At 46.4% G+C, this 142,716-nt stretch overlaps 32 non-coding genes and 1 pseudogene across 32 annotated transcripts; all 33 read left to right on the top strand.

Annotated features, from left to right (window-relative positions):
* The first annotated feature begins 1,965 nt into the window (after window positions 1-1,965).
* Window positions 1,966-2,105, top strand: LOC141168102 (U4 spliceosomal RNA). Its single transcript, XR_012251853.1, has one exon. It is a non-coding gene; the product is annotated as a U4 spliceosomal RNA (small nuclear RNA).
* An 894-nt stretch (window positions 2,106-2,999) lies between these two features.
* LOC141167658 (U4 spliceosomal RNA) lies at window positions 3,000-3,139 on the top strand. Its single transcript, XR_012251451.1, has one exon. It is a non-coding gene; the product is annotated as a U4 spliceosomal RNA (small nuclear RNA).
* A 7,566-nt stretch (window positions 3,140-10,705) lies between these two features.
* Window positions 10,706-10,778, top strand: TRNAK-UUU (transfer RNA lysine (anticodon UUU)). The gene has a single exon. It is a non-coding gene; the product is annotated as a tRNA-Lys (tRNA).
* An 11,650-nt stretch (window positions 10,779-22,428) lies between these two features.
* LOC141168219 (U4 spliceosomal RNA) lies at window positions 22,429-22,568 on the top strand. The gene has a single exon (XR_012251964.1). It is a non-coding gene; the product is annotated as a U4 spliceosomal RNA (small nuclear RNA).
* Window positions 22,569-27,039: 4,471 nt separating this feature from the next.
* TRNAK-UUU (transfer RNA lysine (anticodon UUU)) lies at window positions 27,040-27,112 on the top strand. The gene has a single exon. It is a non-coding gene; the product is annotated as a tRNA-Lys (tRNA).
* Window positions 27,113-27,800: 688 nt separating this feature from the next.
* Window positions 27,801-27,940, top strand: LOC141168142 (U4 spliceosomal RNA). Its single transcript, XR_012251892.1, has one exon. It is a non-coding gene; the product is annotated as a U4 spliceosomal RNA (small nuclear RNA).
* Window positions 27,941-31,436: 3,496 nt separating this feature from the next.
* On the top strand, window positions 31,437-31,576 carry LOC141168083 (U4 spliceosomal RNA). The gene has a single exon (XR_012251836.1). It is a non-coding gene; the product is annotated as a U4 spliceosomal RNA (small nuclear RNA).
* Window positions 31,577-38,873: 7,297 nt separating this feature from the next.
* TRNAK-UUU (transfer RNA lysine (anticodon UUU)) lies at window positions 38,874-38,946 on the top strand. The gene has a single exon. It is a non-coding gene; the product is annotated as a tRNA-Lys (tRNA).
* A 7,449-nt stretch (window positions 38,947-46,395) lies between these two features.
* Window positions 46,396-46,535, top strand: LOC141168289 (U4 spliceosomal RNA). Its single transcript, XR_012252031.1, has one exon. It is a non-coding gene; the product is annotated as a U4 spliceosomal RNA (small nuclear RNA).
* Window positions 46,536-48,306: 1,771 nt separating this feature from the next.
* Window positions 48,307-48,446, top strand: LOC141167919 (U4 spliceosomal RNA). Its single transcript, XR_012251700.1, has one exon. It is a non-coding gene; the product is annotated as a U4 spliceosomal RNA (small nuclear RNA).
* Window positions 48,447-52,374: 3,928 nt separating this feature from the next.
* On the top strand, window positions 52,375-52,514 carry LOC141168144 (U4 spliceosomal RNA). Its single transcript, XR_012251894.1, has one exon. It is a non-coding gene; the product is annotated as a U4 spliceosomal RNA (small nuclear RNA).
* A 3,577-nt stretch (window positions 52,515-56,091) lies between these two features.
* Window positions 56,092-56,164, top strand: TRNAK-UUU (transfer RNA lysine (anticodon UUU)). The gene has a single exon. It is a non-coding gene; the product is annotated as a tRNA-Lys (tRNA).
* A 1,524-nt stretch (window positions 56,165-57,688) lies between these two features.
* On the top strand, window positions 57,689-57,828 carry LOC141168240 (U4 spliceosomal RNA). The gene has a single exon (XR_012251984.1). It is a non-coding gene; the product is annotated as a U4 spliceosomal RNA (small nuclear RNA).
* Window positions 57,829-60,707: 2,879 nt separating this feature from the next.
* Window positions 60,708-60,847, top strand: LOC141168391 (U4 spliceosomal RNA). The gene has a single exon (XR_012252128.1). It is a non-coding gene; the product is annotated as a U4 spliceosomal RNA (small nuclear RNA).
* A 2,830-nt stretch (window positions 60,848-63,677) lies between these two features.
* On the top strand, window positions 63,678-63,817 carry LOC141168228 (U4 spliceosomal RNA). Its single transcript, XR_012251972.1, has one exon. It is a non-coding gene; the product is annotated as a U4 spliceosomal RNA (small nuclear RNA).
* Window positions 63,818-66,123: 2,306 nt separating this feature from the next.
* Window positions 66,124-66,263, top strand: LOC141168300 (U4 spliceosomal RNA). The gene has a single exon (XR_012252042.1). It is a non-coding gene; the product is annotated as a U4 spliceosomal RNA (small nuclear RNA).
* Window positions 66,264-70,679: 4,416 nt separating this feature from the next.
* TRNAK-UUU (transfer RNA lysine (anticodon UUU)) lies at window positions 70,680-70,752 on the top strand. The gene has a single exon. It is a non-coding gene; the product is annotated as a tRNA-Lys (tRNA).
* A 2,426-nt stretch (window positions 70,753-73,178) lies between these two features.
* TRNAK-UUU (transfer RNA lysine (anticodon UUU)) lies at window positions 73,179-73,251 on the top strand. The gene has a single exon. It is a non-coding gene; the product is annotated as a tRNA-Lys (tRNA).
* A 703-nt stretch (window positions 73,252-73,954) lies between these two features.
* On the top strand, window positions 73,955-74,094 carry LOC141168225 (U4 spliceosomal RNA). Its single transcript, XR_012251970.1, has one exon. It is a non-coding gene; the product is annotated as a U4 spliceosomal RNA (small nuclear RNA).
* Window positions 74,095-92,828: 18,734 nt separating this feature from the next.
* TRNAK-UUU (transfer RNA lysine (anticodon UUU)) lies at window positions 92,829-92,901 on the top strand. The gene has a single exon. It is a non-coding gene; the product is annotated as a tRNA-Lys (tRNA).
* Window positions 92,902-95,248: 2,347 nt separating this feature from the next.
* LOC141168182 (U4 spliceosomal RNA) lies at window positions 95,249-95,388 on the top strand. The gene has a single exon (XR_012251929.1). It is a non-coding gene; the product is annotated as a U4 spliceosomal RNA (small nuclear RNA).
* A 3,073-nt stretch (window positions 95,389-98,461) lies between these two features.
* LOC141168477 (U4 spliceosomal RNA) lies at window positions 98,462-98,601 on the top strand. The gene has a single exon (XR_012252214.1). It is a non-coding gene; the product is annotated as a U4 spliceosomal RNA (small nuclear RNA).
* An 880-nt stretch (window positions 98,602-99,481) lies between these two features.
* TRNAK-UUU (transfer RNA lysine (anticodon UUU)) lies at window positions 99,482-99,554 on the top strand. Its single transcript has one exon. It is a non-coding gene; the product is annotated as a tRNA-Lys (tRNA).
* A 706-nt stretch (window positions 99,555-100,260) lies between these two features.
* On the top strand, window positions 100,261-100,400 carry LOC141168170 (U4 spliceosomal RNA). The gene has a single exon (XR_012251919.1). It is a non-coding gene; the product is annotated as a U4 spliceosomal RNA (small nuclear RNA).
* A 3,059-nt stretch (window positions 100,401-103,459) lies between these two features.
* Window positions 103,460-103,532, top strand: TRNAK-UUU (transfer RNA lysine (anticodon UUU)). Its single transcript has one exon. It is a non-coding gene; the product is annotated as a tRNA-Lys (tRNA).
* A 2,346-nt stretch (window positions 103,533-105,878) lies between these two features.
* On the top strand, window positions 105,879-106,018 carry LOC141168157 (U4 spliceosomal RNA). Its single transcript, XR_012251907.1, has one exon. It is a non-coding gene; the product is annotated as a U4 spliceosomal RNA (small nuclear RNA).
* A 2,220-nt stretch (window positions 106,019-108,238) lies between these two features.
* Window positions 108,239-108,311, top strand: TRNAK-UUU (transfer RNA lysine (anticodon UUU)). Its single transcript has one exon. It is a non-coding gene; the product is annotated as a tRNA-Lys (tRNA).
* Window positions 108,312-109,075: 764 nt separating this feature from the next.
* On the top strand, window positions 109,076-109,215 carry LOC141168262 (U4 spliceosomal RNA). Its single transcript, XR_012252005.1, has one exon. It is a non-coding gene; the product is annotated as a U4 spliceosomal RNA (small nuclear RNA).
* Window positions 109,216-122,825: 13,610 nt separating this feature from the next.
* LOC141168245 (U4 spliceosomal RNA) lies at window positions 122,826-122,965 on the top strand. Its single transcript, XR_012251989.1, has one exon. It is a non-coding gene; the product is annotated as a U4 spliceosomal RNA (small nuclear RNA).
* A 2,722-nt stretch (window positions 122,966-125,687) lies between these two features.
* LOC141168233 (U4 spliceosomal RNA) lies at window positions 125,688-125,827 on the top strand. Its single transcript, XR_012251977.1, has one exon. It is a non-coding gene; the product is annotated as a U4 spliceosomal RNA (small nuclear RNA).
* Window positions 125,828-127,911: 2,084 nt separating this feature from the next.
* Window positions 127,912-127,994, top strand: LOC141167994 (U4 spliceosomal RNA; annotated as a pseudogene).
* A 410-nt stretch (window positions 127,995-128,404) lies between these two features.
* TRNAK-UUU (transfer RNA lysine (anticodon UUU)) lies at window positions 128,405-128,477 on the top strand. Its single transcript has one exon. It is a non-coding gene; the product is annotated as a tRNA-Lys (tRNA).
* Window positions 128,478-137,133: 8,656 nt separating this feature from the next.
* Window positions 137,134-137,206, top strand: TRNAK-UUU (transfer RNA lysine (anticodon UUU)). The gene has a single exon. It is a non-coding gene; the product is annotated as a tRNA-Lys (tRNA).
* The last annotated feature ends 5,510 nt before the right edge of the window (window positions 137,207-142,716 follow it).

Below are 142,716 nucleotides of genomic sequence, written 5' to 3'. Positions count from 1 at the left end.
CTGGTGCCTGTCGTTTGGGAGCGCTGAATAGACTGGATGAATCTTTTTATTTCTTCCTGATCTTCATTCCACGGTCTCCTGGCTGAGAGATCCGTTGTCTCCAGACTATAGCTGCACATCAAGGAGACAAGGCATCTCAGTCAGACCTAATAGGTCGATACGCTATACCACAAGCTACATCAAAGGTGAGCAAATCAGCTTCTAAAAAAAAATATATAAAAAAGAGAGTTGTACTAAATTATCTGCACTTAGATCTGCGCCCGTGTTTTTTGTCTTTCCCCCTCTCCTAGACCCTATAGCCTTGGGGTCATAAACCTCTGACCAAAATCACCTGGAAAGCGCATGACAACCCGCATGAGGAAATGCATGTGAAGAACGCTCCACATCCGCATGTCCCTGGCAGGAAAAACACATGTACAATCCGCCTGTACAATCCTCATGTACAATCCGCATGCACAATCCGCATGCACAATCCACCTGTACAATCCGCATGCACAATCCGCCTGTACAATCCGCATGCACAATCCACCTGTACAATCCGCATGCACAATCCACCTGTACAATCCGCATGCACAATCCACCTGTACAATCCGCATGCACAATCCGCATGTACAATCCGCATGTACAATCCGCATGTACAATCCCCATGTACAATCCGCATGTACAATCCGCATGTACAATCCGCATGCACAATCCGCACGTAGAATCCGCATGCACAATCCGCATGCACAATCCGCATGTACAATCCGCCTGTACAATCCGCATGCATAATCTGCATGTACAATCCACATGTACAATCCGCATGTACAATCCACATGTACAATCCGTATGTACAATCCGCATGTACAATCCACATGTACAATCCGCATGTACAATCCGTATGTACAATCCACATGTACAATCCGCATGCGTTTTTTCTGCCAGGGAGATGCAGAAACGCTCAGGAAAAAATCCGGAGCATTCTGCATCATGGGCACATAGCCTTAGGCGGCATTCAGTCACTATTTGGTGTTATTATGTGGTGATGGTATGGCGGTATTCAGTCACTATCTGGTGTGATATAGTTATACTATGGCGGTATTCAGTCACTATCTGGTGTTATTATGTGGTGATGGTATGGCGGTATTCAGTCACTATCTGGTGTGATATAGTTATACTATGGCGGTATTCAGTCACTATCTGGTGTTATTATGTGGTGATGGTATGGCGGTATTCAGTCACTATTTAGTGTTATTATGTGGTGATGGTATGGCGGTATTCAGTCACTATCTGGTGTTATTATGTGGTGATGGTATGGCGGTATTCAGTCACTATTTAGTGCTATTATGTGGTGATGGTATGGCGGTATTCAGTCACTTTCTGGTGTTATTATGTGGTGATGGTATGGCGGTATTCAGTCACTATTTACTGTTATTATGTGGTGATGGTATGGCGGTATTCAGTCACTATCTGGTGTTATGTGGTGATGGTATGGCGGTATTCAGTCACTATCTGGTGTTATTATGTGGTGATGATATGACGGTATTCAGTCACTATCTGGTGTTATTATGTGGTGATGGTATGGCGGTATTCAGTCACTATTTAGTGCTATTATGTGGTGATGGTATGGCGGTATTCAGTCACTATCTGGTGTTGTTATGTGGTGATGGTATGGCGGTATTCAGTCACTATGTGGTGTTATTATGTGGTGATGGTATGGCGGTATTCAGTCACTATCTGGTGTTACTATGTGGTGATGATATAACGGTATTCAGTTATTGAAGAGCAGTCAGATGGAGGATGAACCCCCTCCCCTCCCCCAGCCTGGGGGGCTTTTCTTTCTTCCATTACAGATTTAGGGGAGGGGTTTATTAGCATATCCACTCCCAGAATCCTTTGCTCCCACAGCCCCCTAATGACTTTGTCTCTCCTCAGTGTAGACAGAGCCCCAGATCCGGAGGCCGCAGCTCCTCACAGATGGCCTCCAGCTTTGCGCAGTGGCAGTATCATAGCCCATGAGGTTTATCCGAGGCGTGATTATTGCTAGTTGAAAACTTTTCCCAATACCCCGCCATGACGGCTCGTAATACAGTCAGCATGGCAATTTTTGATAGTCTCCCGGGAGACTGAGTAGGTGGTTAATAGTAGAAGAAAAGTTATTGCTGTTTAGCTGGAATAAATCTATATACAGTTGTGTTGGAGCCGTATGTTACATATGTCGGGCTGAGAATCAGCAAAGAAACGTGCGGGATCAATTACAGAATTACTATCTATTCAGTACCTTCCCTGGAGATTTCTCCATATATAGTCATGTTATGGTTGTTTTTTGTTATTATGTGGTGATGGTATGGCGGTATTCAGTCACTATTTGGTGTTATTATATGGTCATGGTATGACGGTATTCAGTCACTATTTAGTGTTATTATGTGGTGATGGTATGGCGGTATTCAGTCACTATTTGGTGTTATTATATGGTCATGGTATGACGGTATTCAGTCACTATTTAGTGTTATTATGTGGTGATGGTATGGCGGTATTCAGTCACTATTTGGTGTTATTATATGGTCATGGTATGGCGGTATTCAGTCACTATTTAGTGTTATTATGTGGTGATGGTATGGCGGTATTCAGTCACTTTGTGGTGTTATTATGTGGTGATGGTATGGCGGTATTCAGTCACTATTCAGTGTTATGTGGTGATGGTATGGCGGTATTCAGTCACTATCTGGTGTTATTATGTGGTGATGGTATGGCGGTATTCAGTCACTATCTGGTGTTACTATGTGGTGATGATATGGTGGTATTCAGTTATTGAAGAGCAGTCAGATGGAGGATGAACCCCCTCCCCTCCCCCAGCCTGGGGGGCTTTTCTTTCTTCCATTACAGATTTAGGGGAGGGGTGTTATTAGCATATCCACTCCCAGAATCCTTTGCTCCCACAGCCCCCTAATGACTTTGTCTCTCCTCAGTGTAGACAGAGCCCCAGATCCGGAGGCCGCAGCTCCTCACAGATGGCCTCCAGCTTTGCGCAGTGGCAGTATCATAGCCCATGAGGTTTATCCGAGGCTTGATTATTACTAGTTGAAAACTTTTCCTAATACCCCGCCATGAGGGATCGTAATACAGTCAGCATGGCAATTTTTGACAGTCTCCCAGGAGACTGAATAATGGTGTTAGTATTAAAAGAAGTGCTTATCGGAGATAATTATGAATATACAGTTGTATTGGAGCCGTATGTTACATGTGTCGGGCTGAGAATTATAAGTAACATTTCACTTCCCTGAGGACAAGAGAATCAGCAAAGAAACGTGCGGGATCAATTACAGGATTACTATCTAGTCAGCTGCTTCCCCGGAGATTTCTCCATATAGTCATGTTATATATTTTTGTGTTATCATGTAGTCATGGTATGGCTAGGGTGTCAGCACCCTTGAAATTGTTCCAGAAGCTGCAGTATTTCTCAGAACATTATTATAATTCCCCGTGTTTTGTTCTACACGTGTTTGCTTCCTTTGTGAGTGTTGGAACAACACAAAAAAAAAACAGAGAAGAAAAGGCAAATTGGACATAATTTTACACAAAACCCCAATAATGGGTCGGACAAAATTGTTGGCACCCTCAACTTAATATTTGGTTTCACCCTTTGGAATAAATATCAGCAATCAGTCGTGTCAGGAAAACTTGCCGGCAGGTGAGTGCAGCTCTCTGGCGCCCCCATGCCTCTCAGGTCAGTCAAGGTACTGCACCTAGAGTAAGTAGTGCCAGGAAGCTGCCACCAGCGGGGGAAGACACTGGGGTGTGTTGTCCCTTACACGTCACCAATCCGTGACGCCACAATACAGGCACAACTCTCTGGCGCCCCCTCGCCTCTCAGGTCAGTCAAGGTACTGCACCTAGAGCGAGTGGTCGCCGGAGAGGCCGTCCTGTAGCCCACTGGGTATTTGAGGCCCTCTGCAGTGAGGGCGGTATATATATATTTCCCTGGCTGCGCCAGTAATATATAACCACACCTCCGACCGTCACTGCCAGCCTTCCTCAAATCCCCCAGATGGTATGCTGCCACCAGTTCTGGTTTGATACAGCCCGGTATTAATGGACTTGTATCGGGTCAGGAACCAACCCGGTAGCGTTTATGGCTTCGGGGAGGAGAACGATTACAGAACAAAAGAAACAGAACTATTAAATTTTATATTTAATCCAAAAGGGAGGCAGTGTTTAGGAAAAATATATACAAGGATGTTACAAAGGGGGCATTAAAATACATAAACAGTTACATAAAATAAACAGGGTAAAGAGTGAAAATTACTTACACTACATGATCGCGGAGACGATTCAATATAGTGGGAGGGGGGGTTCTCCAGATTGCTGTTATTGAACAGGACCCTTTGCGTATAATTCGTATTCCCCCCAGCAATGAGTACTTCTGTCTTCCCCATAGATTACTTTATACCTAAGGAGAGATCTGGCCACACGCCCCTTGCGGTGACATCATGTGGGCCGGTCTTCAGCCTGTAGATTTTTATTAGAAATGCTGACTTTTGCGATAACTCATCACTCGTTAATCGCAGAAGCTCGCAAACTACGCCATATTTTCCCTCATGATTTTATCTTTCTTTTGATATTACACATCACATCGCTGCAGTCTGCTATTCCGGGGTTCTTGCACTACGGCCCCCCGATGTTGGTTACGGCCGTGGAAAAATACCTGCATATTCCAGGGCTGATTTGCTTACTCCACATATGGGTCCCGTTATTGTCGGACCTATAGAACTCATATTATTTCATATCTAATATCGGAGTCATCATGTCTGCAAATTCCCCTTTGAAGCTGGGGAACTGGTCTTCAACAGTTACATGTAAATTAGCGCAAGCCCGCATAGTAGTTACCCCCTGCTCTCTCAGAGACAAGAGGCTTGGTTCCCTAACGAAGTTTTCACACTTCTTCCCTGGCCGTGTGTGAATAACTATTTATCAGTCCTGCGTTAATTCGGGCTTTGTGCTGGCAGAAGGAAAATGGGACAGCTCGGTGCTGACAAGTGGTGATAATTTGCATTAGACACTGTATGATTGTCATCTCTGGACAAACACTACAGCAAAGGGCATGGGAGAAGGGCTAATATTCTGTTAAGCTGTCCCTGATATCAATATTTTATAATATTCCTGACATCTCCCCCTCTTTGAGGTGGCATAAGGGGTGATTTACAGATCGCCCCTTGAGCCCACCTCCTGGCCCACCCTTCCTGCTGATCTGACAAGCCGCAGATCCACTTGCCCACCAACCTGAGGGTCCAGCTTTCTGATCACCTTGACTGGTTTGGGATACATTTTCCCCACACCTCTGACAGGCTATGGGTACCTTCCTTCCATACTCCTGACAGACAGGGGGACACACTTTCCTGTAACCTCGCCTGGTTATGCCGCCTACCTTTTTACCTGTCCTCATCTTTACCTTGAGAGCTGCGCTCCCTAGGGGGAGGCTATGACCGGCCATGTCACAGTCCGTCGTGACACTGGTCGCCGGCCCGGGACCCCTTTCCCTATGATCCCCGTGTTTCTCCCCATCCTTCCACATCACCTCTGGAGCCGTGCTAGTCATGGGGCAGCTACCATTGACCATGTCACCATCTGGTGTGACATTAGTCACCTGCACGGGACGACCTGCTTCCTGGTGTCCGTGCCTGCTCCCCTTGCCCCTAGCACTTATGCTGGCTCGCTTTAGGGGATCCTCAGCAGCATCACCCCGCGGGGTGAGGTGGCTGAGTTCCCCTTTATCACAACACACACTTTTATTAGACATCACATTCACATTTTTGACAGCGGCATTAAATGACATATTAGATCTGGGAGGGTTGTCAGGAATGTATCGGGCAACCAACCGTCCCAGATCAGTTCCCAATAACACATTAGTGGGGAGATTCTCCGACACCCCCACTTCCCTTAACCCCCTCCCCGCACCCCAGTCCAGGAAAACTTGGGCCATCGGTATGGGACGGCGAACACCCCCAAACCCGGTGACAGTCAGGGTCTTCCCAGGAATGAGTTCCTCTGGTAACACAAACTCAGGGCGGATCAGGGTGCATTCTGCGCCAGTGTCCTTAAGGCCGACAGTGACTGTGTTTCCCACAGTAATGGGTTGTAAGTTCTCCCGGGCCCGGCCAACCGCCCCACCCACAAAAAGAATGGCTGCAGTAGGCCCTGGGGTCTCAGGTGTGGGGTTCATCTTCTGCCTCTCCGGGCAGACAAGGCTGATGTGACCAGTTTGGTCACAAGTATAACACTTACGGGAGTCAAATGCAGTCCAGGTGCTGGAAGAAGGGGCAGGACCCACTGAGGGCCGGCGGGCTGGAACACTGGGGGTGGTTGTCGGCTTACCCACTTTCCAGCTGGTGGCGGCTGACTTCCGCACCTCTGGTGTGCGGTTGGCCTCATAGGTATCCGCAATCTGGGCTGCTTTGGCGGCTTCCTTCGTCTCCCGGTTAAGCACAAACTGTCTCACTTCCACTGGGCAAAGATGAAAAAACTGGTCCTTCACCATCAGATCCTTCAGGTCCTTGAAGGTGGTGACTGACAGTCCTTGGATCCACTGCTCAAAGTTGGTTCTGAGCCCGTCTACCACATCGCTGTAGGTGTCATGTGGTCCACGTTGGAGGGCTCTGAACTTTTTCCGGTAAACCTCCGGAGTCAGCTGGTATTTTTTTATCAGGGCCTGCTTGACGGCCTCATAGTCTCCATCTTGTTCTCGAGGGAGGGAAGCAAACACCTCCAAGGCTTTTCCTCGGAGCCCTGGAGTTAAATATCTGGCCCACTGGTCCATGGGCAGCTGATACTGCCTGCAGGCCTTTTCAAAGCCTCGCAGAAATGTGTCCAAGTCCCCATCCTTTTCCATCACAGGGAAGTGCTCAGGACGGGGTTTAAAGCAGCTGGCACCGTTGGACTCACGGGTCTGCGTAGAGGGCGACTCCTTCTGAATCCGGGCTAGTTCCAGCTGGAGTTGTCGGTCAGCTTGTCGCTCAGCAGCCTCTTGGTCAGCTTGGGCATGGCGCTCAGCAGCCTCTCGGTCAGCTTGTGCCTGGCGCTCAGCTCTCTCGGCCTCTCGGTCAGCTTGGGCCTGGCGCTCCTCTCGGTCAGCTTGGGCTTGTCGCTCAGCAGCCTCTCGGTCAGCTTGGGCTTGTTGCTCTGCTCGCTCCTGGAACTTCAGGATCAGCTGCAGTCGTCCATCACGATCATCTGCGGCGAGCTGCTCCAAGGCCATCTGCAGGAGGGGGTCCACACTACCCTGGTTGCGGGTATGGCTGGCAATCACAGGTGGGACCCCTGCGGCAGCGCCATCCGGGCCTTGGCTGGCCGCCCCATCATCAGGGCTTTGCTGTCGGACGGGCTCTGCAGCACCTTGTAACAGTTCAGCAATCATTTGGGCCTTGTTTTTGCCCGTGGGGTCAATCTGCCTCAGCTCACAGAGGGCGATGAGAGTGGGCTTCGTCTGCTGTTGATACCAGGGCTCTCCACGTGTAGCCATTGTTTGCCAAATAAAAGATAGGATAGAAAAACAAGAGAAGGGAGGGGATGCAACTGCTACACGTATAGTAATGTCCCAGATAAAAAATATTAAAACACTGAGTCTGATTTCTTAAAACTCTGCACAGAATTCTCGCAAGAATCATGCAAGTTTTCAGTGACAGGAATGATTGCTCAATCCAGCCACTGATGTTCTGTAATATCCCACCGCTTGCCACCAATTTCTCAGGAAAACTTGCCGGCCGGTGAGTGCAGCTCTCTGGCGCCCCCATGCCTCTCAGGTCAGTCAAGGCACTGCACCTAGAGTAAGTAGTGCCAGGAAGCTGCCACCAGCGGGGGAAGACACTGGGGTGTGTTGTCCCTTACACGTCACCAATCCGTGACGCCACAATACAGGCACAACTCTCTGGCGCCCCCTCGCCTCTCAGGTCAGTCAAGGTACTGCACCTAGAGCGAGTGGTCGCCGGAGAGGCCGTCCTGTAGCCCACTGGGTATTTGAGGCCCTCTGCAGTGAGGGCGGTATATATATATTTCCCTGGCTGCGCCAGTAATATATATCCACACCTCCGACCGTCACTGCCAGCCTTCCTCAAATCCTCCAGATGGTATGCTGCCACCAGTTCTGGTTTGATACAGCCCGGTATTAATGGACTTGTATCGGGTCAGGAACCAACCCGGTAGCGTTTATGGCTTCGGGGAGGAGAACGATTACAGAACAAAAGAAACAGAACTATTAAATTTTATATTTAATCCAAAAGGGAGGCAGTGTTTAGGAAAAATATATACAAGGATGTTACAAAGGGGGCATTAAAATACATAAACAGTTACATAAAATAAACAGGGTAAAGAGTGAAAATTACTTACACTACACGATCGCGGAGACGATTCAATATAGTGGGAGGGGGGGTTCTCCAGATTGCTGTTATTGAACAGGACCCTTTGCGTATAATTCGTATTCCCCCCAGCAATGAGTACTTCTGTCTTCCCCATAGATTACTTTATACCTAAGGAGAGATCTGGCCACACGCCCCTTGCGGTGACATCATGTGGGCCGGTCTTCAGCCTGTAGATTTTTATTAGAAATGCTGACTTTTGCGATAACTCATCACTCGTTAATCGCAGAAGCTCGCAAACTACGCCATATTTTCCCTCATGATTTTATCTTTCTTTTGATATTACACATCACATCGCTGCAGTCTGCTATTCCAGGGTTCTTGCACTACGGCCCCCCGATGTTGGTTACGGCCGTGGAAAAATACCTGCATATTCCAGGGCTGATTTGCTTACTCCACATATGGGTCCCGTTATTGTCGGACCTATAGAACTCATATTATTTCATATCTAATATCGGAGTCATCATGTCTGCAAATTCCCCTTTGAAGCTGGGGAACTGGTCTTCAACAGTTACATGTAAATTAGCGCAAGCCCGCATAGTAATTACCCCCTGCTCTCTCAGAGACAAGAGGCTTGGTTCCCTAACGAAGTTTTCACACTTCTTCCCTGGCCGTGTGTGAATAACTATTTATCAGTCCTGCGTTAATTCGGGCTTTGTGCTGGCAGAAGGAAAATGGGACAGCTCGGTGCTGACAAGTGGTGATAATTTGCATTAGACACTGTATGATTGTCATCTCTGGACAAACACTACAGCAGAGGGCATGGGAGAAGGGCTAATATTCTGTTAAGCTGTCACTGATATCAATATTTTATAATATTCCTGACAAGTCGGTTCCTATAACCATCAGCTTCTTACACTTCTCACCTGGAATCTTGGACTCTTCTTTTGCAAATTGCTCCAGGTCTCTCATATGTGAAGGCGTCTTCTCCCAACAGCAATTGTAAGATCTCTCCACAGGTGATCAATGGGATCTAGATCCGGACTCATTACTGACCACTTCAGAACTCTCCAACGCTTTGTTTCCATCCATTTCTGGGGGCTTCTTGAAGTATGTTTGGGATCATTGTCCTGCTGGAAGACCCATGACCTAGGATGCAATCCCGGCTTTCTGACACCGGGCAATACATTGTGACCCAAAATCCTCAGATTCCATAATACCTTGCACACAGTAAATCACCCAGTTCCAGAGGCAGCAAAACAACCCCAAAACATCTTTGAACCTCCACCATATTTGACTCTAAGTACTGTGTTGATTTCTTTGTACGTCTCATTCTGTTTTTGGTAAACAGTAGAATTATGTGCTTTACCAAAAAGCTCTATCTTGGTCTCATCCATAAAATGCTTTCCCAGAAGGATTTTGGCTTACTCGCGTACTATTTGGTCTAGCTTTTTTATGTCTCTAGGTCAGCAGGGGAGTCCTCCTGGATCTCCCACCATAGCGGTTCATTTCATTCAAATGTCGGTGGATAGCTCGCGCTGACACTGATACACCCTCAGCTTGCAGGACAGCTTGAATTTCTTTGGAACCTGACTGGGGCTCCTTTTGCCAGGACTATCCTGCGTTGCAACCTTTCAACAATTTTTCTCTGCCGTACACGTCCAGGGAGATTAGCTACAGTGCTATGGGTTGTAAACTTCTTGATTATGTTGTGCACCGTGGACAAAGGAACATCAAGATCTCTGAAGATGGACTTGTAACCTTGAAATTTTTGATATTTTTCAACAATTTTGATCCTCAAGTCCTCAGACAGTTCTCGTCTCCTTTTTCTGTTCTCCATGCTTAGTATGGCACACACAGATACACAATGTAAAGATTGAGTCAACGTCGTCTCTTTTTTTTTTTTATCTGGTTTCAGCTGTGATTTTCATATTGCCCACGCCTTTAACTTGCCACAAGTGACTTTGTCCAGTCCCTGATATCATCCTCTCCCACCGCCCAAGTCATTATAAGTCCCTGATGATGTCCTCTCCCCAATTCAAATGTTATGTCTTATGAGATCATCTCTGCATTGCTGGACATGTCTGGAATACAGAAGTGAATTTTTTTTTCAGCACGTGGAAACCAATGGACAGTATGAATAGTTGGAAGTGGTGATAGTGTGTAACCCGAAAAGAGGAGCAGATGGCCAATAATTCAGAAGAAAGTCATTGTGTCTGAATGTGTGCACAGGTGGTGATACTGTGTAACTGGAAAGAAAAGCAGAAAGCAGATAGTTGTAGGAGAAAGTGTGTGTGTGATACTATGTAACCAGAAAGGAGGAGCAGACGGCCGACAGCTGCAGCAGAAAATCATTGTGTCAGTGATCATGTACAGAAGCCCGGATAGCTCAGTCGGTAGAGCATCAGACTTTTAATCTGAGTGTCCAGGGTTCAAGTCCCTGTTCGGGCGGAAGCTTTTAACAAAGAGGAAAACAATAAATGTCATTTCATAAGGATATAAGAGACCTAGAGAAGGACAAATGATGGAGACTATTCAGGAAAATATCATTGTTAGCAGAATTCTTTTGATTTTGGACAGTCTTAAGTGGTGACCATGTTCTCCTTAGCTGCTCTCTTGGCGCCAACAACAGGCAATCACTGGTAATGTAATGTACTAGAACATAAGTGAGGGCTCGTTACATATTCCACGTAGTAGAAACATGTGGACAGTCTGTATAGGGGGACTATATGGCGGTATTCAGTCCCTATTTGGTGTTATTATGTGGTCTTGGTATGGAAGTAATCAGTCACTATTTGACAATATATTGTCACGGGATGGCGGTTTTAGGTGAGTATTGGTTTAATCATGTGTTCCTGGTATAACCGTAATCAAAATTAAAAGCAAAGCCACAGTAAGAGGAATTAGAATCCCCCCCCACCAATTTAATTTTGGGGGGAATTTACAATTATGTGTTTATAGTATGGTGGTTTTCAGTCACTATTTTTAGTTCTTATCACTATAAGTCCCTGCCTATCCCCCAAATCATTATAAGCCTCTGATAGCAGCCTCTCCCACCCACAATTGATTACAGCTCCCTGTATAGTGTCCTCTTCCACCGCTAGTTCATAATATATCCCTGATAGTGTCCACTCCCAGACCCCAATCCGTTATGAGTCCGTTTGGGTATCCTCCCCAACGTCAATTCATTATAAGTCCCTGTATAGCATCTTCTCTAACCAACTAATTCATTAAAAGTCCATGATGACGTCCTCCTCCTTTTTCTCCCAATTCAATATAAGTCCCTGATAGCGTCCGTCCTCACTCTCCAGTTTATTATAAGTCTCTAATATCATCCTGTCCCATCCACAAGTCATTACAAGTCCCTGATGACGTCCTCCCTCCAATTCAATCGTTGCCTCTTATGGGATCATCTCTGCATTGCTGGACAGGTCTGGCATACAGAAGAGACGGTTCCCTTCCAGGACGTAGAAACCAATGGACAGAACGTATAGTGGTGAGTGGTGATAGTCTGTAACCAGAAAGGAGGAGCAGACGGCCGATAATACAGGAGAAAGTCATTGTGTCAGAGATCATGTACAGAAGCCCGGATAGCTCAGTCGGTAGAGCATCAGACTTTTAATCTGAGGGTCCAGGGTAGTGTTGAGCATTCCGATACTGTAATATCGGGTATCGGCCGATATTCGCAGTATCGGAATTCCGATACTTAATTCCGATACTTTTACAATATCGAATACCGGAATCGGAAGTTCCCATAATGCCTGCGCTCTGCAGTGTCTGTGAAGGATGACAAGCTGGATGGCAGCGCGATCCAGCCTGTCATCAGAATGCCATCCCAGCGGGGGAGAATTCTCCTGATTGTTTAAAAGCCGGCGCGCGGTAAAAAGCCGCCGGCTTTTAAACAATCACACAGCCCCATACTGCTTCCCCACAGCCTCCCACCCCGATCCTCCGCTCCCCTCGCCACCTCCCATCCCGATCGTAAGTTAGGACCGGGCAGGGAGCGCAGCACCAAGGAGCGAAGGACCCGGGCGGGGAAGCCGGCAGTGAAAAGACTTCACCGCCGGCTTTCCCGTTCTGTGCTGCGCTTTCCCGCCGGTTATTTCAAATGAACAGCTGAGGTATCAGGTGATGCCGATCAGCTGTTCATTTGAAGTAGCCGCGGTGCCCTCAGAGGGTTCATGTGAGTTCATGCTTGACTGCATGAACTCACATGAACTTTCCCACGACCGCACAGGTCAGCCACACCTCACAGACCATCAGACCGGTCATGATTAGTGTGTGTGCGGGGTGTCTGTGCGGGGTGTCTGTGTGCGGGGTGTCTGTGTGCGGGGTGTCTGTGCGATGTTTGTGCGGGTGTCTGTGCGGGTGTCTGTGCGTGCAGGCAGACATAGGCCGATGTGACACTACTACTCCCATCGGCCTATGTCTGTCCCCCGTCCACTCGTGCCAGCAGGATCAGCTCGATGGGAGCAGTAGTTCCCATCAGTCTGATCCTGCTATTTAAATTGCCCTACTGTGCCCCAATAAATGTTAAATACATGTCATTGGTGGCCAGTGGTTACCTACAATAAATTAGTTCATACATTACCTGTCCCCGCCGATCGCCACCTAAAATAAAGTAAAAAATAAAAAACTACACCTATACTCACCTAGACACCTAATTCCCCGAAGCCATCGATCTCCTGTAATAAAATATAAAATAATAAACCACAACCTTATCCTTACCCCTCCGGAGTAGTCCACGAGTGTCCCACGAAGATCTCCAGTTCAGAGCAGCCACATAGAATGTGACCGCTCTGAACCGCTGCCGCCGCTAGAATGACGGGGCCGTAAAGCAGCCCCGTCATTGCATAAGCGGGTTCACCGGAGTTCAGGCAGCGCTGCTCCGGTTAGCTGCTTTACGGCCCTGCTGTATCGTGAGAAATTCCCACGGTACAGCACTGCCGTAAAGGAGGTCTCCGGAGCTGCGCTGCCTGAATGCACTCCGGTGACCTCAGTCAGTGGCTCCCGCTGCCGGGAGCGGACGTGTTCCCGGCAGTGTGAGCTTACAGCAGCCATGCACAGCTGTCACCATCTCCAGATGTGACAGCTGTGCATGGGAGATCAGCACAGGAACGTGGACAGGTAACTATTATTTTTAGTGAACTAAGAATTAAATAAAATGGTGTGTTTTATTTCAAATAAATTATTTTTTTCTGGGTGTAGTGTGTTTTTTCTTTTTAACACTTTGTAGGTTAGTAATGGGGGTGTCTTATAGACGCCCATCATTACTAACCTGGGCTTCATGGCAGCTGGCGCTGACATGAACCCCACCACTATTACCCCCTGCCACCGCACCAGGGCAGCGTGGAAGAGCGAGGCTAAGTGCCAGAATTGGCGCATCCTACGGATGCGCCATTTCTGGGGCGGCTGACGGCTGGTGTTTCTAGCCTGGGAGGGGGCCATTATTCATGGCACCCTTCCTGGGCTATTAATATCAGCCCCCAGCTGTCTGCCTAGCCTTTGCTAGCTATTAAAATAGGGGGGACCCCACGTCATTTTTTTGGGGGGGGTCCCCCATTTTAATAGCTAGTAAAGGCTAGGTATTCAGCTGGGGGCTGATATTAGTAGCCTGGGAAGCTCCGTGGGTTTTACCCCCTTCCCAAGCTTCAAACATCTGCCCCAGCCGTCTGCTTAACCTCCGCTAGAGACTAAAATTATGGGGGATCCCACGCCATTTTTTTTTAAAATAAATCCTTTATTTTAACACTAAATGACATTTGAGGAGTTAATAAAGATGCAGTCCCTAAATTATTATTTATTTTTTAATTAATTTTTCCCAAAACTTTTGACGTGGGCTTCGCCATATTTTTGTATGCCAGCCAGGTACAGCATCCAGCTTCTATGAACGCGCCATTTTCCGGGGCGGCTGCGGACTGCAATTTTCAGCGGGGGGGGGGGAGGGGGGCAGAAAGCTTGGGCCTCCCTGCGCTGCGGATTCCAGCCCCCAGCTGCCTAGTTGTACCTGGCTGGACACAAAAATAGGGAGAAGCTCCACGTTTTTTTTTTTTTTCATTATTTCATGAAATTCATGGAATAATTAAGAAAAAAAGGGCTTCCCTATATTGTTGTGTCCGGCTAGGTACAAATAGGCAGCTGGTGGTTGGGGGCAGCCCGTTCCTGCCTGCTGTACCTGGCTGGACACAAATATAGTGCAAAGCCCCACGTCAATTTTTTTTAATTATTTCAGGAAATTCATGAAATAATTAAAAAAAAATTGACGTGGGGCTTCGCTCTATATTTGTGTCCAGCCAGGTACAGCAGGCAGGAACGGGCTGCCCCCAACCACCAGCTGCCTATTTGTACCTAGCCGGACACAACAATATAGGGAAGCCCTTTTTTTCTTAATTATTCCATGAATTTCATGAAATAATTAAAAAAAAAAAATGCGTGGGGCTTCGCCCTATTTTTGTGTCCAGCCAGGTACAACAAGGCAGCTGGGGGCTGGAATCCGCAGCGCAGGGAGGCCCAAGCTTTCTGGGCCCCACCCGCTGCAAATTGCAGTCCGCAGCCGCCCCGGAAAATGGCGCGTTCATAGAAGCGCCATCTTCTGGCGCTGTACCCAACTCATCCAGGGCCCTGGTGCGGTGGCTCACTGGGTAATAAAGGGGTTAAGGCCAGCTTGGCATTATCAGCTGGCCCTAAGCCCGAAATTCATGGGGTCACGCCAATATTAGACATGACCGCCATGAATTTCTAGTAAAGTATTTAAAAAAAACACAACACCCAGAAAAAAGTCCTTTAATTGAAATAAAGACACAATTCTTTATTGTTCTAAATTAAACCATACTTACCGTCACGCCCATTCCAGCTGAAGCCAACGATCTCCTGCAATAAAAGTAAAATAATAAAGCAACATCATCCTTACCTTTCCATGGCTCCCACGACAGCTTCAGCTCTGCTACATCGAGATGACAGGCTGGACCGCAGCAGAACGCTGCCATCCAGCCTGTCATCCCGCAGACACTGAGAAGCGCAGGCATGCTTGCGCTCCTCAGTGTCAGGCTGTGACGGCATCCCGATAAGCCGAGTCTCTCACGCTCACCGCATGCGCAGGAGAATTCTCCCACGCTGTCAGTGACGTGCATGAGGTGAGCTGAGTTCATTGGACATGACCTCGGCTCATCTGGATGCCGTCACAGCCAGACACTGAGGAGCGCAAGCATGCCTGCGCTTCTCAGTGTCTGCGGGATGACAGGCTGGATGGCAGCGTTCTGCTGCGGTCCAGCCTGTCATCTCGATGTAGCAGAGCTGAAGCTGTCGTGGGAACCATGGAAAGGTAAGGATGATGTTGGTTTATTATTTTTCTTTTATTTCAGGAGATCGTTGGCTTCAGCTGGAATGGGCGTGATGGTAGGTATGGTTTAATTTAGAACAATAAAGAATTGTGTGTTTATTTCAATTAAAGGACTTTTTTCTGGGTGTTTGTGTTTTTTTTAAATACTTTACTAGAAATTCATGGTGGTCATGTCTAATATTGGCGTGACCCCATGAATTTCGGGCTTAGGGCCAGCTGATAATGCCAAGCTGGCCTTAACCCCTTTATTACCCAGTGAGCCACCGCACCAGGGCCCTGGATGAGTTGGGTACAGCGCCAGAAGATGGCGCTTCTATGAACGCGCCATTTTCCGGGGCGGCTGCGGACTGCAATTTGCAGCGGGGGTGGCCCAGAAAACTTGGGCCTCCCTGCGCTGCAGATTCCAGCCCCCAGCTGCCTAGTTGTACCTGGCTGGACACAAAAATAGGGCGAAGCTCCACGTATTTTTTTTTTAAATTCATGAAATTCATGGAATAATTAAGAAAAAAAGGGCTTCCCTATATTGTTGTGTCCGGCTAGGTACAAATAGGCAGCTGGTGGTTGGGGGCAGCCCGTTCCTGCCTGCTGTACCTGACTGGACACAAATATAGGGCTAAGCCCCACATCAATTTTTTTTAATTATTTCATGAATTTCCTGAAATGATTTTAAAAAAATTGACGTGGGGCTTCGCACTATATTTGTGTCCAGCCAGGTACAGCAGGCAGGAACGGGCTGCCCCCAACCACCAGCTGCCTATTTGTACCTGGTTGGACACAACAATATAGGGAAGCCCTTTTTTTCTTAATTATTTCATGAATTTCATGAAATAATTAAAAAAAAAAATGCGTGGGGCTTCGCCCTATTTTTGTGCCCAGCCAGGTACAACTAGGCAGCTGGGGGCTGGAATCCGCAGCGCAGGGAGACCCAAGCTTTCTGGGCCACCCCCGCTGCAAATTGCAGTCCGCAGCCGCCCCAGAAAATGGCGCGTTCATAGAAGCGCCATCTTCTGGCGCTGTACCCAACTCATCCAGGGCCCTGGTGCGGTGGCTCACTGGGTAATAAAGGGGTTAAGGCCAGCTTGGCATTATCAGCTGGCCCTAAGCCCCAAATTCATGGGGTCACGCCAATATTAGACATGACCACCATGAATTTCTAGTAAAGTATTTAAAAAAACACAACACCCAGAATAAAGTCCTTTAATTGAAATAAACACACAATTCTTTATTGTTCTAAATTAAACCATACATACCATCACGCCCATTCCAGCTGAAGCCAACGATCTCCTGCAATAAAAGTAAAATAATAAAGCAACCTCATCCTTACCTTTCCATGGTTCCCACGACAGCTCCAGCTCTGCTACATCGAGATGACAGGCTGGACCGCAGCAGAACGCTGCCATTCAGCCTGTCATCCCGCAGACACTGAGAAGCGCAGGCATGCTTCCACTCCTCAGTGTCTGGCTGTGACGGCATAAAGATGAGCCGAGGTCATGTCCAATGAACTCAGCTCACCTCATGCACGTCACTGACAGCGTGGGAAAATTCTCCTGCACTCAGCACTTCAGCGTGAGAATTTTCCCACGCTGTCAGTGAAGTGCATGAGGTGCGCCGAGTTCATTGGACATGAGCTCACCTCATGTACGTCACTGACAGCGTGGGAAAATTCTCCTGCACTCAGCACTTCAGCGTGAGAATTTTCCCACGCTGTCAGTGACGTGCATGAGGTGAGCTGAGTTCATTGGACATGAGCTTACCTCATGCACGTCACTGACAGCGTGGGAAAATTCTCCTGCACTCAGCGCTTCAGCGTGAGAATTTTCCCACGCTGTCAGTGACGTGCATGAGGTGAGCTGAGTTCATTGGACATGAACTCGGCTCATCTGGATGACGTCACAGAGAGACACTGAGGAGCGCAAGCATGCCTGCGCTTCTCAGTGTCTGCGGGATGACAGGCTGGATGGCAGCGTTCTGCTGCGGTCCAGCCTGTCATCTCGATGTAGCAGAGCTGAAGCTGTCGTGGGAACCATGGAAAGGTAAGGATGAGGTTGCTTTATTATTTTTCTTTTATTGCAGGAGATCGTTGGCTTCAGCTGGAATGGGCGTGGTGGTAAGTATGGTTTAATTTAGAACAATAAAGGATTGTGTCTTTATTTCAATTAAAGGACTTTTTTCTGGGTGTTTGTGTTTTCTTTTAACTTTGACTATGGGGTTAGTAATGGGGGTGTCTTATAGACGCCTCTCCATTACTAACCTGGGCTTGATGTCAGCTGGCATTATAAGCTGACATCAACCCCAGCCCTATTACCCCACTGCCACCGCTACAGGGCAGTGGGAAGAGCGAGGCTAAGTGCCAGAATTGGCGCATCCTATGGATGCGCCATTTCTGGGGCGGCTGACGGCTGGTGTTTCTAGCCTGGGAGGGGGCCAATATTCATGGCACCCTTCCTGGGCTATTAAAATCAGCCCCCAGCTGTCTGCCTAGCCTTTGCTAGCTATTAAATTAGGGGGTACCCCACGTTATTTTTTTGGGGGGGTCCCCCATTTTAATAGCTAATAAAAGCTAGGTATTCAGCTGGGGGCTGATATTAGTAGCCTGGGAAGCTCCGTGGATATTACCCCCTTCCCAGGCTTCAAACATCTGCCCCAGCTGTCTGCTTAACCTCCGCTAGAGCCTAAAATTAAGGGGAACCCCACGCCAATTTTTTTTTTAAATAAATCCTTTATTTTAACAGTAAATGACAAGTACAGTAATCAACACTGTCACTGTACTTCATATATATGTGACTGACATGTTTCTATCTATCTAATCTATGTGTGATTCTCTATTCTTTCTATTCTAAATTGTCGGGTACAGATGCTGAATTGCCGGCCGGCTTTTTTAAAGAGACGGTGCATGAAAACACTATAATTTTTTAAATAAATCCTTTACACTAAATGACAAGTACAGTAAGCAACACTATCACTGTACTTCATATATATGTGGCTGACATGTTTCTATCTATCTAATCTATGTGTGAAGCTCTATTCTGTCTGTTATAAATTGTCGGGTACCGCTGCTGAATTGCCGGCCGGCTTTTTTAAAGAGACGGTGCACGAAAACACTAATATTTTTTAAAATAAATCCTTTACACTAAATGACAAGTACAGTAAGCAACACTGTCACTGTACTTCTTATATATGTGACTGACATGTTTCTATCTACCTAATCTATGTGTGAAGCTCTATTCTTTCTGTTGTAAATTGTCGGGTACCGGTGAATGCCGCTGATGAATTGCCGGCTTTTCATGTCATTCTACATTATTCTTAGTTGTTTTACTTCATGTAGAATTAACCTACAAGGAAAGAAAGGGTTTATTTTCATTCCGATATTTGTGTCCCATTGACTTGCATTGGTTTCCGGTATCGGAATCGGCGATATCCGATACTTTTTGGGTATCGGCCCGATCCAATCCGATACGATATTTCCTGATATCGGAAGGTATCGCTCAACACTAGTCCAGGGTTCAAGTCCCTGTTTGGGCGGAAACTGTTAATAAAGTTTAATTAAAGAATATTTAAACAATATTTCTTTGGACAGATACAGATTTGTGAACGCAGGCACAGTATGGAGGATAAGGTCACATGTACTGTTTGTTACATTGTTGCTTTAAGGAATGAATAAATAGTTCAAGAAGCCGACCCCAGAAATTGCTATTATGTGGTGATGGTATGGCGGTATTCAGTCACTATTTGGAGTTATTATGTGGTGATAGTATAGCGGTGTTCAGTCACTATTTGGAGTTATTATGTGGTGATAGTATAGCGGTATTCAGTCACTATTTGGTGTGATATAGTTATACTATGGCTCTGTGCCCACTATGTGTTTTTTAACCTTTTACGCTGCAGAAATGCTTAAAAAACGCTTGGTAGAAGGTCTGCCATGTTCTCCAATGATAATCCCCATGTGCTGTGCACATGCTGCCGAAATTCAGCTGCGGATTATCATTGCGGAAAAATCCACAGCACTACCAATTATTTTGCGGAATTGTGGTGTTTTCGCCGCCATTGACTCGCATTGGACCGCAAGACATCTGCATCACTGCATCTGTACATGCGGATTCCATGCGGTTCAATGTGCGGATGGTACCCGGGTTTGGAGAAGAGGAGACTCTCATCCAGACCCAGGTACCATAGTATCTGTAAAAAAAATAAAAAAATAAAAAATATACATTATACTTACCTTCTGATGACCCCCGGAGTCCTTGTCCTGGCATGCCGGCAGCTCACGGTAGACTAAAAGGACCTGCGGTGACGTCATGGCAGGACAAGGACTCCGGGGGTCATCAGAAGGTAAGTATATATTTATTTTTACCATTCTTTTACGGGCACACTATATAAATCTACGCCGGCTGCATGGATTTATATAGTGTGACCAAGTTGTCAAGCACTTTCCAAGTGATGCTAAAATCGCTTGGAAATCAGGAAAAAATAAAAAGATTCATCCAGTCTATTCAGCGCTCCCAAACGACAGGCACCAGGTAGAAGTATTATAGATCTTCAGAAATTTACTTAGGATAAAAATCATCACAAAACGATACATAGAACAACGCGTTTCGGCTATATATTTATACAAAATAGCCTTCTTCAGGTGAGATATTGCAATATATATGTATAAATCTATAGCTGAAACGCGTTGTTCTATGTATCGTTTTGTGATGATTTTTATCCTAAGTAAATTTCTGAAGATCTATAATACTTCTACCTGGTGCCTGTCGTTTCGGAGCGCTGAATAGACTGGATGAATCTTTTTATTTTTTCCTGATCTTCATTCCACGGTCTCCTGGCTGAGAGATCCGTTGTCTCCAGACTATAGCTGCACATCAAGGAGACAAGGCATCTCAGTCAGACCTAATAGGTCGATACGCTATACCACAAGCTACATCAAAGGTGAGCAAATCAGCTTCTAAAAAAGAATATATAAAAAAAAAGAGTTGTACTAAATTATCTGCACTTAGATCTGCGCCCGTGTTTTTTGTCTTTCCCCCTCTCCTAGACCCTATAGCCTTGGGGTCATAAACCTCTGACCAAAATCACCTGGAAAGCGCATGACAACCCGCATGAGGAAATGCATGTGAAGAACGCTCCACATCCGCATGTCCCTGGCAGGAAAAACACATGTACAATCCGCCTGTACAATCCGCCTGTACAATCCGCATGTACAATCCGCATGTACAATCCGCATGTACAATCCACATGCACAATCCGCATGCACAATCCGCCTGTACAATCCGCATGCACAATCCGCATGTACAATCCGCATGTACAATCCGCATGTACAATCTCCATGTACAATCCGCATGTACAATCCGCATGCACAATCCGCATTCACAATCCGCACGTAGAATCCGCATGCACAATCCGCATGCACAATCCTCATGTACAATCCACATGTACAATCCGCATGCACAATCCTCATGTACAATCCGCATGTACAATCCGCATGCACAATCCGCATGCACAATCCGCACGTAGAATCCGCATGCACAATCCGCATGCACAATCCGCATGTACAATCCGCATGCACAATCCGCATGCACAATCCGCATGTACAATCCGCATGCATAATCCGCATGTACAATCCACATGTAGAATCTGCATGTAGAATCCGCATGCACAATCCACATGTACAATCCGCATGTACAATCCGCATGTACAATCCGCATGCGTTTTTTCTGCCAGGGAGATGCAGAAACGCTCAGGAAAAAATCCGGAGCATTCTGCATCATGGGCACATAGCCTTAGGCGGCATTCAGTCACTATTTGGTGTTATTATGTGGTGATGGTATGGCAGTATTCTGTCACTATCTGGTGTGATATAGTTATACTATGGCGGTATTCAGTCACTATCTGGTGTTATTATGTGGTGATTGTATGGCGGCATTCAGTCACTATTTGGAGTTATTATGTGGTGATAGTATGGCGGTATTCAGTCACTATCTGGTGTGATATACTTATACTATGGCGGTATTCAGTCACTATCTGGTGTTATTATGTGGTGATGGTATGGCGGTATTCAGTCACTATTTAGTGTTATTATGTGGTGATGGTATGGCGGTATTCAGTCACTATCTGGTGTTATTATGTGGTGATGGTATGGCGGTATTCAGTCACTATTTAGTGCTATTATGTGGTGGTGGTATGGCGGTATTCAGTCACTTTCTGGTGTTATTATGTAGTGATGGTATGGCGGTATTCAGTCACTATTTAGTGTTATTATGTGGTGATGGTATGGCGGTATTCAGTCACTATCTGGTGTTATTATGTGGTGATGGTATGGCGGTATTCAGTCACTATTTAGTGCTATTATGTGGTGGTGGTATGGCGGTATTCAGTCACTTTCTGGTGTTATTATGTGGTGATGATATGGCGGTATTCAGTCACTATTTGCTGTTATTATGTGGTGATGGTATGGCGGTATTCAGTCACTATCTGGTGTTGTTATGTGGTGATGGTATGGCGGTATTCAGTCACTATCTGGTGTTATTATGTGGTGATGATATGACGGTATTCAGTTATTGAAGAGCAGTCAAATGGAGGATAAACCCTCTCCCCTCCCCCAGCCTGGGGGGCTTTTCTTTCTTCCATTACAGACTTAGGGGAGGGGTTTATTAGCATATCCACTCCCAGAATCCTTTGCTCCCACAGCCCCCTAATGACTTTGTCTCTCCTCAGTGTAGACAGAGCCCCAGATCCGGAGGCCGCAGCTCCTCACAGATGGCCTCCAGCTTTGCGCAGTGGTAGTATCATAGCCCATGAGGTTTATCCGAGGTGTGATTATTGCTAGTTGAAAACTTTTCCCAATACCCCGCCATGAGGGCTCGTAATACAGTCAGCATGGCAATTTTTGACAGTCTCGCAGGAGACTGAATAATGGTGTTAATATTAAAAGAAGTGTTTATGGGAGATAATTACTTGTATACAGTTGTATTGGAGCCGTATGTTACATGTCGGGCTGAGAATTATAAGTAACATTTCACTTCCCTGAGGACAAGAGAATCAGCAAAGAAACGTGCGGGATCAATTACAGGATTACTATCTAGTCAGCTGCTTCCCCGGAGATTTCTCCATATAGTCATGTTATATATTTTTGTGTTATCATGTAGTCATGGTATGGCTAGGGTGTCAGCACCCTTGAAATTGTTCCAGAAGCTGCAGTATTTCTCAGAACATTATTATAATTCCCCGTGTTTTGTTCTACACGTGTTTGTTTCCTTTGTGAGTGTTGGAACAACGCAAAAAAAACAGAGAAGAAAAGGCAAATTGGACATAATTTTACACAAAACCCCAATAATGGGTCGGACAAAATTGTTGGCGATTTCAACTTAATATTTGGTTTCACCCTTTGGAATAAATATCTGCAATCTGTCGCTTCCTATAACCATCAGCTTCTTACACCTCTCACCTGGAATCTTGGACTCTTCTTACAATCTGCTCCAGGTCTCTCATATGTGAAGGCGTCTTTTCCCAACAGCAATTGTAAGATCTCTCCACAGGTGATCAATGGGATCTAGATCCGGACTCATTACTGACCACTTCAGAACTCTCCAACACTTTGTTTCCATTCATTTCTGGGGGTTTCTTGAAGTATGTTTGGGATCATTGTCCTGCTGGAAGACCCATGACCTAGGATGCAATCCCGGCTTTCTGACACCGGGCAATACATTGTGACCCAAAATCCTCAGATTCCATAATACCTTGCACACAGTAAATCACCCAGTTCCAGAGGCAGCAAAACAACCCCAAAACATCTTTGAACCTCCACCATATTTGACTCTAGGCACTGTGTTGTTTTCTTTGTACGTCTCATTCTGTTTTCGGTAAACAGTAGAATGATGTGCTTTACCAAAAAGCTCTATCTTGGTCTCATTCATAAAATGCTTTCCCAGAAGGATTTTGACTTACTCGCGTACTATTTGGTCTAGCTTTTTTATGTCTCTAGGTCAGCAGGGGAGTCCTCCTGGATCTCCCACCATAGCGTTTCATTTCATTCAAATGTCGGTGGATAGCTCGCGCTGACACTGATACACCCTCAGCTTGCAGGACAGCTTGAATTTCTTTGGAACCTGACTGGGGCTCCTTTTCCCAGGACTATCCTGCGTTGCAACCTTTCAGCAATTTTTCTCTGCCGTACACGTCCAGGGAGATTAGCTACAGTGCTATGGGTTGTAAACTTCTTGATTATGTTGTGCACCGTGGACAAAGGAACATCAAGATCTCTCAAGATTGACTTGTAACCTTGAAATTGTTGATATTTTTCAACAATTTTGGTCCTCAAGTCCTCAGACAGTTCTCGTCTCCTCTTTCTGTTCTCCATGCTTAGTATGGCACACACAGATACACAATGTAAAGATTGAGTCAACGTCTTCTCTTCTTTTTTATCTGCTTTCAGGTGTGATTTTCATATTGCCCACGCCTTTAACTTGCCACAGGTGACTTTGTCCAGTCCCTGATGTCATCCTCTCCCACCGCCCAAGTCATTATAAGTCCCTGATGATGTCCTCTCCCCAATTCAAACGTTATGTCTTATGAGATCATCTCTGCATTGCTGGACATGTCTGGAATACAGAAGTGAATTTTTTTTCCAGCACGTGGAAACCAATGGACAGTATGAATAGTTGGAAGTGGTGATAATGTGTAACCCGAAAAGAGGAGCAGATGGCCAATAATTCAGGAGAAAGTCATTGTGTCAGAATGTGTGCACAGGTGGTGATACTGTGTAATTGGAAAGAAAAGCAGAAAGCAGATAGTTGTAGGAGAAAGTGTGTGTGTGATACTATGTAACCAGAAAGGAGGAGCAGACGGCCGACAGCTGCAGCAGAAAATCATTGTGTCAGTGATCATGTACAGAAGCCCGGATAGCTCAGTTGGTAGAGCATCAGACTTTTAATCTGAGGGTCCAGGGTTCAAGAAGCTTTTAACAAAGAGGTTATTTCATAAGGATATAAGAGACCTAGAGAAGGACTAATGATGGAGACAATTCAGGAAAAAATCATGGTTACCATAATTCTTTTGATTTTGGACAGTCTTAAGTGGTGACCATGTTTTCCTTAGCTGCTCTCTTGTCGCCAACAACAGGCGATCACTGGTAATGTAATGTACTAGAACATAAGTGAGGGCTCGTTACATATTCCACGTAGTAGGAACTTGTGGACAGTCTGTATAGAGGAACTATATGGCGGTATTCAGACCCTATTTGGTGTTATTATATGGTCTTGGTATGGAAGTAATCAGTCACTATTTGACAATATAATGTGGTCACGGGATGGCGGTTTTAGTTGAGTATTGGTTTAATCATGTGTTCCTGGTATAACCGTAATCAAAATTAAAAGCAAAGCCACAGTAAGAGGAATTAGAATCCCCCCCTCCCCCCAAATTAAATTTTGGGGGGAATTTACAATTATGTGTTTATAGTATGGTGGTTTTCAGTCACTATTTTTAGTTCTTATCACTATAAGTCCCTCCCCATCCCCCAAATCATTATAAGCCTCTGATAGCAGCCTCTCCCACCCACAATTGATTACAGCTCCCTGTATAGTGTCCTCTTCCACCCCTAGTTCATAATATATCCCTGATAGTGTCCACTCCCAGACCCCAATCCGTTATGAGTCCGTTTGGGTATCCTCCCCAACGTCAATTCATTATAAGTCCCTGTATAGCATCTTCTCTAACCAACTAATTCATTAAAAGTCCATGATGACGTCCTCCTCCTTTTTCTCCCAATTCAATATAAGTCCCTGATAGTGACGCGCCCCCTGGGCCGTGTGGGGAACCCAGAACTGGGCCTTTTACTGGATGCTGGGGGTTGTAGTCACCGTGGCAGTGACCCAGTCCCGTGGCTCAGGGTGGTCAAACCAGTGGCAGTGTATTAATGTGTTTTTTATGATTATTAAATGTCCGACTACGCCACCTGTGGATTGCGGTTAGGAGGAACCGCCGCTGCTGGGCAGGCCGCTGAGGCTGATGAGGTGTGCAGCTAGATGGTGTGACTCCCCACAGGAAGAGTATTGCCTCAGGGCAGCGTGAGTGGATGATGAGAGTTGTGGTGCAAGGGCGCAGCAGAAACGACTCAGAGTCTTTGCAGTGCAGTCCAGGGTCTTTACTCATAGTTGTTAATCCAGATTATTATGGCCGGTCATAATCTCATCGCATCGTACTGTGTTCGCCAAGTGAGGGGCTCGGCCGACTCCCAGATATCTTTGGAGTACTTATCAGGACCCCCTTCATGTGTCCTTTCTCTGGCTCTTCGTGCTTCACACCTTACACCGCTTCTGTCCAGCTGCCTCGGGTCTTGGCGGGCGACGTGTGTTCCGTTCCCTGGACCCTATGTGGTCCCTTCCTAGCGTGGACTGTGAGGGGCTGTGACACATGCAATGCCACAGCCTCCGGTGACTAGCTGAGTGTGGTTTCTGCCTCCACTAGTTAAGGGAACCGGTTCCCTGTCTTGGCCTGACCACCCTACCTCCAGGTAGCGGCGGGCGTACGGCCGGCTTGCTGCATGGCCCGTACCTCTGGGGTCCCTTCTTCTCCTGGAGCCTTTCCTGCTCCCTCTCATCTCTGCTCTTTCTCTTCTCAGTCTTGGGCCTCTCAGGCTAGGCTCGCCTCCTGGAGCAGAGCTCCACAGAGCCCTTCTCTGTCAGTGCTCCCCTCTGACTGAACACACTTCCTAAGATGGCTCCCCTCTTTATACTCCTACTCAGTGCACCCAGGATCTGCACTCTCCACCCACACACCACAGGGTTCCCCCTTTCCTAGGTGACCCCTTCCCACTCCTGCCAGGGATCAGGGACAATTGTGCTCTCCCGTGGGAGCATTGTCGCCCTGTCCCCCGGAAATGTGGTGTAATGCATGCAGGTGTCAGGGTCCTGAGCCATACTCCATCCTTACCTGAGAGTGAGATATCGCACATCTGGGTGAGATGCAATACCTCTGTAGCGACCGAACCCTCTGGGTGCTACACTAGCGTCCGTCCTCACTCTCCAGTTTATTATAAGTCTCTAATATCATCCTCCCCTACCCCCAAGTCATTACAAGTCCCTGATAGCGTCCGACCTCACTCTCCAGTTTATTATAAGTCCCTGATATCATCCTGTCCCATCCACAAGTCATTACAAGTCCCTGATGACGTCCTCTCCCCAATTCAATCGTTGCCTCTTATGGGATCATCTCTGCATTGCTGGACAGGTCTGGAATACAGAAGAGACGGTTCCCTTCCAGGACGTAGAAACCAATGGACAGAACGTATAGTGGTGAGTGGTGATAGTCTGTAACCAGAAAGGAGGAGCAGATGGCCGATAATACAGGAGAAAGTCATTGTGTCAGTGATCATGTACAGAAGCCTGGATAGCTCAGTCGGTAGAGCATCAGACTTTTAATCTGAGGGTCCAGGGTTCAAGTCCCTGTTCGGGCGGAAGCTTTTAATAAAGATGATACCAATAAACGCTATTTCTAAAGGATATAATAGACCTAGGGAAGAACAAATGATGGCGACTGTTCAAGAAAATATCACGGTTACTGTAATATCTTTGATTCCAGTTAGTTTTGTTCTCCTTAGCTGCACTTTTGGCGCCAACAACAGGCGATCACTGGTAATGTAATATAGGAACTTGTGAACAGTCTGTATAGAGGGCACTATATGGCGGTATTCAGTCACTATTTAGTATTATAATGTGGTGATGGTATGGCGGTATTTAATCACTATTTTTTGTTATTATGTGCTGATGGTTTGGCGGTTATAAGTCACTATTTGTTATTATATGGTCACAGCATGACAGTATTGCTTCTCATCTTGCGCCATCATCAGGAAGTTCCTGGTAATGCAATCCTGTAACACATAAGTGAAGGTTCCCCCAGGACGCAGGAGCAGACAGTCTGTATAGCAGGAGGTGGTGACACTATGGTCAGATGGAGGATAAACCCTCTCCCCTCCCCCAGCCTGGGGGGCTTTTCTTTCTTCCATTACAGACTTAGGGGAGGGGTGTTATTAGCATATCCACTCCCAGAATCCTTTGCTCCCACAGCCCCCTAATGACTTTGTCTCTCCTCAGTGTAGACAGAGCCCCAGATCCGGAGGCCGCAGCTCCTCACAGATGGCCTCCAGCTTTGCGCAGTGGCAGTATCATAGCCCATGAGGTTTATCCGAGGCGTGATTATTGCTAGTTGAAAACTTTTCCCAATACCCCGCCATGAGGGCTCGTAATACAGTCAGCATGGCAATTTTTGACAGTTTCCCAGGAGACTGAATAGGTGGTTGAGATAGATCTGAATCGTCCATGTGCTGTAGGATCAATATTCTAGAAATTACAACATTTCAGGTATATTTTTATGCCAATGAGAACTTGTTCCATGCAGGAAGAATTATATATATATATATATATATATATATATATATACAGTGCTGGCCAAAAGTATTGGCACCCCTGCAATTCTGTCAGATAATACTCAGTTTCTTCCTGAAACTTATTGCAATCACAAATTCTTTGGTATTATTCTCTTCATTTAATTTGCTTGCAAGGAAAAAACACAAAAGAGAATGAAGCAAAAATCAATCATTGATCATTTCACACAAAACTCCAAAAAAGGGCCGGACAAAAGTATTGGCACCCTCAGCCTAATACTTGGTTGCACAACCTTTAGCCAAAATAACTGCGAACAACCGCTTCCGGTAACCATCAATGAGTTTCTTACAATGCTCTGCTGGAATTGTAGACCATTCTTCTTTGGCAAACTGCTCCAGGTCCCTGATATTTGAAGGGTGCCTTCTCCAAACTGCCATTTTGAGATCTCTCCACAGGTGTTCTATAGGATTCAGGTCTGGACTCATTGCTGGCCACCTTAGAAGTCTCCAGTGCTTTCTCTCAAACCATTTTATAGTGCTTTTGGAAGTGTGTTTTGGGTTATTGTTCTGCTGGAAGACCCATGACTTCTGAGGGAGACCCAGCTTTCTCACACTGGGCCCTACATTATGCTGCAAAATTTGTTGGTAGTCTTCAGACTTCATAATGCCATGCACACGGTCAAGCAGTCCAGTGCCAGAGGCAGCAAAGCAACCCCAAAACATCAGGGAACCTCCGCCATGTTTGACTGTAGGGACCGCGTTCTTTTCTTTGAATGCCTCTTTTTTTTTTCCTGTACACTCTATGTTGATGCTTTTTCCAAATAAGCTCTACTTTTGTCTCATCTGACCAGAGAACATTCTTCCAAAACGTTTTAGGCTTTCTCAGGTAAGTTTTGGCAAACTCCAGCCTGGCTTTTTTATGTCTCGGGGTAAGAAGTGGGGTCTTCCTGGGTATCCTACCATACAGTCCCTTTTCATTCAGATGTCGACGGATAGTACGGGTTGACACTGCCGTACCCTCGGACTGCAGGGCAGCTTGAACTTGTTTGGATGTTAGTCGAGATTCTTTATCCACCATCCGCACAATCTTGCGTTGAAATCTCTCGTCAATTTTTCTTTTCCGTCCACATCTAGGGAGGTTAGCCACAGTGCCATGGGCTTTAAACTTCTTGATGACACTGCGCACGGAAGACACAGGAACATTCAGGTCTTTGGAGATGTACTTGTAGCCTTGAGATTGCTCATGCTTCCTCACAATTTGGTTTCTCAAGTCCTCAGACAGTTCTTTGGTCTTCTTTCTTTTCTCCATGCTCAATGTGGTACACACAAGGACACAGGACAGAGGTTGAGTCTACTTTAATCCATGTTAACTGGCTGCAAGTGTGATTTAGTTATTGCCAACACCTGTTAGGTGCCACAGGTAAGTTACAGGTGCTGTTAATTACACGAATTAGAGAAGCATCACATGATTTTTCAAAGGGTGCCAATACTTTTGCCCACCCCCTTTTTTAGGTTTGGTGTGGAATTATATCCAATTTGGCTTTAGGACAATTCTTTTTGTGTTTTTTTCATTGAAGACAAATTAAATGAAGAGAATAATACCAACGAATTTGTGATTGCAATCATTTTCAGGAAGAAACTGAGTACTATCTGACAGAATTGCAGGGGTGCCAATACTTTTGGCCAGCACTGTATATATATCTGTGTGTATAAAGATCAAACACCCACTTTTCCAAAAATAAATAAAAAATTAACACATTTGTTATCGCTGGGTACATATATAAAATACTATTTATTATATACGGCGTGCACCAAAACAGAAGAAAGTGTAAATGGCAAATTCTCTGGGATTTTTTTGGTCACCTCCCAAAATATGATGGAATAATAAGAGATAAAAAAAGTCATATAGACCCCAAAATAGTACTGATAGTATATGTGTATATATATATACATATCAGAAAATATAAAACAATACATGAAAAAATTCTATATATACTGTACATATGTGTGTGTATATATATATATATATTTATATTTATTTATATGAATATATAATTAGAAAAATACAGGTGCAGCACTAGCAAAGTTATTACAAAAACAATTGGGTGCTAAATACGCCTTACAGGCAAAACCAAACCTCAAGACGTCCAGCAAAGACAAAGGCAGCGCTCCATAGTCCATCATTGCTCGCACTAGGCCCCCCCTCCGGCCATCAGCAAGTCAGTAGACGCTTCCACCCCCATTATTCTGTGTGGGCGGGCAGTACTTGTGCTAACGGGCAGAGACGGGGCACAGTGCGGTGAGGGCCTGCTGCAGTGATGGGCCGTTGCGGCCCCACGGCTCAAGGGGCCCTATAGCAGTGGTGTGGCCTGCCGCCATTGGCGGTACGCCAGTGCCTAAGGCCAAAAGATTAAGCAAAGAAATGTGGAGAATCAATTACAGAATTAATATCTCGTCAGCTGCTTCCCTGGAGATTACTCCAAATAGAGTCATGTTATGGTTTTGGGGTGCTATTATATGGTCATGTTATGGCGGTGTTACAGTCACTATTTGCTTTTGTGTGTTCATAGTATTGTGGTATTATTCAGTCACTATTTGGTATTATTGGGTGTTTATAGTACAGTCACTATTTTTTAGTTTTTTTTCATTATAAGCTTCTGGTAACAGCCTCCCCGACCCCCAATTCATCAAAGTCCCTGTTTAGTGTTCTCTTCCACCCCTATTTCATAACATGTCATTGATAGCGTCCTCTCCCACCCCCAGTTCATTATGAGACCCTCTTAGTATCTTTCCCCATATCAGAATTTTCCTAATTTCTGCATAAATTTGACCTAAAACGACATCAGCTTTTCACAAGTGGATGAAGAACCAAATCAAATGAGTCCAAAACATTCAACTTTTACACTTTTTTTTAAAGAAAATAATCCAATCTCACATGTCTGTGAGTGACAAAAGTATGTGAACCTTTAAGGTTAGCAGATAATTTGAAGGTAGGATCGATAGGGAGGGTTAATATATGGCGGTATTTAATCACTATTTGTTATTATATGGTCACAGCATGACAGTATTGCTTCTCAGCTGCTCTTCTTGCGCCATCATCAGGAAGTCCCTGGTAATGCAATCCTCTAACACATAAGTGAAGGTTCCCCCAGGACGCAGGAGCAGACAGTCTGTATAGCAGGAGGTGGTGACACTATGGTCAGATGGAGGATGAACCCTCTCCCCTCCCCCAGCCTGGGGGGTTTTTCTTTCTTCCATTACAGACTTAGGGGAGGGGTGTTATTAGCATATCCACTCCCAGAATCCTTTGTTCCCACAGCCCCCTAATGACTTTGTCTCTCCTCAGTGTAGACAGAGCCCCAGATCCGGAGGCCGCAGCTCCTCACAGATGGCCTCCAGCTTTGCGCAGTGGCAGTATCATAGCCCATGAGGTTTATCCGAGGCGTGATTATTGCTAGTTGAAAACTTTTCCCAATACCCCGCCATGAGGGCTCGTAATACAGTCAGCATGGCAATTTTTGACGGTCTCCCAGGAGACTGAATAATGGTGTTAGTATTAGAAGAAGTGCTAATAGGAGATCATTACGTGTATATGACGCGCCCCCTGGGACATATTCCTTTTTGAGGGGAATACCCGGCACCGGATCAGATGGGGGGTTGTAGTCTCCGAGCGGCTGTGACCCGGTCCCGTGCCCAGGGCGTCAAGCTCAGGGTTATGTGGCAGTCTTTACTGATGTTATTAAAGTTCGTTGTGTCGACTACGCCACCCGTTGTGATGCGGTCACTGTGGCCGCCGCTGCAGCAGGGTCCGCTGAGGCTGATGGTGGATGCGCAGCTTGGTGGGATAACCCCCAACGGGAGGGGTATAGCCTCAGAGGGGACAGGCGCAGAGGATGGGGGTTGTGGTGGTGCGGTGCAGCCGGTAATGATGACAGACTCGGGTTGTGCAGTTAAGGGTCTTTACTTACTGCAGATGTTCCTGGTCACTCTAGCTCCAAGTGACCTCCCGAGCCGTGCTGCGTCCACCAGGTCCTGGATCCGGCCAACCCCCAAACAAGTCCGGAGCGTGGCCCTGAGCTCTCCCTCTGTCCTTCCTTCAGCCGTCCCCACCAGTGATTCACCTAAATCCAGCTCCCTCGGGCCTTCTGTTGGGCAACCTTTGGCCTCAGGTTCCCTGACCCTCCATGTGGTGTGCCTTCAGGGTGAATGTAGTGGGTGACCGTGACAGACTCTGCCCACGGTCTCCGGTCTCTGGCTGGGGAATGTCTTTACCCCCACCAGCTTGGGTTCCGGTACCCTTCTGCTGACTCCTCACCCGGTGTTCTTATTTGGGTTCTTGGGTCCCTTCTTTGTCCCCCTCTGGGTCTTTCTGTACTCCACTCTCTCACTCTTCAGGCTCAGGTCTGTTCTGCTCCCTTGCTGCAGGCTGACTTCCTCTGCAGCAGACTTGTTCTCTGCACTGACTGACTTGTGCTCAGCGTCTGACAGGCTCCTCTGCGTCTGACCCTGATCTTTGATGGTGCCCACCTTATATAGCCCTCTATGTGTGAGCTCAGGTGACCAGCACCCAATGAGCTCCTACCACTACCCAGACTGCTCCCCCTATCTGCCCCTACACTACATGGGATGTTCCTCCCCCCTCCCACTCCAGCCAGGAACAGGCTCGGTCGCACCTGCACATTTCTAAGTGGGAGTGCCGTCGGCCTGCTCCTCTGGAATGGGATGTATGTAGTGCATGCAGTCTATCTGAGCTCAGTTCCACACTCCTTCCTTACCCGGGAGTGGAATATCACACCTCTGGGTTGAGGTGCAATACTCCTGTAGCAGCCGAATCCTCAGGGTGCTACATTCCCCCCTGGTAAATCACAGCACGTCCTCGGGCTGCAAAGACAAAAAACACCAAAACATACAACATTTTTATAAACATGTAAAACATATTAAATATTATACGAAATACTATATAAATATATATATAAACTTTTTCAGGTAAACAACATTCTCGTCGTCTCTTTCTCTCTTCTGTTCCTCTGGTCACCGTGCAACTCGTGACCAGGTAGAGTGCGACAGTCTTTTGGAAAAATGGTTTTTCCTATAAAACCGGTAGGGGGCGCTTTAGCAAGCGCAACTATGTACAGGGAAATTTTGGCCGTTCTCAGTCCCCGGCCAGGTAAAGGGAAAGGGATGGCTGCTCACAGTCCTCAGCCTGGTATGGAAAGGGTTACAGGTAACAGTTCGCTGGTCCCAACGGGGACTATTTTAGCAGCAACAACAGTTCCAGTTTCAGTTTCAGTTCCGATTCACTGTGCCCCGACAGGCAACTATATACAGTCTCCTGCTCTGCCGCACTCAACGGCGTCTGCCTCCTGCTCTTATCTTACGGCTGGTGGTTTCTTCAGACCCGTCCGGGTCCTCTTGCTCCTCCTCCTCGCACCGCAACTCCTCCTCCGTCAAGCGATGCACGTGGAGGGCGTAAGGTCCCTTGGCACACTTGTGCCGGGTGAACGTTACCTCATCACCGACGTAGAGGTCACGGCCTTTGTGACCCTCTGGCAGGTGGGACTCGACGTCCCGTCGTGTAACGAAGACGTCACCCATGGTGTTCCGGTCCCTTATGAAGCCCCACCCATGCTGCGCATTAAACTTTATTACCGTCCCGATGGTACGGGGACGATCTGCTGCACGGGGGTCCCTTCTGGTCCGACTCTTTTGCTCCGCGCTGCGGGTCTGGGCCCATTGCTCTTTGGCCTGCCTCTCCTCCCGCTCTCTCTTGAACTCTGCCAGCTGTTGACGGCAACACTCTGTGCGCGCTGCTGCAGCTGCCCGAGTCTCTCCGGTGAACCCCATCAGATCTTCTCCCTTGGGGTCCCACGCAAATTGAGCCTCTTCTAGGGGAGGCGAGACCCGAGTCACGGGCTTTGGAGCCGGGATCAGGGGCTCACACAGGGGACCTAGTTGCTTCTGCCGCTCCAGCTCCAAGAATCCTTCGGGCCAGATGAAAGGCCGACCGTCCGGCCACGTTAGCTGGCTGAAGGGGTCCTCTCCCAGATGTGGCACCCTAGGTATTACGGGCGCGGGCGCGGTGGTGGTGGCGCCCGGGTTGCCCAGGCCTTGCGGCCAGGCCTGGGGCACCTGGAAGGTGAAGGGCACCGTTAGGACGGCGGCGCCCTGGGTTACCTGGCCTTGCGACCAGGCCGGAGGCTCCGCGGAGGTAGATGGCTCTGCTTTGGATGCGGCGCCCGGAAATGCTAGGCCCTGTGACCAGGCCGGAGGCTCCTCTTCCGGCGCCACGCTCCGGGTCACGATGCGTGACGTCATCGGGGTCGCGACGGCGGCTTCCGGTCGGGGCCTAGTCGGTGGCGATGTCATGGCGGTCTCGGGTACGGCCGGGGGACCTTCGGGCTCTGCGACGGGGAGCTGGGGCAGGTAAGCGGTCTTCCGGTATGGGGTATAGGCATCCCCCTTACCTGCTGCCATGCGTCTCGCTCCCTCTTCTGCGCCGTCTCCAGCCTTGGGTCCTCCCGCGTCATCCGCAGAGGCAGTCGATGTCTTCTTCCAAGGGAGCGGGTTAAGTGGACGGGTTCCAGCTTGCTGGGCCATCTCCCGGCCCCACTCCGCCAGGATCTCCCTCTGCACTCGGGCCATCCTTCCCGCGAGGCCCTCCAGGGCACTCCGCGCGCACTCCCGATCTCGGGGAAGCTGCGCCAGGATCTCCGCTAAGCCTAGCGGGGTTGTTGACTCCAGCAGGCTCCTGACCATCGGGTCGGTGCTGCTCTGCTCTGCTTCCGGCAGGCTCCTGGCCAGCGGGCCGGTGCTGCTCTGCTCTCCTCCTTCTTCCTCCAGCAGGCTCCTGGCCAGCGGGCCGGTGCTGCTCTGCTGCCGCTCCATTCCCGGGTCTACTCTTTCTCTCCTCGACTCCGGGTGAGCTTCTCCGCTACTCCTCATTAGACCTCTTGCCTCCGGGTGCGCTCGTTCTACACTCCTCCAAGCGACACCCATCTTTTCTCTTTTCTTTCGTCTCCTCCCACTTCGAGGGCGGTCCCGGGGCCACTCGGTGACTGTCAGCTCCAGGGGTAGTTCTTTCACGCTGACAGACACCTCCAGCATCACAGTCTCTGTTGGTGGGGGCGGTTTCCACTTTTGGCGCCATTTTCTGTCCCGGCCCACGATGGGATGTGGCCTCTTGCCCTCCTTTGGCACGCCCATAATGGCGTCCGCTGCTCTTCCAAGGCGGGAAATCTGCGGTTTTGGCGGGAAGCGTCGCCCAGTGGCGGGAAACTCTGCAGATGGCGGGAACAAGCTGGAAATGGCGGACAATCGGCGGGAAACGACTGGTGATGGAGTCCGATAGCGTGGACCCTCCGGAACCGGCAGGAGTCTTCTTTCTGAGGTAAACTTGCACTTTTCTTCAGGCACGCAGTACCCGGGTGTTGCGGGCACGTAATCCTGCCGACTACGCCAAAGTTGACGCGCCCCCTGGGACATATTCCTTTTTGAGGGGAATACCCGGCACCGGATCAGATGGGGGGTTGTAGTCTCCGAGCGGCTGTGACCCGGTCCCGTGCCCAGGGCGTCAAGCTCAGGGTTATGTGGCAGTCTTTACTGATGTTATTAAAGTTCGTTGTGTCGACTACGCCACCCGTTGTGATGCGGTCACTGTGGCCGCCGCTGCAGCAGGGTCCGCTGAGGCTGATGGTGGATGCGCAGCTTGGTGGGATAACCCCCAACGGGAGGGGTATAGCCTCAGAGGGGACAGGCGCAGAGGATGGGGGTTGTGGTGGTGCGGTGCAGCCGGTAATGATGACAGACTCGGGTTGTGCAGTTAAGGGTCTTTACTTACTGCAGATGTTCCTGGTCACTCTAGCTCCAAGTGACCTCCCGAGCCGTGCTGCGTCCACCAGGTCCTGGATCCGGCCAACCCCCAAACAAGTCCGGAGCGTGGCCCTGAGCTCTCCCTCTGTCCTTCCTTCAGCCGTCCCCACCAGTGATTCACCTAAATCCAGCTCCCTCGGGCCTTCTGTTGGGCAACCTTTGGCCTCAGGTTCCCTGACCCTCCATGTGGTGTGCCTTCAGGGTGAATGTAGTGGGTGACCGTGACAGACTCTGCCCACGGTCTCCGGTCTCTGGCTGGGGAATGTCTTTACCCCCACCAGCTTGGGTTCCGGTACCCTTCTGCTGACTCCTCACCCGGTGTTCTTATTTGGGTTCTTGGGTCCCTTCTTTGTCCCCCTCTGGGTCTTTCTGTACTCCACTCTCTCACTCTTCAGGCTCAGGTCTGTTCTGCTCCCTTGCTGCAGGCTGACTTCCTCTGCAGCAGACTTGTTCTCTGCACTGACTGACTTGTGCTCAGCGTCTGACAGGCTCCTCTGCGTCTGACCCTGATCTTTGATGGTGCCCACCTTATATAGCCCTCTATGTGTGAGCTCAGGTGACCAGCACCCAATGAGCTCCTACCACTACCCAGACTGCTCCCCCTATCTGCCCCTACACTACATGGGATGTTCCTCCCCCCTCCCACTCCAGCCAGGAACAGGCTCGGTCGCACCTGCACATTTCTAAGTGGGAGTGCCGTCGGCCTGCTCCTCTGGAATGGGATGTATGTAGTGCATGCAGTCTATCTGAGCTCAGTTCCACACTCCTTCCTTACCCGGGAGTGGAATATCACACCTCTGGGTTGAGGTGCAATACTCCTGTAGCAGCCGAATCCTCAGGGTGCTACATATACAGTTGTATTGGAGCCGTATGTTACATGTGTCGGGCTGAGAATTATAAGTGACATTTCACTTCCCTGAGGACAAGAGAATCAGCAAAGAAACGTGCGGGATCAATTACAGGATTACTATCTAGTCAGCTGCTTCCCCGGAGATTTCTCCATATGGAGTCATGTTTTAGTTGTTTTTATTATTATGTGGTCATGGTATGGCGGTAATAAAGTCATTGTTTGGTGTTTCTATATTTTCATGGTTTGGCGGTATTCAAAAACTGTTTGCTGTTATATTATGTTCATGCTATAGCGATATTCAGTCACTATGTGATACTATTATGTGTCTATGATACAGTGCCATTCATTCACTATTATTAGTTGTTATCATTATAAGTCCCTGATGGTGTCCTGTAATGGGGGCTCCTCAGGGGAGATGAATGTATATAAAGGGAATAGATTATGAAGCATTTGCTCCATGTGCTGCACAGCACTCTTGTCAGCACTCTGTCAGCACTCTTGTCAGCACTCTGTCAGCATTCTGTCAGCACTCTTGTCAGCATGCTGTCAGCACTCTGTCAGCACTCTTGTCAGCATTCTGTCAGCACTCTTGTCAGCATTCTGTCAGCACTCTGTCAGCGCTGTCAGCACTCTGTCAGCACTCTTGTCAGCATTCTGTCAGCACTCTGTCAGCACTCTTGTCAGCATTCTGTCAGCACTCTTGTCAGCATTCTGTCAGCACTCTGTCAGCGCTGTCAGCACTCTGTCAGTACTCTTGTCAGTACTCTTGTCAGCACTCTGTCAGCAATCTGTCAGCACTCTGTCAGCATTGTGTCAGCACTCTGTCAGCGCTGTCAGCAATCTGTGAGCAGTCTGTCAGCACTCTGTCAGCACTATTGTCAGCATTCTGTCAGCGCTGTCAGCACTCTGTCAGCACTCTTGTCAGCATTCTGTCAGCACTCTGTCAGCACTCTGCTATTGTCAGCACTCTGTCAGCACTCTGTCAGCACTCTGTCAGCACTCTTGTCAGCATTCTGTCAGCACTCTGCTATTGTCAGCACTCTTGTCAGCATTCTGTCAGCACTCTGCTATTGTCAGCACTCTGCCACATAAAGGGGCTGTGATACTGTTACATAATCTATTGCCTTTATATACATTCATCTCCCCTGAGGAGTCTCCCTTTACAGGTTGATGAAATGCGTATGGAGGGTTTGTACAAGGACATTATTAGAGGGATAGGTCGCACTCGGGCACTGTCCTTGTCAGGACGGGGAGATATTGCATTGGGCATGACAGGGAACGTAGCTTTACCTGTCTGACTTTATTTCTCTTTTCTCCCTCCTGTGTGATGTTTTTGCTGATTGAAAACTTCTAATGGTAAGATCCAACTATTTTATAATTGAGGACAAGTTCACTTTGTCACTTTAATATCTGTATATGTCATTGTGAGATATTGGTACCCATATTTTAATCTTGAATATTAAAAGTGAGATTTTATTTACCAAATCTGATCCGGCTTACCCCTACTTAAATTCATTGGATTCTTGTACCCCTAGTGGGCTTTGCTAACCTGATAACATCCTCCCACCACCACCAATTAATTGAAAGTCCCTTATGGCATTCTCCACCCAACCCCTCCAATTCATCATAAGTCCCTGATAACAGACTCCCCGACCGCAATGCATTGAAAAGTCCCTGTATAGTGTTCTCTTCCACCCCTAGTTCATAATATGTCCTTGATAGCGTCCTCCTCCTGTTAGTGTCTTCCCCCACAACCCAATTCATAATAAGTCCCTTATAGCCTCCTTCCCCACCCTCTGGTTCACTATAAGCCTCTGTATAGCATCCTCCCCAATCCCCCAATTAATTATAAATCCTTGATATCAACCTCCCCTACCCCCAGTTCATTACAAGTCCCTGATGACGTCCTCTCCCCAATTCAATCGTTGCCTCTTATGGGATCATCTCTGCATTGCTGGACAGGTCTGGAATACAGAAGAGACGGTTCCCTTCCAGGACGTAGAAACCAATGGACAGAACGTATAGTGGTGAGTGGTGATAGTCTGTAACCAGAAAGGAGGAGCAGACGGCCGATAATACAGGAGAAAGTCATTGTGTCAGTGATCATGTACAGAAGCCCGGATAGCTCAGTCGGTAGAGCATCAGACTTTTAATCTGAGGGTCCAGGGTTCAAGTCCCTGTTCGGGCGGAAGCTTTTAATAAAGATGAAACCAATAAACGCTATTTCTAAAGGATATAAGAGACCTAGGGAAGGACGAATGATGGCGACTGTTCAGGAAAATATCACTGTTACTGTTCTTTGATTTCAGTTAGTTTTGGGTGGTGACCTTGTTCTCGTTCGCTGCTCTCTTGACGCCAACAACAGGCGATCACTGGTAATGTAATGTACTAGAACATAAGTGAGGGCTCGTTACATATTCCACGTAGTAGGAACTTGTGGACAGTCAGTATAGAGGAACTATGTGGCGGTATTCAGTCCCTATTTGCTGTTATTATGTGTTCCTGGTATGACGGTAATGAGTCACTATTTAGTATTATAATGTGCTCATGGTATGGCGGTATACAGTCTTTATTTGGTGTTATTATGCGGTCCTGGTATGGCGGTATTTAATCACAATTTGTTATTAGATGGTCACGGCATGACAGTATTGCTTCTCAGCTGCTCTAGCGCCATCATCAGGAAGTCCCAGGTAATGCAATCGTCTAACACATAAGTGAAGGTTCCCCCAGGACGCAGGAGCAGACAGTCTGTATAGCAGGAGGTGGTGACACTATGATCAGATGGAGGATGAACCCTCTCCCCTCCCCCAGCCTGGGGGGCTTTTGTTTCTTCTGAAGTGACCGCGGGCAAGGCCGCGCATTGGTATCTATGATCTGGCCCAGCAAGATCCCCACACACAGACTCTATCTTGATAACCGTATCTTTACTCGTATACATTTTTAACACAGCAAAGAAAAAAAACAATAAATGACAACAGTAAATATGCACAGTAATAACGTGTACTGATAAGCTGACCCTCACTGTCCCTACTCACACGTTACCAGTCCTTTACTCCAGAAGGATGTGTCCCCCGTCGCAGGCCTGTCTGTCTTTGCAGGAGGGCGTCCCAGTCGGAAAAAAAAACAGGAACAGCAGAATTCGCGGAAAGAAAGGAAGGGATACTTCGGCCTCTCGCCAGAGGTCCCGCTTACAGTCTCTCTGATCCGGATAGAAGCTCTGGTGGGTCCCCTTATGTAGTCCACACTCCAGTAGCAGGGAGTGTAACAGCTGAATCCTTCAGCAGTGCAGGAGCTGGGGAAGGCTCCGAGGATATGGTGTTAGATAGAAGAAATCACGTTGAGAGTCTCTCCTGCGCCACACACGAGGGCCTGCACACCGTCCTGGCTCTTTTTACAGACCACAGCAGACTCTACGCGCGCTTTTTCCTGCTTCCCACTTTGGTCACGTGACTCTCTAGGGTGGGACACAGGAGGCTCAGTCTTTTTCTCTGTCATCACACCCTGCGCAGGTGCAACCTCTGGCAACATCATCCTGTGTAATCACTTCCGTAACAGGCTCTATATCAATTATCACAGAACAGCCAGAGCCGGCCAGCTCACTACACGCCCCCCCACTCAAAGGTTGGCAGTCCCTGCCAACGACCGGCTCCAGGGCGGCGATGGCTGTGGATGTGACAGGGGGTGGCTGGGAAGAGGGCCACACATATTGGTCTCTGTAGGACTGTCGTGGAGGTACCCCTGCAGTGGTCCTCGTTGTCCGCCTAACGGGTTGGATCCCCTCTCTCCTATCAGTCACCCCACTCTCTTTCCCAGTCGACATGTCAGTAGAGGAGGTAATCGGTTCAAGTGCGTCAGTCGGACGGACAGGGGTAGGCATGCATTCAGTCTCTACATCCCCGGGGTCAGTGTCTCCGACAGTATTAGTGATATCCATCTCTCTAGGTATCACAGTAGGGGAGTCAGGCTGGGAACGGCAGGGGCGCAACATATTACGTTGCAAAGTTCGGATGCTGCCGCTGTCTTCGCCCTGCACTCGATAGACGGGGCCACCGGGGTACGGCTGTCCAATTACTCGATAGACTTCGGTCTCCCAATTGGGCCAGAGTTTCCCTTGTGGCTTCTTTATTCGGACTAGGACCAGTTGACCTACATTTAGTGGGTCTTCTTGTACCGGAAGTGGGTCAGCGTGCACTTGATTCTGAATTTGTCGGCCTACTAGCCGGTAGACAGTCTCCATTCTCTGGCGGTGTGTTTGTAGCCAGGAAGGATAGGTACCACAGGTATCTTCTTCGGAGCTAGACAGTTGCAACTCATGGATGTCTTTGCCTGGACGGCCAAAGAGAAGGGTGTATGGGGTGTATCCGGTGACGGAATGGACCTGATTATTATAGGCCCACAGCAGTTCCGGGAGGAATCGAGGCCAGTCTGGCTTTTTGTCTTCAGCCAAAGTCCGGATCAGTTGTAAGAGGGTCCGGTTAAAGCGTTCACATGCGCCATTCCCTTGTGGATGGTAAGGGGTGGTCCTGGACTTCTTGATTCCATACATCCGTTGGAGTTCTTCAATGACTCGACCTTCGAAACAAGCCCCCTGATCAGAGTGTAGCCACTCCGGACATCCGTAGACCCGAACGAATTGCTGACAGATAGCCTGTGCAGCTGATTCAGCAGTCTGATCCTTGGTAGCAACAGCGACAGCGAATTTCGTGAAGTGGTCCACCATCACCAGACAGTACTGGTAGCCACTATTCGCCGTTCCGATCAACAGATAGTCCACCATCAACAACTCAAGGGGCCTCGACGTCTTAATAGTCTGGACGGGGGCACGCTGCTCCGCGGACTTGTGGAATTCACAGGTACGGCATGCTTGACAGACGTTTTCAACCAACTTACGGAGCCCCGGACAAAAAATGAACTGCTGGGTCCACCGGAGGGTCTTGTCTATGCCGAAGTGGCCGTTCCTCCTGTGAGCTTCGCCAACCATCTCATGGGCCAACTGCACCGGGACGACAATCTGCAAACACTCCTCCAGCATATGGGATAAAAGGGCCCTGCGACACAGGACTCCATCTTTCACGATCAGCCGATCCCACTGGGCAAGCAGAGCCAAGGCTCTGGTCGATAGTCGGGCTCGCACTTCAGAGGGCGGTTTCTCTTGTTTATTCACATACTGTTTCAGTAAGACGTGCTCGGGATCTCGATCTTGAAGTTGGCCCATTCTTGCTGGGACAGGGGAGATCCCACTACGGCTTCAATCCCTCCTACCGCATACTGGCGGCTATCTTCTATTTGCTTTGCGAGTCGGGCAAAGTCAGGCATCTCATCCTCCAACTCTTCATCCCGGTCCCCCACTGGCGGGGATGATGTCACTCTAGACAGGCTGTCCGCATTCTGATTCTCATTCCCCGCTCTGTATTTAGTTTTGTACTGGAATCTAGAGAGCCTGGCCATCCAGCGCTGTTCCATTGCCCCTAGTTTGGCATTCTCTAGGTGGGCAAGAGGATTGTTGTCCGTCATGACCAGCACCTCCGCTCCTGTCAGATAGCCGGCAAATTTCTCCGTCATAGCCCAAGTCAGAGCCAAGAGTTCCAAGCGGAAGGAGCTGTAGTTGACGGGATTCTTTTCGGTGTCACGGAGAGACCTACTGGCATAGGCTATCACGCGTTCTTTATTATCTTGAACTTGAGAGAGGACCGCCCCTAGACCTTGAAGGCTGGCGTCGGTGTGCAACTGAAACGGTAATGTGTAGTCTGCATATGCCAGAACAGGGGGTGATGTTAGAGCAGCCTTAAGTGCCTGAAAGGATTTTTCTCGGTCAGGCCCCCAACTGATGCGTCGTCCTCTGGGGCTGCTCGCGGTCCCTCGGAGAACCTCATGCAATGGTTCAGCAAGCCGAGCAAAGTCCTTGACAAACTGACGGTAGTAGCCTGCTAGCCCCAGAAAAGCCCGGACTTCTTTGACGGTAGTTGGCTGCGGCCACTCTTGAACGGCTGCTATCTTCTCCGGAGAGGGCTGGACGCCTTCGGCCGAGATCCGGTGACCCAAGTAGTCGATTTCCTGCTGGAACAGACGGCACTTGCTGGGCTTCAACTTCAAGCCGTGTCGCCTCAAGCGCTGGAACACTTGGCCAAGCTTGTGAAGATGATCTTCAAAGGTGGCGGAGTATACCACGATGTCGTCAAGGTATATCAGCGTAAACTCAAAGTTGAAGTCCCCCAGACAGCGTTCCATTAGTCTCTGAAAGGTCCCCGGTGCGTTATTCAAGCCGAACGGCATCCGGTCGAACTCATACAGGCCCATGGGAAGGATGAAGGCGGTCTTTTCCCTGTCCTTCTCACTCATTGGAACCTGCCAATATCCACTGGCCAGGTCTAGGGACGAAAAATATTTGGCCTTCTTCAGGGCGGTCAGTGACTCTTCGATCCGAGGAAGTGGATATGAGTCCCGGATAGTGCAAGCATTCAGCCTACGGTAGTCCACGCAAAGCCTTAGGGAACCATCTTTATTTTTGACTATCACCACAGGTGCAGCCCACGGGCTCTGGCTTTCACGTACCACTCCGGCGTGTAGCATAGATTCTAACAGGCTTTTCACCTCCTGGTATTGTTGAGGTGGTATCTGCCGGTACCTCTCGCGGATAGGGGGGGTATCGCCTGTGGGTATCTCGTGCTGGATACTGGTGGTACATCCAAAGTCTGTGTCATGCTTTGCAAAGGAGTCTTGGTGTTCCCGCAGGAGTTCCTCCACTTGAGACACTTCTTGTTTGGTGTACTGAGACGTGTCTAGCTGCACTTTTTCCCGTAGTTTTCGCCCAATGTCTTCATCGTCTACTTGAGCGTTTATGGCTGAGACGGTTACCGTCCAGTCGCCTTCTGTAGATGGGGTGAATTCTAGGGGCCCAATGGGATTCACTTCCGTGGGTAGAGCATATACCAGGGCAAGTTGAGTGCCGGCTTCAAGGGCTAGGCCTACGTCTGCGGTGTTGTTTAGCCTGACAGGGACTCTCCCGTTCCTCACGACGGCTAGAGTGTGAGCAACTAGTGGGTTTAGCTTACCCCCACTTGGGGTCCTTGGCTCGATCAACACTTCAACCCCCTCAAGTTGTCGGTGGGTGTTAAGGGGTAAGGAAATGACTGTCTCTTTTTCAGCGGGCAAAGTAATCCGGGTACGGCGTGGCACCGTAATGGCGGCTAGGGGTAGTTGTTCCTCTGCCATCTGTTGAAGTCCAACGGTCCGGATTACGCGCTGGAACGCCAGACGAGTCGGCTTATGTTTGGTGACTTTCTGCCAGTATTTGGGTCCTTTTCTTGTCAACAGCATAAGATCCAGGTCTTTCAAGATGTTCATTCCAACTATCACTGGGGTCTCGGAGCCGAAATCTTCCTTGACGATGACGATCCCTCGTTTCCCTAAGTCCTGTCCGCAGGCCTTTGTGTCCATCCAAGCAACTCCTGTCACTGGAATGGGTAGATTATTAGCCGCAATAATCTTAATGGCGGTGTCTGGGTCACGAGCAGTTCTTGGTTTGAGGTAATTTTCGTAAAACTGTTCAGAGATCGTGGTCACTGGTGACCCGGTGTCCATCAGTCCCTGTACGGCAATTCCTTCCAGGACATCTTCAAGTGTCGGGCTATTCGAGGCAAGAGCACTCCGCCATCGGCTCTGTTTTTCCACACCCCTCTCCTTGGCCTCCCCTGCTGCGCGAGCCTCAGCTGCAGGGGTGTCTAGTTTAACGGCGGCCATTGTGGTGAGGCCCGGCGTGGTAGCTCTGCTTGTGGATATGGCTGGGGTTCCATTCGCTGGTCTGATCGAAATTCCCTTCGCTGGGATGACTGAGGGCTTGTTCGTTGGTGCGACGGAGGTTGTTGCGGAGGGAAGTGTTGAGGACAATGATTTGCCCTATGGCGAGGATCACCGCATGACCAACACTGTCTCACGGGACAACTAGGCTGTCTTCGCTGGTCTCCCTGTCGGTCTAATGTTAACTGTAATACCTGTTTCTGTAAGTCTGCTACCATCTGTTTCAGGTCTTCCGTGTCACTGTTCGGATTTTTAATGTCAGATATGGATCTGCACGCAGCACCTTGAATCCCCACATCCATGACGGGTCCCCTTGAACGTTCTATGGCTTCCTGTTTGACTTCAGCAAAGGTAAGAGTCGGCATCATCCGGATCAAGTCCTGTAACGTGCGGTTAAGATACTGGTCTCTCAGTCCTATTACAAATTGGTCTCTCAGTACCAGGTCACGAGAAGCCATACCAGCTAGTTGCTCCCCTTTTCCACAGGTTTGTTCAAGGAGTACCTGAAGGGCGTTCGCATATTGGGGAATATCCTCCCATTCAAGCTGCGTCCGTCTAAAGAACATGTGTCGCAGTGTTCCCTGGTATGTGGTTGGCCCATAGGTGTTCTCCAGCACCCGCATCAAATCATCTACTGTACGCTGGCCCCTGACCGTCTCCAGTCTGACTGTCGTCCATGCCTCCCCCTCTAGCGTCAGTACCGCCATTTCTGCCAAGGTCTTAGGGTCAATATTATACATTTCCCCCAGTATCCGGACTTGTTCTGCCCACTCTGGTACAGGGTAGTTTCGTCCGCCAAATTTCCTGACCTGATTCACAATAGACACCGGCGGGGGTTTCTGACTGTACACATGGCCTGGGTGGAAATCCACACAGAATCCTGTTGATCACAGATCCTGCCGACTACGCCAGATGAAGTGACCGCGGGCAAGGCCGCGCATTGGTATCTATGATCTGGCCCAGCAAGATCCCCACACACAGACTCTATCTTGATAACCGTATCTTTACTCGTATACATTTTTAACACAGCAAAGAAAAAAACCAATAAATGACAACAGTAAATATGCACAGTAATAACGTGTACTGATAAGCTGACCCTCACTGTCCCTACTCACACGTTACCAGTCCTTTACTCCAGAAGGATGTGTCCCCCGTCGCAGGCCTGTCTGTCTTTGCAGGAGGGCGTCCCAGCCGGAAAAAAAAACAAGAACAGCAGAATTCGCGGAAAGAAAGGAAGGGATACTTCGGCCTCTCGCCAGAGGTCCCGCTTACAGTCTCTCTGATCCGGATAGAAGCTCTGGTGGGTCCCCTTATGTAGTCCACACTCCAGTAGCAGGGAGTGTAACAGCTGAATCCTTCAGCAGTGCAGGAGCTGGGGAAGGCTCCGAGGATATGGTGTTAGATAGAAGAAATCACGTTGAGAGTCTCTCCTGCGCCACACACGAGGCCCTGCACACCGTCCTGGCTCTTTTTACAGACCACAGCAGACTCTTCGCGCGCTTTTTCCTGCTTCCCACTTTGGTCACGTGACTCTCTAGGGCGGGACACAAGAGGCTCAGTCTTTTTCTCTTTCATCACACCCTGCGCAGGTGCAACCTCTGGCCACAAGGTGGCAACATCATCCTGTGTAATCACTTCCGTAACAGGCTCTATATCAATTATCACAGAACAGCCAGAGCCGGCCAGCTCAGTACACTTCCATTACAGATTTAGGGGAGGGGTTTATTAGCATATCCACTCCCAGAATCCTTTGCTCCCACAGCCCCCTAATGACTTTGTCTCTCCTCAGTGTAGACAGAGCCCCAGATCCGGAGGCCGCAGCTCCTCACAGATGGCCTCCAGCTTTGCGCAGTGGCAGTATCATAGCCCATGAGGTTTATCTGAGGCGTGATTATTGCTAGTTGAAAACTTTTCCCAATACCCCGCCATGAGGGCTTGTAATACAGTCAGCATGGCAAATTTTGACAGTCTCCCAGGAGACTGAGTAGGTGGTTATGGTAGATCTAAGTGTGCTGATAGTTAGGTAACAGTTCTCTAGAAATGATAACATTACAGGTATGTTTCTATACCAATGAGAATTTGTTCTCTGCAGGAAGAATTATTACTTGTCTTTATTTTACTGTATTGTGAGCTTAAAAGTTGGAAATAAATGTGATCCTGACAATCTTCTTTGGGTTTTATTTTCACGGCATTTAGATTGCAGTAAAAACAACCTAATATCGTTGTTCCTCTGCTCAGTGCGGTGATAGCGATATCACATTTATATACGGGGATTTATTTTTTACTAGTTACAAAAAATCTTGTCTCTGTCTCTGTATTCTGAGCCAGAACTTATCATTTTCCGGTTGATGGAGACGTACGAGGACTTGTTTTTTCGGGGCGAGGTCTAGCTTTCATCAGTACTATTTTGGGGTCTATATGACTTTCTTATCTCTTATTATTCCATCGTATTTTGGGAGGTGACCCAAAAAATCCCAGAAAATTTGCCATTTACACTTTCTTCTCATACCAAATGTGTTAATTTTTTATCTGTTTTTGGAAAAGGGGGAGATATTATCTATATATAAATATATGTATATGTGTGTGTGTGTGTATAAAGATCAAATACAATATATATATGTAAAATATACAAGTGCTTCTCACTAAATTAGAATATCATCAAAAAGTTAATTTATTTCAGTTCTTCAATACAAAAAGTGAAACTCCTATATTATATAGAGTCATTACACACAGAGTGATCTATTTCACGTGTTTATTTCTGTTTTGGCGATCCATTATTATTATTTTTGCACATAGTAGTATGGTGATGGTATGGCGGTATTCAGTCACTGTCTGGTGTTACTATGTGCTGATGGTATGGCGGTATTCAGTCCCTATCTCGTGTTATGTGGTGATGGTATGGCGGTATTCAGTCACTACTTGGTGTTATTATGTGGTCATAGTATGGCGGTATTCAGTCACTATTTGGTGTTATTATGTGGTGATGATATGGCGGTATTCAGTCCCTATCTCGTGTTATGTGGTGATGGTATGGCGGTATTCAGTCACTACTTGGTGTTATTATGTGGTCATAGTATGGCGGTATTCAGTCACTATTTGGTGTTATTATGTGGTGATGGTATGGCGGTATTCAGTCCCTATCTCGTGTTATTATGTGGTGATGATATGGCGGTATTCAGTCCCTATCTCGTGTTATCTGGTGATGGTATGGCGGTATTCAGTCACTACTTGGTGTTATCATGTGGTTATAGTATGGCGGTATGTCAGCTGCTCTCCTGGCATTTTCAGCGGGGGTCACTAGTAACATAATCCCCTAATACATAAGTAAAGGTTCCTCTCCAGGAAATCGGATCCGGGGCTGAGTACGAGTAGCAGAAGGTGGAGAAACTGTATAACTGGAATGAGGAGCAGCGGAGCGACCCAGCAGAAAGTCCTGACCTCAGAGCGTCTGTACAGAAGCCCGGATAGCTCAGTCGGTAGAGCATCAGACTGTTAATCTGAGGGTTCAAAGTTCAGGGTTGAAGTTGAAGTTGAAGTTGAAGTTGAAGTTGAAGTTCTGGTTTGGGTGGAAGCTTTTAATAAAAAAGTTAAAACATCTTTTGTTTCTTCCATTACAGTCTTAGGGGAGGGGCGTTATTAGCATATCCACTCCCAGAATCCTTTGCTCCCACAGCCCCCTAATGACTTTGTCTCTCCTCAGTGTAGACAGAGCCCCAGATCCGGAGGCCGCAGCTCCTCACAGATGGCCTCCAGCTTTGCGCAGTGGCAGTATCATAGCCCATGAGGTTTATCCGAGGCGTGATTATTGCTAGTTGAAAACTTTTCCCAATACCCCGCCATGAGGGCTCGTAATACAGTCAGCATGGCAATTTTTGACAGTCTCCCAGGAGACTGAGTAGGTGGTTAATAGTAGAAGAAGAGTTATTGCTGTTTAACTGGAGTAATTCTATATACAGTTGTATTGGAGCTGTTTGTTGTATTTGTCTGGCTGAGAATTATATGTAAAGTTGTTCTTCCATAAGGCTAAGGGCGTACATAGAAATCATGGGGCCCCACAGAAGAAGTTATAATTGCCACCCCCACCACCAAAAAAAAAGTAATAATTGTCGTGGGTGCAGAAGAGCAGATCTCACAACCTTTCAGCCTTTACTTAGTAATTTCCCTCCTGGTGAAGTCCCAGATTCCTCTTTCATTGTCCCCATAAAGTATGATGCCAACAAAAGTGCCCCCCAAACACAATATGATACCCCCATGGTGAATTCCTCCACATTAGCCTCCACATGCGCAGTAAAATGACCCTACTGTACCCCACTTCAACTCCCAAGGCAACATATGGTGACCCTAACACAGTATGATCCCCCAAGTGTGACCCCCACCTCTCCCCACAGTATAATGGCCCGCACTAGCCCTCCAAACAGTAAGATGGCCCCCACACAAACCTTCACACTGTATAATTGCTTGCATACAGTATAATGGACCCCCACATAGCCTTCCATATAGTATAATGCGTCCCCCCTAACTTTCCATATAGTATAATGCATTCCCCATGATCCTCCATAAAATATAGTGCACTCCCCATGGTCCTCCATACAATATAATGCACACCCATGGTCCTACATACAAATTAATGTACCCCCATAGTCCTCCATACAGCCATACAGAATAATTTACCCCCATGGTCCTCCATACAATATAATGATCCCCAGGGCCGGCTCCAGGTTTTCGTGGGCCCTGCTCGAAAGCGTCTCAGTGGGCCCCTTTAACACATACCACGATTCATGATGCACAGATGAGGTAGAGGAATGTAGATATAATACAATGCAAAGATGTCACTCATTTCTTACATTACATGACTGATATCTATTGTAAATTCTACAATATCTCAGAAACCGGCGAATCCTTGCAGTGCACAGTGCAGACCGGACAATATAGTCCTCCATACAGTATTATGAGCCCCATATAGTCCTCCATACAGTATTATGAGCCCCATATAGTCCTCCATAGAGTATTATGAGCCCCATATAATGCTCCATGCAGAAAAATGGCCCCATATGATGCTCCATGCAGAATACTGGGCCCCATATAATGTGCCATGCAGAATGGACCCCATATAAAGCTCCATGCTGTATGGGCCCCATATAATGCTCCATGCAGGCTGGGCCTCATCTAATGCTCCATGCAGGCTGGGCCCTCCTACAATGCTCCATGCCCCTATTAAATGAAAAACATAGAATACTCACCTCACCTCATCTCTCCTGCTGCAGCTGCAGCTACTCTACTCCGGACTCCTCAGCGTTGCATTCTTCCCGCTCTCTGCGCTGTGACTGCTCAGGAGAGGGCGCTCTGGAAAGACGTCATCTCGCCATCTGACCTGAGACATCACAGTCAGGAGAAGCGGAAGATACAGGATCTGCGGAGGAATGGGGAGAAGTAAGTATTGTGCCGGGGCCCTGAGCAAGCGGATGGGGGGAGGGCAGTTGCAGGCGCTGGCATCAGACTCCCCCGCCCACAGGCCTCATAGCGAGCCGGGGTGCCTGATGGCGAGTGGCCCCCGCACTTGCCCGAGTGCGCCAGGTGCTGACGCCAGGCCTGATGCACCCATATGGTCCTCCATACAGTATAATGCACCAGCATGGTCCTCCACACAATATAATGCACCCACCATGATCCTCCAAACAGTATAATGCACCCCCATGGTCCTTCCCACAATATAATGCGCCCCACATGGTCCTCCATGCAGTAGTATGCACCCCCATGGTTCTCCATACAGTAGTATGCACCCCCATGATCCTCCATACAGTAGTATGCACGCCCATGGTTCTCCATACAGTAGTATATACCCCCCATGATCCTCCATACAGTAGTATGCACCCCCATGATCCTCCATACAGTAGTATGCACTCCCATGATCCTCCATACAGTAGTATGCACCCCCATGGTTCTCCATACAGTAGTATGAACTCCCATGGTCCTCCATACAGTAGAATGCACAACCATGATCCTCCATACAGTAAAATGCACCCTCATGATCCTCCATACAGTAGTATGTACCCCCTTGATTCTCCATACAGTAGTATGCACGGCCATGATCCTCCATACAATATAATGCACCCCCATTATCCTCCATACAGCAGTATGCACCCCAATCGTCCTCCATACAGTAGAATGCACCCCATGATCCTCCATACAGTATAATGTGCCCCCATGGTCCTCCATACAGCATAATGTACCCCCATGGTACGCCATATGATATAATGCACCCCCATGATCCTACATACAGTAGTATGCGCCATCATCTTACTCCATACAGTATAATGCACCCCCATGATCCTCCATACAGTATAATGCACCCCCATGGTCCTACATACAGCATAATGCACTCCTCATACTGTATTATGGCCACGGGTTACTGATTTTAAAAAAAAATACAGTACTCACATCTCCTGGTTCCACCTGATGCTCTGGTCTCCTCAGCGTGCGGTGTGAAGCGCCGGACATCTCGAAGCAGCGGGCACCCTGTAATGACGTCATCGCGCCCGACACGTCAGACACCGAGCAAGAATGATGGGGGTGGGAATGTCTGCTGACGCTCCCTCCACCATCATCATTGCTCGCACTAGGTCCCCCCTCCGGCCATCAGCAAGTCAGTAGACGCTTCCACCCCCATTATTTCGTGTGGGCGGGCAGTACTGGTGCTAACGGGCAGAGACGGGGCACAGTGCGGTGAGGGCCTGCTGCAGTGATGGGCCGTTGTGGCCCCACGGCTCAAGGGGCCCCATAGCAGTGGTGTGGCCTGCCGCCATTGGCGGTACGCCAGTGCCTAAGGCCAAAAGATTAAGCAAAGAAATATGGAGAATCAATTACAGAATTAATATCTTGTCAGCTGTTCTCTGGAGATTACTTCAAATAGAGTCATGTTATGGTTTTGGGGTGCTATTATATGGTCATGTTATGGCGGTGTTACAGTCACTATTTGCTTTTGTGTGTTCATAGTATTGTGGTATTATTCAGTCACTATTTGGTATTATTGGGTGTTTATGGTACAGTCACTATTTTTTAGTTTTTTTTCATTATAAGCTTCTGGTAACAGCCTCCCCGACCCCCAATTCATCAAAGTCCCTGTTTAGTGTTCTCTTCCACCCCTATTTCATAACATGTCATTGATAGCGTCCTCTCCCACCCCCAGTTCATTATGAGACCCTCTTAGTATCTTTCCCCACATCAGAATTTTCCTAATTTCTGCATAAATTTGACCTAAAACAACATCAGCTTTTCACAAGTGGATGAAGAACCAAATCAAATGAGTCCAAAACATTAAACTTTTACACTTTTTTTTAAAGAAAATAATCCAATCTCACATGTATGTGAGTGACAAAAGTATGTGAACCTTTAAGGTTAGCAGATAATTTGAAGGTAGGATCGATAGGGAGGGTTAATATATGGCGGTATTTAATCACTATTTGTTATTATATGGTCACGGCATGACCGTATTGCTTCTCAGCTGCTCTTCTTGCGCCATCATCAGGAAGTTCCTGGTAATGCAATCCTGTAACACATAAGTGAAGGTTCCCCCAGGATGCAGGAGCAGACAGTCTGTATAGCAGGAGGTGGTGACACTATGGTCAGATGGAGGATAAACCCTCTCCCCTCCCCCAGCCTGGGGGGCTTTTCTTTCTTCCATTACAGACTTAGGGGAGGGGTTTATTAGCATATCCACTCCCAGAATCCTTTGCTCCCACAGCCCCCTAATGACTTTGTCTCTCCTCAGTGTAGACAGAGCCCCAGATCCGGAGGCCGCAGCTCCTCACAGATGGCCTCCAGCTTTGCGCAGTGGCAGTATCATAGCCCATGAGGTTTATCCGAGGTGTGATTATTGCTAGTTGAAAACTTTTCCCAATACCCCGCCATGAGGGCTCGTAATACAGTCAGCATGGCAATTTTTGACAGTCTCCCAGGAGACTGAGTAGGTGGTTATGGTAGATCTAAGTGTGCTGATAGTTAGGTAACAGTTCTCTAGAAATGATAACATTGCAGGTATGTTTCTATACCAATGAGAATTTGTTCTCTGCAGAAAGAATTATTACTTGTCTTTATTTTACCGTATTGTGAGCTTAAAAATTGGAAATAAATGTGATCCTGACAATCTTCTTTGGGTTTTATTTTCACGGCATTTAGATTGCAGTAAAAACAACCTAATATCTTTGTTCCTCTGCTCAGTGCGGTGATAGCGATATCACATTTATATACGGGGATTTATTTTTTACTAGTTACAAAAAATCTTGTCTCTGTCTCTGTATTCTGAGCCAGAACTTATCATTTTCCGGTTGATGGAGACGTACGAGGACTTGTTTTTTCGGGGCGAGGTCTAGCTTTCATCAGTACTATTTTGGGGTCTATATGACTTTCTTATCTCTTATTATTCCATCGTATTTTGGGAGGTGACCAAAAAAATCCCAGAAAATTTGCCATTTACACTTTCTTCTCATACCAAATGTGTTAATTTTTTATCTGTTTTTGGAAAAGGGGGAGATATTATCTATATATAAATATATGTATATGTGTGCGTGTGTGTATAAAGATCAAATACTATATAGTGCTTCTCACTAAATTAGAATATCATCAAAAAGTTAATTTATTTCAGTTCTTCAATACAAAAAGTGAAACTCCTATATTATATAGAGTCATTACACACAGAGTGATCTATTTCAAGTGTTTATTTCTGTTTTGGCGTTCCATTATGTTGGCCTTTTTGCATATAGTACAGGCTCTTTTTGCACATAGTACAGGCTCTTTTTGCATATAGTACAGGCTCTTTTTGCACATAGTACAGGCTCTTTTTGCACATAATACAGGCTCTTGTTGCACATAGTACAGGCTCTTGTTGCTCTCATGTTATGTGTATGGTCCGAGCAGAAGTGACGGGGAACTGTGCAGAGATGGGGCTCAGCCTTGTTGCTCCAGACGGGATTACGGTGTGACTGCATAGGTGACCCTGTGAACATCGGATGTTTCCCCCCGTTCAGGGTCAGTCGTAGGGGGCACACAAAGCAGGCGGGAGCTGTGCACATCAGTAGTTATGGTGTGCAGCCTTAGGTCACTTACAGAGGGAAGATAACCTCTGTGACTGACCCTGGCAGGTCCAAGGAGGCATTCATCCTGTGGGCTTCAGTGAGCGTGCATGTAATATATGGTATCAGTATAGATCCCTTCATACTTCCCAGGTGCAAGAAATAATGTATTTATATAATACAAGGTGTTGAACAGTGGTTGATTTCAGACTAAATTCTAACCACTCCCTTGTGTGGTGCAGAGGCCAGATAGCTCAGTCAGTGGAGCATCAGACTTTTAATCTCAGGGTCCAGGGTTCAAGTGTTTTTTTAATAAAATGTAATGATGAAAAAATATTGAAATGACTGTATGATACATATATGTCTACCAGGAGCTGGTTGATTATGACACAATATTATGGGAGGTGGCTCAGTATGGAGGACGAGCGGTGATCTCCTCTGATGGCGCCACAAGGTCTCCTGCACAGTCAGTTTCCTATATTGTGAAATCCATAGGGTCCCAGATTACTCTGTCCCTGATGGACCTGGCTTTATACAGATTTCGGGTAAATATAAATGACGGGAGAGGCCGAGCCAAGGTCTCTCCAGGAATTTCTGGATGGTGCAAAAACCTGATTATGTCTGGTATTACTGCTTAGCTCTATTGAAGAGAATGGGGTCTAGCTACAATACCACATACAACCTGTGCACAGGGGTGGCGCTGTTTTTTGTAATTCCGAACAATTCCTATAAACTAGCAGTTGCATTTGTCAGACTGAATCATGTGGGTATAATAGATGTGGTTTCCTATTGTGTGGAGCAGGGAGACCTGACTTGTCTGCAGGCTGTCGGTGTTAGTAGTGACCAATGGAGATGGAAGTGTCGGCTTTCTCTCTCTCACTTCTCCTGTTTTAATTATTTTTCCTTTTCCCCAGTTATAATGAGTTCCATATGTTCAATGTGCGGGTGATATTTCCCTCTCCGGAGATGTCTGTGTGGATTTTAATTTTTCTTTATGACAGGGAGGTGGGAAAGTGAGGGGGAGGGTGGGCGAGCTGTAATTTTTATTGGTACCATTTTGGGGTCCTTACGACTTTCAAATCTGTTTTAATTCTACCTTATTTTGGGAGGTGACGCGACCAAAAAACAATAAAATGCGATTCTGACATTGATATTTTTTTCCTCTGTTTCAGTGTGTAGCATATGGGATAAGTAATATTTTATTAGTTCAGATATTTACCAACCTGGCGATACCAAAAGTGTAAATTTTTGACATTTTGGTAAAAAGGGGTCAGATTTTATTTTTTCCTGTCCCATTAAGGGACTTGGTGTTAGAACCCTCCTGTTTGTTTTTTCCATCTTGTGTTTTGCGGTCATGTGACAATCTGCCTTGATATTCCAGCTCTGCCCTTTTGGCTGTGCTGGACTTCAGTGTTTGACTGTTTCTCTAGCCTGGTGCTTCGGTGCCTTTCTCTGTCAGTTCGTTTGGTCCTTCTGGGACCTCTAGTACCTTTTTGTCAGTTAGTCTTTTTGTGTTCTGCAACAACTTCTCTGTTTAGGAGGTGTCCCATTTTTTGTCCCAGTCCTTAGTTCTTTTAGGGGCCCCTCCCCTTATGCTATAGGTCTTCGTTCAGACTAGCCGAGGACTAAGGCGGGTCTGTTCGCTAGGAACAGTCAGCCTGCTACATTGTAGGGATTCAGCTTAGTCTTACTGTAGGGACAGCTTTCCCCTATCTTTCCTTAGTACTTGTTGCAGATCATAACACTTGGACCTGCAATTGCTTAATAGTCACCTCCATACAGCCAGTCTCTGTACATCCTATTCTGGCCGCACAGATGGGTGATCGATGTAGTCCAGTCTATGCTCGTGTTGGTCACTGCTGTGGTCAGTGATTGGCTGCAGTGGTTACATTGTAAAAGGTTTTAAAGTAAAACAGTCTACACCCCCTCTTATAAAAGACCGTTGTTGCATTTGTTCTTAGGCCCTCTAAGTGAGGTCTGAACCTCATGCATTTCTTCATGTTGCTGCATTGTTGGCGCTCCATTATGTTGGATGTTTCTCACTTTGTGAATGTAATTATTATAGACTGTTGCTGCACTTATGTTATGTGTATAGAACGAGAGGAAGTGACGGGGGACTATGCAGAGATGACGCTTGGCCGCGTGGCCTCCGACAGGATACTGTTTGACTGCCTAGGTGACCCCGTGAACATTCAATGGTTTCCGCCACTCAGGGTTAGTGGTTACAGTGTGCAGTCTTAGGTCACTTACAGAGGGAAGATCACCTCTGTGAGTGACCCTGGCAGGTCCAAAGAGGCGTTCATCCTGTGGGCTTCAGTGAGTGTGCATGTAATATAATGTCTTTATATATGGTATCAGTGGTAGATCCCTTCATACTTCCCAGGTGCAAGAACTATTTGCACAGTCAAAGGTGTCAGATGACGATTGGTTCCAGACTGAAATGTTAGCACTCCAATATTTTCAACAGAGCCTGGATAGCTCAGTCGGTAGAGCATCAGACTTTTAATCTGAGGGTCCAGGGTTCAAGTCCCTGTTCAAGCAGAAGTATTTTTAATAAAATTGAATAATAAAAATTATTGAAACGACTGCATGAGGGACGGTCTAATCAGTGATATATTATAATATACAGCATTATAGACACAATATTGAGGGAGGCGGCTCAGTATGGAGGTCTCATCTGATGTAGCACGCAAGGTCACCTGCACAGTTTCCTATATTGTGACATCCACAGATTACACCGTCCCTGATGGACCTGGCTTTATACGGATTTTGGGTAAATATAAATGACCGGAGAGGCCGACCCCAGGCATTGTGCCTGTTAATTGTCCAGAACTCACATTAGTCTAATCGTTTTTTCCAGAACCAGGGCCGCACTTCTTCAGGTTTGTCCTGATTTTCCTATTCTTTTTTTTTGGAAAACTTCTTCCGAAGTCGCCGACTCTCAGCATGGTTTATGGACGCATCGACAACACATAACTGACTGCTCAGAAAAACCCCGAGAATCTCCCCGGAGACTGAATCATGTAGAGAACTAGGCTGCGTCATGTGTCATGTCGTTACATACTATTATTGAAGGTATTGTGGGTATTGCGGTATTCAGTCACTATCTGGTATTCTTATGTGGTGATGGTATGGCGGTATTCAGTCACTATCTGGTGTTTTTATAGGGCAATGGTATGGCGGTATTCAGTCACTATCTGGGACTATTATATGGTGATGGCATGACAGTATTCAGTTTCTATCTGGTGCTATTATGAGGTAATAGTTTGGCGGTATTCAGTCACTATCTAGTGTTATGTGGTGATGGTATGGCAGTATTCAGTCACTATCTGGTGTTATTATATGGTATGGCGGCATTCATTCACTAATCAGTCAATGTTTAATGCTATTTTGTTGTCACTGTATGGCGGTATCCAGTCACTATTTGGTGCCGTTATACGACCATGGTTTTGAGGCATTCAGTCACTACTTGTTGTTATTATGTGGTTATAGTATGGCGGTATTCAGTCACTACTTGGTGTTATCATGTGGTTATAGTATGGCGGTATGTCAGCTGCTCTCCTGGCATTTTCAGCGGGGGTCACTAGTAACATAATCCCCTAATACATAAGTAAAGGTTCCTCTCCAGGAAATCAGATCCGGTGCTGAGTTCGTGTAGTAGAAGATGGAGAAACTGTGTAACCGGAAATGAGGAGCCGTCAGACGGCGGAGAGACCCAGCAGAAAGTCCTGACCTCAGAGAGTCTGTACAGAAGCCCGGATAGCTCAGTCGGTAGCATCAGACTTTTAATCCCTGTTCAAGTCCCTGTTCAGACGGAAGCTTTTAATCAAAAATGTTGAAACGTCTCTTGTTTCTTCCATGACAGACTTAGGGGAGGGGTTTATTAGCATATCGTATGCTCCCAGAATCCTATGCTCCCAGAATCCTATGCTCCCAGAATCCTATGCTCCCAGAATCCTTTGCTCCCAGAATCCTTTGCTCCCACAGCCCCCTAATGACTTTGTCTCTCCTCAGTGTAGACAGAGCCCCAGATCCGGAGGCCGCAGCTCCTCACAGATGACCTCCAGCTTTGCGCAGTGGCAGTATCATAGCCCATGAGGTTTATCCGAGGCGTGATTATTGCTAGTTGAAAACTTTTCCCAATACCCCGCCATGAGGACTGGTAATACAGTCAGCATGGCAATTTTTGACAGTCTCCCAGGAGACTGAGTAGGTGGTTAATAGTAGAAAAACTATTATTCCTGTTTAGCTAGAGTGATTCTATATACAGTTGTATTGGAGCTCTGTGTTATATGTGGGGCTGAGAATTATATGTAAAGTTTTATTTCTCTCAGGCCAGGGGCGTACATAGAAATCATGGGGCCCCCAAGAAAAACATAATAATAGTCAGATCACAGAAGAGCAGATCTCACAACCTTCCAGCCTTTACATAGCGATTTTCCTCCTGCTGAAGTCATAGATTCCTCTTTCATTGCCCCCGTAAAATATCTAAACAAATGTGCCCCCCAAACACAGTATGATACCCCCATGATGAATTCCTCTACACACATTATAATGACCCTACTGTACCCCACTTCAACTCCACAGGCAAAGTATGGTGATCCCCCAAACTGTGACCCCCACACAGCCCTCCATGCACTATAATGGGCCTACATACAGTATAATAGCCCGCACTAGCCCTCCAAACAGTATAATTGCTTGCATACAGTATAATAGACCCCCACATATTATAATGGCCCCACATAGCCTTCCATATAGTATAATGCGTCCCCCATAACTATCCATATAGTATAATGCACTCTCCATGGTCCTCCATAAAATATAGTGCACTCCCCATGGTCCTCCATACAATATAATGCACCCCCTATGGTACTCCATACAGTAGTATGAACCCCCATGGTCCTCCATACAGAATAATGTGCTCCCATGGTCCTCCATACAGAATAATGCACCCCATGGTCCTCCATACAGTATAATGCACCCCCATGATCCTCCATACAGTATAATGCACCCCATGGTCCTCCACACAATATAATGCGCCCACCATGACCCTCCAGACAGTATAATGCACCTGCATGGTCCTTCCCACAATATAATACACCCCACATGGTCCTCCATACAGTATAATGCACCCCCATGGTCCCCCATACAGTAGTATGCATTACCATGGTCCTCCATACAGTAGTATGCACCCCCATGATCCTCCATACAGTATAATGCACCCCCATAATCCTCCATACAATATAATGCACTTCCGTGATCCTCCTTTCAGTAGTATGCACCCCCATCACCCTCCATACAATATAATGCACCCCCATGATCTTCCATACAGTAGTATGCACCCTTAATGGTCCTCCATACAGTAGTATGCACCCCCCTGTTCCTCCATACAGTATAATGCACCCCCATGGTCCTCCATACAGCATAATGTATCCCCATGGTCCTCGATACAGCATAATGTACCCCCATAGTACACCATACAATATAATGCAACCCCATGATCCTCCATACAGTTGTATACACCCTCATGATCCTCCATACAGTTTAATGTGCCCCCATGGTCTTCCATACAATATAATGCACCCCCTTGATCCTTCATACAGTATTATGCACCTCCATGATCCTCCATACAATATAATGCACCCCCATACTGTATTATGGCCACCAGTCACTGATTAAAAAAAAATACAGTACTCATCTGTCCTTTTTGCGCCCAATGCTCCAGTCTCCTCAGCGTGTGGTGTGAAGCGCTGGACACCTCGTCTGATGTGTCAGAGCAGTGGGCGCGATGACGTCATTACAGGGCGCCCGCTGCTCTGACACGTCAGACGCCGAGGAAGAATGATGCTGATGCTCCCTCCTCCATCATCATTGCTCACACTGGGCCCCCCTCCGGCCATCAGCGAGAGCAATGAAGATAGAGGAAGGAGCGTCAGTAGACACTTCCACCCCCATCATTCTGTGTGGGCGGCTGGGCACCGCTGGTGCTAACAGGCAGAGGCGGGGCTCAGTGCGGTATCTGCTGCGGTGAGGGGCCCCATAGCAGTGGTGTGGCCTGCCGCCATTGGCGTTACGCCAGTGCCTAAGGCCAAAAGAATAAGCAAAGAAATGTGGAGAATCAATTACAGAATTAATATCTTGTCAGCTGCTTCTCTGGAGATTACTCCAAATAGAGTCATGTTATGGTTTTGGGGTGCTATTATATGGTCATGTTATGGCGGTGTTACAGTCACTATTTCCTTTTGTGTGTTCATAGTATTGTGGTATTATTCAGTCACTATTTGGTATTATTGGGTGTTTATGGTACAGTCACTATTTTTTTAGTTTTTTTTCATTAGAAGCTTCTGGTAACAGCCTCCCCGACCCCCAATTCATCATAAGTCCCTGTTTAGTGTTCTCTTCCACCCCTATTTCATAACATGTCATTGATAGCGTCTTCTCCCACCCCCAGTTCATTATGAGACCCTCTTAGTATCTTTCCCCACATCAGAATTTTCCTAATTTCTGCATAAATTTGACCTAAAACGACATCAGCTTTTCACAAGTGGATGAAGAACCAAATCAAATGAGTCCAAAACATTAAACTTTACACTTTTTTTTAAAGAAAATAATCCAATCTCACATGTCTGTGAGTGACAAAAGTATGTGAACCTTTAAGGTTAGCAGATAATTTGAAGGTAGGATTGATAGGGAGGGTTAACATATGGCGGTATTTAATCACTATTTGTTATTATATGGTCACAGCATGACAGTATTGCTTCTCAGCTGCTCTTCTTGCGCCATCATCAGGAAGTCCCTGGTAATGCAATCCTGTAACACATAAGTGAAGGTTCCCCCAGGACACAGGAGCAGACAGTCTGTATAGCAGGAGGTGGTGACACTATGGTCAGATGGAGGATGAACCCTCTCCCCTCCCCCAGCCTGGGGGGCATTTGTTTCTTCCATTACAGATTTAGGGGAGGGGCATTATTAGCATATCCACTCCCAGAATCCTTTGCTCCCACAGCCCCCTAATGACTTTGTCTCTCCTCAGTGTAGACAGAGCCCCAGATCCGGAGGCCGCAGCTCCTCACAGATGGCCTCCAGCTTTGCGCAGTGGCAGTATCATAGCCCATGAGGTTTATCCGAGTCGTGATTATTGCTAGTTGAAAACTTTTCCCAATACCCCGCGATGATGATTTGAAATATAGTCAGCATGGCAATTTTTGACAGTCTCCCAGGAGACTGAATAGGTGGTTAATAGTAGAAAACTGTTATTCTTGTTTAGCTAGAGTAATTCTATATACAGTTGTATTGGAGCTCTGTGTTATATGTGGGGCTGAGAATTATATGTAAAGTTTTATTTCCCTCAGGCCAGGGGCGTACATAGAAATCATGGGGGCCCCCAAGAAAAAAATAATAATAGTCAGATCACAGAAGAGCAGATCTCACAACCTTCCAGCCTTTACATAGCAATTTTCCTCCTGCTGAAGTCATAGATTCCTCTTTCATTGCCCCCATAAAATATGTAAACAAATGTGCCCCCCAAACACAGTATGATACCCCCATGATGAATTCCTCTACACACATTATAATGACCCTACTGTACCCCACTTCAACTCCACAGGCAAAGTATGGTGATCCCCCAAACTGTGACCCCCACACAGCCCTCCATGCACTATAATGGGCCTACATATAGTATAATAGCCCGCACTAGCCCTCCAAACAGTATAATTGCTTGCATACAGTATAATAGACCCCCACATATTATAATGGCCCCACATAGCCTTCCATATAGTATAATGCGTCCCCCATAACTCTCCATATAGTATAATGCACTCTCCATGGTCCTCCATACAATATAATGCACCCCCTATGGTACTCCATACAGTAGTATGAACCCCCATGGTCCTCCATACAGAATAATGTGCTCCCATGGTCCTCCATACAGAATAATGCACCCCATGGTCCTCCATACAGTATAATGCACCCCCATGATCCTCCATACAGTATAATGCACCCCATGGTCCTCCACACAATATAATGCGCCCACCATGACCCTCCAGACAGTATAATGCACCTGCATGGTCCTTCCCACAATATAATACACCCCACATGGTCCTCCATACAGTATAATGCACCCCCATGGTCCTCCATACAGTAGTATGCATTACCATGGTCCTCCATACAGTAGTATGCACCCCCATGATCCTCCATACAGTATAATGCACCCCCATAATCCTCCATACAATATAATGCTCTTCCGTGATCCTCCTTTCAGTAGTATGCACCTCCATACAATATAATGCACCCCCATGATCTTCCATACAGTAGTATGCCCCATTAATGGTCCTCCATACAGTAGTATGCACCCCCCTGTTCCTCCATACAGTATAATGCGCCCCCATGGTCCTCCATACAGCATAATGTATCCCCATGGTCCTCGATACAGCATAATGTACCCCCATAGTACACCATACAATATAATGCAACCCCATGATCCTCCATACAGTTGTATACACCCTCATGATCCTCCATACAGTTTAATGTGCCCCCATGGTCTTCCATACAATATAATGCACCCCCTTGATCCTTCATACAGTATTATGCACCTCCATGATCCTCCATACAATATAATGCACCCCCATACTGTATTATGGCCACCAGTCACTGATTAAAAAAAAAATACAGTACTCATCTGTCCTTTTTGCGCCCAATGCTCCAGTCTCCTCAGCGTGTGGTGTGAAGCGCTGGACACCTCGTCTGACGTGTCAAAGCAGTGGGCGAGATGACGTCATTACAGGGCGCCCGCTGCTCTGACACGTCAGACGCCGAGGAAGAATGATGCTGATGCTCCCTCCTCCATCATCATTTCTCACACTGGGCCCCACTCCGGCCATCAGCGAAAGCAATGAAGATAGAGGAAGGAGCGTCAGTAGACACTTCCACCCCCATCATTCTGTGTGGGCGGCTGGGCAGCGCTGGTGCTAACAGGCAGAGGCGGGGCTCAGTGCGGTGCCTGCTGCGGTGAGGGGCCCCATAGCAGTGGTGTGGCCTGCCGCCATTAGCGTTACGCCAGTGCCTAAGGCCAAAAGAATAAGCAAAGAAATGTGGAGAATCAATTACAGAATTAATGTCTAGTCAGCTGCTTCCCTGGAGATTACTCCAAATAGAGTCATGTTATGGTTTTGGGGTGCTATTATGTGGTCATGTTATGGCGGTGTTACAGTCACTATTTGCTTTTGTGTGTTCATAGTATTGTGGTATTATTCAGTCACTATTTGGTATTATTGGGTGTTTATGGTACAGTCACTATTTTTTTAGTTTTTTTTCATTATAAACTTCTGGTAACAGCCTCCCCGACCCCCAATTCATCATAAGTCCCTGTTTAGTGTTCTCTTCCACCCCTATTTCATTGATAGCGTCCCCTCCCACCCCCAGTTCATTATGAGACCCTCCTTTTATTTTTCCCCACATCAGAATTTTCCTAATTTCTGCATAAATTTGACCTAAAACGACATCAGCTTTTCACAAGTGGATGAAGAACCAAATCAAATGAGTCCAAAACATTAAACTTTTACACTTTTTTTTAAAGAAAATAATCCAATCTCACATGTCTGTGAGTGACAAAAGTATGTGAACCTTTAAGGTTAGCAGATAATTTGAAGGTAGGATCGATAGGGAGGGTTAATATATGGCGGTATTTAATCACTATTTGTTATTATATGGTCACAGCATGACAGTATTGCTTCTCAGCTGCTCTTCTTGCGCCATCATCAGGAAGTCCCTGGTAATGCAATCCTGTAACACATAAGTGAAGGTTCCCCCAGGACACAGGAGCAGACAGTCTGTATAGCAGGAGGTGGTGACACTATGGTCAGATGGAGGATAAACCCTCTCCCCTCCCCCAGCCTGGGGGGCTTTTCTTTCTTCCATTACAGATTTAGGGGAGGGGTGTTATTAGCATATCCACTCCCAGAATCCTTTGCTCCCACAGCCCCCTAATGACTTTGTCTCTCCTCAGTGTAGACAGAGCCCCAGATCCGGAGGCCGCAGCTCCTCACAGATGGCCTCCAGCTTTGCGCAGTGGCAGTATCATAGCCCATGAGGTTTATCCGAGGCGTGATTATTGCTAGTTGAAAACTTTTCCCAATACCCCGCCATGAGGGCTCGTAATACAGTCAGCATGGCAATTTTTGATAGTCTCCCAGTAGACTGAATAGGTGGTTAATAGTAGAAGAAGAAGTTATTGCTGTTTAGCTGGAATAAATCTATATACAGTTGTGTTGGAGCCGTATGTTACATGTGTCGGGCTGAGAATCAGCAAAGAAACGTGCGGGATCAATTACAGAATTACTATCTATTCAGTACCTTCCCTGGAGATTTCTCCATATATAGTCATGTTATGGTTGTTTTTTGTTATTATGTGGTGATGGTATGGCGGTATTACAGTCATTATTTGGTGTTACTATGTGGTGATGGTATGGTGGTATTCAGTCACTATTTGGTGTTATTATGTGGTGATGATATGGTGGTATTCAGTCACTATTTGGTGTTATTATGTGGTGATGGTATGGCGGTATTCAGCCACTATTTGGTGTTATTTTGTGGTGATGGTATGGCGGTATTCAGCCACTATTTGGTGTTATTATGTGGTGATGGTATGGCGGTATTCAGCCAATATTTGGTGTTATTATGTGGTGATGGTATGGCGGTATTCAGTCACTATCTCGTGTTATTATGTGGTGATGATATGGCGGTATTTAGTCACTATTTGGTGTTAGTATGTGGTGATGGTAAGGCGGTATTCAATCACTATTTGGTGATATTATGTGGGGATGGTATGGCGGTATTCAGTCACTATTTGGTGTTATTATGTGGTCATGGTATGGCGGTATTCAGCCACCATTTAGTGTTACTATGTGGCGATGGTATGGCTATATTCAGCCACTATTTGGTGTTATTATGTGGTGATGGTATGGCGGTATTCAGTCACTATCTCGTGTTATTATGTGGTGATGATATGGCGGTATTTAGTCACTATTTGGTGTTAGTATGTGGTGATGGTATGGCGGTATTCAATCACTATTTGGTGATATTATGTGGGGATGGTATGGCGGTATTCAGTCACTATTTGCTGTTATTATGTGGTGATGGTATGGCGGTATTCAGTCACTATCTGGTGTTATTATGTGGTGATGGTATGGTGGTATTCAGTCACTATTTGCTGTTAGTATGTGGTGATGGTATGGCGGTATTCAGTCACTATTTGCTGTTATTATGTGGTGATGGTATGGCGGTATTCAGTCATTATTTGGTGTTATTACGTGGTGATGGTATGGCGGTATTCAGTCAATATTTGCTGTTATTATGTATTGATGGTATGGCGCTATTCAGTCACTATTTGGTTATGTGGTGATGGTATGGCGGTATTCAGCCACTATTTGGTGTTATGTGGTGATGGTATGGCTGTATTCAGCCACTATTTTGTGTTATGTGGTGATGGTATGGCGGTATTCAGCCACTATTTGGAGTTATTATGTGGTGATGGTATGGCGGTATTCAGCCACTATTTGGTGTTATTATGTGGTGATGGTATTGCGGTATTCAGTCACTATTTGCTGTTATGTGGTGATGGTATGGCGATATTCAGTCACTATCTGGTGTTATTATGTGGTGATGGTATGGCGATATTCAGTCACTATCTGGTGTTATGTGGTGATGGTATGGCGGTATTCAGTCACTATTTGCTGTTATGTGGTGATGGTATGGCGGTATTCAGTCACTATTTGGTGTTATTATGTGGTGATGGTATGGCGGTATTCAGCCACTATTTTGTGTTATGTGGTGATGGTATGGCGGTATTCAGCCACTATTTGGAGTTATTATGTGGTGATGGTATGGCAGTATTCAGCCACTATTTGGTGTTATTATGTGGTGATGGTATTGCGGTATTCAGTCACTATTTGCTGTTATGTGGTGATGGTATGGCGATATTCAGTCACTATCTGGTGTTATTATGTGGTGATGGTATGGCGATATTCAGTCACTATCTGGTGTTATGTGGTGATGGTATGGCGGTATTCAGTCACTATTTGCTGTTATGTGGTGATGGTATGGCGGTATTCAGTCACTATTTGGTGTTATTATGTGGTGATGGTATGGCGGTATTCAGCCACTATTTGGTGTTATTATGTGGTGATGGTATGGCGGTATTCAGTCACTATTTAGTGTTATTATGTGGTGATGGTATGGCGATATTCAGTCACTATCTGGTGTTATTATGTGGTGATGATATGGCGGTATTCAGTTACTGAAGAGCAGTCAGGTGGAGGATGAACCCTCTCCTCTCCCCCAGCCTGTGGGGCTTTTCTTTCTTCCATTACAGACTTAGGGGAGGGGTTTATTAGCATATACACTCCCAGAATCCTTTGCTCCCACAGCCCCCTAATGACTTTGTCTCTCCTCAGTGTAGACAGAGCCCCAGATCCGGAGGCCGCAGCTCCTCACAGATGGCCTCCAGCTTTGCGCAGTGGCAGTATCATAGCCCATGAGGTTTATCCGAGGCGTGATTATTACTAGTTGAAAACTTTTCCCAATACCCCGCCATGAGGGCTCGTAATGCAGTCAGCATGGCAATTTTTGACTGTCTCCCAGGAGACTGATTAATGGTGTTAGTATTAGAAGAAGTGCTAATAGGAGATCATTACGTGTATACAGTTGTATTGGAGCCGTATGTTACATGTCGGGCTCAGAATTATAAGTAACATTTCACTTCCCTGAGGACAAGAGAATCAGCAAAGAAACGTGCGGGATCATTTACAGGATTACTATCTAGTCAGCTGCTTCCCCGGAGATTTCTCCATATGGAGTCATGTTATATACACTGCTCCAAAAAATAAAGGGAACACTCAGATAACACATCCTAGATCTGAATGAATGAAATATTCTCATTGAATACTTTGTTCTGTAGAAAGTTGAATGTGCTGACAACAAAATCACACAAAAATCATCAATGGAAATCACATTTATTAACCAATGGAGGCCTGGATTTGGAGTCACCCCCAAAATTAAAGTGGAAAAACACACTACAGGCTGATCCAACTTTGATGTAATGTCCTTAAAACAAGTCAAACTGAGGCTCAGTATTGTGTGTGTGGCCTCCACGTGCCTGTATGACCTCCCTACAACGCCTGGGCATGCTCCTGATGAGGCTGAGTATTGTGTGGCCTCCACGTGCCTGTATGACCTCCCTACAACGCCTGGGCATGCTCCTGATGAGGCTGAGTATTGTGTGGCCTCCACGTGCCTGTATGACCTCCCTACAACGCCTGGGCATGCTCCTGATGAGGCTCAGTATTGTGTATGGCCTCCACGTGCCTGTATGACCTCCCTACAACGCCTGGGCATGCTCCTGATGAGGCTCAGTATTGTGTGTGGCCTCCACGTGCCTGTATGACCTCCCTACAATGCCTGGACATGCTCCTGATGAGGCTGAGTATTGTGTGTGGCCTCCACGTACCTGTGTGACCTCCCTACAACGCCTGGACATGCTCCTGATGAGGCTGAGTATTGTATGGCCTCCACGTGCCTGTATGACCTCCCTACAACGCCTGGGCATGCTCCTGATGAGGCGGAGTATTGTGTGTGGCCTCCACGTGCCTGTATGACCTCCCTACAATGCCTGGACATACTCCTGATGAGGCTGAGTATTGTGTGGCCTCCACGTGCCTGTATGACCTCCCTACAACGCCTGGGCATGCTCCTGATGAGGCGGAGTATTGTGTGTGGCCTCCACGTGCCTGTATGACCTCCCTACAATGCCTGGACATGCTCCTGATGAGGCTGAGTATTGTGTGTGGCCTCCACGTGCCTGTATGACCTCCCTACAATGCCTGGACATGCTCCTGATGAGGCTGAGTATTGTGTGGCCTCCACGTGCCTGTATGACCTCCCTACAACGCCTGGGCATGCTCCTGATGAGGCTCAGTATTGTGTGTGGCCTCCACGTGCCTGTATGACCTCCCTACAACGCCTGGGCATGCTTCTGATGAGGATGAGGTTGTGGATGGTCTCCTGTGGGATCTCCTCCCAGACCTGGACTAAAGCATCCGCCAACTCCTGGACAGTCTGTGGTGCAATGTGACGTTGGTGGATGGAGCGAGACATGATGTCCCAGATGTGCTCAATCGGATTCAGGTCTGGGGAATGGGCGGGCCAGTCCATAGCTTCAATGCCTTCATCTTGCTGGAACTGCTGACACACTCCAGCCACATGAGGTCTGGCATTGTCCTGCATTAGGGGGAACCCAGGGCCAACCGCATCAGCATATGGTCTCACAAGGGGTCTGAGGATCTCATCTCGGTACCTAATGGCAGTCAGGCTACCTCTGGCGAGCACATGGAGGGCTGTGCGGCCCTCCAAAGAAATGCCACCCCACACCATTACTGACCCACTGCCAAACCGGTCATGCTGAAGGATGTTGCAGGCAGCAGATCGCTCTCCACGGCATCTCCAGACTCTGTCACGTCTGTCACATGTGCTCAGTGTGAACCTGCTTTCATCTGTGAAGAGCACAGGGCGCCAGTGGTGACTTTACCAATCCTGGTGTTCTGTGGCAAATGTCAAGCATCCTGCAGTGTTGGGCTGTGAAGACAACCCTCATCTGTGTACGTCGGGCCCTCATATCACCCTCACTGAGTCAGTTTCTAACCGTTTGTGCAGACACATGCACATTTGGGGCCTGATGGAGGTCATTTTGCAGGGCTCTGGCAGTGCTCCTCCTGTTCCTCCTTGCACAAAGGCAGAGGTAGCGGTCCTGCTGCTTGGTTGTTGCCCTCCTACGGCCCCCTCCACGTCTCCTGGTGTACTGGCCTGTCTCCTGTAGCGCCTCCAGCAGCTGGACACTACGCTGACAGACAAAGCAAACCTTCTTGCCACAGCTCGCATTGATGTGCCATCCTGGATGAGCTGCACTACCTGAGCAACTTCTGTGGGTTGTAGAGTCCGTCTCATGCCACCACGAGTGTGAAAGCACAACCAACATTCAAAAGTGACCAAAACATCAGCCAGAAAGCATTGTTGCTGAGATGTGGTCTGTGGTCCCCACCTGCAGAACCACTCCTTTATTGAGGGGGTCTTGATAATTGCAATAATTTCCATCTATTGTCTATTCCATTTGCACAACAGCATGTGACATTGATTGTCAATCAGTGTTGCTTCCTAAGTGGACAGTTTGATTTCACAGAAGTTTGACTTACTTGGAGTTATATTCTGTTGTTTAAGTGTTCCCTTTATTTTTTTGAGCAGTGTATTTTTTGTGTTATCATGTAGTCATGGTATGGCTAGGGTGTCGGCACCATTGAAATTGTTCCAGAAAATGAAGTATTTCTCCCAGAGCATTATTACAATTCCCCGTATTTTGTACACGTTTGTGAGTGTTGGAACAAAATATAAAAACAGAGGAAAAAAAAGGCAAATTGGACATAAGTTTACACAAAACCCCAATAATGGGCCAGACAAAATTGTTGGCGCCTTCAACTTAATATTTGGAATGTGGAATAAATATCTGCAATCAGTCGCTTCCTATAACCATCAGCTTCTTACACCTCTCAGCAGGAATCTTGGACTCTTCTTACAATCTGCACCAGGTCTCTCATATGTGAAGGGTGCCTTCTCCAAACAGTAATTTTAAGATCTCTCCACAGGTGATCAACGGGTTTTAGATCCGGACTCATTGCTGCCACTTCAGAACTCTCCAGCAATTTGTTTCCATCCATTTCTTGGTGCTTCTTGAAGTATATTTGGGGTCATTGTCCTGCTGCAAGACCTATGACCTAAAATGCAATCCCAGCTTTCTGACACTGGACAATACATTGTGGCCCAAAATCCTTTGGTAATCCTCAGATTCCATAATACCTTGCACACAGTAAATCACTCAGTTCCAGAGGCAGCAAAACAGCCCCAAAACATCTTTGAACCTCCACCATATTTGACTCTAGGTGCTGTGTTGTTTTCTTTGTAGGTCTCATTCTGTTTTCGGTAAACAGTAGAATGATGTGCTTTACCAAAAAACTCTATCCTGTTGTCATCTGTCCATAAAACCCTTTCCCAGAAGGATTTTGGCTTACTCACTTACAATTTGGCAAACTTCGGTCTAGCTTTTTTATGTCTTTGTGTCAGCAGGGGGGGTCCTCCTGGATCTCCCACCATAGCGTTTCATTTCATTCAAATGTCGGTGGATAGTTCGTGCTGACACTGATGCACCCTCCGGTTGCAGGACAGCTTGAATTTGGGGCTACTTTTCCTCAGACTATCCTGCGTTGCAACCTTTCAACAATTTTTCTCTGCCGTACACGTCCAGGGAGATTAGCTACAGTGCTATAGGTTGTAAACTTCTTGATTATGTTGTGCACCGTGGACAAAGGAACATCAAGATCTCTGAAGATGGACTTGTAATCTTGAAATTGTTGATATTTTTCAACAATTTTGATCCTCAAGTCCTCAGACAGTTCTCGTCTCCTCTTTCTGTTCTCCATGGTTAGTATGGCACACACAGATATACAATGTAAAGATTGAGTCAACGTCATCTCTTTTTTTTTTTCATCTGGTTTCAGTTGTGATTTTCATATTGCCCACGCCTTTAACTTGCCACAGGTGACTTTGTCCAGTCCCTGATATCATCCTCTCCCACCGCCCAAGTCATTATAAGTCCCTGATGATGTCCTCTCCCCAATTCAAACGTTATGTCTTATGGGATTATCTCTGCATTGCTGGACAAGTCTAGAATACAGAAGTGATTTTTTTTTTCCAGAACGTGGAAACCAATGGACAGTATGAATAGTTGGAAGTAGTGATATTGTGTAACCCGAAAAGAGGAGCAGATGGCCGATAATTCAGGAGAAAGTCCTTGTGTCAGAATGTGTGCACAGGTGGTGATACTGTGTAACTGGAAAGAAAAGCAGAAAGCAGATAGCTGTAGGAGAAAGAGTGTGTGTGACACTATGTAACCAGAAAGGAGGAGCAGACGGCCGACAGCTGCAGCAGAAAATCATTGTGTCAGTGATCATGTACAGAATCCTGGATAGCTCAGTCGGTAGAGCATCAGACTTTTAATCTGAGGGTCCAGGGTTCAAGTCCCTGTTCGGGCGGAAGCTTTTAACAAAGAGGAAAACAATAAATGTTATTTCATGAGGATATAAATGAGACCTAGAGAAGGACAAATGATGGAGACTATTCAGGAAAAAATCATGGTTACCATAATTCTTTTGATTTTGGACAGTCTTGGGTGGTGACCATGTTCTCCTTAGCTGCTCTCTTGTCGCCAACAACAGGCGATCACTGATAATGTAATGTACTAGAACATAAGTGAGGGCTCGTTACATATTCCACGTAGTAGGAACTTGTAGACAGTCAGTATAGAGGGACTATATGAAGGTATTCAGACCCTATTTGGTGTTATTATATGGTCTTGGTATGGAAGTAATCAGTCACTATTTGACAATATAACGTGGTCACCGGATGGCAGTTTTAGGTGAGTATTGGTTTAATCATGTGTTCCTGGTATAACCGTAATCAAAATTAAAAGCAAAACCACAGTAAGAGGAAATAGAATCAATTCATTTTGGGGGAAATTTACAATTATGTGTTTATAGTATGGTGGTTTTCAGTCACTATTTTTAGTTCTTATCACTATAAGTCCCTGCCTATCCCTGAAATCATTATAAGCCTCTGATAGCAGCCTCTCCCACCCACAATTCATTACAGCTCCCTGTATAGTGTCCTCTTCCACCCCTAGTTCATAATATATCCCTGATAGTGTCCACTCCCAGACCCCAATCCGTTATGAGTCCGTTTGGGTATCCTCCCCAACGTCAATTCATTATAAGTCCCTGTATAGCATCTTCTCTAACCAACTAATTCATTAAAAGTCCATGATGACATCCTCCTCCTTTTTCTCCCAATTCAATATAAGTCCCTGATAGTGACGCGCCCCCTGGGCCGTGTGGGGAACCCAGAACTGGGCCTTTTAGTGGATGCTGGGGGTTGTAGTCACCGTGGCAGTGACCCAGTCCCGTGGCTCAGAGTGGTCAAACCAGTGGCAGTCTATTTATGTGTTTTTTATGATTATTAAATGTCTGACTACGCCACCTGTGGATTGCGGTTAGGAGGAACCGCCGCTGCTGGGCAGGCCGCTGAGGCTGATGAGGTGTGCAGCTAGATGGTGTGACTCCCCACAGGAAGAGTATTGCCTCAGGGCAGCGTGAGTGGATGATGAGAGTTGTGGTGCAAGGGCGCAGCAGAAACTACTCAGAGTCTTTGCAGTGCAGTCCAGGGTCTTTACTCATAGTTGTTAATCCAGATTATTATGGCCGGTCATAATCTCCCGCATCGTACTGTGTTCGCCAAGTGAGGGGCTCGGCCGACTCCCAGATATCTTTGGAGTACTTATCAGGACCCCCTTCATGTGTCCTTTCTCTGGCTCTTCGTGCTTCACACCTTACACCGCTTCTGTCCAGCTGCCTCGGGTCTTGGCGGGCGACGTGTGTTCCGTTCCCTGGACCCTATGTGGTCCCTTCCTAGCGTGGACTGTGAGGGGCTGTGACACATGCAATGCCACAGCCTCCGGTGACTAGCTGAGCGTGGTTTCTGCCTCCACTAGTTAAGGGAACCGGTTCCCTGTCTTGGCCTGACCCCCCTACCTCCAGGTAGCGGCGGGCGTACGGCCGGCTTGCTGCATCTCCCGTACCTCTGGGGTCCCTTCTTCTCCTGGAGCCTTTCCTGCTCCCTCTCATCTCTGCTCTTTCTCTTCTCAGTCTTGGGCCTCTCAGGCTAGGCTCGTCTCCTGGAGCAGAGCTCCACAGAGCCCTGCTCTTTCACTTCTCCCCTCTGACTGAACACACTTCCTAAGATGGCTCCCCTCTTTATACTCCTACTCAGTGCACCCAGGATCTGCACTCTCCACCCACACACCACTGGGTTCCCCCTTTCCTAGGTGACCCCTTCCCACTCCTGCCAGGGATCAGGGACAATTGTGCTCTCCCGTGGGAGCATTGTCGCCCTGTCCCCCGGAAATGTGGTGTAATGCATGCAGGTGTCAGGGTCCTGAGCCATACTCCATCCTTACCTGAGAGTGAGATATCGCACATCTGGGTGAGATGCAATACCTCTGTAGCGACCGAACCCTCTGGGTGCTACACTAGCGTCCGTCCTCACTCTCCAGTTTTTTATAAGTCTCTAATATCATCCTCCCCTACCCCCAAGTCATTACAAGTCCCTGATAGCGTCCGACCTCACTCTCCAGTTTATTATAAGTCCCTGATATCATCCTGTCCCATCCACAAGTCATTACAAGTCCCTGATGGCGTCCTCCCTCCAATTCAATCGTTAAGTCTTATGGGATCATCTCTGCATTGCTGGACAGGTCTGGAATACAGAAGAGACGGTTCCTTTCCAGGACGTAGAAACCAATGGACAGAACGTATAGTGGTGAGTGGTGATAGTCTGTAACAAGAAAGGAGGAGCAGACGGCCGATAATACAGGAGAAAGTCATTGTGTCAGAGATCATGTACAGAAGCCCGGATAGCTCAGTCGGTAGAGCATCAGACTTTTAATCTGAGGGTCCAGGGTTCAAGTCCCTGTTCGGGCGGAAGCTTTTAACAAAGAGGAAAACAATAAATGTTATTTCATGAGGATATAAATGAGACCTAGAGAAGGACAAATGATGGAGACTATTCAGGAAAAAATCATGGTTACCATAATTCTTTTGATTTTGGACAGTCTTGGGTGGTGACCATGTTCTCCTTAGCTGCTCTCTTGTTGCCAACAACAGGCGATCACTGATAATGTAATATAGGAACTTGTGAACAGTCTGTATAGAGGGCACTATATGGCGGTATTCAGTCACTATTTAGTATTATAATGTGGTGATGGTATGGCGGTATTTAATCACTATTTTCTGTTATTATGTGCTGATGGTTTGGCGGTTATAAGTCACTAATTGTTATTATATGGTCACAGCATGACAGTATTGCTTCTCTTCTTGCGCCATCATCAGGAGGTTCCTGGTAATGCAATCCTGTAACACATAAGTGAAGGTTCCCCCAGGACGCAGGAGCAGACAGTCTGTATAGCAGGAGGTGGTGACACTATGGTCAGATGGAGGATAAACCCTCTCCCCTCCCCCAGCCTGGGGGGCTTTTCTTTCTTCCATTACAGACTTAGGGGAGGGGTGTTATTAGCATATCCACTCCCAGAATCCTTTGCTCCCACAGCCCCCTAATGACTTTGTCTCTCCTCAGTGTAGACAGAGCCCCAGATCCGGAGGCCGCAGCTCCTCACAGATGGCCTCCAGCTTTGCGCAGTGGCAGTATCATAGCCTATGAGGTTTATCCGAGGCATGATTATTGCTAGTTGAAAACTTTTCCCAATACCCCGCCATGAGGGCTCGTAATACAGTCAGCATGGCAATGTTTGACTGTCTCCCAGGAGACTGAATAGGTGGTTGAGCTAGATCTAAATCGGCCATGTGCTGTAGGATCAATATTCTAGAAATTACAACATTTCAGGTATATTTCTATGCCAATGAGAACTTGTTCCATGCAGGAAGAATTATATATATATATACAGTGCTGGCCAAAAGTATTGGCACCCCTGCAATTCTGTCAGATAATACTCAGTTTCTTCCTGAAACTAATTGCAATCACAAATTCTTTGGTATTATTCTCTTCATTTAATTTGCTTGCAAGGAAAAAACACAAAAGAGAATGAAGCAAAAATCAATCATTGATCATTTCACACAAAACTCCAAAAAAGGGCCGGACAAAAGTATTGGCACCCTCAGCCTAATACTTGGTTGCACAACCTTTAGCCAAAATAACTGCGAACAACCGCTTCCGGTAACCATCAATGAGTTTCTTACAATGCTCTGCTGGAATTGTAGACCATTCTTCTTTGGCAAACTGCTCCAGGTCCCTGATATTTGAAGGGTGCCTTCTCCAAACTGCCATTTTGAGATCTCTCCACAGGTGTTCTATAGGATTCAGGTCTGGACTCATTGCTGGCCACCTTAGAAGTCTCCAGTGCTTTCTCTAAAACCATTTTATAGTGCTTTTGGAAGTGTGTTTTGGGTTATTGTTCTGCTGGAAGACCCATGACCTCTGAGGGAGACCCAGCTTTCTCACACTGGGCCCTACATTATGCTGCAAAATTTGTTGGTAGTCTTCAGACTTCATAAAGCCATGCACACAGTCAAGCAGTCCAGTGCCAGAGGCAGCAAAGCAACCCCAAAACATCAGGGAACCTCCGCCATGTTTGACTGTAGGGACCGCGTTCTTTTCTTTGAATGCCTCTTTTTTTTTTCCTATAGACTCTATGTTGATGCTTTTTCCAAAAAAGCTCTACTTTTGTCTCATCTGACCAGAGAACATTCTTCCAAAACGTTTTAGGCTTTCTCAGGTAAGTTTTGGTAAACTCCAGCCTGGCTTTTTTATGTCTCGGGGTAAGAAGTGAGGTCTTCTGGGTATCCTACCATACAGTCCCTTTTCATTCAGATGTCGACGGATAGTACGGGTTGACACTGTCGTACCCTCGGACTGCAGGGCAGCTTGAACTTGTTTGGATGTTAGTCGAGGTTCTTTATCCACCATCCGCACAATCTTGCGTTGAAATCTCTCGTCAATTTTTCTTTTCCGTCCACATCTAGGGAGGTTAGCCACAGTGCCATGGGCTTTAAACTTCTTGATGACACTGCGCACGGAAGACACAGGAACATTCAGGTCTTTGGAGATGGACTTGTAGCCTTGAGATTGCTCATGCTTCCTCACAATTTGGTTTCTCAAGTCCTCAGGCAGTTCTTTGGTCTTCTTTCTTTTCTCCATGCTCAATGTGGTACACACAAGGACACAGGACAGAGGTTGAGTCAACTTTAATCCATATTAACTGGCTGCAAGTGTGATTTAGTTATTGCCAACACCTGTTAGGTGCCACAGGTAAGTTACAGGTGCTGTTAATTACACGAATTAGAGAAGCATCACATGATTTTTCAAAGGGTGCCAATACTTTTGCCCACCCCCTTTTTTAGGTTTGGTGTGGAATTATATCCAATTTGGCTTTAGGACAATTCTTTTTGTGTTTTTTTCATTGAAGACAAATTAAATGAAGAGAATAATACCAAAGAATTTGTGATTGCAATCATTTTCAGGAAGAAACTGAGTACTATCTGACAGAATTGCAGGGGTGCCAATACTTTTGGCCAGCACTGTATATATATCTGTGTGTATAAAGATCAAACACCCACTTTTCCAAAAATAAATAAAAAATTAACACATTTGTTATCGCTTGGTACATATATAAAATACTATTTATTATATACGGCGTGCACCAAAACAGAAGAAAGTGTAAATGGCAAATTCTCTGGGATTTTTTTGGTCACCTCCCAAAATATGATGGAATAATAAGAGATAAAAAAAGTCATATAGACCCCAAAATAGTACTGATAGTATATGTGTATATATATACATATCAGAAAATGTAAAACAATACATGAAAAAATTCTATATATACTGTACATATGTGTGTGTATATATATATATATATATATATATATATTTATATTTATTTATATGAATATATAATTAGAAAAATACAGGTGCAGCACTAGCAAAGTTATTACAAAAACAGTTGGGTGCTAAATACGCCTTACAGGCAAAACCAAACCTCAAGACGTCCAGCAAAGACAAAGGCAGCGCTCCATAGTCCAATATAGGGGGATTTATTGACCCATCACGTCAGGGCAACGTTTCGTTCAAAATGTGAAACTTTTTCCAGCTTGAAAAAGTTCACCCTATATTGAACAATGGAGTGCTGCTGCCTTTGTCTTTTTTGGATATATATGTATATATAAATATATTTTTATTTCTTCTTTAAATATTATAAATATTAGATATGAACATTTTTTGAAAAATCTAAAAAATGTTAAAGATTATATATATATATATATATATATATATATATATGCACATAATTTTTATTTTTTCTTTAAATATTATAATATATATTTAAATATATGTATATAAAATGATATATATATAATATGTATTTAAATATAGATATGATATGTATATCTATTTTTTTCTTCTTAAACTGAGAAAATACGATTTATTTAAATATATTTATTCAATATATACCGTATATTCCGGCGTATAAGACGACTTTTGAAGACTGAAAAATCTTCTGTCTAGTCTGGGGTCGTCTTATACGCCGGTAATGTTTTTGAACTTTCAGAAATTGACATGCGGGGATACTCTGGGGGTGTTAATAAGCTGCCGTGGCCGTATCTCTGCCATGTGGGAGTTAATATAAGGTGGAGGGAGTTAAAATACGGCGGCGGTAGGTCCAGACAGTCAGCGCTTCTGTGCTGAAACTGACACAGCGCAGCGTATTCCCAGCAGCGGAGACAGACAGAACCTAGCGAACTTTTCTGACACATCGCAGTGTCTTCCCAGCTCCGGACACAGCGCAGGGCTTCTGTGCCGACAGCTTTCACTTGTCACAGAAGCGCTGCGCTGTGTCCGGAGCTGGGAAGTTTTAAGCAATCACACAGCCCCATACTGCTTCCCCGCAGCCTCCCACCCCGATCCTCCGCTCCCCTCGCCACCTCCCATCCCGATCGTAAGTTAGGACCGGGCGGGGAGCGCAGCACCAAGGAGCGGGGAGCGAAGGACCCGGGCGGGGAAGCCGGCAGTGAAAAGACTTCACCGCCGGCTTTCCCGTTCTGTGCTGCGCTTTCCCGCCGGTTATTTCAAATGAACAGCTGAGGTATCAGGTGATGCCGATCAGCTGTTCATTTGAAGTCGCCGCGGTGCCCTCAGAGGGTTCATGTGAGTTCATGCTTCACTGCATTGCATGAACTCACATGAACTTTCCCACGGTCTCACAGGTCAGCCTCACCTCCCAGACCCGTCATGATTGGTGTGTGCGGGTGTCTGTGCGTGTGTCTGCGAGTGTGTGTGGGGTGTCTGTGCGATGTCTGCGGGTGTGTGCGGTGTCTGTGAGATGTCTGCGAGTGTGTGCGGGTGTGCGCGGTGTCTGTGCGATGTCTGCGAGTGTGTGCGGGTATGCGCGGTGTCTGTACGATGTCTGGGGGTGTGTGCGGTGTCTGTGCGATGTGTGCGGTGTCTGTGCGATGTCTGCGGGTGTGCGCGGTGTCTGTGCGATGTGTGCGGGTGTGTGCGTGCAGGCAGACATAGGCCGATGTGACACTACTACTCCCATCTGAATGCACTCCGGTGACCTCAGTCAGTGGCTCCCGCTGCCGGGAGCGGACGTGTTCCCGGCAGTGTGAGCTTACAGCAGCCATGCACAGCTGTCACCATCTCCAGATGTGACAGCTGTGCATGGGAGATCAGCGCAGGAACGTGGACAGGTAACTATTTTTTTTTTAGTAAACTAAGAATTAAATAAAATGGTGTGGTTTATTTCAAATAAATTATTTTTTTCTTGGTGTAGTGTGTGTTTTTTCTTTTTAACACTTTGTAGGTTAGCAATGGGGGTGTCTTATAGACGCCCATAATTACTAACCTGGGCTTCATGGCAGCTGGCGCTGACATGAACCCCAGCCCTATTACCCCCTGCCACCGCTACAGGGCAGTGGGAAGAGCGAGGCTAAGTGCCAGAATTGGCATTCAGATGTCGACGGATAGTACGGGTTGACACTGTCGTACCCTCGGACTGCAGGGCAGCTTGAACTTGTTTGGATGTTAGTCGAGATTCTTTATCCACCATCCGCACAATCTTGCGTTGAAATCTCTCGTCAATTTTTCTTTTCCGTCCACATCTAGGGAGGTTAGCCACAGTGCCATGGGCTTTAAACTTCTTGATGACACTGCGCACGGAAGACACAGGAACATTCAGGTCTTTGGAGATGGACTTGTAGCCTTGAGATTGCTCATGCTTCCTCACAATTTGGTTTCTCAAGTCCTCAGACAGTTCTTTGGTCTTCTTTCTTTTCTCCATGCTCAATGTGGTACACAGAAGGACACAGGACAGAGGTTGAGTCTACTTTAATCCATGTTAACTGGCTGCAAGTGTGATTTAGTTATTGCCAACACCTGTTAGGTGCCACAGGTAAGTTACAGGTGCTGTTAATTACACGAATTAGAGAAGCATTACATGATTTTTCAAAGGGTGCCAATACTTTTGCCCACCCCCTTTTTTAGGTTTGGTGTGGAATTATATCCAATTTGGCTTTAGGACAATTCTTTTTGTGTTTTTTTCATTGAAGACAAATTAAATGAAGAGAATAATACCAAAGAATTTGTGATTGCAATCATTTTCAGGAAGAAACTGAGTACTATCTGACAGAATTGCAGGGGTGCCAATACTTTTGACCAGCACTGTATATATATCTGTGTGTATAAAGATCAAACACCCACTTTTCCAAAAATAAATAAAAAATTAACACATTTGTTATCGCTTGGTACATATATAAAATACTATTTATTATATACGGCGTGCACCAAAACAGAAGAAAGTGTAAATGGCAAATTCTCTGGGATTTTTTTGGTCACCTCCCAAAATATGATGGAATAATAAGAGATAAAAAAAAGTCATATAGACCCCAAAATAGTACTGATAGTATATGTGTATATATATACATATCAGAAAATGTAAAACAATACATGAAAAAATTCTATATATACTGTACATATGTGTGTGTATATATATATATATATATATATATATATTTATATTTATTTATATGAATATATACCGTATATTCCGGCGTATAAGACGACTTTTGAAGACTGAAAAATCTTCTGTCTAGTCTGGGGTCGTCTTATACGCCGGTAATGCTTTTAAACTTTCAGAAATTGACATGCGGGGATACTCTGGGGGTGTTAATAAGCTGCCGTGGCCGTATCCCTGCCATGTCGGAGTTAATATAAGGTGGAGGGAGTTAAAATACGGCGGCGGTAGGTCCAGACAGTCAGCGCTTCTGTGACAATATATGAAAAGCCGGCAATTCAGCAGCGGCATAAGCCGGCACCCGACAATTTAGAATAGAAAGAATAGAGCTTCACACATAGATTAGATAGATAGAAACATGTCAGTCACATATATATGAAGTACAGTGACAGTATTGCTTACTGTACTTGTCATTTAGTGTAAAGGATTTATTAAAACAAATAATAGTGTTTTCATGCACCGTCTCTTTAAAAAAGCCGGCCGGCAATTCAGCATCTGTACCCGACAATTTATAACAGACAGAATAGAGCTTCACACATAGATTAGATAGATAGAAACATGTCAGTCACATATATATGAAGTACAGTGACAGTGTTGGTTACTGTACTTGTCATTTAGTATTAAAATAAAGGATTTATTATTAAAAAAATTGGCGTGGGGTTCCCCTTAATTTTAGGCTCTAGCGGAGGTTAAGCAGACGGCTGGGGCAGATGTTTGAAGCCTGGGAAGGGGGTAATACCCACGGAGCTTCCCAGGCTACTAATATCAGCCCCCAGCTGAATACATAGCCTTTACTAGCTATTAAAATGGGGGACCCCCCAAAAAAAATGACGTGGGGTCCCCCCTAATTTAATAGCTAGCAAAGGCTAGGCAGACAGCTGGGGGCTGATATTAATAGCCCAGGAAGGGAGCCATGAATATTGGCCCCCTCCCAGGCTAGAAACACCAGCCGTCAGCCGCCCCAGAAATGGCGCATTCATAGGATGCGCCAATTCTGGCACTTAGCCTCGCTCTTCCACGCTGCCCTGGTGCGGTGGCAGGGGGTAATAGGGCTGGGGTTGATGTCAGCTTATAATGCCAGCTGACATCAAGCCCAGGTTAGTAATGGAGAGGCGTCTATAAGACACCCCCATTACTAACCCCATAGTCAAAGTTAAAAAAAACACAAACACCCAGAATAAAGTCCTTTAATTGAAATAAAGACACAATTCTTTATTGTTCTAAATTAAACCATACTTACCATCACGCCCATTCCAGCTGAAGCCAACGATCTCCTGCAATAAAAGAAAAATAATAAACCAACCTCATCCTTACCTTTCCATGGTTCCCAGGACAGCTCCAGCTCTGCTACATCGAGATGACAGGCTGGACCGCAGCAGAACGCTGCCATCCAGCCTGTCATCCCGCAGACACTGAGAAGCGCAGGCTTGCTTGCGCTGCTCAGCGTCTCTCTGTGACGGCATCCAGATGAGCCGACAATGAACTCAGCTCACCTCCTGGACGTCCGTCACTGACAGCGTGGGAAACTTCTACTGCGCATGCGGGGAGCAGGAGAATTTTCCCACGCTGTCAGTGACGTGCATGAGGTGAGCCGAGTTCATTGGACATGATCTCGGCTCATCTGGATGCCGTCACAGTCAGACACTGAGGAGCACAAGCATGCCTGCGCTTCTCAGTGTCTGCCGCATGGCAAGCTGAACGGCAGCGTTCTGCTGCGGTGCAGCCTGTCATGTGAATGTAGCAGAGCTGGACCGGTCCTGGGAGCCATGGAAAGGTAAGGATGAGGTTGCTTTATTATTTTACTTTTATTGCAGGAGATCGTTGGCTTCAGCTGGAATGGGCGTGGTGGTAAGTATGGTTTAATTTAGAACATTAAAAAATTGTGTCTTTATTTCAATTAAAGGACTTTTTTCTGGGTGTTGTGTTTTTTTTAATTACTTTACTAGAAATTCATGGTGGTCATGTCTAATATTGGCGTGACCCCATGAATTTCGGGCTTAGGGCCAGCTGATAATGCCAAGCTGGCCCTAACCCCTTTATTACCCAGTGAGCCACCGCACCAGGGCCCTGGATGAGTTGGGTACAGCGCCAGAAGATGGCGCTTCTATGAACGCGCCATTTTCCGGGGTGGCTGCGGACTGCAATTTGCAGCGGGGGGGGCCCAGAAAGCTTGGGTCTCCCTGCGCTGCAGATTCCAGCCCCCAGCTGCCTAGTTGTACCTGGCTGGACACAAAAATAGGGCGAAGCCCCACGTCTTTTTTTTTTAATTATTTCATGAAATAATTAAAAAAAAAAGGGCTTCCCTATATTGTTGTGTCCGGCCAGGTACAAATAGGCAGCTGGTGGTTGGGGGCAGCCCGTTCCTGCCTGCTGTACCTGGCTGGACACAAAAATATGGCGAAGCCCACGTCAACATTTTTGGGAAAAATTAATTACAAAATTAATAATAATTTAGGGACTGCATCTTTATTAACCCCTCAATTGTCATTTAGTGTTAAAATAAAGGATTTTTTAAAAAGAAAATTGGCGTGGGATCCACCATCATTATAGTCTCTAGCGGAGGTTAAGCAGACGGCTGGGGCAGATGTTTGAAGTCTGGGAAGGGGGTAATACCCACGGAGCTTCCCAGGCTACTAATATCAGCCCCCAGCTGAATACCTAGCCTTTACTAGCTATTAGAATGGGGGACCCCCCCAAAAAATGACGTGGGGTCCCCCCTATTTTAATATGTTTATGAGTGACAGTTTTCCTGCTATATACCTGCATGTCATAAGAATTTAAATTAAAAAAGGACCATGTTAAATTCAAATCTGTTTTTTTTTAATTTTTACCGGTGTTTGGTATGCGTTGGAAAAGGGGTAGTCTTATACGGTGAATATATCCTAAACTCTATATTTTAACAGGAAAGTAGGGGGGTCGTCTTATACACCAGGTCGTCTTATACGCCGGAATATACGGTAATTAGAAAAATACAGGTGCAGCACTAGCAAAGTTATTACAAAAACAGTTGGGTGCTAAATACGCCTTACAGGCAAAACCAAACCTCAAGACGTCCAGCAAAGACAAAGGCAGCGCTCCATAGTCCAATATAGGGGGATTTATTGACCCATCACGTCAGGGCAACGTTTCGTTCAAAATGTGAAACTTTTTCCAGCTTGAAAAAGTTTGCCCTATATTGAACAATGGAGTGCTGCTGCCTTTGTCTTTTTTGGATATATATGTATATATAAATATATTTTTATTTCTTCTTTAAATATTATAAATATTAGATATGAACATTTTTTGAAAAATCTAAAAAATGTTAAAGATTATATATATATATATATATATATATATATATATATATATATGCACATAATTTTTATTTTTTCTTTAAATATTATAATATATATTTAAATATATGTATATAAAATGATATATATATAATATGTATTTAAATATAGATATGATATGTATATCTATTTTTTTCTTCTTAAACTGAGAAAATACGATTTATTTAAATATATTTATTAAATATATACCGTATATTCCGGCGTATAAGACGACTTTTGAAGACTGAAAAATCTTCTGTCTAGTCTGGGGTCGTCTTATACGCCGGTAATGTTTTTGAACTTTCAGAAATTGACATGCGGGGATACTCTGGGGGTGTTAATAAGCTGCCGTGGCCGTATCTCTGCCATGTGGGAGTTAATATAAGGTGGAGGGAGTTAAAATACGGCGGCGGTAGGTCCAGACAGTCAGCGCTTCTGTGCTGAAACTGACACAGCGCAGCGTATTCCCAGCAGCGGAGACAGACAGAACCTAGCGAACTTTTCTGACACATCGCAGTGTCTTCCCAGCTCCGGACACAGCGCAGGGCTTCTGTGCCGACAGCTTTCACTTGTCACAGAAGCGCTGCGCTGTGTCCGGAGCTGGGAAGTTTTAAACAATCACACAGCCCCATACTGCTTCCCCGCAGCCTCCCACCCCGATCCTCCGCTCCCCTCGCCACCTCCCATCCCGATCGTAAGTTAGAACCGGGCGGGGAGCGCAGCACCAAGGAGCGGGGAGCGATGGACCCGGGCGGGGAAGCCGGCAGTGAAAAGACTTCACCGCCGGCTTTCCCGTTCTGTGCTGCGCTTTCCCGCCGGTTATTTCAAATGAACAGCTGAGGTATCAGGTGATGCCGATCAGCTGTTCATTTGAAGTCGCCGCGGTGCCCTCAGAGGGTTCATGTGAGTTCATGCTTCACTGCATTGCATGAACTCACATGAACTTTCCCACGGTCTCACAGGTCAGCCTCACCTCCCAGACCCGTCATGATTGGTGTGTGCGGGTGTCTGTGCGTGTGTCTGCGAGTGTGTGTGGGGTGTCTGTGCGATGTCTGCGGGTGTGTGCGGTGTCTGTGAGATGTCTGCGAGTGTGTGCGGGTGTGCGCGGTGTCTGTGCGATGTCTGGGGGTGTGTGCGGTGTCTGTGCGATGTGTGCGGTGTCTGTGCGATGTCTGCGGGTGTGCGCGGTGTCTGTGCGATGTGTGCGGGTGTGTGTGTAGCACCCTGAGGATTCGGCTGCTACAGGGGTATTGCACCTCAACCCAGAGGTGTGATATTCCACTCCCGGGTAAGGATGGAGTGTGGAACTGAGCTCGGTAGGCTGCATGCACTACACACATCCCATTTCCGAGGAGCAGACCGACGGTACTCCCACTTAGAAATGTGCAGGTACGACCGAGTCTGTTCCTGGCTGGAGTGGGAGGGGGGTGGTACATCCCAAGTAGTGTAGGGGCAGATAGGGGGAGCAGCCTGGGTAAAGTTAGGAGCTCATTGGGTGCTGGTCACCTGAGCTCACACATAGAGGGTGTATATAAGGTGGGCACCAACTAAGAACAGGGTCAGATGCAGAGAACAAGTCAGGAGCAGAGGAGAAGGAAAGACCCAGAGTGAGAGAGGAGAGAGAGAGACCCAGAGGCACAGAAGAACAGGACTCTAAGATCCCAAATTAAAACCCCGGGTGAAGAGTCGGCATCAGGGTACCGGAACCCAAGCTGGTGGGGGTAAAAACATTCCCCAGCCAGAGACCGGAGACCGTGGGCAGCGTTTGCCACGGTCACCCACTACATCCACCCCGAAGGCACACCACATGAAGGGTCAGGGAACCCAAGGCCAAGGGTGTCCCAACAGAAGGCCCGAGGGAGCTGGACCTAGGTGGATCACTGGTGGGGACGGCCAGAGAACGGGACAGAAGGAGAGCTCAGGGCCACGCTCCGGACTTGTTTGGGGGTTGGCTGGATCCAGGACCTGGTGGACGCAGCACGGCTCGGGTAGTCACTCGGAGCTGGAGTGACCAGTACAACATCTGCAGTAAGTAAACACCCTTAACTGCATAACCCGACTTTGTCTTCACTGCCGTCTGCACTGCACCACCACAACCCCCATCCTCTGCACCTGTTCCCCCTGAGGCTATACCCCTCCCATTGGGGGTTATCATCACAAGCTGCACCTGCACCATCAGCCTCAGCGGACCCTGCTGCAGCGGCGGCCACAGTGACCGCATCACAACGGGTGGCGTAGTCGACACAAAAGAACTCTTAATAACATCTGTAGGACTGCCACATCACACTGAGCTTGACGCCCTGGGCACGGGCCGGGTCACAGCCGCTCGGAGACTACAACCCCCCATCTGATCCGGTGCCGGGTATTCCCCTCAAAAAGGAATATGTCCCAGGGGGCGCGTCAACTTTGGCGTAGTCGGCAGGATTACGTGCCCGCAACACCCGGGTACTGCGTGCCTGAAGAAAAGAACAAGTTTACCTCAAAAAGAAGTCTCCTGCCGGTTCCGGAGGGTCCCCGCCATCGGACTCCATCACAGATCGATTCCCGCCGGTTGTCCGCCATTAACAGCTTTTTCCCGCCATCTGCAGAGTTTCCCGCCACTGGGAGACGATTCCCGCCATTTCCAAAGGTTTCCCGCCTTGTCAGAGCGGACGCCATTATGGGCGTGCCAGAGGATGGCGAGAGGCCACCTCCCATCGTGGGCCAGGACCGAAAATGGCGCCAAAAGTGGAAACCGCCCCCACCAACAGAGACTGTGATGCTAGAGGTGTCTGTCAGCGTGAAAGAACTGCCCCTGGAGCTGACAATCACCAAGTGGCCCCGGGACCGCCCTCGAAGTGGGAGGACTGAGAAGGAGAGAGCAAAGATGGGTGTCGCTTGGAGCAGTCTGGAGCGAGCGCACCCGGAGGCAAGAAGCCTGGAGAAGAGTTTCGGAGGAGCTTACCCGGAGATGGCGAGAAAGCAGAGCAGCACCGGCCCGTTGGCCAGGAGCCTGCTAGAAACAGAAGAGGGAAAGCAGAGCAGCACCGGCCCGCTGGCCAGGAGCCTGCTGGAGACAACAGGAGGAGAGCAGAGCAGCACCGACCCGTTGGTCAGGAGCCTGCTGGAAACAACGACCCCACTAGGCCTAGTGGAGGTCCTAGCACAGCTCCCCCGAGATCGGGAGTGTGCGCAGACCGCTCTGGAGGGCCTCGCAAGGAGGATGGCCCGGGTGCAGCGAGAGACGTTGGCGGAGTGGAGCCGTGAGATGGCCCAGCAGACCGAGACCTGTCAGCGGAGCACGCCACCCAAGACGAGGAGACAGACCGCCTCTGAGGATGGCGCGGGAGGATTGAAGGCCGGAGACGGCGCCGAGAAGGGAGCCGAACGAGTGGAGGCAGGTAAAGGGGACGTCTATACCCCAAACCGGGAAACCGCGTACCTGCCCCAGCTCCCCGTCGCAGAGCCCGAAGTCTATCCTGCCGTGCCCGTCGCTGCAACGTCACCGCCGCAGACTAGGCCTCAAACGGGAGCCGCGACCCCTGTGACGTCACACGCCTCGACCCTGAGCGTGACTAAGCAGGAAGTACCACCAGCCTGGTCGCAAGGCCTAGTACCCCCGGGCGCCGCAATACCAACAGCGCCCCCTACCTCCTCGGAGCCCCCGGCCTGGTCGCAGGGCCAAGTAGCCCAGGGCGCCGCCGTCCTTACGGTGCCCTTCACCTTCCAGATACCCCAGGCCTGGCCGCAAGGCCCGGGCAACCCGGGCGCTAACACCATCGCGCCCATAAGACCTAAAGTGCCGCATCTGGGAGAGGACCTGTACGCCCAGCATACGTGCCCGGATGGGCAGCCATTTATATGGCCACCGGAGTTCCACCATCCCCGACTCCGGAGAGAGAGACCCCTGGATGAACCCCTGATCCCGGCTCCAAAGCCCGTTAAGAGGATCTCGCCCCCGCTAGCAGAAGCGCAGTTTGAGTGGGACCCCACCGGAGAAGATCTCATGGGGTTCACTCAAGAGACTCGGGCAGCCGCAGCGGAGCGTGCAGAGTGCTGCCGCCAGCAGCTCGAGGTCTTTGAGAGGGAGCGGAGAGAGAGGCGGGTCCGGGAACAGCAAGCTCAAGTAAGGAGCGCGGAGCAGAAGAGCCGGGCCAGGAGAGACCCCCGTGCAGCGCATTGTCCCCGCACCATCGGGACAGTGATCAAGTTCAACCAGCAGCATGGGTGGGGCTTCATTAGAGACCACAACACCCCCGGCGACGTTTTTGTAACGCGCAGAGACGTTGAGTCCCATCTGCCGGAGGGGCACAGAGGTCGTGACCTTTATATCGGGGACGAGGTCACCTTTACCCGGCACAAGTGTGCCAAAGGACCTTACGCCCTCCACGTGCACCGCCTGACGGAGGAGGAGTTGCGGTGCGAGGAGGAGGAGCAAGAGGACCCGGACGGGTCTGAAGTTACCACCAGCTATAAGCAAAGAGCAGGAGGAAGACGCCGTTGAGTGCGGCAGAGCAGGTGCTGTAAATAAGTTACCCAATCGGGGTATAAAGAAACTGAAACTGTTGCTACATATATATAGTCCCCGTTGGGACCAGCTGAGTGAACTGTTTACCCGTTTACCCCTTAATCCCACAGGCTGAGGACTGTGAGCAGCCATTCCCTTTCCCTCCTTACCTGGCCGAGGACTGAGAGCGGCCAACTTCCCTTGTAAATAGTTGCGCGTCCTAAAGCGCCCCCTACCGGTTTTATAGGAAAACCAGTTTTTCTAAGAGACTGTCGCACTTTTCCCGGACACACGTTGCACAGTGTCCGGAGGAGGAACCAGAAACAAGAGACGACGAGAATGTTATATGAAAAGTTTTATATATATATAATGTTTTATATGTTTTATATGTTTATAAAAATTTGTATGTTTTGGTGATGTTTTATGTCTTACAGCCCGAGGACGTGCTGTGATTTACCAGGGGGGAATGTAGCACCCTGAGGATTCGGCTGCTACAGGGGTATTGCACCTCAACCCAGAGGTGTGATATTCCACTCCCGGGTAAGGATGGAGTGTGGAACTGAGCTCGGTAGGCTGCATGCACTACACACATCCCATTTCCGAGGAGCAGACCGACGGTACTCCCACTTAGAAATGTGCAGGTACGACCGAGTCTGTTCCTGGCTGGAGTGGGAGGGGGGTGGTACATCCCAAGTAGTGTAGGGGCAGATAGGGGGAGCAGCCTGGGTAAAGTTAGGAGCTCATTGGGTGCTGGTCACCTGAGCTCACACATAGAGGGTGTATATAAGGTGGGCACCAACTAAGAACAGGGTCAGATGCAGAGAACAAGTCAGGAGCAGAGGAGAAGGAAAGACCCAGAGTGAGAGAGGAGAGAGAGAGACCCAGAGGCACAGAAGAACAGGACTCTAAGATCCCAAATTAAAACCCCGGGTGAAGAGTCGGCATCAGGGTACCGGAACCCAAGCTGGTGGGGGTAAAAACATTCCCCAGCCAGAGACCGGAGACCGTGGGCAGCGTTTGCCACGGTCACCCACTACATCCACCCCGAAGGCACACCACATGAAGGGTCAGGGAACCCAAGGCCAAGGGTGTCCCAACAGAAGGCCCGAGGGAGCTGGACCTAGGTGGATCACTGGTGGGGACGGCCAGAGAACGGGACAGAAGGAGAGCTCAGGGCCACGCTCCGGACTTGTTTGGGGGTTGGCTGGATCCAGGACCTGGTGGACGCAGCACGGCTCGGGTGGTCACTCGGAGCTGGAGTGACCAGTACAACATCTGCAGTAAGTAAACACCCTTAACTGCATAACCCGACTTTGTCTTCACTGCCGTCTGCACTGCACCACCACAACCCCCATCCTCTGCACCTGTTCCCCCTGAGGCTATACCCCTCCCGTTGGGGGTTATCATCACAAGCTGCACCTGCACCATCAGCCTCAGCGGACCCTGCTGCAGCGGCGGCCACAGTGACCGCATCACAACGGGTGGCGTAGTCGACACAAAAGAACTCTTAATAACATCTGTAGGACTGCCACATCACACTGAGCTTGACGCCCTGGGCACGGGCCGGGTCACAGCCGCTCGGAGACTACAACCCCCCATCTGATCCGGTGCCGGGTATTCCCCTCAAAAAGGAATATGTCCCAGGGGGCGCGTCATGTGCGTGCAGGCAGACATAGGCCGATGTGACACTACTACTCCCATCGGTCTATGTCTGTCCCCCGTCCATTCCTGCCAGCAGGATCAGCTCGATGGGAGCAGTAGTTCCCATCAGCCTGATCCTGCTATATAAATTGCCCTACTGTGTCCCCAATAAATGTTAAATACATGTCATTGGTGGCCAGTGGTTACCTACAATAAATTAGTTCATACATTACCTGTCCCCGCCGATCGCCACCTAAAATAAAGTAAAAAATAAAAAACTACACCTATACTCACCTAGACACCTAATTCCCCGAAGCCATCGATCTCCTGTAATAAAATATAAAATAATAAACCACAACCTTATCCTTACCCCTCCGTAGTAGTTCACGAGTGTCCCACGATGATCTCCAGTTTAGAGCAGCCACATAGAATGTGACCGCTCTGAACCGCCGCCGCTAGAATGACGGGGCCGTAAAGCAGCCCCGTCATTGCATAAGCGGGTTCGCCGGAGTTCAGGCAGCGCTGCTCCAGTTAGCTGCTTTACGGCCCTGCTGTATCGTGAGAAATTCCCACGGTACAGCAGTGCCGTAAAGGAGGTCTCCGGAGCTGCGCTGACTGAATGCACTCCGGTGACTTCAGTCAGTGGCTCCCGCTGCCGGGAGCGGACGTGTTCCCGGCAGCGTGAGCTTACAGCAGCCATGCACAGCTGTCACCATCTCCAGATGTGACAGCTGTGCATGGGAGATCAGCGCAGGAACGTGGACAGGTAACTATTTTTTTTTTAGTAAACTAAGAATTAAATAAAATGGTGTGGTTTATTTCAAATAAATTATTTTTTTCTTGGTGTAGTGTGTGTTTTTTCTTTTTAACACTTTGTAGGTTAGCAATGGGGGTGTCTTATAGACGCCCATCATTACTAACCTGGGCTTCATGGCAGCTGGCGCTGACATGAACCCCAGCCCTATTACCCCCCGCCACCGCTACAGGGCAGTGGGAAGAGCGAGGCTAAGTGCCAGAATTGGCGCATCCTATGGATGCGCCATTTCTGGGGCGGCTGACGGCTGGTGTTTCTAGCCTGGGAGGGGGCCAATATTCATGGCACTCTTCCTGGGCTATTAATATCAGCCCCCAGCTGTCTGCCTAGCCTTTGCTAGCTATTAAAATAGGGGGGACCCCACGTCATTTTTTTGGGGGGGTCCCCCATTTTAATAGCTAGTAAAGGCTAGGTATTCATCTGGGGGCTGATATTAGTAGACTGGGAAGCTCCGTGGGTATTACCCTCTTCCCAGGCTTCAAACATCTGCCCCAGCCATCTGCTTAACCTCCGCTAGAGACTAAAATTAAGGGGAACCCCACGCCAATTTTTTTAAAATAAATCCTTTATTTTAACACTAAATGACAAGTACAGTAATCAACACTGTCACTGTACTTCATATATATGTGACTGACATGTTTCTATCTATCTAATCTATGTATGATTCTCTATTCCTTCTATTCTAAATTGTCGGGTACAGATGCTGAATTGCCGGCCGGCTTTTTTAAAGAGACGGTGCATGAAAACACTATTATTTTTTTAAATAAATCCTTTACACTAAATGACAAGTACAGTAAGCAACACTGTCACTGTACTTCATATATATGTGACTGACATATTTCTATCTATCTAATCTATGTGTGAAGCTCTATTCTTTCTGTTGTAAATTGTCGGGTACCGGTGTATGCCGCTGATGAAAATGGATGATAGTAATGTTGTTGTTGTATGCCTTATGTTTATGAGTGACAGTTTTCCTGCTATATACCTGCATGTCATAAGAATTTAAATTAAAAAAGGACCATGTTAAATTCAAATCTGTTTTTTTTTTTCATTTTTACCGGTGTTTGGTATGCGTTGGAAAAGGGGTAGTCCTATACGGTGAATATATCCTAAACTCTATATTTTAACAGGAAAGTAGGGGGGGTCGTCTTATACGCCGGAATATACGGTATATAATTTTAATTTTTTTCTTTAAATGTCTTTGATTTTTTTTCAGTCCCTTCGGGGTTTAACCCTGCGATTGCCTGATATAAGAGACCCGCAGCCGCTCCGTACATCATGGATCGCACCCAGACTGTGGACCGCAGATTTGTGAAACCGGTCTTAGATAAACCTTTCCTCTGGACGGAGCTCCGCCGTTATGGACGGGTCGTGTCTGGAATTACTGCTCAGCTTTATTTTAGTAAATGGAGCTCAGTTGCAATACCACACACAACCTGTGAACCGGAGCGGTGCTGTTTTTGGAAGAAAGCAGCCATGATTTCTAATACAGTACATGTTTGTAAAGCACTTTGGTTTTTTTTGGACAATGAATAGTATTTATTAGGTGAAGTTTTCTGTACTTGTATGTACAAACATAGCGGTGACAGGGGCCTTCACTAGACCCCCGGCTGTCATGGTAACCCATCGGCACCATGCAATCACATTGCAGGAGTGGGTGGGAATTTGGGGGGTCGAGATGGGTGCAGACAAATCACGACCATTTACATGCCGCTGTCAGACATTGTCAGAGGGTTGAACAGCAGCGATCAGAGCTTGCACCGGTGGTTGTCTTTGTTTCCCATAGCAACCAATCACGGTCCGGATTTCATTTCTTACACAGCTCTGGTAAAATGAAAGCTGCTCTGTGATTGGTTGCTATGGACACCAAAGACTTTCATAGCAACTGTTTCTTTCTGGGGTCACACAGACTTTTCTACAGAAAAAATAAATAAATTAAGAAAAACACTAAAAGTGTGTGATAAAAAAACAAAACCGCAAGTGATGGGGGAAGGGGAATCACAGACCCAACCTAAGTTAGAGGACAGACCCCACAGGGAGAGAGGCGTGGTCTCTTTCGATGTACATGGAGCCTTTCAGCTGACTATGATCCGGTCTAATCACCTTAAAGGGGTTGTCCAGGACAGAAATCTTCAAAGTGTTTCCGAGGATAAACGTCTCTATGTCACCAGACTTCCTAATATCCAGCGCTGCCTTCCTGTCGCTTCCTCTGGTCTTTGTTGACAAGTTGCTGGCGAGACATCACAACTACAGAACGTGACCACTGCAGCCAATCACCAGACTGATGCCGACCTCAGTGATTGGCTGTAGTGGTCACAAGTTGTGGCATCACTGCTGCAGCCTCTTGACAGGACGGGAAGCAATGACAGACAGGCAGCTCGGAAGTATCGGGGGGTGAGGAAAACACAGTTTATTATTATTTTCACTGGGCGAGCCTACGGAGATAGAAAACGTAATAATAGAAAAACCCTTTAAAAAGTTGAAAAAATACTCGCCTCCATACTTCATAAACAGCCAGTCACTGTACATCCTATTAGGCCGTACAGATGTGGGATCACTGCAGCCAGTCTATGATCACATTGGTCACTGCTATGGCTAGTGATTGGCTGCAGCGGTTACATTGTAAAATGGTTAAGCAAAAGTGTCTACACACCTTCTTATAAGAGACAGACTAAATATTATTCATTTTCTTTATGTTGCTGCCATGTTGGCGTTCCATTATGTTGGTCTTGTTGCACATAGTACAGACTCTTGTTGCACATAGTACAGACTCTTTTTGCACATAATACAGGCTCTTGTTGCTCTCATGTTATGTGTATGGTCCGAGCGGAAGTGACGGGGAACTGTGCAGAGATGGCGCTCGGCCTTGTGGCTCCAAATGGTATTACTGTGTGACTGCGTAGGTGACCCCTTGAACATCGGATGTTTCCTGCTACTCAGGATCAGTCATAGGGGGCACACAAAGCAGGCGGGAGCTGTGCACATCAGTAGTTATGGTGTGCAGCCTTAGGTCACTTACAGAGGGAACATAACCTCTGTGACTGACCCTGGCAGGTCCAAGGAGGCATTCATCCTATGGGCTTCAGTGAGCGTGCATGTAATATATGGTATCAGTATAGATCCCTTCATACTTCCCAGGTGCAAGAAATGATGTATTTATATAATACAAGGTGTTAGTTGTTGTTAGTTCCACACTGAAATCTTACCACTCCTATGTTTTCCACAGAGCCTGGATAGCTCAGTCAGTAGAGCATCAGACTTTTAATCTGAGGGTCCTGGGTTCAAGTCCCTGTTTGGGCAGAATTGTTATTTAATAAAATTTCATGACATTTTTTTTCAAACAACTGCATGATATGTATGTAAGGTCACCTGCACAGTTTCCCATATTGTGGCATCCATAGGCCACAGATTACACCGTCCCTTTTTGGATCACCTTGGGGAAGACCCGGCTTTATACAGATTTCGGGTAAGTATAAATAACCCGAGGCTGATTCGTTAATTAGTCAGAAGTCACATTGGTCAGTTTTTGTCAAGGATTAGAAAAAAATGTCTGTTCCACACTAGTCCAGAGTTGTGTCCGGAGCCGCCAGCCTGATTTTTATTTTTTTTCTGAACAACTTTTCGAAAGTCACAAACAGAGAACATGGTTTATGGACACATTGAAAACCCATAAAGAACTGTCTAGAAATTTCTGGATGGTGCAAAAACCCGATTAAGTCTGGTATTACTGCTCAGCTCTATTGAAGAGAATAGGGCCTAGCTGCAATACCACAAACAACCTGTTCACAGGGGTGGCGCTGTTTTATTGTAACTCCGAAAAATTGCTATAAACTAGTAGTTGCATTTTTGAGACTGAATCATGTGGTTATAATAGATGTGCTTTCCTATTTTGTGGAGGTGGGAGATCTGACTTGTCTGCAGGCTGACGATGAAAGAAGTGGCCAATCTATTTTTTTTTCTCTCTGTTTTCTAAAAGCCACAACATTTTTATTTCTCCATCCGCGTTGCTGTATGAGAGCTCATCTCTTGCGGGACGAGATTTAGTGTTGTATGATAGCATTCATTTTGCCATAAAATATACTGAATAGTGGGAAAAATTCCAAGTAATGAAAAAGTTTTGATTCCGCCATTGTTATTTGAGTTTTGATTTTTTGGCGTTCAAGTTGCTGTAAAAATGACCTGATAACTTTCTTCTACTTGTCAGTGCGATCATCGTGATGTCACATTTTATATAGTTGTTTTACTGTAAAAAAAAAAAATCAAACTGCTTTAAATAAAAATATCTTGTTTCAGCCATCATATTCTGAGAGCCATAACTTTTATTTTTTGGGTTGTTAGAGTTGTACGAGGTCTTGTTTTTTTCGGGGCGAGGTGTAGTCTATATTGTACCATTTTGGGGTCCATATGACTTTCGTATCTGTTTTAATTCCACTTTATTTTGGGAGGTGACATGACCCCTCCCCCAACCTCCCCTGCAATTCTGCCATTTAGATTTTTTTTTCTTCGGTTTCGGCTTGTAGCATTTGGGATAAAAATATTTTATTAGTTCAGATATTTAGAAACCCAGCAATACCCAATGTGCTAATTTTTTTACATATTTGTAAAAGGGGAGTGATTTTATTTTTATCAGTCCCCTTTGGGGACTTGGACCTGCGATTGCTTAATACTCACCTCTATACAGGCAGCCTCTGTACATCCTATTCTGGACGCACAGATGGGCATGATCTTATTTTTATCAGTCCCCTTAGGGGACTTAAACCTGCAATTGCTTAATATTCGCCTCCATAAATAGGAAACAGCCCATCTCTGTACATCCTATTTTGGCCGTACAGAAGTGTGATCACTACTGTCAGTCTCCAGTCACATTGGTTACTGCTGTGGCTAGTGATTGGCTGAAGTGGTTACATTGTAAAAGGGCTTAAAAAAACCTGTCTATGCACCTTCTTATAGGAAACCGTGGTTGCATTCACTCTTCGGAAGTGCTCAGAGGCTAATGGAAGCGAGTTAGGTCCAGCCTGAAATAGTCCTAAATCTTTAGTTCAGGGTTCGAGTACCTTTTCAGGCAGAAACTTTTAATAAAATTGAATAAAAAATGTTGAAATGACTCCATGATATATAGGTGATATAATATAATATACAGCACAACAGGCCTAATATTATGGGAGGAGGCTCAGCATGGAGGACTAGCGGTGATCTCCTCTGATGGTGCCACAACTAGGTCACCTGTACAGTTCCTTACATTGTGGCCTCTATAGGGCCACAGATTACAACATCCCTTTTCGACCACCTGATGGACCTGGTATTACACAGGATGCGGGTGTCTATAAGTGATCGGAGAGGCCGAGCCCAGAGATAGTATTCTCTCACTATCTGGCATTATTATGAGATCATGGTAAGTTGGTATTTCGTCACTACTTTGTGTTATTCTGCGCTCATGGTATAACGGTATTATATCAGTGCATAAACCCCCTCCCCTCCCCCAGCCTGGGGAGCTTTTCTTTCTGCCATTACAGACTTAGGAGAGGGGTGTTATTAGCATATCCACTCCCAGAATCCTTTGCTCCCACAGCCCCCTAATGGCTTTGTCTCTCCTCAGTGTAGACAGAGCCCCAGATCCGGAGGCCGCAGCTCCTCACAGATGGCCTCCAGCTTTGCGCAGTGGCAGTATCATAGCCCATGAGGTTTATCCGAGGCGTGATTATTGCTAGTTGAAAACTTTTCCCAATACCCCGCCATGATGACTTGAAATACAGTCAGCATGGCAATTTTTGATAGTCTCCCAGGAGACTGAATAGGTGGTAAAGAGCAGACTAAGGATGGGTGGTGTGCAAATAGCAATCTGTGAGCTTTGTGGTTGGAGTTTGTCATGTTAGTGCTTTCAGTTGTGCAATGTGGTGGCTATCTTTGTACTCTTGTGGTAGCTCTGATGCTGCCGTCTTTGTACTCCTTATAATACTGTGCGGCCGCCATCTTTGTACTCCTGATAATACTGTGCGGCTGCCATCTTTGTACTCTTGTGGTGTGTCTGGTGCCGCCATCTTTGTACTCCTGATAATACTGTGCGGCCGTCATCTTTGTACTCTTGTGGTAGCTCTGGTGCCGCCATCTTTGCACTCTTGTGGTAGCTCTGGTGCCGCCATCTTTGTACTCTTGTGGTAGCTCTGGTGCCGCCATCTTTGTACTCTTGTGGTGGCTCTGATGCCGCCATCTTTGTACTCCTGATAATACTGTGCGGCCGCCATCTTTGCACTCTTGTGGTAGCTCTGGTGCCGCCATCTTTGCACTCTTGTGGTAGCTCTGGTGCCGCCATCTTTGTACTCTTGTGGTGGCTCTGGTGCCGCCATGTTTGTACTCCTGATATTACTGTGCGGCCGCCATCTTTGCACTCTTGTGGAGTGTCTGGTTCCGCCATCTTTGTACTCCTGATAATACTGTGCGGCCGCTATCTTTGTACTCTTGGGGTGTGTCTGGTGCCGCCATCTTTGTACTCCTGATAATACTGTGCGGCCGCTATCTTTGTACTCTTGTGGTGAGTCTGGTGCCGCCATCTTTGTACTCCTGAAAATACTGTGCGGCCGTCATCTTTGTACTCTTGTGGTGTGTCTGGTCCCAACATCGTTGTACTCCTGATAATACTGTGCGGCCGCCATCTTTGCACTCTTGTGGTAGCTCTGGTGCCTCCATCTTTGCACTCTTGTGGTGTGTCTGGTGCCGCAATGTTTGTACTCCTGATAATACTGTGCTGCCGCCATCTTTGTACTCTTGTGGTGGCTCTGGTGCCGCCATGTTTGTACTCCTGATAATACTGTGTGGCCTCCATCTTTGTACTCTTGTGTCTGATGCCGCCATATTTGTGCTCATGATTCTGTGTTGTCGCCATATGTGTGCTCCTAGCGATCCCATTCTCAAGTTGTGATTATCACCACACATGTTGTTATTTCTCTGGGAGACCATACAGATTCGATCACTGCCACCAGATGTCAGGGGATGCAACTCAGCTGCCTCTTATGGTCAGTACAATTACACAATAGACTGACGAGTGATGGACGAGGCCACAGCTGCTTCTACTACAAGGCCGGTTATTGAGGAACTCACAGTGAGTGTACGGTATATGCACCTCCAATTCCAACGCATGGAATATATGTATATGTATATATACATATATATATATACCCCCCGTATGGTCACTGCCAGCTCCACAATAATAAAAGGGAACCACTGCTCGCTGCCACCACCTCTGATTGGACACCCTTTACAGATAGCGTATGGCTTCAGGGTTGCGGTTTACAGAGCAAGAGGAACAGCGATATTAAATTTTATATAGTTAATAAAATATATAAATCCAGAAAGGTAGGCAGTGTTTATAAAAATATACAAAGATGATACAAAAGGGGAACAAAACAATATGGTATATATTCAATTACATAAAATAAAAGGGATAATAAGAGAAAAGTACTAAACCTAATCATGGAAATGAATCAGAGCTTAGTGGAAGAAAGTATTCCTTAGAGCAATAGACAGAAACACAGAGTACTGTGTCTTCCAGAACTGACAAATACCAAAAACCCAAACTTTGCTTTTTATTAGATCAAGGTTACCCGCACATGTCTCCCCTCAGTGAGCTTATATGGGGGCCTGTCATGGGATGTGCTAGGTCTTTTAGAAGTTTATGAGATTTCCAACTTTCAGCATATCTTTGCCCCTGGAGGTCCCAGGTGGGAGATATTATTGTGTTTTCTATCACGATTTTACCTTTCTATAGAGATGAAACATGGCACAGATAGCATCATCCATCGGAATGATATTAAGTTGGAGGGGTTCGGATGGCCTTACCATGATGTGAGTGAATGCATTATGGTTGTCCTTTCGCTACAGCGCTGAAAATATTTCTCCCATAAATATCGGATTGATGCAACCCCAATATTCATCACTGACCACTGGCTCCTGAGTGTCTGAGATAATTCCATGAACAGAGGAAGCCCCTATACTTCTCTGCCTCTGAGCATAAGAATCCTAAGTTTGTTGGCTGGTTCCCATCAGATCCCTAAGGCCACGATCCCACTATCAGTATTTAGTCAGTATTTGGTCAGTATTTTTTCTCAGGAGTAGGAGCCAAAACCAGGTGAGGAACAATCAGAGAAAAGGTATAATAGAAATAAGTGCATAAATTCTGCATTTATCACCCACTCCTCGTTTTGTCTCCCACTCCTGAGAAAAAATACTGACCGAATACTGACCAAATACTGATAGTGGGGACGTGGCCTTAATGTAATTACCTGCTCACAGCAGGAAGTCCCTACTTCAATGTTCAGCTCTTTCTCACTTCCCCAGTTATAATTAATCCCATATGTTCAATGTGAGGGTGATATGTCCCATGTCTGGAGATATCTTTATGGATTTTACAATTTCTCTCTAAGACATCTGTTGCATTATCTCCCTCCACTACCTAGAAATAAAACTACTATTTTTCTGGGCCCATAAACCTTAGATCTATGGAAATACGCAATTATTTTACACCAAATAGTGTAAAATGTAAAGAAACAGTAACCAAAAAATAATAAAATAGAATTTTTGGTTCCTGCATATAAAAAGCGACTGTAACATCATACGTACCCTAAAAAGGTACCGTTAAAAGCTCCTACAGCTCGGCACAAATAATAACGAAATGTGGCCCCACACAGCAACATCGCTGGAAAAATGTTCTCCATCCTCCCTGCTACCAATTCTTCTTAAGGGAGGGGTTTATTAGCATATCCACTCCCAGAATCCTTTGCTCCCACAGCCCCCTAATGACTTTGTCTCTCCTCAGTGTAGACAGAGCCCCAGATCCGGAGGCCGCAGCTCCTCACAGATGGCCTCCAGCTTTGCGCAGTGGCAGTATCATAGCCCATGAGGTTTATCCGAGGTGTGATTATTGCTAGTTGAAAACTTTTCCCAATACCCCGCCATGAGGGCTCATAATACAGTCAGCATAGCAATTTTTGACAGTTTCCCAGGAGACTGATAGGTGGTTAATAGTAGAAAAAGAGCTATTGCTGTTTAACTGGAGTAATTTTATGTACAGTTGTATTGGAGCCGTATGTTACATGTGTCGGGCTGAGAATTGTAAGTAACATTTCACTTCCCTGAGGACAAGAGAATCAGCAAAGAAACATGCGGGATCAATTACAGGATTACTATCTAGTCAGCTGATTCCCCGGAGATTTCTCCATGTAGTCATGTTGTTGTTTTTTTCTTGTTATGTGGGCATGGTATTGCGGTATTACAGTCACTATTAGTTATTATCTATAAGTGTCTGATAACAGCATCCCTCAGCCACCAATTGATTAAAAGTCCCTTATGGCATTTGCCACCCCCCCCCCCCCCTAATTCATCATAAGTCCCTGTATAGTGTTCTCTTCCACCCCTAGTTCATAATATGTCCTTTATAGCGTCCTCCACCAACCCCAATTCATTATGAGACCCTCTAAGTATCTTCCTCCCACAACTCAATTTATTCTAAGTCCCTTATGGCATCCTACACCACTCCCAATTCATAATAAGTCCCTTGTGGTGTCCTCCCGCACTCTCCTGTTTATTATAAGCCTCTGTATAGCATTCTCCCCAATTCATTATAAGTCCCTGATATCATCCTGTCCCATCCACAAGTCATTACAAGTCCCTGATGACGTCCTCCCTCCAATTCAATCGTTGCCTCTTATGGGATCATCTCTGCATTGCTGGACAGGTCTGGAATACAGAAGAGACGGTTCCCTTCCAGGACGTAGAAACCAATGGACAGAACGTATAGTGGTGAGTGGTGATAGTCTGTAACCAGAAAGGAGGAGCAGACGGCCGATAATACAGGAGAAAGTCATTGTGTCAGTGATCATGTACAGAAGCCTGGATAGCTCAGTCGGTAGAGCATCAGACTTTTAATCTGAGGGTCCAGGGTTCAAGTCCCTGTTCGGGCGGAAGCTTTTAATAAAGATGAAACCAATAAACGCTATTTCTAAAGGATATAAGAGACCTAGGGAAGGACAAATGATGGCGACTGTTCAGGAAAATATCACGGTTACTGTAATATCTTTGATTCCAGTTAGTTTTGGGTGGTGACCTTGTTTTCCTTAGCTGCACTTTTGGCGCCAACAACAGGCGATCACTGGTAATGTAATATAGGAACTTGTGAACAGTCTGTATAGAGGGCACTATATGGCGGTATTCAGTCACTATTTAGTATTATAATGTGGTGATGGTATGGCGGTATTTAATCACTATTTTCTGTTATTATGTGCTGATGGTTTGGCGGTTATAAGTCACTATTTGTTATTATATGGTCACTGCATGACAGTATTGCTTCTCAGCTGCTCTAGCGCCATCATCAGGAAGTCCCTGGTAATGCAATCCTGTAATACATAAGTGAAGGTTCCCCCAGGACGCAGGAGCAGACAGTCTGTATAGCAGGAGGTGGTGACACTATGATCAGATGGAGGATAAACCCTCTCCCCTCTCCCAGCCTGGGGGGCTTTTCTTTCTGCCATTACAGACTTAGGAGAGGGGTGTTATTAGCATATCCACTCCCAGAATCCTTTGCTCCCACAGCCCCCTAATGACTTTGTCTCTCCTCAGTGTAGACAGAGCCCCAGATCCGGAGGCCGCAGCTCCTCACAGATGGCCTCCAGCTTTGCGCAGTGGCAGTATCATAGCCCATGAGGTTTATCTGAGGCGTGATTATTGCTAGTTGAAAACTTTTCCCAATACCCCGCCATGACGGCTCGTAATACAGTCAGCATGGCAATTTTTGACAGTCTCCCAGGAGACTGAATAGGTGCTTGAGATAGATCTGAATCGGCCATGTGCTGTAGGATCAATATTCTAGAAATTATAACATTTCAGGTATATTTCTATGCCAATGAGAACTTGTTCCATGCAGGAAGAATAATATATATATATCTGTGAGTATAAAGATCAAACACCCACTTTTCCAAAAATAAATAAAAAATTAATACATTTGGTATCGCTTGGTACATATATAAAATACTATTTATTATATACGGCGTGCACCAAAACAGAAGAAAGTGTAAATGGCAAATTCTCTGGGATTTTTTTGGTCACCTCCCAAAATATGATGGAATAATAAGAGATCAGAAAGTCATATAGACCCCAAAATAGTACTGATAGTACATGTGTATATATATACATATCAGAAAATGTAAAACAATACATGAAAAAATTCTATATATACTGTACATATGTGTGTGTATATATATAGATATATATATATATATATTTATATTTATTTATATGAATATATAATTAGAAAAATACAGGTGCAGCACTAGCAAAGTTATTACAAAAACAGTTGGGTGCTAAATACGCCTTACAGGCAAAACCAAACCTCAAGACGTCCAGCAAAGACAAAGGCAGCGCTCCATAGTCCAATATAGGGGGATTTATTGACCCATCACGTCAGGGCAACGTTTCGTTCAAAATGTGAAACTTTTTCCAGCTTGAAAAAGTTCACCCTATATTGAACAATGGAGTGCTGCTGCCTTTGTCTTTTTTGGATATATATGTATATATAAATATATTTTTATTTCTTCTTTAAATATTATAAATATTAGATATGAACATTTTTTGAAAAATCTAAAAAATGTTAAAGATTATATATATATGCACATCATTTTTATTTTTTCTTTAAATATTATAATATATATTTAAATATATGTATATAAAATGATATATATATAATATGTATTTAAATATAGATATGATATGTATATCTATTTTTTTCTTCTTAAACTGAGAAAATACGATTTATTTAAATATATTTATTCAATATATATATAATTTTAATTTTTTTCTTTAAATGTCTTTGATTTTTTTTCAGTCCCTTCGGGGTTTAACCCTGCGATTGCCTGATATAAGAGACCCGCAGCCGCTCCGTACATCATGGATCGCACCCAGACTGTGGACCGCAGATTTGTGAAACCGATCTTAGATAAACCTTTCCTCTGGACGGAGCTCCGCCGTTATGGACGGGTCGTGTCTGGAATTACTGCTCAGCTTTATTTTAGTAAATGGAGCTCAGTTGCAATACCACACACAACCTGTGAACCGGAGTGGCGCTGTTTTTGGAAGAAAGCAGCCATGATTTCTAATACAGTACATGTTTGTAAAGCACTTTGGGTTTTTTTGGACAATGAATAGTATTTATTAGGTGAAGTTTTCTGTACTTGTATGTACAAACATAGCAGTGACAGGGGCCTTCACTAGACCCCCGGCTGTCATGGTAACCCATCAGCACCATGCAATCACATTGCAGGAGTGGGTGGGAATTTGGGGGGTCGAGATGGGTGCAGACAAATCATGACCATTTACATGACGCTGTCAGACATTGTCAGAGGGTTGAACAGCAGCGATCAGAGCTTGCACCGGTGGTTGTCTTTGTTTCCCATAGCAACCAATCACGGTCCGGATTTCATTTCTTACACAGCTCTGGTAAAATGAAAGCTGCTCTGTGATTGGTTGCTATGGACACCAAAGACTTTCATAGCAACTGTTTCTTTCTGGGGTCACACAGACTTTTCTACAGAAAAAATAAATAAATTAAGAAAAACACTAAAAGTGTGTGATAAAAAAACAAAACCGCAAGTGATGGGGGAAGGGGAATCACAGACCCAACCTATGTTAGAGGACAGACCCCACAGGGAGAGAGGCGTGGTCTCTTTCCATGTACATGGAGCCTTTCAGCAGACTATGATCCGGTCTAATCACCTTAAAGGGGTTGTCCAGGACAGAAATCTTCAAAGTGTTTCCGAGGATAAACGTCTCTATGTCACCAGACTTCCTAATATCCAGCGCTGCCTTCCTGTCGCTTCCTCTGATCTTTGTTGACAAGTTGCTGGCGAGACATCACAACTACAGAACGTGACCACTGCAGCCAATCACCAGACTGATGCCGACCTCAGTGATTGGCTGTAGTGGTCACAAGTTGTGGCATCACTGCTGCAGCCTCTTGACAGGACGGGAAGCAATGACAGACAGGCAGCTCGGAAGTATCGGGGGGTGAGGAAAACACAGTTTATTATTATTTTCACTGGGCGAGCCTACGGAGATAGAAAACTTAATAATAGAAAAACCCTTTAAAAAGTTGAAAAAATACTCGCCTCCATACTTCATAAACAGCCAGTCACTGTACATCCTCTTAGGCCGTACAGATGTGGGATCACTGCAGCCAGTCTATGATCACATTGGTCACTGCTATGGCTAGTGATTGGCTGCAGCGGTTACATTGTAAAATGGTTAAACAAAACTGTCTACACACCTTCTTATAAGAGACAGACTAAATATTATGCATTTTCTTTATGTTGCTGCCATGTTGGCGTTCCATTATGTTGGTCTTGTTGCACATAGTACAGGCTCTTGTTGCACATAGTACAGGCTCTTGTTGCTCTCATGTTATGTGTATGGTCCGAGCGGAAGTGACGGGGAACTGTGCAGAGATGGCGCTCGGCCTTGTGGCTCCAAATGGTATTACTGTGTGACTGCGTAGGTGACCCCTTGAACATCGGATGTTTCCTGCTACTCAGGATCAGTCATAGGGGGCACACAAAGCAGGCGGGAGCTGTGCACATCAGTAGTTATGGTGTGCAGCCTTAGGTCACTTACAGAGGGAACATAACCTCTGTGACTGACCCTGGCAGGTCCAAGGAGGCATTCATCCTATGGGCTTCAGTGAGCGTGCATGTAATATATGGTATCAGTATAGAACCCTTCATACTTCCCAGGTGCAAGAAATAATGTATTTATATAATACAAGGTGTTAGTTGTTGTTAGTTCCACACTGAAATCTTACCACTCCTATGTTTTCCACAGAGCCTGGATAGCTCAGTCAGTAGAGCATCAGACTTTTAATCTGAGGGTCCTGGGTTCAAGTCCCTGTTTGGGCAGAATTGTTATTTAATAAAATTTCATGACATTTTTTTTCAAACAACTGCATGATATGTATGTAAGGTCACCTGCACAGTTTCCCATATTGTGGCATCCATAGGCCACAGATTACACCGTCCCTTTTTGGATCACCTTGGGGAAGACCCGGCTTTATACAGATTTCGGGTAAGTATAAATAACCCGAGGCTGATTCGTTAATTAGTCAGAAGTCACATTGGTCAGTTTTTGTCAAGGATTAGAAAAAAATGTCTGTTCCACACTAGTCCAGAGTTGTGTCCGGAGCCGCCAGCCTGATTTTTATTTTTTTTCTGAACAACTTTTCGAAAGTCACAAACAGAGAACATGGTTTATGGACACATTGAAAACCCATAAAGAACTGTCTAGAAATTTCTGGATGGTGCAAAAACCCGATTAAGTCTGGTATTACTGCTCAGCTCTATTGAAGAGAATAGGGCCTAGCTGCAATACCACAAACAACCTGTTCACAGGGGTGGCGCTGTTTTTTGTAACTCCGAAAAATTGCTATAAACTAGTAGTTGCATTTTTGAGACTGAATCATGTGGTTATAATAGATGTGCTTTCCTATTTTGTGGAGGTGGGAGATCTGACTTGTCTGCAGGTTGACGATGAAAGAAGTGGCCAATCTATTTTTTTTTCTCTCTGTTTTCTAAAAGCCACAACATTTTTATTTCTCCATCCGCGTTGCTGTATGAGAGCTCATCTCTTGCGGGACGAGATTTAGTGTTGTATGATAGCATTCATTTTGCCATAAAATATACTGAATAGTGGGAAAAATTCCAAGTAATGAAAAAGTTTTGATTCCCCCATTGTTATTTAAGTTTTGATTTTTTGGCGTTCAAGTTGCTGTAAAAATGACCTGATAACTTTCTTCTACTTGTCAGTGCGATCATCGTGATGTCACATTTTATATAGTTGTTTTACTGTAAAAAAAAAAAAATCAAACTGCTTTAAATAAAAATATCTTGTTTCAGCCATCATATTCTGAGAGCCATAACTTTTATTTTTTGGGTTGTTAGAGTTGTGCGAGGTCTTGTTTTTTTCGGGGCGAGGTGTAGTCTATATTGTACCATTTTGGGGTCCATATGACTTTCGTATCTGTTTTAATTCCACTTTATTTTGGGAGGTGACATGACCCCTCCCCCAACCTCCCCTGCAATTCTGCCATTTAGATTTTTTTTTCTTCGGTTTCGGCTTGTAGCATTTGGGTTAAAAATATTTTATTAGTTCAGATATTTAGAAACCCAGCAATACCCAATGTGCTAATTTTTTTACATATTGGTAAAAGGGGAGTGATTTTATTTTTATCAGTCCCCTTTGGGGACTTGGACCTGCGATTGCTTAATACTCACCTCTATACAGGCAGCCTCTGTACATCCTATTCTGGACGCACAGATGGGCATGATCTTATTTTTATCAGTCCCCTTAGGGGACTTAAACCTGCAATTGCTTAATATTCGCCTCCATAAATAGGAAACAGCCCATCTCTGTACATCCTATTTTGGCCGTACAGAAGTGTGATCACTACTGTCAGTCTCCAGTCACATTGGTTACTGCTGTGGCTAGTGATTGGCTGCAGTGGTTACATTGTAAAAGGGCTTAAAAAACCTGTCTATGCACCTTCTTATAAGAGACCGTGGTTGCATTCACTCTTTGGAAGTGCTCAGAGGCTAATGGAAGCGAGTTAGGTCCAGCCTGAAATAGTCCTAAATCTTTAGTTCAGGGTTCGAGTACCTTTTCAGGCTGAAACTTTTAATAAAATTGAATAAAAAATGTTGAAATGACTCCATGATATATAGGTGATATAATATAATATACAGCACAACAGGCCTAATATTATGGGAGGAGGCTCAGCATGGAGGACTAGCGGTGATCTCCTCTGATGGCGCCACAAATAGGTCACCTGTACAGTTCCTTACATTGTGGCCTCTATAGGGCCACAGATTACAACATCCCTTTTCGACCACCTGATGGACCTGGTATTACACAGGATGCGGGTGTCTATAAATGATCGGAGAGGCCGAGCCCAGAGATAGTATTCTCTCACTATCTGGCATTATTATGAGATCATGGTAAGTTGGTATTTAGTCACTACTTTGTGTTATTCTGCGCTCATGGTATAACGGTATTATATCAGTGCATAAACCCCCTCCCCTCCCCCAGCCTGGGGAGCTTTTCTTTCTGCCATTACAGACTTAGGGGAGGGGTGTTATTAGCATATCCACTCCCAGAATCCTTTGCTCCCACAGCCCCCTAATGACTTTGTCTCTCCTCAGTGTAGACAGAGCCCCAGATCCGGAGGCCGCAGCTCCTCACAGATGGCCTCCAGCTTTGCGCAGTGGCAGTATCATAGCCCATGAGGTTTATCCGAGGCGTGATTATTGCTAGTTGAAAACTTTTCCCAATACCCCGCCATGATGACTTGAAATACAGTCAGCATGGCAATTTTTGACAGTCTCCCAGGAGACTGAATAGTTGGTTAATATTAAAAGAAGTGTTTATGGGAGATTATTACGTGTATACAGTTGTATTGGAGCCGTATGTTACATGTGTCGGGCTGAGAATTATAAGTGACATTTCACTTCCCTGAGGACAAGAGAATCAGCAAAGAAACGTGCGGGATCAATTACAGGATTACTATCTAGTCAGCTGCTTCCCCGGAGATTTCTCCATATGGAGTCATGCTTTAGTTGTTTTTATTATTATGTGGTCATGGTATGGCGGTAATAAAGTCATTGTTTGGTGTTTCTATATTTTCATGGTTTGGCGGTATTCAAAAACTGTTTGCTGTTATATTATGTTCATGGTATAGCGATATTCAGCCACTATGTGATACTATTATGTGTCTATGATACAGTGCTATTCATTCACTATTATTAGTTGTTATCATTATAAGTCCCTGATGGTGTCCTGTAATGGGGGCTCCTCAGGGGAGATGAATGTATATAAAGGGAATAGATTATGAAGCATTTGCTCCATGTGCTGCACAGCACTCTTGTCAGCACTCTGTCAGCACTCTATCAGCACTCTTGTCAGCACTCTTGTCAGCACTCTGTCAGCACTCTGTCAGCACTCTTGTCAGCATTCTGTCAGCATTCTGTCAGCACTCTGTTAGCACACTTGTCAGCACTCTGTCAGCATTCTGTCAGCACTCTGTCAGCACTCGGTCAGCACTCTTGTCAGCATTCTGTCAGCACTCTGTCAGCACTCTTGTCAGCACTCTTTCAGCACTCTTGTCAGCACTCTGTCAGCACTCTTGTCAGCATTCTGTCAGCACTCTGTCAGCATTCTGTCAGCACTCTTGTCAGCATTCTGTCAGCACTCTTGTCAGCATTCTGTCAGCACTCTTGTCAGCATTCTGTCAGCACTCTGTCAGCACTCTGTCAGCACTCTTGTCAGCACTCTGTCAGCGCTGTCAGCACTCTGTCAGCACTCTTGTCAGCACTTTGTCAGCACTCTGTCAGCGCTGTCAGCACTCTGTCAGCACTCTGTCAGCACTCTTGTCAGCACTCTGTCAGCACTCTGTCAGTACTCTGTCAGCACTCTTGTCAGCACTCTGTCAGCACTATTGTCAGCACTCTGTCAGCACTCTTGTCAGCACTCTGTCAGCACTATTGTCAGCACTCTGTCAGCACTCTGCTATTGTCAGCACTCTGCCACATAAAGGGGCTGTGATACTGTTACATAATCTATTGCCTTTATATACATTCATCTCCCCTGAGGAGTCTCCCGTTACAGGTTGATGAAATGCGTATGGAGGGTTTGTACAAGGACATTATTAGAGGGATAGGTCGCACTCGGGCACTGTCCTTGTCAGGACGGGGAGATATTGCATTGGGCACGACAGGGAACGTAGCTTTACCTGTCTGACTTTATTTCCCTTTTCTCCCTCCTGTGTGATGTTTTTGCTGATTGAAAACTTCTAATGGTAAGATCCAACTATTTTATAATTGAGGACAAGTTCACTTTGTCACTTTAATATCTGTATATGTCATTGTGAGATATTGGTACCCATATTTTAATCTTGAATATTAAAAGTGAGATTTTATTTACGAAATCTGATCCGGCTTACCCCTACTTAAATTCATTGGATTCTTGTACCCCTAGTGGGCTTTGCTAACCTGATAGCATCCTCCCACCACCACCAATTAATTGAAAGTCCCTTATGGCATTCTCCACCCAACCCCTCCAATTCATCATAAGTCCCTGATAACAGACTCCCCGACCGCAATTCATTGAAAAGTCCCTGTATAGTGTTCTCTTCCACCCCTAGTTCATAATATGTCCTTGATAGCGTCCTCCTCCTGTTAGTGTCTTCCCCCACAACCCAATTCATAATAAGTCCCTTATAGCCTCCTTCCCCACCCTCTGGTTTACTATAAGCCTCTGTATAGCATCCTCCCCAATCACCCAATTAATTATAAATCCTTGATATCATCCTCCCCTACCCCCAGTTCATTATAAGTCCCTGATGACGTCCTCCCTCCAATTCAATCGTTGCCTCTTATGGGATCATCTCTGCATTGCTGGACAGGTCTGGAATACAGAAGAGACGGTTCCCTTCCAGGACGTAGAAACCAATGGACAGAACGTATAGTGGTGAGTGGTGATAGTCTGTAACCAGAAAGGAGGAGCAGACGGCCGATAATACAGGAGAAAGTCATTGTGTCAGAGATCATGTACAGAAGGCCGGATAGCTCAGTCGGTAGAGCATCAGACTTTTAATCTGAGGGTCCAGGGTTCAAGTCCCTGTTTGGGCGGAAGCTTTTAATAAAGATGAAACCAATAAACACTATTTCTAAAGGATATAAGAGACCTAGAGAAGGACAAATGATGGCGACGGTTACTGTTCTTTGATTTCAGTTAGTTTTGGGTGGTGACTTTGTTCTCGTTCGCTACTCTCTTGGCGCCAACAACAGGCGATCACTGGTAATGTAATGTACTAGAACATAAGTGAGGGCTCATTACATATTCCACGTAGTAGGAACTTGTGGATAGTCAGTATAGAGGAACTATGTGGCGGTATTCAGTCCCTATTTGGTGTTATTATGTGTTCCTGGTATGACGGTAATGAGTCACTATTTAGTATTATAATGTGCTCATGGTATGGCGGTATACAGTCTTTATTTGGTGTTATTATGCGGTCCTGGTATGGCGGTATTTAATCACAATTTGTTATTAGATGGTCACGGCATGACAGTATTGCTTCTCAGCTGCTCTAGCGCCATCATCAGGAAGTCCCTGGTAATGCAATCCTCTAACACATAAGTGAAGGTTCCCCCAGGACGCAGGAGCAGACAGTCTGTATAGCAGGAGGTGGTGACACTATGGTCAGATGGAGGATAAACCCCCTCCCCCAGCCTGGGGGGCTTTTCTTTCTTCCATTACAGACTTAGGGGAGGGGTGTTATTAGCATATCCACTCCCAGAATCCTTTGCTCCCACAGCCCCCTAATGACTTTGTCTCTCCTCAGTGTAGACAGAGCCCCAGATCCGGAGGCCGCAGCTCCTCACAGATGGCCTCCAGCTTTGCGCAGTGGCAGTATCATAGCCCATGAGGTTTATCCGAGGCGTGATGATTGCTAGTTGAAAACTTTTCCCAATACCCTGCCATGAGGGCTCGTAATACAGTCAGCATGGCAATTTTTGACAGTCTCCCAGGAGACTGAGTAGGTGGTTATGGTAGATCTAAGTGTGCTGATAGTTAGGTAACAGTTCTCTAGAAATGATAACATTACAGGTATGTTTCTATACCAATGAGAATTTGTTCTCTGCAGAAAGAATTATTACTTGTCTTTATTTTACCGTATTGTGAGCTTAAAAATTGGAAATAAATGTGATCCTGACAATTTTCTTTGGGTTTTATTTTCACGGCATTTAGATTGCAGTAAAAACAACCTAATATCTTTGTTCTTCTGCTCAGTGCGGTGATAGCGATATCACATTTATATACGGGGATTTATTTTTTACTAGTTACAAAAAATCTTGTCTCTGTCTCTGTATTCTGAGCCAGAACTTATCATTTTCCGGTTGATGGAGACGTACGAGGACTTGTTTTTTCGGGGCGAGGTCTAGCTTTCATCAGTACTATTTTGGGGTCTATATGACTTTCTTATCTCTTATTGTTCCAACGTATTTTGGGAGGTGACCAAAAAAATCCCAGAGAATTTGCCATTTACACTTTCTTCTGTTTTGGCGTGCAGTGTATATAATAAATAGTATTTTTATTGGTTCAGACATTTATGTACCCAGCGATACCAAATGTGTTAATTTTTGACTTGTTTTTGGAAAAGGGAGAGATATGATCTTTATACGCACACACACATACAGTGCTGGCCAAAAGTATTGGCACCCCTGCAATTCTGTCAGATATTACTCAGTTTCTTCCTGAAAATGATTGCAATCACAAATTCTTTGGTCTTATTCTCTTCATTTAATTTGCTTGGAAGGAAAAAACACAAAAGAGAATGAAGCAAAAATCAAATCATTGATCATTTCACACAAAACTCCAAAAAAGGGCCGGACAAAAGTATTGGCACCCTCAGCCTAATACTTGGTTGCACAACCTTTAGCCAAAATAACTGCGAACAACCGCTTCCGGTAACCATCAATGAGTTTCTTACAATGCTCTGCTGGAATTGTAGACCATTCTTCTTTGGCAAACTGCTCCAGGTCCCTGATATTTGAAGGGTGCCTTCTCCAAACTGCCATTTTGAGATCTCTCCACAGGTGTTCTATAGGATTCAGGTCTGGACTCATTGCTGGCCACCTTAGAAGTCTCCAGTGCTTTCTCTCAAACCATTTTATAGTGCTTTTGGAAGTGTGTTTTGGGTCATTGTCCTGCTGGAAGACCCATGACCTCTGAGGGAGACCCAGCTTTCTCACACTGGGCCCTGCATTATGCTGCAAAATTTGTTGGTAGTCTTCAGACTTCATAAAGCCATGCACAGGGTCAAGCAGTCCAGTGCCAGAGGCAGCAAAGCAACCCCAAAACATCAGGGAACCTCTGCCATGTTTGACTGTAGGGACCGTGTTCTTTTCTTTGAATGCCTGTTTTTTTTTCCTGTACACTCTATGTTGATGCTTTTTCCCAAAAAGCTCTACTTTTGTCTCATTTGACCAGAGAAAATTCTTCCAAAACGTTTTAGGCTTTCTCAGGTAAGTTTTGGCAAACTCCAGCCTGGCTTTTTTATGTCTCGGGGTAAGAAGTGGGGTCTTCCTGGGTATCCTACCATACAGTCCCTTTTCATTCAGACGCCGACGGATAGTACGGGTTGACACTGTTGTACCCTCGGACTGCAGGGCAGATTGAACTTGTTTGGATGTTAGTCGAGGTTCTTTATCCACCATCCGCACAATCTTGCGTTGAAATCTCTCGTCAATTTTTCTTTTCCGTCCACATCTAGGGAGGTTAGCCACAGTGCCATGGGCTTTAAACTTCTTGATGACACTGCGCACGGAAGACACAGGAACATTCAGGTCTTTGGAGATGGACTTGTAGCCTTGAGATTGCTCATGCTTCCTCACAATTTGGTTTCTCAAGTCCTCAGACAGTTCTTTGGTCTTCTTTCTTTTCTCCATGCTCAATGTGGTACACACAAGGACACAAGACAGAGGTTGAGTCAACTTTAATCCATGTTAACTGGCTGCAAGTGTGATTTAGTTATTGCCAACACCTGTTAGGTGCCACAGGTAAGTTACAGGTGCTGTTAATTACACGAATTAGAGAAGCATCACATGATTTTTCAAAGGGTGCCAATACTTTTGTCCACCCCCTTTTTTAGGTTTGGTGTGGAATTATATCCAATTTGGATTTAGGACAATTCTTTTTGTGTTTTTTTCATTGAAGACAAATTAACCGGTTCAGGACCGCCCACTGTACATAAACGTCGGCGCTGCCTGGGCTCTGTGCAGCGCCGACGTTTAAAAACGGTGGGTGGTCCCGCAGCGCTCAGGACCCCCAGGGTCCTGCTAGCGCTGCGGTACCGGTTCAGAGCGATAGCTCTGACATGTGGCATCATGGGGACCTGATTGGATCAGGTCCCCATGATGTTAACCTGTTCCTATCTTCTAGATGCCGCGATCCATAGCGATCGCGGCATTTAAAAGATAGGGACAGCCGGTGGTCGGCGATCGGGACCCCCCACATACCTGTCAGCGGCGGGGATCCCGGTGCTGTGACCTCTGACATCATCGAGACCTGATTGGCTCAGGTCTCGATGATGTCAGCGTCACACCAGCCAATCAGAGAGATCACCAGGGAAGTTTGTTTTAGCAACAAACTTTCCCGGGCGATCTGCCTGATAAATTCAGTTTCTCCTCCGATCTCAGTGAGAGAGCAGAGGAGAAACAGTGTGACAAGAGCTGTCAGCCTTGCCACTGTGAAAGTAAAAAAAAAATAAAATAAAAAAGAAAGTAAGAGTTAGGGTTAGTGAGTCTGTCAGATCAGTCCAGTCAGATCTGTCAGTCAGTCAGTCCTGTCAGATCAGTCCAGTCAGATCTGTCAGTCCTGTCAGATCTGTCAGTCAGTCAGTCCTGTCAGATCTGTCAGTCAGTCAGTCCTGTCAGATCTGTCAGTCAGTCAGTCCTGTCAGATCTGTCAGTCAGTCAGTCCTGTCAGATCTGTCAGTCAGTCCTGTCAGATCAGTCCGGTCAGTCCAGTCCGGTCCCGTCCTTTCAGTCCGGTCCGTTCAGTCCAGTCAAAAAATATAAAAATAAAATGGCCCGTCAGACTTATACCGCAGAGGAGGTGAATGCCCTGCTGTGTTCTGACACTGATGACAGCGCAATCTCAGATGGAGATATGGATTTTGAGGGCTTTAGTAGCGGCGACACTGAGAGCCCAGAAATGAGCAGTGATTCTGTTCCATCCTCAAGCCCAAGGACCAGTACAGCAATAGGGGCAAATAGCGCTACTGGAGAAACGTCTCCAAATCAGGGAACACTGCCCAGTACAAGCGCTGTCCCTGCTACTAGTGAATTGGCGCACGCCAGTGTACAAGGGGCATTGCCACATGATCTAGCATTTCCCAGATGGGAGACTTCAGATTCGGCTGCTCCATTCAGCCCTGATTTCAACGCCATTCCTGGTATAAATGTGGAGGTGGAAGATTTTGGACCAATTCATTTTTTTAATTTGTTTTTTACAGACAGCTTGCTAGAGCATATTGTCGTGCAAACAAATTTATACGCGTCCCAATTCATAAGCCAGAATCCCCGATCTTACTATGCTAGGGCAAATTTATGGACACCAACTAATGTCCCGGAAATAAAAAAATTTTTAGGACTTACATTTGCCATGGGGCTTGTTAAAAAACCGAGCATTCGATCCTACTGGTCCAACCACCCTGTTCAAGCCACCCCTATGTTTTCAGTCATTCTGCCTAGGACCCGTTATGAAATGCTCATGCGGTTTTGGCATTTTAACGACAATAGTCAATGCCTGCCCAGAAATGCCCCAGAACATGACAGGTTATATAAAATTAGACCCATCATTGAAAATTTGTCAGAAAAATTCTTAAGCCTCTACACCCCAACACAAAATATTTCTATAGACGAGTCCCTTGTAAAATTCAAAGGAAGACTGCACCTCAAGCAATTTATCCCATCTAAAAGGGCAAGGTTTGGAATAAAGCTCTATAAAATGTGCGAAAGTTCAACCGGATACACATCCGCTTTTCGCATATATGAGGGGAAAGATAGCCAACTAAACCCACCAGGATGCCCTACTTATCTGGGGACATCTGGAAAAATTGTTTGGGAGCTGATAAGTCCATTTTTTCAAAAAGGCTACAATCTATATGTGGACAATTATTACACCAGCATACCCCTATTTAAAAGTCTGGTTGAACACAACATCGGGGCTTGTGGGACCATCCGTAAAAACCGTCAGGGGTTTCCACAACCATTGGTCAACCAAAAGTTTCAAAAGGGGCAGTCAGGGGCTGTACGCAACGGAGAGCTGCTTGCCCTGAAATATAGGGATAAGAGGGATATTTTTGTCCTCAGCTCGATCCACACAGATGCCACAAGGGCCACTGTAGAACTAGGATCCACCACTCCGAAGCAAAAACCTGTGTCAGTCATTGACTACAACAAACACATGGGGGGTGTGGACCTTGCAGACCAGGTTCTACAGCCATACCAGGTATCAAGAAAGTCCTATACCTGGTATAAAAAGTTGGTTATTTATTTGTTTCAGGTGGCCACATACAATTCTTTTGTGTTGTACAAAAAAGCAGGAAATTCAGATCCTTTTCTTGATTATCAAGAAAAGGTAATTGAAAATCTTGTCTTTCAAAGTGTTAGCCCCGCTCATCCATTAGAATCTGAGGATGTGAAAAGACTCACTGAGCGACATTTTATTGCACTTATTCCAGCAACGGAAACAAGAAGGAACCCCCAGCAAAGATGTCGTGTATGTACTAAGAGAGGAATGAGGCGTGATACCCGCTACTATTGCCCACAATGCCCATCATTGCCAGCCTTATGCGTCACTGACTGCTTTAAAATCTTCCACACAGAACCACGTTTTTAAACTGTAAAAATGTATCCCAATTTGTCATTCAAACATTTGGTTCATTTAGTGAATGACACATTCGAGTAGAGCTCACTTAATTTCCAGGGGGGGTTCTCCAGAATCTAAACCTTCCATTGCGTGCTTGTTTCTGGAAATCATCCATTGAGTTAAAATGGTCACTAAACCCATAGATGAATTCCCAGAGGGGTTTCATTTCCAAAATGGGGTCACTTCAGGGGGGATTCTTTAGCTCTGGTACTCTGAAAAGTGCCAGAACAGCATAATCCCCCCTGAAGTGACCCCATTATAGAAATGACACCTCTGTGGGAATTCATCTATGGGTTTAGTGACCATTTACCTATCTACTTATTTTCCCACCACTAGATTAATTTATACAGAGGAGTAGATTGTAAAATTCGGTCACTTGTTGTGGGTTTCCTCTGTTTAGGCACCTCAGGGGCTCTCCAAATGCAACATGGCGTCCGCTATCCATTCCAGTCAAATTTCCATTCCAAAAGTCAAATGGCGCTCCTTACCTTCCAAGCCATGCCGTGCGCCCAAACAGTGGCTTTGCACCACATATGGGGTATCAGCGTGCTCAGGAGAAATTGCACAACACATTTTGGGGTCCATTTTTTCTGGCTACCCTTGTGAAAATTAAAAATTTGAGGCTAAAGTAGCAGTTTTGTGTTAAAAATGTGTTTTTTTATTTTCACACTTCAACATTATAAAATTCTGTGAAGCCCCTGGGGGTTCAAGGTGCTCACCAGACATCTAGATAAGTTCCTTGAGGGGTCTAGTTTCCAAAATGGGGTCACTTGTTGGGGGTTTCCTCTGTTTAGGCACCTCAGGGGCTCTCCAAATGCAACATGGCGTCCGCTATCCATTCCAGTCAAATTTCCATTCCAAAAGTCAAATGGCGCTCCTTATCTTCCAAGCCATGCCGTGCGCCCAAACAGTGGCTTTGCACCACATATGGGGTATCAGCGTGCTCAGGAGAAATTGCACAACACATTTTGGGGTCCATTTTTTCTGGCTGCCCTTGTGAAAATTAAAAATTTGAGGCTAAAGTAGCAGTTTTGTGAAAAATGTGTTTTTTTATTTTCACACTTCAACATTATAAAATTCTGTGAAGCCCCTGGGGGTTCAAGGTGCTCACCACACATCTAGATAAGTTATTTGAGGGGTCTAGTTTCCAAAATGGGGTCACTTGTTGGGGGTTTCCTCTGTTTAGGCACCTCAGGGGCTCTCCAAATGCAACATGGCGTCCGCTATCCATTCCAGTCAAATTTCCATTCCAAAAGTCAAATGGCGCTCCTTACCTTCCAAGCCATGCCGTGCGCCCAAACAGTGGCTTTGCACCACATATGGGGTATCAGCGTGCTCAGGAGAAATTGCACAACACATTTTGGGGTCCATTTTTTCTGGCTACCCTTGTGAAAATTAAAAATTTGAGGCTAAAGTAGCAGTTTTGTGTTAAAAATGTGTTTTTTTATTTTCACACTTCAACATTATAAAATTCTGTGAAGCCCCTGGGTGTTCAAGGTGCTCACCACACATCTAGATAAGTTCCTTGAGGGGTCTAGTTTCCAAAATGGGGTCACTTGTTGGGGGTTTCCTCTGTTTAGGCACCTCAGGGGCTCTCCAAATGCAACATGGCGTCCGCTATCCATTCCAGTCAAATTTCCATTCCAAAAGTCAAATGGCGCTCCTTACCTTCCAAGCCATGCCGTGCGCCCAAACAGTGGCTTTGCACCACATATGGGGTATCAGCGTGCTCAGGAGAAATTGCACAACACATTTTGGGGTCCATTTTTTCTGGCTGCCCTTGTGAAAATTAAAAATTTGAGGCTAAAGTAGCAGTTTTGTGTTAAAAATTAGTTTTTTTATTTTCACACTTCAACATTATAAAATTCTGTGAAGCCCCTGGGGGTTCAAGGTGCTCACCACACATCTAGATAAGTTCCTTAAGGGGTCTAGTTTCCAAAATGGGGTCACTTGTTGGGGGTTTCCTCTGTTTAGGCACCTCTGGGGCTCTCCAAATGCAACATGGCGTCCGCTATCCATTCCAGTCAAATTTCCATTCCTAAAGTCAAATGGCGCTCCTTACCTTCCAAGCCATGCCGTGCACCCAAACAGTGGCTTTGCACCACATATGGGGTATCAGCGTGCTCAGGAGAAATTACACAACACATTTTGGGGTCCATTTTTTCTGGCTGCCCTTGTGAAAATTAAAAATTTGAGGTTAAAGTAGCAGTTTTGTGAAAAAAGTTAAATGTTCATTGTTTTCTTCCACATTCCAAAAATTCCTGTGAAGCACCTGAAGGGTTAATAAACTTCTTGAATGTGGTTTTGAGCACCTTGAGGGGTGCAGTTTTTAGAATGGTATCACTTTTGGGTATTTTCTGTCATAAAGGCTCCTCAAAGTCACTTCAAATAAGATGTGGTCCCTAAAAAAATGTTTTTGTAAATTTTGTTGTAAAAATGAGAAATCGCTGGTGAACTTTTAACCCTTATAGCTTCCTAACAAAAAAAAATTTTGGTTCCAAAATTGTGCTGATGTGAAGTAGACATGTGGGCAATGTTATTTATTAACTATTTTGTGTGATATATCTCTCTGATTAAAGGGCATGAAAATTCAAAGTTTGAAAATTGCAAAATTTTCAAAATTTTCACCAAATTTCCGATTTTTTCACAATCAAACGCAAGTGATATCAAAGAAATTTTACCACTATCATGAAGTACAATATGTCACAAAAAAACATTCTCAGAATCAGGGGGATCCGTTGAAGCGTTCCAGAGTAATTACCTCATAAAATGACAGTGGTCAGAATTGAAAAAATTGGCCCGGTCACGAAGGCAAAAACAGGCTCTGGCGCGAAGTGGTTAAATGAAGATAATAATACCAAAGAATTTGTGATTGCAATCATTTTCAGGAAGAAACTGAGTATTATCTGACAGAATTGCAGGGGTGCCAATACTTTTGGCCACCACTGTATATATATATCTATATATATAATCGTCTTATCCCGTCTGTCTGTGTGTCTGTGTGTCTGTCTGTCCAGGAAATCCCGGGTCGCTCATTGGTCCGGCAGCGGCCAATCAGCGCCGGGGGATTTCGAAAAAAAGATGGCGGCCGTTAGCGGCTCATCTGCGGGACGGAGCTCAGTGGCGATGCAGCCGGGAGATGACCGGCGCGAGGCGCTCATCTCCCGGCCGGCAACAGCAGAAGGAACCCGACCGCCGGACCCATCTGCGGGACGGAGATGCAGCCGGGAGATGAGCGGCGTGAGGCGCTCATCTCCCGGCCGGTAGTAGCGGGAGGACCGCCAGCGCCGCTGACCTCCATGCTGAAGGGAGGACCGGGGACCAGCGCTGCGGGTCGGGATACTTCTGCTGCGAGCGCCCGCGACCAATCACCGATTTGGGCGTCACATTCAAATATCGGCCGCGACCAATCATCGATCTTGGCTCCACATTTAAACACCGCTGTGCGGATTGGTCGCGGACGCTATTTAAATGTGGCGCCAAAATCGGTGATTGGTCCTGCCCAGCGTCGGCGACCAATCAGCACAGCGGTGTTTAAATGTGGAGCCAAGATCGGTGATTGGTCGCGGCCGATATTTAAATTTGGCGCCCAAATCGGTGATTGGTCGCGGGCAGCGTCCGCGACCAATCAGCACAGTAGTGTTTAACTTTGGCCGCAAGATCAGTGATTGGTCGCGGGCCAAGTCGGCGACCAATCACCGATTTGTGCGGCAGATTTAAATAGCGGCCGCGACCAATTGGATGTCACGCCCTAGTCGCATGGATGTCAGCGGCGCTGCCTGTGCGGATACTTCCGTTCCGAGAACCCGGGACATGAGCGGGCGCTCGCAGCAGAAGTATCCCGACCCGCAGCGCCGCTCCCCGGTCCTCCCTTCACACCCTAGCCGCTGATGTCCCCACAGTATCCGCATGGTATTACAAAGGTCTGGACATTTGTGTTAAAAATCGGTGATTGGTCGCGGCCGCTGCCCGCGACCAATCTGCGTTTTTTGTGCCAAATTTAAACAACTCTCTGCTGATTGGTCACGGTCACCGGCCGCGACCAATCAGCAGCATTGGGGCCAAATGTAAACCCCGCTCTGCTGATTGGTCGCGGTCGCAGGCCGCGACCCATCAGCATTATTGGTGCCAAATTTAAATCCTGCTCTGCTGATTGGTCGCGGCCGTCAGCCACGAACAATCAGCGAGATTGGCGCCAAATTTAAACACCGCTCTGCTGATTGGTCGCGGTTGTCGGCCGTGACCAATCAGCAGTATTGGCGCCAAATTTAAACCTCACTCTGCTGATTGGTCGCAACCACCGGCCGCGACCAATCTGCGCTTTTTATGCCAAATTTAAACACCGCTCTGCTGATTGGTCGTGGCCGGCGACCAATCAGCGATTTTGGCGCCAAATTTAAACCCCGCTCTGCATCACTCTGCTGATTGCCAAATTTAAACACCTCTTTGCTGATTGGTCGCGGTCGCGACTAATCAGCGATTTTGGTGCCAAATTTAAACACCGCACTGCTGATTGGTCGCGGCCGCCATCCGCCAACAATCAGCGAGATTGGCGCCAAATTTAAACAACGCTCTGCTGATTGGTCGCGGTCGCCGGCTTCGACCAATCAGCGATTTTGGCGCCAAATTTAAACAACGCTCTGCGTAGTTAAACAACTACCTCTTGAAGCTCATCAAGAGAATGCCAAGACTGTGCATAGCAGTCATCAAAGCAAAAGGTGGCTACTTTGAAGAACCTAGAATATAAGACATATTTTCAGTTGTTTCACACTTTTTTGTTAAGTATATAATTCCACATGTGTTAATTCATAGTTTTGATGCCTTCAGTGTGAATGTACAATTTTCATAGTCATGAAAATACAGAAAAATCTTTAAATGAGAAGGTGTGTCCAAACTTTTGGTCTGTACTGTATATATATGTATATATATATATATATGTGCGTGTGTGTGTATAAAGATCAAATACAATATATATATTCGTTATATACAGGTGCATCTCACTAAATTAGAATATCATCAAAAAGTTAATTTATTTCAGTTCTTCAATACAAAAAGTGAAACTCCTATACTATATAGAGTCATTACAAACAGAGTGATCTATTTCAAGTGTTTATTTCTGTTTTGGCGTTCCATTATGTTGGTCTTTTTGCACATAGTACAGGCTCTTTTTGCACATAGTACAGGCTCTTGTTGCACATAGTACAGGCTCTTGTTGCTCTCATGTTATGTGTATGGTCCGAGCAGAAGTGATGGGGAACTGTGCAGAGATGGCGCTCAGCCTTGTTGCTCCAGACGGGATTAAGGTGTGACTGCATAGGTGACCCCGTGAACATCGGATGTCCCCCCCCCCCGTTCAGGGTCAGTCGTAGGGGGCACACAAAGCAGGTGGGAGCTGTGCACATCAGTAGTTATGGTGTGCAGCCTTAGGTCACTTACAGAGGGAAGATAACCTCTGTGACTGACCCTGGCAGGTCCAAGGAGGCATTCATCCTGATTATGTCTGGTATTACTGCTTAGCTCTATTGAAGAGAATGGGGTCTAGCTACAATACCACATACAACCTGTGCACAGGGGTGGCGCTGTTTTTTGTAATTCCGAACAATTCCTATAAACTAGCAGTTGCATTTGTCAGACTGAATCATGTGGGTATAATAGATGTGGTTTCCTATTGTGTGGAGGTGGGAGACCTGACTTGTCTGCAGGCTGACGGTGTTAGTAGTGACCAATGGAGATGGAAGTGTCGGCTTTCTCTCTCTCACTTCTCCTGTTTTAATTATTTTTCCTTTTTCCCAGTTATAATGAGTTCCATATGTTCAATGTGCGGGTGATATTTCCCTCTCCGGAGATGTCTGTGTGGATTTTAATTTTTCTTTATGACAGGGAGGTGGGAAAGTGAGGGGGAGGGTGGGCGAGCTGTAATTTTTATTGGTACCATTTTGGGGTCCTTACGACTTTCAAATCTGTTTTAATTCTACCTTATTTTGGGAGGTGACGCGACCAAAAAACAATAAAATGCGATTCTGACATTGATATTTTTTTCCTCTGTTTCAGTGTGTAGCATATGGGATAAGTAATATTTTATTAGTTCAGACATTTACCAACCTGGCGATACCAAAAGCGTACATTTTTGACATTTTGGTAAAAAGGGGTCCGATTTTATTTTTTCCTGTCCCATTAAGGGACTTGGTGTTAGAACCCTCCTGTTTGTTTTTTCCATCTTGTGTTTTGCGGTCATGTGACCATCTGCCTTTATATTCCAGCTCCGCCCTTTTGGCTGTGCTGGACTTCAGTGTTTGACTGTTTCTCTAGCCTGGTGCTTCGGTGCCTTTCTCTGTCAGTTCGCTTGGTCCTTCTGGGACCTGTAGTACCTTTTTGTCAGTTAGTCTTTTTGTGTTCTGCAACAACTTCTCTGTTTAGGAGGTGTCCCATTTTTTGTCCCAGTCCTTAGTTCTTTTAGGGACCCCTCCCCTTATGCTATAGGTCTTCGCTCAGACTAGCCGAGGACTAAGGCGGGTCTGTTCGCTAGGAACAGGCAGCCCGCTACATAGTAGGGATTCAGCTTAGTCTTACTGTAGGGACAGCTTTCCCCTATCTTTCCTTAGTACTTGTTGCAGATCATAACACTTGGACCTGCAATTGCTTAATAGTCACCTCCATACAGCCAGTCTCTGTACATCCTACTCTGGCCGCACAGATGGGTGATCGATGTAGTCCAGTCAATGCTCGTGTTGGTCACTGCTGTGGTCAGTGATTGGCTGCAGTGGTTACATTGTAAAAGGTTTTAAAGTAAAACAGTCTACACCCCCTCTTATAAAAGACTGCTGTTGCATTTGTTCTTAGGCCCTCTAAGTGAGGTCTGAACCTCATGCATTTCTTCATGTTGCTGCATTGTTGGCACTCCATTATGTTGGATGTTTCTCACTTTGTGAATGTAATTATTATAGACTGTTGCTGCACTTATGTTATGTGTATAGAATGTGAGGAAGTGACGGGGGACTATGCAGAGATGACGCTTGGCCGCGTGGCCTCCGACAGGATACTGTTTGACTGCCTAGGTGACCCCGTGAACATTCAATGGTTTCCGCCACTCAGGGTTAGTGGTTACGGTGTGCAGTCTTAGGTCACTTACAGAGGGAAGATCACCTCTGTGAGTGACCCTGGCAGGTCCAAAGAGGCGTTCATCCTGTGGGCTTCAGTGAGTGTGCATGTAATATAATGTGTTTATATATGGTATCAGTGGTAGATCCCTTCATACTTCCCAGGTGCAAGAACTATTTGCACAGTAAAAGGTGTCAGATGACGATTGGTTCCAGACTGAAATGTTAGCACTCCAATATTTTTAACAGAGCCCAGATAGCTCAGTCGGTAGAGCATCAGACTTTTAATCTGAGGGTCCAGAGTTCAAGTCCCAAGCAGAATTATTTTTTAATAAAATTGAATAATAAAAATTATTGAAACGACTGCATGAGGGACGGTCTAATCTGTGATATAATATATATTATAATATACAGCATTATAGACACAATATTGAGGGAGGCGGCTCAGTATGGAGGACGAACGGTGATCTCATCTGATGTAGCACGCAAGGTCACCTGCACAGTTTGCTATATTGTGACATCCACAGATTACACCGTCCCTGATGGACCTGGCTTTATACGGATTTCGGGTAAATATAAATGACCGGAGAGGCCGACCCCAGGCATTGTGCCTGTTAATTGTCCAGAAATCACATTAGTCTAATCGTTTTTTCCAGAACCAGGGCCGCACTTCTTCAGGTTTGTCCTGATTTTCCTATTCTTTTTTTTTGGAAAACTTCTTCCGAAGTCGCCGACTCTCAGCATGGTTTATGGACGCATCGACAACACATAACTGACTGCTCAGAAAAACCCCGAGAATCTCCCCGGGGACTGAATCATGTAGAGAACTAGGCTGCGTCATGTGTCATGTCGTTACATACTATTATTGAAGGTATTGTGGGTATTGCGGTATTCAGTCACTATCTGGTATTATTATGTGGTGATGGTATGGCGGTATTCAGTCACTATCTGGTGTTATTATGTGGTGATAGTATGGCGGTATGTCAGCTGCTCTCCTGGCATTTTCAGCGGGGGTCACTAGTAACATAATCCCCTAATACATAAGTAAAGGTTCCTCTCCAGGAAATCAGATCCGGTGCTGAGTTCGTGTAGTAGAAGATGGAGAAACTGTGTAACCGGAAATGAGGAGCCGTCAGACGGCGGAGAGACCCAGCAGAAAGTCCTGACCTCAGAGAGTCTGTACAGAAGCCCGGATAGCTCAGTCGGTAGCATCAGACTTTTAATCCCTGTTCAAGTCCCTGTTCAGACGGAAGCTTTTAATCAAAAATGTTGAAACGTCTCTTGTTTCTTCCATGACAGACTTAGGGGAGGGGTTTATTAGCATATCGTATGCTCCCAGAATCCTATGCTCCCAGAATCCTATGCTCCCAGAATCCTATGCTCCCAGAATCCTTTGCTCCCAGAATCCTATGCTCCCAGAATCCTATGCTCCCAGAATCCTATGCTCCCAGAATCCTTTGCTCCCAGAATCCTATGCTCCCAGAATCCTATGCTCCCAGAATCCTTTGCTCCCAGAATCCTTTGCTCCCACAGCCCCCTAATGACTTTGTCTCTCCTCAGTGTAGACAGAGCCCCAGATCCGGAGGCCGCAGCTCCTCACAGATGGCCTCCAGCTTTGCGCAGTGGCAGTATCATAGCCCATGAGGTTTATCTGAGGCGTGATTATTGCTAGTTGAAAACTTTTCCCAATACCCCGCCATGAGGGCTCGTAATACAGTCAGTATGGCAATTTTTGACAGTCTCCCAGGAGACTGAATAGGTGGTTAATAGTAGAAAAACTATTATTGTGGTTTAGCTAGAGTAATTCTATATACAGTTGTATTGGAGCTCTGTGTTATATGTGGGGCTGAGAATTATATGTAAAGTTTAATTTCCCTCAGGCCAGGGGCGTACATAGAAATCATGGGGCCCCCAAGAAAAAAATAATAATAGTCAGATCACAGAAGAGCAGATCTCACAAGCTTCCAGCCTTTACATAGCAATTTTCCTCCTGCTGAAGTCATAGATTCCTCTTTCATTGCCCCCATAAAATATGTAAACAAATGTGCCCCCCAAACACAGTATGATACCCCCATGATGAATTCCTCTACACACATTATAATGACCCTACTGTACCCCACTTCAACTACACAGGCAAAGTATGGTGATCCCCCAAACTGTGACCCCCACACAGCCCTCCATGCACTATAATGGGCCTACATACAGTATAATAGCCCGCACTAGCCCTCCAAACAGTATAATTGCTTGCATACAGTATAATAGACCCCCACATATTATAATAGCCCCACATAGCCTTCCATATAGTATAATGCGTCCCCCATAACTCTCCATATAGTATAATGCACTCTCCATGGTCCTCCATACAATATAATGCACCCCCTATGGTACTCCATACAGTAGTATGAACCCCCATGGTCCTCCATACAGAATAATGTGCTCCCATGGTCCTCCATACAGAATAATGCACCCCATGGTCCTCCATACAGTATAATGCACCCCCATGATCCTCCATACAGTATAATGCACCCCATGGTCCTCCATACAGTAGTATGCATTACCATGGTCCTCCATACAGTAGTATGCACCCCCATGATCCTCCATACAGTATAATGCACCCCCATAATCCTCCATACAATATAATGCACTTCCGTGATCCTCCTTTCAGTAGTATGCACCCCCATCACCCTCCATACAATATAATGCACCCCCATGATCTTCCATACAGTAGTATGCACCCTTAATGGTCCTCCATACAGTAGTATGCACCCCCCTGTTCCTCCATACAGTATAATGCACCCCCATGGTCCTCCATACAGCATAATGTATCCCCATGGTCCTCGATACAGCATAATGTACCCCCATAGTACACCACACAATATAATGCAACCCCATGATCCTCCATACAGTTGTATACACCCTCATGATCCTCCATACAGTTTAATGTGCCCCCATGGTCTTCCATACAATATAATGCACCCCCTTGATCCTTCATACAGTATTATGCACCTCCATGATCCTCCATACAATATAATGCACCCCCATACTGTATTATGGCCACCAGTCACTGATTAAAAAAAAATACAGTACTCATCTGTCCTTTTTGCGCCCAATGCTCCAGTCTCCTCAGCGTGTGGTGTGAAGCGCTGGACACCTCGTCTGACGTGTCAGAGCAGCGGGCGCGATGACGTCATTACAGGGCGCCCGCTGCTCTGACACGTCAGACGCCGAGGAAGAATGATGCTGATGCTCCCTCCTCCATCATCATTGCTCACACTGGGCCCCCCTCCGGCCATCAGCGAGAGCAATGAAGATAGAGGAAGGAGCGTCAGTAGACACTTCCACCCCCATCATTCTGTGTGGGCGGCTGGGCAGCGCTGGTGCTAACAGGCAGAGGCGGGGCTCAGTGCGGGGAGGGCATGCTGCGGTGAGGGGCCCCATAGCAGTGGTGTGGCCTGCCGCCATTGGCGTTACGCCAGTGCCTAAGGCCAAAAGAATAAGCAAAGAAATGTGGAGAATCAATTACAGAATTAATGTCTAGTCAGCTGCTTCCCTGGAGATTACTCCAAATAGAGTCATGTTATGGTTTTGGGGTGCTATTATATGGTCATGTTATGGCGGTGTTACAGTCACTATTTGCTTTTGTGTGTTCATAGTATTGTGGTATTATTCAGTCACTATTTGGTATTATTGGGTGTTTATGGTACAGTCACTATTTTTTTCGTTTTTTTTCATTATAAGCTTCTGGTAACAGCCTCCCCGACCCCCAATTCATCATAAGTCCCTGTTTAGTGTTCTCTTCCACCCCTATTTCATTGATAGCGTCCCCTCCCACCCCCAGTTCATTATGAGACCCTCTTAGTATTTTTCCCCACATCAGAATTTTCCTAATTTCTGCATAAATTTGACCTAAAACGACATCAGCTTTTCACAAGTGGATGAAGAACCAAATCAAATGAGTCCAAAACATTAAACTTTTACACTTTTTTTTTAAAGAAAATAATCCAATCTCACATGTCTGTGAGTGACAAAAGTATGTGAACCTTTAAGGTTAGCAGATAATTTGAAGGTAGGATCGATAGGGAGGGTTAATATATGGCGGTATTTAATCACTATTTGTTATTATATGGTCACAGCATGACAGTATTGCCTCTCAGCTGCTCTTCTTGCGCCATCATCAGGAAGTCCCTGGTAATGCAATCCTGTAACACATAAGTGAAGGTTCCCCCAGGATGCAGGAGCAGACAGTCTGTATAGCAGGAGGTGGTGACACTATGATCAGATGGAGGATGAACCCTCTCCCCTCCCCCAGCCTGGGGGGCTTTTCTTTCTTCCATTACAGACTTAGGGGAGGGGTGTTATTAGCATATCCACTCCCAGAATCCTTTGCTCCCACAGCCCCCTAATGACTTTGTCTCTCCTCAGTGTAGACAGAGCCCCAGATCCGGAGGCCGCAGCTCCTCACAGATGGCCTCCAGCTTTGCGCAGTGGCAGTATCATAGCCCATGAGGTTTATCTGAGGCGTGATTATTGCTAGTTGAAAACTTTTTCCAATACCCCGCCATGAGGGCTCGTAATACAGTCAGCATGGCAATTTTTGATAGTCTCCCGGGAGACTGAGTAGGTGGTTAATAGTAGAAGAAGAGCTATTGCTGTTTAGCTGGAATAAATCTATATACAGTTGTGTTGGAGCCGTATGTTACATGTGTCGGGCTCAGAATCAGCAAAGAAACGTGCGGGATCAATTACAGAATTACTATCTATTCAGTACCTTCCCTGGAGATTTCTCCATATATAGTCATGTTTTGGTTGTTTTTTGTTATTATGTGGTGATGATATGGCAGTATTCAGCCACTATTTGGTGTTATTTTGTGTTGACGGTATGGCGGTATTCAGCCACTTTGGTGTTATTATGTGGTGATGGTATGGCGGTATTCAGCCACCATTTAGTGTTACTATGTGGTGATGGTATGGCTATATTCAGCCACTATTTGGTGTTATTATGTGGTGATGGTATGGCGGTATTCAGTCACTATCTCGTGTTATTATGTGGTGATGGTATGGCGGTATTTAGTCACTATTTGGTGTTATTATGTGGTGATGGTATGGCGGTATTCAGCCACTATTTGGTGTTATTTTGTGCTGATGGTATGGCGGTATTCAGCCACTATTTGGTGTTATTATGTGGTGATGGTATGGCGGTATTCAGCCACTATTTAGTGTTACTATGTGGCGATGGTATGGCTATATTCAGCCACTATTTGGTGTTATTATGTGGTGATGGTATGGCGGTATTCAGTCACTATCTCGTGTTATTATGTGGTGATGGTATGGCGGTATTTAGTCACTATTTGGTGTTAGTATGTGGTGATGGTAAGGCGGTATTCAATCACTATTTGGTGATATTATGTGGGGATGGTATGGCGGTATTCAGTCACTATTTGCTGTTATTATGTGGTGATGGTATGGCGGTATTTAGTCACTATTTGGTGTTAGTATGTGGTGATGGTAAGGCGGTATTCAGTCACTATTTGCTGTTATGTGGTGATGGTATGGCGGTATTCAGTCACTATTTGCTGTTATGTGGTGATGGTATGGCGGTATTCAGTCATTGTTTGGTGTTATTACGTGGTGATGGTATGGTGATATTCAGTCACTATTTGCTGTTATTATGTGGTGATGGTATGGCGGTATTCAGTCACTATTTGATGTTATTATGTGGTGATGGTATGGCGGTATTCAGTCATTATTTGGTGTTATTACGTGGTGGTGGTATGGCGGTATTCAGTCAATATTTGCTGTTATTATGTATTGATGGTATGGCGGTATTCAGTCACTATTTGGTTATGTGGTGATGGTATGGCGGTATTCAGCCACTATTTGGTGTTATGTGGTGATGGTATGGCTGTATTCAGCCACTATTTGGTGTTATGTGGTGATGGTATGGCGGTATTCAGCCACTATTTGGTGTTATTATGTGGTGATGGTATGGCGGTATTCAGCCACTATTTGGTGTTATTATGTGGTGATGGTATTGCGGTATTCAGTCACTATTTGCTGTTATGTGGTGATGGTATGGCGATATTCAGTCACTATCTGGTGTTATTATGTGGTGATGGTATGGCGGTATTCAGCCACTATTTGGTGTTATTATGTGGTGATGGTATGGCGGTATTCAGTCACTATTTGCTGTTATGTGGTGATGGTATGGCGATATTCAGTCACTATCTGGTGATATTATGTGGTGATGGTATGGCGATATTCAGTCACTATCTGGTGATATTATGTGGTGATGGTATGGCGATATTCAGTCACTATCTGGTGTTATTATGTGGTGATGGTATGGCGGTATTCAGCCACTATTTGGTGTTATTATGTGGTGATGGTATGGCGGTATTCAGTCACTATTTGCTGTTATGTGGTGATGGTATGGTGATATTCAGTCACTATCTGGTGTTATTATGTGGTGATGATATGGCGGTATTCAGTTACTGAAGAGCAGTCAGATGGAGGATGAACCCTCTCCCCTCCCCCAGCCTGCGGGGCTTTTCTTTCTGCCATTACAGACTTAGGGGAGGGGCGTTATTAGCATATCCACTCCCAGAATCCTTTGCTCCCACAGCCCCCTAATGACTTTGTCTCTCCTCAGTGTAGACAGAGCCCCAGATCCGGAGGCCGCAGCTCCTCACAGATGGCCTCCAGCTTTGCACAGTGGCAGTATCATAGCCCATGAGGTTTATCCGAGGCGTGATTATTGCTAGTTGAAAACTTTTCTCAATACTTATCCCAATACTTGTGGGTGGAGCGGTTGGCCGGGCCCGGGAATCATAGAATCATAGAATGGTAGAGTTGGAAGGGACCTCCTGGGTCATCTGGTCCAACCCCCTGCTCAAAGCAGGATTCACTAGATCATCTCAGACAGATGTGTGTCCAGCCTCTGTTTGAAGACGTCCATTGAAGGGGAACTCACCACCTCTAGTGGCCGCCTGTTCCACTCATTAATCACCCTAACTGTCAAAAAGTTTTTTCTAATATCTAATCTGTGTCTCCTCCCATTTAGTTTCATCCCGTTGCTTCTAGTCTTCTAGATAGTTGTAGGAGAAAGTGTGTGTGTGATACTATGTAACCAGAAAGGAGGAGCAGACGGCCGATAATACTGGAGAAAGTCATTGTGTCAGAGATCATGTACAGAAGCCCGGATAGCTCAGTCGGTAGAGCATCAGACTTTTAATCTAAGGGTCCAGGGTTCAAGTACCTGTTCAGGCAGAAGCTTTTAACAAAGAGGTTATTTCATAAGGATATAAGAGACCTAGAGAAGGACAAATGATGGAGACTATTCAGGAAAAAATCATGGTTACCATAGTTCTTTTGATTTTGGACAGTCTTGGGTGGTGACCATGTTTTCCTTAGCTGTTCTCTTGTCGCCAACAACAGGCGATCACTGATAATGTAATGTACTAGAACATAAGTGAGGGCTCGTTACATATTCCACATAGTAGGAACTTGTGGACAGTCAGTATAGAGGAACTATATGAAGGTATTCAGACCCTATTTGGTGTTATTATGTGTTCCTGGTATGGAAGTAATCAGTCACTATTTGACAATATAATGTGGTCACGGGATGGCGGTTTTAGGTGAGTATTGGTTTAATCATGTGTTCCTGGTATAACCGTAATCAAAATTAAAAGCAAAGCCACAGTAAGAGGAATTAGAATCCCCCCCTCCCCCCAAATTAAATTTTGGGGGGAATTTACAATTATGTGTTTATGGCACAGTGGCATTCAGTGTATTTTTAGTTCTTATCACTATAAGTCCCTCCCAATCCCCCAAATCATTATAAGCCTCTGATAGCAGCCTCTCCCACCCACAATTGATTACAGCTCCCTGTATAGTGTCCTCTTCCACCCCTAGTTCATAATATATCCCTGATAGTGTCCACTCCCAGACCCCAATCCATTATAAGTCCGTTTGGGTATCCTCCCCAACGTCAATTCATTATAAGTCCCTGTATAGCATCTTCTCTAACCAACTAATTCATTAAAAGTCCATGATGACGTCCTCCTCCTTTTTCTCCCAATTCAATATAAGTCCCTGATAGTGACGCGGTATGGCGGTATTCAGTCACTATTTGGAGTTATTATGTGGTGATGGTATGGCGGTATTCAGTCACTATTTGGAGTTATTATGTGGTGATGGTATGGCGGTATTCAGTCACTATTTGGAGTTATTATGTGGTGATAGTATGGCGGTGTTCAGTCACTATTTGGTGTGATATAGTTATACTATGGCTGTGTGCCCACTATGCATTTTTTAAGCTTTTCCGCAGCAGCAATTCCGCTGCAGAAATGCTTAAAAAACGCTTGGTAGAAGGTCTGCCATGTCCCCCAATAATAATCCCCATGTGCTGTGCACATGCTGCGGAAATTCCGCTGCGGTTATCATTGCGGAAAAATCCACAGCACTACCAATTATTTTGCGGAATTGTGGCGTTTCAGCCGCCATTGACTCGCATTGGACCGCAAGATATCTGCATCACTGCATGCGGTTCAATGTGCGGATGGTACCCGGGCTTGGAGAAGAGGAGACTCTCATCCAGACCCAGGTACCATAGTATCTGTAAAAAATATAATAAAATAAAAAATATACATTATACTTACCTTCTGATGACGGCCGGAGTCCTTGTCCTGGCATGCCGGCAGCTCACGGTAGACTAAAAGGACCTGCGGTGACGTCATGGCAGGACAAGGACTCCGGGGGTCATCAGAAGGTAAGTATATATTTATTTTTACCATTCTTTTACGGTCACACTATATCATAGAATCATAGAATGGTAGAGTTGGAAGGGACCTCCTGGGTCATCTGGTCCAACCCCCTGCTCAAAGCAGGATTCACTAGATCATCTCAGACAGATGTCTGTCCAGCCTCTGTTTGAAGACGTCCATTGAAGGGGAACTCACCACCTCTCGTGGCAGCCTGTTCCACTCATTAATCACCCTAACTGTCAAAAAGTTTTTTCTAATATCTAATCTGTGTCTCCTCCCATTTAGTTTCATCCCATTGCTTCTAGTCTTTCCTTGTGCAAATGAGAATAAAGATGATCCTTCTACAATGTGACAGCCCTTGACATATTTGTAGACAGCTATTAAGTCTCCTCTCAGTCTTCTTTTTTGCAAGCTAAACATTCCCAAATCCTGCAACCGTTCCTCATAGGACATGGTTTGCAGACCAGTCACCATTCTGGTCGCTCTTCTCTGAACTTGCTCCAGCTTGTCTATGTCTTTTTTAAAATGTGGTGCCCAAAACTGTACACAGTATTCCAGATGAGGTCTGACCAAAGAGGAGTAAAGACCGATAATGACTTCACGTGATCTAGACTTTATGCTTCTGTTAATACATCCCAGAATTGTATTTGCCTTTTTTGCTGCTGCATCACACTGTTGACTCATGTTCAGTCTATGATCTATTAGTATACCTAAGTCTTTTTCACATGTACTGTTGCTTAGCTCTATTCCTCCCATTCTGTATATGCTTTTTTCATTTTTATTGCCCAGATGTAGTACTTTGCATTTTTCCCTGTTAAAAACCATTCTGTTGGTTGCTGCCCACTGCTCCAGTTTATTTAGGTCTTTTTGAATCCTCTCTCTCTCTCTTCTCTAGTATTAGCTATCCCTCCTAGCTTTGTGTCATCAGCAAATTTAATCAGCTTACCCTCAATTCCTTCATCTTCTCCAGATTGCTGTTATTGAACAGGACCCTTTGCGTATAATTCATATTCCCCCCAGCAATGAGTACTTCTGTCTTCCCCATAGATTACTTTATACCTAAGGAGAGATCTGGCCACACGCCCCTTGCGGTGACATCATGTGGGCCGGTCTTCAGCCTGTAGATTTTTATTAGAAATGCTGACTTTTGCGATAACTCATCGCTCGTTAATCGCAGAAGCTCGCAAACTACGCCATATTTTCCCTCATGATTTTATCTTTCTTTTGACATTACACATCACATCGCTGCAGTCTGCTATTCCGGGGTTCTTGCACTACGGCCCCCCGATGTTGGTTACGGCCGTGGAAAAATACCTGCATATTCCGGGGCTGATTTGGTTACTCCACATATGGGTCCCGTTATTGTTGGACCTATATAACTCATATTATTTCATATCTAATATCGGAGTCATCATGTCTGCAAATTCCCCTTTGAAGCTGGGGAACTGGTCTTCAACAGTTACATGTAAATTAGCGCAAGCCCGCATAGTAGTTACCCCCTGCTCTCTCAGAGACAAGAGGCTTGGTTCCCTAACGAAGTTTTCACACTTCTTCCCTGGCCGTGTGTGAATAACTATTTATCAGTCCTGCGTTAATTCCGGCTTTGTGCTGGCAGAAGGAAAATGGGACAGCTCGGTGCTGACAAGTGGTGATAATTTGCATTAGACACTGTATGATTGTCATCTCTGGACAAACACTACAGCAAAGGGCATGGGAGAAGGGCTAATATTCTGTTAAGCTGTCCCTGATATCAATATTTTATAATATTCCTGACATCTCCCCCTCTTTGAGGTGGCATAAGGAGTGATTTACAGATCGCCCCTTGAGCCCACCTCCTGGCCCACCCTTCCTGCTGATCTGACAAGCCGCAGATCCACTTGCCCACCAACCTGAGGGTCCAGCTTTCTGATCACCCTGACTGGTTTGGAATACATTTTCCCCACACCTCTGACAGGCTATGGGTTCCTTCCTCCCATACTCCTGACAGACAGGGGGACACACTTTCCTGTAACCTCGCCTGGTTATGCCGCCTACCTTTTTACCTGTCCTCATCTTTACCTTGAGAGCTGCGCTCCCTAGGGGGAGGCTATGACCGGCCATGTCACAGTCCGTCGTGACACTGGTCTCCGGCCCGGGACCCCTTTCCCTATGATCCCCGTGTTTCTCCCCATCCTTCCACATTACCTCTGGAGCCGTGCTAGTCATGGGGCACCTACCATTGACCATGTCACCATCTGGTGTGACATTGGTCACCTGCACGGGACGACCTGCTTCCTGGTGTCCGTGCCTGCTCCCCTTGCCCCTAGCACTTATGCTGGCTCGCTTTAGGGGATCCTCAGCAGCATCACCCCGCGGGGTGAGGTGGCTGAGTTCCCCTTTATCACAACACACACTTTTATTAGACATCACATTCACATTTTTGACAGCGGCATTAAATTACATATTAGATCTGGGAGGGTTGTCAGGAATGTATCGGGCAACCAACCGTCCCAGATCAGTTCCCAATAACACATTAGTGGGGAGATTCTCCGACACCCCCACTTCCCTTAACCCCCTCCCCGCACCCCAGTCCAGGAAAACTCGGGCTATCGGTATGGGACGGCGAACACCCCCAAACCCGGTGACAGTCAGGGTCTTCCCAGGAATGAGTTCCTCTGGTAACACAAACTCAGGGCGGATCAGGGTGCATTCTGCGCCAGTGTCCTTAAGGCCGACAGTGACTGTGTTTCCCACAGTAACGGGTTGTAAGTTCTCCCGGGCCCGGCCAACCGCCCCACCCACAAAAAGAATGGCTGTAGTAGACCCTGGGGTCTCAGGTGTGGGGTTCATCTTCTGCCTCTCCAGGCAGACAAGGCTGATGTGACCAGTTTGGTCACAAGTATAACACTTACGGGAGTCAAATGCAGTCCAGGTGCTGGAAGAAGGGGCAGGACCCACTGAGGGCCGGCGGGCTGGAACACTGGGGGTGGTTGTCGGCTTACCCCCTTTCCAGCTGGCGGCGGCTGACTTCCGCACCTCTGGTGTGCGGTTGGCCTCATAGGTATCCGCAATCTGGGCTGCTTTGGCGGCTTCCTTCGTCTCCCGGTTAAGCACAAACTGTCTCACTTCCACTGGGCAAAGATGAAAAAACTGGTCCTTCACCATCAGATCCTTCAGGTCCTTGAAGGTGGTGACTGACAGTCCTTGGATCCACTGCTCAAAGTTGGTTCTGAGCCCGTCTACCACATCGCTGTAGGTGTCATGTGGTCCACGTTGGAGGGCTCTGAACTTTTTCCGGTAAACCTCCGGAGTCAGCTGGTACTTTTTTATCAGGGCCTGCTTGACGGCCTCATAGTCTCCATCTTGTTCTCGAGGGAGGGAAGCAAACACCTCCAAGGCTTTTCCTTGGAGCCCTGGAGTTAAATATCTGGCCCACTGGTCCAGGGCAGCTGATACTGCCTGCAGGCCTTTTCAAAGCCTCGCAGAAATGTGTCCAAGTCCCCATCCTTTTCCATCACAGGGAAGTGCTCAGGACGGGGTTTAAAGCAGCTGGCACCGTTGGACTCACGGGTCTGCGTAGAGGGCGACTCCTTCTGAATCCGGGCTAGCTCCAGCTGGAGTTGTCGGTCAGCTTGTCGCTCAGCAGCCTCTTGGTCAGCTTGGGCATGGCGCTCAGCAGCCTCTCGGTCAGCTTGTGCCTGGCGCTCAGCTCTCTCGGCCTCTCGGTCAGCTTGGGCTTGTCGCTCAACAGCCTCTTGGTCAGCTTGGGCCTGTTGCTCTGCTCGCTCCTGGAACTTCAGGATCAGCTGCAGTCGTCCATCACGATCATCTGCGGCGAGCTGCTCCAAGGCCATCTGCAGGAGGGGGTCCACACTACCCTGGTTGCGGTTATGGCTGGCAATCACAGGTGGGACCCCTGCGGCAGCGCCATCTGGGCCTTGGCTGGCCGCCCCATCATCAGGGCTTTGCTGTCGGACGGGCTCTGCAGCACCTTGTAACAGTTCAGCAATCATTTGGGCCTTGTTTTTGCCCGTGGGGTCAATCTGCCTCAGCTCACAGAGGGCGATGAGAGTGGGCTTCGTCTGCTGTTGATACCAGGGCTCTCCACGTGTAGCCATTGTTTGCCAAATAAAAGATAGGATAGAAAAACAAGAGAAGGGAGGGGATGCAACTGCTACACGTATAGTAATGTCCCAGATAAAAAATATTAAAACACTGAGTCTGATTTCTTAAAACTCTACACAGAATTCTCGCAAGAATCGTTCAAGTTTTCAGTGACAGGAATGATTGCTCAATCCAGCCACTGATGTTCTGTAATATCCCACCGCTTGCCACCAATTTGTCAGGAAAACTTGCCGGCCGGTGAGTGCAGCTCTCTGGCGCCCCCTCGCCTCTCAGGTCAGTCAAGGTACTGCACCTAGAGCGAGTGGTCGCCGGAGAGGCCGTCCTGTAGCCCACTGGGTATTTGAGGCCCTCTGCAGTGAGGGCGGTATATATATATTTCCCTGGCTGCGCCAGTAATATATATCCACACCTCCGACCGTCACTGCCAGCCTTCCTCAAATCCTCCAGATGGTATGCTGCCACCAGTTCTGGTTTGATACAGCCCGGTATTAATGGACTTGTATCGGGTCAGGAACCAACCCGGTAGCGTTTATGGCTTCGGGGAGGAGAACGATTACAGAACAAAAGAAACAGAACTATTAAATTTTATATTTAATCCAAAAGGGAGGCAGTGTTTAGGAAAAATATATACAAGGATGTTACAAAGGGGGCATTAAAATACATAAACAGTTACAGAAAATAAACAGGGTAAAGAGTGAAAATTACTTACACTACACGATCGCGGAGACGATTCAATATAGTGGGAGGGGGGGTTCTCCAGATTGCTGTTATTGAACAGGACCCTTTGCGTATAATTCGTATTCCCCCCAGCAATGAGTACTTCTGTCTTCCCCATAGATTACTTTACACCTAAGGAGAGATCTGGCCACACGCCCCTTGCGGTGACATCATGTGGGCCGGTCTTCAGCCTGTAGATTTTTATTAGAAATGCTGACTTTTGCGATAACTCATCGCTCGTTAATCGCAGAAGTTCGCAAACTACGCCATATTTTCCCTCATGATTTTATCTTTCTTTTGATATTACACATCACATCGCTGCAGTCTGCTATTCCGGGGTTCTTGCACTACGGCCCCCCGATGTTGGTTACGGCCGTGGAAAAATACCTGCATATTCCAGGGCTGATTTGCTTACTCCACATATGGGTCCCGTTATTGTCGGACCTATAGAACTCATATTATTTCATATCTAATATCGGAGTCATCATGTCTGCAAATTCCCCTTTGAAGCTGGGGAACTGGTCTTCAACAGTTACATGTAAATTAGCGCAAGCCCGCATAGTAATTACCCCCTGCTCTCTCAGAGACAAGAGGCTTGGTTCCCTAACGAAGTTTTCACACTTCTTCCCTGGCCGTGTGTGAATAACTATTTATCAGTCCTGCGTTAATTCGGGCTTTGTGCTGGCAGAAGGAAAATGGGACAGCTCGGTGCTGACAAGTGGTGATAATTTGCATTAGACACTGTATGATTGTCATCTCTGGACAAACACTACAGCAGAGGGCATGGGAGAAGGGCTAATATTCTGTTAAGCTGTCCCTGATATCAATATTTTATAATATTCCTGACAAGTCGGTTCCTATAACCATCAGCTTCTTACACCTCTCACCTGGAATCTTGGACTCTTCTTTTGCAAATTGCTCCAGGTCTCTCATATGTGAAGGCGTCTTCTCCCAACAGCAATTGTAAGATCTCTCCACAGGTGATCAATGGGATCTAGATCCGGACTCATTACTGACCACTTCAGAACTCTCCAACGCTTTGTTTCCATCCATTTCTGGGGGCTTCTTGAAGTATGCTTGGGATCATTGTCCTGCTGGAAGACCCATGACCTAGGATGCAATCCCGGCTTTCTGACACCGGGCAATACATTGTGACCCAAAATCCTCAGATTCCATAATACCTTGCACACAATAAATCACCCAGTTCCAGAGGCAGCAAAACAACCCCAAAACATCTTTGAACCTCCACCATATTTGACTCTAAGTACTGTGTTGATTTCTTTGTACGTCTCATTCTGTTTTTGGTAAACAGTAGAATTATGTGCTTTACCAAAAAGCTCTATCTTGGTCTCATCCATAAAATGCTTTCCCAGAAGGATTTTGTCTTACTCGCGTACTATTTGGTCTAGCTTTTTTATGTCTCTAGGTCAGCAGGGGAGTCCTCCTGGATCTCCCACCATAGCGGTTCATTTCATTCAAATGTCGGTGGATAGCTCGCGCTGACACTGATACACCCTCAGCTTGCAGGACAGCTTGAATTTCTTTGGAACCTGATTGGGGCTCCTTTTCCCAGGACTATCCTGCGTTGCAACCGTTCAACAATTTTTCTCTGCCGTACACGTCCAGGGAGATTAGCTACAGTGCTATGGGTTGTAAACTTCTTGATTATGTTGTGCACCGTGGACAAAGGAACATCAAGATCTCTGAAGATGGACTTGTAACCTTGAAATTGTTGATATTTTTCAACAATTTTGATCCTCAAGTCCTCGGACAGTTCTCGTCTCCTTTTTCTGTTCTCCATGCTTAGTATGGCACACACAGATACACAATGTAAAGATTGAGTCAACGTCGTCTCTTTTTTTTTTTTATCTGGTTTCAGCTGTGATTTTCATATTGCCCACGCCTTTAACTTGCCACAAGTGACTTTGTCCAGTCCCTGATATCATCCTCTCCCACCGCCCAAGTCATTATAAGTCCCTGATAATGTCCTCTCCCCAATTCAAATGTTATGTCTTATGAGATCATCTCTGCATTGCTGGACAAGTCTGGAATACAGAAGTGAATTTTTTTTTCAGCACGTGGAAACCAATGGACAGTATGAATAGTTGGAAGTGGTGATAGTGTGTAACCCGAAAAGAGCAGCAGATGGCCGATAATTCAGAAGAAAGTCATTGTGTCAGAATGTGTGCACAGGTGGTGATACTGTGTAACTGGAAAGAAAAGCAGAAAGCAGATAGTTGTAGGAGAAAGTGTGTGTGTGATACTATGTAACCAGAAAGGAGGAGCAGAAGGCCGACAGCTGCAGCAGAAAATCATTGTGTTAGTGATCATGTACAGAAGCCTGGATAGCTCAGTCGGTAGAGCATCAGACTTTTAATCTGAGGGTCCAGGGTTCAAGTCCCTGTTCAGGCGGAAGCTTTTAACAAAGAGGAAAACAATAAATGTTATTTCATGAGGATATAAGAGACCTAGAGAAGGACAAATGATGGAGACTATTCAGGAAAAAATCATTGTTAGCAGAATTCTTTTGATTTTGGACAGTCTTAAGTGGTGACCATGTTCTCCTTAGCTGCTCTCTTGGCGCCAACAACAGGCGATCACTGGTAATGTAATGTACTAGAACATAAGTGAGGGCTCGTTACATATTCCACGTAGTAGAAACATGTGGACAGTCTGTATAGAGGGACTATATGGCGGTATTCAGTCCCTATTTGGTGTTATTATGTGGTCTTGGTATGGAAGTAATCAGTCAATATTTGACAATATATTGTCACGGGATGGCGGTTTTAGGTGAGTATTGGTTTAATTATGTGTTCCTGGTATAACCGTAATCAAAATTAAAAGCAAAGCCACAGTAAGAGGAATTAGAATCAATTAATTTTGGGGGGAATTTACAATTATGTGTTTATAATATGGTGGTATTCAGTCACTATTTGGCGTTATTATGCTTTCATGGTTTGGCGGTATTCAGAAATATTCAAAAACTATTTGGCGTTATTATGTCTTCATGGTATAGAGATATTCAGTCACTATTTGGTATTATTATGTGTTTATGGCACAGTGGCATTCAGTCACTATTTTTAGTTCTTACCACTATAAGTCCCTCCCCATCCCCCAAATCATTATAAGCCTCTGATAGCAGCCTCTCCCACCCACAATTGATTACAGCTCCCTGCATAGTGTCCTCTTCCACCCCTAGTTCATAATATATCCCTGATAGTGTCCACTCCCAGCCCCCAATCCGTTATAAGTCCCTTTGGGTATCCTCCCCAATGTCAATTCATTATAAGTCCCTAATAGTGTGCTCCCCTGTCCCACAATTCATAATAAGTCCCTGTATAGCATCTTCTCTAACCAACTAATTCATTAAAAGTCCATGATGACGTCCTCCTCCTTTTTCTCCCAATTCATTATAAGTCCCTGATAGTGACGCGCCCCCTGGGCCGTGTGGGGAACCCAGAACTGGGCCTTTTAGTGGATGCTGGGGGTTGTAGTCACCGTGGCGGTGACCCAGTCCCGTGGCTCAGAGTAGTCAAACCAGTGGCAGTGTATTAATGTGTTTTTTATGATTATTAAATGTCCGACTACGCCACCTGTGGATTGCGGTTAGGAGGAACCGCCGCTGCTGGGCAGGCAGCTGAGGCTGATGAGGTGTGCAGCTAGATGGTGTGACTCCCCACAGGAAGAGTATTGCCTCAGGGCAGTGACTCGCCCCCTGGGCCGTGGGGCACTCGGATCCGGGCAATAGGGGGAACGATTGGAGTAGTAGTGGCAACCCGGTTCCGTGGCTCAGGGTGGTCAGGCCAGTGGTACTCCGTTACATTGATTATGTCCGACTACGCCACCCGTGGATTGCGGTTATTAGGAACCGCCGCTGCATGCAGACTGCTGGGGCTGATGAGGTGTGCAGCTATGGTAGTGTGACTCCCCACGGGAAGAGTGCGGCCCCAGGGCAGTATAGTGGATGGTGGGAGTGATGGTAGTGCTGGAGGAGCAAGGAGCACACAGACAACAGGTTGCAGTCCAGGGTCTTTACTAAACAGGTAAACTGACCCACAAACAGTCCCAGCTAGGAGGGGACCTGGATGTCTGAGAGCAACGGGGAAATTGGCCCTGGTCAGGGTGAGGGTGTAGGCCTACCGTGCTTTCTGCGCTCCTTCTGGCTATCTCCTCTTTATAGGGTAACAGTCCACGTTTCCGAGCTTTCCGTGCTTTCTCGCCTGTATGGCCTGCGACGTGGTTTCCTTTCTGCTCCCAGCCTTGTACGGCTTTACTGGTCCCTTCGGTTGTGGCAGGGCCTCCAGGCTTCTTAGGCCAAGGAATGTACAGTCCCTTGCGGACTGGTTCTCTGCTGGGGGATGTGGAATCCTTCCAGCCTCAGACACCAAAGTCTGGTAAAGTAAGTCTTTTCTCTGCCAAGACAGGCTCTCTTCGCCTCTTGTCTCTGGCTTGTGGCTCTCTCCTCCTGCCACACTTCCTCTTAGGTGCAATCAACTTTCTGTCCCTGCTCCACTCTGGGACACGTCTCAGAGCTGAGACAGGCAATCCAGTTCTCCCTAACCCTGTCCCCAGTACCAGCTTTTATAGGGGCAGCCTGCTCCCCCTACTGGCCTGAGACAGGAGGCATTGCATGCTAATGTTCCCCTAACCAGAGAACCTCCCCCTTGCTCTCAGACACAGCTTTATTACACTTTGTGGCATCCAGGCCAGGGTGACACAGCAGCGTGAGTGGATGATGAGAGTTGTGGTGCAAGGGCGCAGCAGAAACTACTCAGAGTCTTTGCAGTGCAGTCCAGGGTCTTTACTCATAGTTGTTAATCCAGATTATTACGGCCGGTCATAATCTCCCGCGTCGTACTGTGTTCGCCAAGTGAGGGGCTCGGCCGACTCCCAGATATCTTTGGAGTACTTATCAGGACCCCCTTCATGTGTCCTTTCTCTGGCTCTTCGTGCTTCACACCTTACACCGCTTCTGTCCATTCCTGGGTTAGGCTCCGAACGCAGTCCATACAAGGTCCCGGTTATAAAAAGTCCATAACCTGTGAGTCCTTACGGTTGCTGCAAGAGACTGAAACACAGAATTACCGAACATGCATGTAACTTGGCAAACAATTCAACATTTGGCAACAAGGTTATTTACAATTTAGTACACTCTATATTCTCCAGCGGGCGGGTATCTGTCCCTTTGTGCTCCTGGTTGACCTCCTTAACCCACTGTCTGGTGGTGGACCAACCTGGCTTTCCCCACTAGCGTTAGGGGTACAGCTACCAGCTGGGTGTATAGGTAGGGCAGGCAGCTGTCTGCGGGTTCTTTGGCTTACCGCAGGCATGGCAGGCTCACTGTCAGCAGAGGGTTGACTCTCCTGGGCTGCTGGAACAGGCTCTTCTGCCTCTGGAACCACTTGCTCCTCTTCACCTTCCGGCTCTGGTGTTGGTTGTTGCTGTGCCGGTTGCAGGAAATGCAGGACGGGTACCACTATGGCATCATTTATGCGAGTCCAGGACTGAGGGAAATCTCCGAGCACGGTGCTAATCATTTCTTCCTTGTCCTCTGCGGGTTCAAGGTCACTCTGATCCTCTTCTGCACTACGGAGTTGCTCGGGGCATCTTTTGAGGTGGTCCCTGGAGACGACACTAGTGGTTTCTCCTCCGTCCTTGGTGATTACGCACACCTTTGGGTTGTCGTGGTCAGACTGCAGTACGGTGTAGGGTTCCCTTTCCCACTGGTCGTCCAACTTATGTAGCCTTCTTTTTCACTTTAGGACTTGCTCACCAGGTTCTAGGGGACTAGCAGGGGCGTGTTGATTGAAGAGTTTTTCTTGCCTCTCTCTCACCTGGGCCAGGCTCTTCTCCACACTCTCCTGTACCTTCTTGTACTGCAGTTGCCTTTCCATATCCCAGTCCGCATCCGGGGAGGTGTCCTCAGGTATTAGGACTCCCATCTCCAGGTCTACGGGCAGCTTACCTGGTCTAGCTCGCATCAGGTAAGCCGGGGTGCAGTTTGTAGCGTTCACCGGGATGTTGTTGTACATGTCTATCAGGTCCGGCAGTTTTTCTGGCCACAGGCTGCGTTCCTCCAGGGGCAACGTTTTCAGGAGATCAATGACAATATTGTTCATCTTCTCACACATCCCGTTGGTCTGTGGATGGTAAGGCGTTGTCCGAATCTTCTTACAGCCATAGAGGTTGCAGAACTCCTGGAAGATTTCAGCCTCGAACGCTGGACCCTGGTCTGTCAGGACCTGTTCCGGATACCCGTGTGGACGGCAAAAGTATTGCTGGAAGGCTCTGGCCGCTGTTTGGGCTGTCAAGTCCTTTACCGGGACCACCACTAGAAAACGGGAATAGTGGTCCACGATTGTCAGGGCATAGATGTATTCGGACCGGCTTGGAGCCAATTTGACGTGGTCCAGAGCTACCAGCTCAAGAGGCTGCGTGGTGACGATGGGCCTCAAGGGTGTCTTCTGGCTGGTGCGGTCCTTCCTCCTCAGGTGACAAGGGCCACAGTCTCTGCACCACTTTTCTACAGCTCCTCTCATGCCGACCCAAAAGAATCTTCCTCTTAGCAGGAACTCCAGTTTCTTCCAACCAAAGTGTCCCGCTCTGTCATGGTAAGCCCCCAGGACCATAGCTGCATCCCGCCTTGGGACCACGACTTGCCAGGTCAGCTCGTGCGTCCGGTGGTTGACAATCCTTCTGCACAACTTGCCTTCGTAGAGGAACAGCTTACTCTTCTCTTTCCATAGCTGCTTGGCTTCCTCTGGAGCATCCGGATCTATGCGGGCATCTTCCTCGGTCAGCAGATCTTTCACCAGGCGGACTGCAGGGTCACTATCTTGGGTCTCGGCCCAGCTGTGGTGAGGTAGGGGATTCATCATCACAGTTGTTAGATCCTCCTCCTTCACGCGGTGAGAGTGTTGAGCGGCTCCATACCGGTGAAACGCGGGGAGTTCTACCTCCTCCAGGTCTTCTGGGTCTTCGTCACCTTCAGGTAAGTGAGGCATTCTTGATAGGGCGTCCGCGTTGGCGTTGGTTTTGCCTGCCCGGTACTTGATCACGAAGTCATAGTTGGAGAGACGGGCCATCCACCGCTGTTCCAGGGCACCCAGTCTTGCATTGTCCAGGTGTGTCAACGGGTTGTTGTCCGTGTACACGGTGAACTTTGCGAAGGCCAGGTAATGCTTGAAGCGTTCCGTCACGGCCCACACCACTGCCAAGAATTCTAGCTTGAAGGAGCTGTAATTCTCCGGGTTCCTCTCAGTGGGCCTCAGCTTCCGACTGGCGTATGCGATCACCCGTTCTCTGCCCTGTTGGTTTTGGGACAGTATGGCTCCCAGTCCCACATTACTGGCATCTGTGTGGAGAATGAAAGGCTGGCCATAATCAGGGTAGGCCAGGATCTCATCCCCTGTGAGGGCCATCTTTAGCTGGCGGAAGGACTCCTCTTCCGGTTTATCCCACTTGAAGGGTGGCTTTTGACTTCGGGACTTAGACTGTCCGATCAGGAGGTCCTGCATAGGAGCTGTCATCTTAGTGAACCCGGGGATGAACCTTCGGTAGTAGCCTACCGACCCGAGAAACTGTCTCACCTCTTTGATGTTCGAGGGGCTTGGCCAGCTCTTGATTGCCATGACCTTGCCAGGGTCGGGGGCCACTCCTTCCGCGCTTACCACGTGCCCTAGGTGTTAGAACCTTGCTGTTAGTTTTTTTTTCCTTTGCTGGTCACATGACCTTGTTGGCCTATTTAATCCTGCTCCGCCCTTCTGGCTTTGCTGGACTTCATTGTATATCTACTTTCTAGCTAGCCTGTGCTCTGTATCTAACTCTGTTAGTTTGCTTGGTCTACGGACCTCTATGTTCTATCTATTTTGTTTGTTCATCTGTCTGCTACTATTTCTGTTAGGAGGTGTCCCATATTCCTC

The sequence above is a fragment of the Phyllobates terribilis genome, unplaced genomic scaffold (assembly GCF_046119375.1).
Source record: "Phyllobates terribilis strain yellow unplaced genomic scaffold, ASM4611937v1 Scaffold_11__3_contigs__length_659146591, whole genome shotgun sequence".
Classification (NCBI taxonomy): domain Eukaryota; kingdom Metazoa; phylum Chordata; class Amphibia; order Anura; family Dendrobatidae; genus Phyllobates; species Phyllobates terribilis.
The sequence above is the reverse complement of the archived record's forward strand: the minus strand, read 5'-3'. Positions and strand labels throughout refer to the sequence as shown.